Genomic DNA, 144179 nt, shown 5'->3' on the forward strand with positions numbered 1-144179 from the left:
TCTAATGAACCTTAGAGAAGTTAATGAATATTTACCTTTAGATTATGTATGTGAGTGTGTATGTGTATTTTCATTCTAAATATGCATATCATGGCTCTCGTGTACCCTTATGTATAGCGTGTTCTGTGACCACGAAATCTTAAATTCTTTTTACTTAGCACTAGTTCCTTGGGAAAGTTGTTTTCTAAGTTTTGATTGTGTAGAATATCTGTGTTGTGCATCTCATTAGCCCTTTATATGGAATATAGCTCATCAGACCGATGTATGTTATGTAATCAAAAGTTAATAAATCTATACAATAATTCTTTTTTTCTTTACATAATTGTACAAGTTCGAGTAGATCTAGAGAGGCATCAAAAATGCTTTTTATCTTGTTAGACAAAACATTTACTTCTATAACTGTATATCAAACGTCTGTACATTCTGAAGTTATCCTCTCATCTCCTTTACCTAACATGGAAAACTTTTCTTTCATTTTCCCATCCCATCCATCTACTTCCAAGGAGAAAAACGCGTCAGCATAACCTATCCTGAATTGGATATATGTATATATCGCGTTACAAAATGGCTATGATCATGATCATATAGTTTTATGATATGACTTAGAATATCTTAGACCCTGATTTTTCTCTTTTTGGATATTCCAACAACACAAATAACTATGTAGCCTTAAAAAAAAAAAAAAAAGATGCGGATTGTCTCGCACCAACACAGCCGCCGGAGGGCTTTTGTCTCCCTCCCTTGCAACACCAAGTGTATCGCCAGCGGCAGCATGACTTTCCTGAAGAAGTTGGATCTTCGAGCGCCACTCACATCCACTCCAGCTGGACTGATCTCCCCCTCCTCCTCGCAGCAGCGCGGCCGGAGCTACCTAGGTTGGCAAGGGCGTCGCCAAAGCTTCCAGGAGAAAACTTTGAATTGCAGGATTAAGGCGGCTACATACCCCAGCTAAGGGATCTTAACCAAGCGCATAATTCTCATCATCTTTACCAACTTCACACGAAGAAAGGCGTATGATCCATGTTACGGGGCCCCCCATGAGTGTAGAACTTTCTCCCCTTCATGTATAATACTCATATATTCATACGCATGCATACAAACTCATATACATATTGGTATGCATACACGAGCATACACAGGGGCCTCCGTAGTGTGGTGGTTAATGTAGCTGACGATGATTCGCTTACGGGCCCGTCCAGGTTTGAGTCCTTAAGTATGGTCGTCTGCTCACAGCCTATCCCTGGTGTTCATCCTCCTCCTCGGGCTGCTCGAGGCATAAGCTATGCTGTGTATGTATGTATCTATACACACACAGGTGTAAAGACATGTTACATATATACAAGATTAAGAAATTGGGGCAACACGAGTGTAAAACACAGAAATGATTACATGTAAACATTTCTCCCTTTATACACACTTGCTTTGGTGAAGGACATGAGCAATTATAAACGTTAACAGTACTGATCAAACAAGTTATTCTACCAAGGCAGATAGTCTGTCTGTTCCTTTCCCCCTACACTCCAACCCCTTTTAATTGCGAATTGTATCCTAGTCTAAGAAATTAGAAAGTTTTAGTCAAAAGTTTGGCTGTCGAACACAATAGATGGGTTGTTACACACAAACAAGACCAACTATGAGGAAACAAAATATTGTATTTGAATCAAGAAGAGGAATGCAAACGCTCATTTGCTGGTCTGTTGTCCATTATTACGAAATGGATTGAGTGCAAGCCTATGTGTGGCGATTATAAGATCCGTAAACTACATTTTCATTAACATATTTAAGCTAGGTTATTATGTACGACTGCTTCCTTTATAATGGTAAGTGGATGGTCAAGTGAGTGGTTAGGGTTATATGTGGCCAGAGATATAGTGTCTAACCAGAGATGTGGTGTGTGGTCAGGAGTGTGGTGAAGGTGTGTGGCCAGGAGTGTGTTATGTGGCCAGGGGTGTGGTATTATGTGGCCAAGGGTGTGGTGGTGTTGTGTGGCCAGGGGTGTGGTATTATGTGGCCAAGGGTGTGGTGGTGTTGTGTGGCCAGGGGTGTGGTATTATGTGGCCAGGAGTGTGGTGTGTTGTGTGGTTAGGGGTGTGGTGATGTGTGGCCAGGAGTGTGGTGTGTTGTGTGGTCAGGGGTGTGGTGATGTTTGTGGCCAGGGGTGTGGTGTGTTGTGTGGCCAGGGGTGTGGTGTGTTGTGTGGCCAGGGGTCTGGTGGTGTTGTGGCCAGGTATTGTGTGGTGGTGTTTATACCCAGGAATATGGTGTATGACCAGGGGTATTATGTGTGGCCAGGTGTATGGTGTTTGTGGCCAAACATATGGTTTAAGGCAAGGGACATAGTATGTGGCCAGGAATATGGTGCGTAGCCATAGATAAGTGGCCAGGGATCTGGACACACTCGGGCAACATATTCTATCCTAAACCGTGAAGAAAATTATATTTCGAGATGAATCACATGTTTACCAAATGGCGTCCTAGCTTCGTCTCTTCGTTGTATATCAACTGACTGTTATATTTCTCTCTTGTGTCTCCCCTCATGATGTGATTATTACACGAAAGTGCACTTGGGAACTTATCGTGTTTCATTCTCCCCGTGGACTTTTGGGAATATACTTGATCACGCGCAAATTGCGCAGTAGAATACAAAATATATCAGTGTGTGCGCGTGTGCTGCACTCTGCTGGTGTGAGTGCAAATTACCGCGTTATATATACATGTCGTCAGTTACTAGTCTGAGTAGTTGGGAGATGCTGATGTCAAACGAAGTTTGTTTATGGAGTGTTGCCTCAAAATAGATGAGAATATGTCTTGCAATGGATGGGTAAATATCTTCCCACATTATTTGAATTAAGAGAACAACGCGGTATTTTGCAAACAGTATTACATATAGGGAATGATCCGTAGGTCCAAAGCTAGAAGTAAATTGGTTCCTTATTTCAAAAATGGCTCAGACTTTATTATTCTTCCTGATCAAATGAGTAGAAATGGGTACCAGGCGACTATAAAGTAGGGGAGGACTGCCAGGGAGCTGAAGTAACGATAGATATAAATGGCGAGATTTGGAGGATCTGCCTGGAATGGAATAAGGGACTGTAAATGGCTTATTTGTCCTCGTTTAGCAGATGGAGTGGATGAACGACTGCTAATGGTTGGTCGGTCTTCCTAGCCTTGCTACTTTGAGCGGATGAACGGCTGTAAATGGTTAATCATCCATTCCCCCTAAATTAGCACGTTGGCAACTCAAGGGGGAGGGTAGGCCGTTTTGATAACTGTCTCCCTACACCTCGAAGCTTTGGAACTCTCTCCCTTCAAATGTCTTTCTTAACACCTATAATCTGGCACATTTTAAAAGACAGGTTTCCCATTTCCTTCAAAGCTCGTAAATACTTTCCCCATGCCTCTTCTTTTTTTCCTCCCAATCCATAATCCTTTCAGTATTTCAATTAAGGCCTGGCCTTGATGTGAACTTTTGTCCGTGATTGGAGCCTTCAACATTAAAAAGAAAAATGTGTTACTGGCAATGACTTAAAGAAAAAAAAAAGAAACATCCGAAAACGCTTTTGATAAAGTCGTTCGGGTAAGAATAGCCACACGATGCTAATTTGGATACCCAGGGTCGACTTCTTTTTTGTTTGACTAAATTCTAAGTAATTATGAAGGTTAGCTTTGATTAATCGGAGAGAGGAAAAATGCGAAATATCTACGGACATCTTTGTGAATAAGGTAAAGACATGTGAAGATTCAAAATGGGGAAAGTGAAGTAGGAATTGGTTAGGTGTATTGCATCCCTGGATATAGAGAAAAAAAATTGCTGCTTACATATTTACTTCGTATCTTTGAAGGCGTCTAAGAGGGACTGGAGGCTGGAAATCCTTCCCTCCTTTCAAAATGAATGATCATTGGGAAGGGCCAAGTGAGGATACACCTTCCATAGATGAACAGGTATCCACACTGCCTCCAGATAGATGCAAAGGACTTAACGATGTTTTATGTTCTGTATTCGAAGATCTTCGAGAAGAATAGTGTTCGAACTCCGTCAACAGAATTCAAGTACTTTAGCTACTATTGAGTCTTGATAATACACGCAAGTGTCGGCTATATTCTAGCAGATATGCTAGCGGCATGACCAGAAAGGACACGCCCAGTGCGTTTTGAATGGTACGGTAAGTGTGGCATGATGTGTTCAGTGCCATTTTCAGTCGTTTGCATGGCTCTTGAAGGGGGATCAAGGTGACCCATAGAAGGTGGGTGGGTTCACTAGAGACTTTAGATTGGGTTTTGTAGAAAACATAGCTTGAGTTCATTACACCCCATATCATTTTTTCGTATCTGGGCTTACAAAGTACCTTCCCAGCCCCAAGCTGGCATTGTGCATGACCCAGATGGCATAACCACTTCTAGGCTCGCTCACCAGGTTTGTATAAGCATGACCCAGCTGGCATACCCACTACTAGGCTCTTTTACCAGGTTTGTGCATGACCCAGATGGCATACCCTCTTCCTCTAAGCTCGTTCACCTGGTTTGTGCATGATCCAGATGGCATACCCTCCTCATCTAAGCTCGCTCACCTGGTTTGTGCATGACCCAGATGGCATACCCTCCTCCTCTAAGCTCGCTCACCTGGTTCGTGCATGATCCAGATAGCATACCCTCCTTCTCTAAGCTCACTCACCAGGTTTGTGCATGATCCAGATGGCATACCCTCCTCCTCTAAGCTCGCTCACCTGGTTCGTGCATGATCCAGATAGCATACCCTCCTCCTCTAAGCTCGCTCACCTGGTTTGTGCATGACCCAGATGGCATACCCTCCTCTAAGCTCGCTCACCTGGTTTGTGCATGACCCAGATGGCATACCCTCCTCTAAGCTCGCTCACCTGGTTTGTGCATGACCCAGATGGCATACCTTCCTTTAAGCTCGCTCACCTGGTCCTCTTTTCTCATGATTTTACATGACACTCTTGCCTGAAAACCCTACTTAATCATGAATACTGATTCCCAAATGCTGGGTGATGCTGTATAGCTGCTATAATGAATGTTTGGTGCGCTGGTATTTCATATGTATGAAGGTTATATTCACACTGGTATGGAGTACCGCTCTCATATCTTAGATGTTTCCTTGTCCACTTCCCTATTAACAGGCAATTATGTGATTCACCTGCATATTTTCAGTCGAATGGCTCCCTGAATTCAATATAGTGTTCCTTAATTGCTGCTAAATTCACCGTCGTGATGGCAGGCTGTAGCTGTGCGCTGGATATGTTTGTGTGCTGTAGGGCAAATTTGCTGGATATGTTTGTGTGACGATTGATGAATTCGCTGGATATGTTCGTGTGACGGTTGGTAAATGCGCTGGGTGTGTTTGCTCGTTGGTGCAGCGGTGCGCTAGCTTGACAGCAGGGCCCTCCTGGATTTGTTTTGATGGCGTTGACGTTCTCCCTCGCCTGTTGCATTTATCTGCGAGGCAGGTATGATGGACGACTATCGTGACCTTCTATGAAGTCCAGACCACTAACAGTGCTAGTGACAGGTGGCTGACGAGGTCATATGGGCCGGTTATCCCCATGGGGAAAAAGTATATATGGGGAAATAGGCAGCCCGAGGTGGGTGCTATCGATCGCGACCCTTATCTGATAAGGGGGCCCCCATGTACTACCGGCGCCCCAGGTGTACAGTCACCACACAGGAGACTGCGTAAAGATAGCAAACCAGGGTCATATGATGTTTTAGCCCAGCATCGAAACTATCATTGGGGAACTGTTACATGTTATTGGCTTTTATATATGGTTCGTTGTGATAACAGAACTTCCTATGGAGGTCCGAGCTATCTTATCTCTTGTATTAAACGACGTGGTAATATATCAGTTTAGTTGCACATCGAAACTAGAATTGGAAAATGGCTTCATATTTTCTTGGTGCTTTATATGGCTTATCGTAATTAATAGAGTTACTTGTGCTTGATATGAAGCATTTCATTTTATCGTACGGTATTAAATGTGATAAGTGTTATGTATGTCAGGGGAAATGCAAAGGTAATTGGTTGGAAAGTAGGTAATACACGCCCAGAATATCATCAGAACCTATATAAACCTTATCTACTAGCGATTATAATAGAACTTTACAAGTATCATAATCATCTGTTGAGAATATCTAACCTTTCTTACTAGGCAGATGCCTTTTTAAGATAACCTGGAGACTATTTAAAGATGTTTTGACCATTATGTTACGCAATCATTTTTATTCATGCGTTAATAGCATTTCTGTGTTATAAGAACACTTTGTTACCTGGAGACTATTTAAAGATGTTTTGACCATTATGTTACGCAATCATTTTTATTCATGCGTTAATAGCATTTCTGTGTTATAAGAACACTTTCGTATATGTCTTTCTTTCAGACTTTCATTGGTATTGCACCTCGGATGATAGCTCTCTGCTTGAATGTCCTAGAAGACACGCATACAAGCTTTTGGACAGGTAAGGTTGAAATGATAGATATCACCTTTGGATGTGCGTGGGGCCGACCACTTATCATCTTGAAAATGAGAAAAATGCTAACTCTTCTCACATGGCTCATACCGATCTTCTGTTAATTGTAGCCAAAGAATGTTAGCATTAATGTTATGCATACAACAATGAATTATTTCCGTTGTTAGTCTCGAAGGTAAAACTGATATTATAAGATTACTTTTAAGGTTGAAACCATTTTCTTTCAAACAATGAATGACTGTCTTATCTCAAGATCAGGTAGATTATATCAGTATGAATTGTCATATTTCAGTTATGTGAGAGATAGGGCAAAGGTGCAAATATTGACACACAGGGGCTCGTAGTTGTAATAGATTTGAAATAAGAAAACTTTCCCTTCACATTTTCAGTGCATGAAATCTTTTTTCCTTAAATGTTAAGATATATTGTATATTTAGGAATCAATGTTTTCATTATGGGTTTTATAATGTCATGGCAGAGCACTATTAGATATATATCCTACACACTGACAAAATATGTATCACTTCATGTCACTGCCACTGACAATTGGTTTGTATGCAATAACACGCATGATGCACACACCATCCTTTGAGTACTTGCTTGCCCATTGATAACAGCCTCCAAAGTAAGTGTAGCCACATAAGTATCTCCACAAATATTATCAAAACTCCTCAGGATTATTAGGCATGAGGCTAGCACTTCGGATATGAAATCAGAGGTGCTTAGAAAGTTTGATGATCAGTAGAAACTCGTGGCTGTAACAAAATTCATGGATCTCACTCACTCAGCCATGGTCAGTATTAGGGAAAATAAGATTATAGGATCTGGCTAAATGTTTTGTTAAATGCTAAGCTATTGTGTAAGAGGAGAGATGTGATAGTAAAAATGGAAACCTTACTTAAGGTATGGATTAAAGACCAGAATCAGAGATACATACATACTTGGAATTGATTATAACATGAGTCGAATGAAAATATGTACCAGCCTTTCTTTGACGAACCCCTTTATGACAAAAAAATTATTTTCCTAAATATCAGCTAATAGGATTGTGGCTTTTATTTACCATGTTTGTGATATGAATATACTACATATATATGAATGTCTGACAAATGCAGGGTTAACTTAGAAAAAATACTGTAAATAACAGCTTATGTTACAGCTGAAGAACACCTTCAAGCTTCATGGTAATGGTTAACGTGTCTTCTTACTTTGCACATCCACTGAAGGAGAATTGGCTGGGCATTTACGTGCTTTGGAGAAAAGTACTACATCCAGATTATATCCATGAAAATAACAGATGTACTGGAGGTGACACCTGGTGGTAACTGAAACTGCCCAATAGCTGCTTCAAGCTCCTCCCACAGTTCATCAGGATATGGGTGAAGTTCACATCACCACAGTTCAAATTATCAAAAAGAAAATTAATAATTTCATGATTTATTTTGACAAAAAAAGAATCTGAGCACATCACACATGCATTAGATAGATTTTTTTTTTTTTTTTTATACTTTGTCACTGTCTCCCGCGTTTGCGAGGTAGCGCAAGGAAACAGACGAAAGAAATGGCCCAACCCCCCCTCATACACATGTATATACATACGTCCACACACGCAAATATACATACCTACACAGCTTTCCATGGTTTACCCCAGACGCTTCACATGCCTTGATTCAATCCACTGACAGCACGTCAGCCCCGGTATACCACATCGCTCCAATTCACTCTGTTCCTTGCCCTCCTTTCACCCTCCTGCATGTTCAGGCCCCGATCACACAAAATCTTTTTCACTCCATCTTTCCACCTCCAATTTGGTCTCCCTCTTCTCCTTGTTCCCTCCACCTCCGACACATATATCCTCTTGGTCAATCTTTCCTCACTCATCCTCTCCATGTGCCCAAACCACTTCAAAACACCCTCTTCTGCTCTCTCAACCACGCTCTTTTTATTTCCACACATCTCTCTTACCCTTACGTTACTCACTCGATCAAACCACCTCACACCACACATTGTTCTCAAACATCTCATTTCCAGCACATCCATCCTCCTGCGCACAACTCTATCCATAGCCCACGCCTCGCAACCATACAACATTGTTGGAACCACTATTCCTTTAAACATACCCATTTTTGCTTTCCGAGATAATGTTCTCGACTTCCACACATTCTTCAAGGCCCCCAGAATTTTCGCCCCCTCCCCCACCCTATGATCCACTTCCGCTTCCATGGTTCCATCCGCTGCCAGATCCACTCCCAGATATCTAAAACACTTCACTTCCTCCAGTTTTTCTCCATTCAAACTTATATATAAAATATACCCATATATAAAATGCCAGTCCATTTAAAAATGAAACAACTGAGGGAAAAAATTAAGTTCAATTGTTAATGCCATGGTATTATAAGTAACCTTAGAAAATGGAAAATCCACATTTCTTATTTCATTTTCATGATAAACATGTCATTTGGGCTCTTAATTATCATATGAGAAGAAATCAAAGAATTTGACGAAGAGATAAATAAGAAAAAATCATTACAAAAATTCAAAATTTTTATCATGTCAAACCATTCAGACATTTAACTGGATCATGTATCCAGTGAATGTGTATGTTGTGAGGTTTGATGTTTGGTTAACTGTATGTTTGTGAAAACACATACATTGAGGTTTGGGTATCCAATACAGTGACGAGCCAAGTTGGCAAGATGAGTCAGGAGGAGGCTATTAGTACAAGTAAGGGTTAGCTTGAGTACTTTCATAGGCAGGAAGGCTTTCATAACATTCATATGAACAGGAGGCTTCAAGTGCTGGTACTTGGGCAGCAGGAGGTTCCTAGACAATTCGAAGAAAATTATTGAGGAGGTGGGTCTCACACATTAACAGGTGTTAGTGTAGATGAGATAGTTTATTTTGGAAAATGATGCCCACTAGAACATTCATTAGTAAGGAAGGAAAGAGTGCCTGGGTTCAGAGGAGCTGTAGATTGCTTGATACCTATACTGGGACAAAAAGCCATGAGAGATGTTAGCACAAGTCTTTCCTAGTGTTTCATTCAGAAAATCCCAGGTTTTGGTTACCCAAAGCATTTTTTATGAGTATTTTGGGTGTCTAAATGGGGAGGACCTTGAAGAAGAGGATTACTTTAGATACATGGCTGTGGACTTGGAAACAGATGGAACTTTGAACACTGAAGTGAGTCACAGGGTAGGAGGTGTAAAGTCCTTAGTGTACTGAGTCCTGTGTGAAAGGAGAGGTCAGTGTCTCTTTAGGCAAAGATGGATATGTTTGAAGTTATAGTAATCCCAGCAGTGTTGTGTGGATGTGAGGCTTCGGCCCTTAAATGTAAATGAATGGAAGAGACTTGACTTTTTGAAAATGAATGCCTGAGGTCGATATATGGTGTGAGGAAGCTGATTGCAAGGAAAATGACAGCATCAGAGTATTCGTTAGTAAGTGGAGGATGATTGAGGGGATTAACCAGGTTGTGCTGAAGTGATTAAGACATGTGAAGATGAGGAAAGAGAGACTGACTAAAATGATAAGTATGTTTATCTCGTAGGGGAAGACTACGAGATAAAAGGATGGGGTGAAAGGCTTTGAGTTACTGGAGCCTGAACATCAAGGAGGGTGAGTACCATGCATGAGATGGCATGATTTGAACAATGTGGCATACAGGGGGCAACATACTGTCAGTAGACTGAACAAGGGGATATGAAGGGTGAGAGGAACCATGAAATGGTCTGAAGGCTTACCTGTGGATGGAGCTTTAGTTTCTATGCATTACACATGACAGCTAGAGAGCAGGCATGAGCAATTGAGGATGTTCTTTGTCTATTCCTGATGCTACTGCAAACAAGTATGAAACAAAAATCACTGATCTAAAGGGAAATGTGCATAATCATGCTGTGAACATTTTTACTTTGGTGAAAATTAATGAATTTATAAAAACTCCAAAGTTCATGTTACTCTAGTGTCTTACACTGTCAGTTTAAGTTGAATGTGTTCCTCAGTAGTCCAGAGATTGAAATGTGACTCATAGTAATTCTTTCTAAAGACAACTCTCTTGTTTCAGACACCAAGTGAAATTTCATCTCAAGACTAAGAACAGAGCAGAAACTGACAATGTCTATTGGAGAGAAAGAGTTTCCATATGAGAAATGTAGAGAATTATATTCACAGGAGGATCATTTCCAGAAGCATATTCCTTTGCACAATGGTCAGAAAATAATTGGTTCTGCTGGAAGTTGGAAACTATTTTCAGATGGAAGAAATCTTACGGAGCAGAATGATATGCGGAATGGGCAAAATCTTCAGAGGCAGAGTGATGTGAAAAAATTAAGACTTGTGAAAAGATTTCCATGTGATGAATGTGGGAAACTGTTTCTACGTAAAGATGTTCTCAAAAAACATTTGCTTGTGCACACTGGTATCAAAGAGTTTGGATGCAATGAGTGTGGGAGACTCTTTTTGCGAAAAGCATATCTCGAGAACCACTTGCTCCTGCATGGTGGTGAGAAAAAATACAGTTGCGATGAATGTGGTAAACTGTTTTTGCGGAAAAGTTATCTTCAGAAACATTTGTTCATACACAATAGTGTGAAAAAGTTTGGGTGCGATCAATGCGGGAAACTATTTTTGCGGAAAGGATATCTTCAGAAACATTCTCTTGTGCACAGTGGTGTGAAAAAGTTTGGGTGTGATGAATGCGGAAAACTGTTTTTGTGGGAAAGTGATCTTCAACAACATTTGCTTGTGCACAATGGTGTAAAAAGTTTTGAATGTGATGAATGTGGGAAATTGTTTTTACGGAAAAATCAACTTAATGTACATATGCTTGTGCACGGTGGCATAAAAAAGTTTAGATGTGATGAATGTGGAAAACTGTTTTTGCGGAAAAATCAGCTTAAAGTACATTTGCCTGTGCACAATGTTGTGTAAAAGTTTGAATGTGATTGGTGTGGAGAAACTTTTTTCAATAAAGGGTGATCTCATGAGACATTTACCTGTGCACACTGGTGTGGATATGTTCAGGTGATGCTGTGTAATGTATTGGTTGTATTTACTTATTTTTTCGTATATTACATGAAGCTCCTTTCTTTCCATACTGGGTCCCTGTTGCAGCCTGTACTGAAGCTATCAAGGATAAATGGTGTCAGCCTACCCCTGGAATATTATTATCCCTCACTCTAGACACCATGTGATGAATAGAAAGCTGCTTGTAGATAGGTAAACCTCACAAGCAATTGTTTGGGCACAGTAGCATGAGTGAGTTATGAACTTGAGGGAGGGGGGGTCCCATCTCTTGAACTTTTAAATTTGTGTGTGCCATCTGCATTCACAATTTCATCACTCAGTTTATTCCATTCAGACACTTATAAAAAAACTCTTTACATCTTTTCCAATAAGTTTCTCTCATAATTATGATTTCTAGATGTTCCTTATGTGTATCGTTTCAATTCATTGTTGTCATCAAAATGGTTTAAAAGCAAGGAAAACTTTTGGTCAAGGTACCCTTTACCCTTATCTCCTCCTTGATTTTCAGATTTATGGCCTATAACTTCTCTTTGTAATTTGACTTTTTTGATTCTGGCACCACATGGTTATCATAAGAAGAGGAACATCTCCAGAAGCATTTGCATGCAATTAGCAATGTACAGAATGCTTGTAAAAGGCAAATTGTCCTTGTTCAAGAATTGTTTCCAAAAAGTACACTAGTGCTAAGCGGTATAAAATTGTTTTCATGGACTGTAGGGGAAAACTATAAGAAAAATCTCAAGTGGATGGTTTAGGAAAGAAAATATGGTGTTTGAAAACCAACATGAAAATAAACTTGGAAAATTTTTTTCAAATATTTCTTTGAGTGAGAAACTGTAGAGTTGGTGTCTGAGTTCGGAAGAGTGCATGAAACGAGCAAGTTTAGAACACGAGTGAAGCAAGGTTATTAGGCTTACAAGGAAAAAAACCCAGGTTAACTGGGGTGTAAGTTTGAAATGTTCAAAACTTAAAGTAGGGTGTTTTAGATACCTGATAGTGTGCATAGCAACGAACTGAACCACAGAAATGAGGAGTCATAGCATGGATGGTGAAGTAGTGAAGGTTCTTGTACCACTGAAATCTTTGTGGAAAGAGATGTGACTATCTTGGTGAAAACAGGTATGTTTGAAGGTATGTTAGTCTCAGCAATGTAATGATGAGACATGGGCTATGGATGAGAATATATAGAAAAGGGTGCAAGTGTTGGAAATGAAATGTTTGAGGACAATATGTGGTATGAGGAGGGTTGATCAACTAAGTTATCATATGGTAAGAGAGAGGTGTGTTAATAAGAAGATTATGGATGAGAGAGCCAAATAGGTTGTGCTGAAATGGTTGGAACAAATAGAGAGAATGAAAGAGAAAAGCTTGATAAAGAGGATATACATGTCGGAAGTGGGGGGGGACAAGGAGAATGGGGAGATCACAATAGAGATGGAAGGATGAAGTGAAAAGATTTTTGAGTGCTCAGGGCCTGAATGAGAAAAGCTTGATAAAGAGGATATACATGTCAGAAGTGGAGGGGACAAGGAGAATGGGGAGATCACAATAGAGATGGAAGGATGAAGTGAAAAAGATTTTTGAGTGCGCAGGGCCTGAACATGCATGGGGTGGAAGGCATGGACAGGACAAGGTGAATTGGAGCAATATGGTATACAGGGGGCAATGTGCTGTAAGTAGACTGAAATGGCATATGAAGCAGCTGGGGGAAACCACAATGTATGTGGGGCCTGTTTGTGGATAGGGGTCTGTGGTTTCAGTACATTATACATGAACAGCTATAGAATAGATGTCAGTGAATGAGGCTTTTTTTTTATCTGTTCCTGGTGCTACCTTGCTAACTTGGGAAATGATGATTGAATATTAAGGAAAAGAATACAATATAAGAATACATGCTGTAGTTGGCCTATCAGTAGAGCAATCGTAAGCAACTCTACAAACTTTCCCAAATCAATCATATCGGCAAGAAATTTTGGCTAGATTGATTTCGACAACTAATCTCCAACGTCTATGAATGTGGAGAAACTCTGCAAGATATCTTTCCCTTTTGTGGTCCCAAATAGAGGAGCTTGGACTGGTTTCATGGAATTGCTTTAAGCATAACTGTTTTTTACAATGCTTTAAAGACTTGCTTTTACTGCCAACCAAAATGTCTTTCTGGCACACGGACATGGGATGATACTTTGTGCTGAAAAATTATTGTATGCATCCCATTAATTTGGAAGAACTTGGTGGAATTACAGTAAACATTTTTGCTTTTCCGGAAGTTTGTGGATTTCTCAGAATTACCAAAGTTATTCCTACATTTTACTAGTGTCATCACTAAGTTTGATATGACTAATGTATTTCTCAACAGTTTAGTTTGAAATGTGAAACATGATGAGAACAGTTTCTAAAGACAACTCTCCTCTTTCAGATCCTGAGTGAAATTGCTTATCAAGAGTGTAAGAATAGAGCAGAAACTAACAATGCCAAGTGGAGGGGAAAAGTTTCTGTCTGACAAACATAAGAAACTATACTCAAAGGAGGAGCATCTCCAGAAGCATGTGCTTTATTGCAATGGTCAGGAAAAATTAGCCTTACTGAGAATGGGAAACTGTTTCTATGGAGATGAAATCTTCTGAAGCATCTCTTTGTTCAAAATGTGAAAAAATTTTGATGCAAAAATGTTCACCTGTCAAGAATGTGGGAATGGGAAATCACTTGTGTGTAAAGGTGTTCTTCAAAGTTATTTTGTTGTGCACTGTGGTGAATACAAATTTGGATGAGTGTCTGCATGGAAAGGTGCTTTTCAGCAATATGTCAGTGCACAGTGGTGTGAAATAGTCTGGGCATAAGTGTGGGAAACTTTTTGCATATATTCATCTTAAAAAACATCTGCTTGTGCAGAGTAGTGTGAAGAAGTTTGGATGTGATGACTAAGGTAAGCTATTTTTGCGGAAGGGTAATCTTCAGACACATTGGCTTATACACAATGGTGATATAAAGTTTAGATGTGATGAATATAGGAAACTGTTTTTGTAGAAAAGACATCTTTAGAGAAATTTGCTCGTACACAGTGGTGTGAAAAATATTAAGTATAATGAATACGGGAACTTGATTTTGCAGAAACATCAACTTAAGATACATTTTTGTGCACAGGTTTCGAAAAAGTTTGGTGTGATGAATTAAGAAAACTGTTTTTGCAGAAAGCTAATCTTCAACAACAATATCTTGTGCACAGCAGTATGTAAAAGTTTGAAATTTGATTTGTGTAGGAAACTTTCATGAAATGATCATCTGCTCATTCAAACTGGAGTGGAAAAGTTGGAGTGTGATGTGAAATTTGTGGGCAGTCTTTATTTACATTCATATATCATAGGAAGCTCTTTTCATTCTATATTGGGTTCCTATTGCAGACTGTACAGAAGCTTCTGAGAACAAACAGTGTTCAAGGTACTCCTGGAATATTATTATCCCTCACTTTGGACACAATGAATGTGGGAAACTGTATGTTGGAAACATTGAAGGATTTGGTTGCATTAACAAGATGATCTCCAGAAACATTTGTGTACACTGATACAGAAAAAGGAGCAAGTTGCTTTAACTCGAGTCATTTCCAAAAATAGTAGCATAAAAATGTTTCCATCGATGCATGTACGAAAACAATTACAGTCTCAGGTGGACTATCATGTAGAATTCTGGTATATGGAAAATCTGTTAAGAATAAAAACCTTTGATATGCATCGTGAAAATAAAGAATTTGTTTCAAGTACAGTGATATAAAGCAAATCACTTTCAGTGATATAAAGCAAATCACTTTCAACAACAACAAAAAAGAATGAATAAAGTTACAAATAAAGGCTTTATCACAAATATTTTCTTGTTTCATACACTGATGATTAACACACATCTATAAATTCAGATAAAAAATTTAACTTTGAGGAATGTGTGAAAAACTGCAAATTTTGGTTTATTGGGGCTTTGTGTAGGTATTGTAGTGATGAAGCACATTTTTAGGAATGTTATGTTATTGCATACAACCCTTTTCCCATGGAAAGGTCTGTGGGGCCTGCTTGTGGATAGGGAGCTGTGATTTGGCATTGCACATGACAGCTAGAGAATGTAAACGAGAGGATGTGGCCCTTCTTTGTTCCTGGTGCTACCTTGCTAACGTGGGAAATGACAATCAAGTATGAAAAAAAAGGAATACCTTTAGCTTTGTGGCTGATTTATAATTAGAAGCTGGGAAAATGATGGACTCCTTATGTCAACTGATGATGATATGGCCTTGCCAAAGGTGACTCTTTGCATAACCACAGTAACACATCAGGAATGTTAGGATGCAAATGACAAGGATAGAATATCTTTGAAAAACTCCAGATACTTACATCACTCCTTCCATCTTTTATGATCACTTTCTAAAGGGTACAAACAGGTGATTTTTCCTTGAAGGTTTAGTTTCTAATACTACCTCACAAAAGCAACACACGCCTATTCCTCAAATTACTGAAGACTTTCAACTGATTTCACATTATCTGATCCATGTTTTTCCCAATAACTTCCATTACATAACTAAAGATGCATTCCTAGGAAAAGTTATTTGACCTAAACTGAATATAACATCTTTTGACCTTTCTAATAACACATCAAATCAAAACAAACATATTCACATATCTGATGATACTGGAAATAAAAAAGTAATGATGGCTTGTATATCAATAAATTTGCTTCATAATGATTGTCTGCTTTGTAATAGTCATGTTATAAATTAATTCTTTTTCATACTTGATCACTGTTTCCTGTGTTGGCGCCAGAAACAAGACAGAGAAAGGCTTCATTCATTTGCATCCATTCTCTAGCTGTCATGTGCAATGCACTGAAACCACAAACCTTTATCCACAATCATACCCCACAGACCTTTCCATGGTTTCCCTAAGCTGCCTCACATGCCCTGGTTCAGTCCAATGACAGCGTGTAGACCCCTGCATACCAAATCATTCTAATTTACTTTATCCTGTGCATGCCTTTCACCCTCTTGCATGTTCAGGCTATGATCACCCAAAATCTTTTCACTTCAACATTCCATCTCCAATTTGGTCTCCCACCTTTTGACCCCATCTACCTCCAACACATGTATCCTCTTTGCCAACCTCTTCTCTCATTCTCTCCATATGATGGTACTATTTGGCATAAATAATATTTTAATGATTTATGAACAATAACATGGGTGTGAATCCTGGGTGCAGCAGCAAGCCAACATCCAACCCAAGTGATCATCCTCCCCTAAAGACAAGTAAAAAAAATGGGTATTTGGCTTAGGCTAGGGGTTGTGTATGTGTATACTCACACACAAGTAAAGACATGGTGCACACGGTAAAAAGTATCCACACTTGTGTCAAATATGACACCATGGACAAGGGAATTTGAGAAATACCCTTTGGTCTGGCCTTACACTGGTAACTCTACTTTCATGACACTATAATATATCAATTGTTAGTGACATTTCCTGTCTTTTGCCAAATTGAATGTCAAACTAATTTCATATTTTGATGGAAATACCTATAAAGTGGGGCTACCATAATTATTTGGAAATTTGTCTCCTCCAAGCTAACCAACTCTACTGAGACAACACAAATTGAATTGATCAATTCAAATTTAATTGGATTCATCTGTGAAGGAAGATATGTTTTTTTACATGTTAGAGATGGAGCAACATGAGTGTTAAACTCTCTCCTTATCACACTAACAATAATCACTGTAAGACCATAAACAGAATCACAGTGATAATCATTACATACATAAACACACTGGACATTTTGAAAAACTTGCTGTAATGGTTATGCTGTTGGATCATCGTCGATGCTACTATATTTTCAGAGACCTATTTTTGCACAAACAGACAGTGAACTCTTGTTCCACACACTCTTTAATGCAACCACATCATTAGCCAACTCTCCTATCCTATGACTCACTTCAATCATTGATTCCATCCATCAACACATTAACTCCCAAGTACATGCAGTAATCCACTTCAGGTTGTTCCACAGAAATCATCCTGCTGTACCTCATTACCTTAACTTCGCTCACTTTTACTCCCGGTACTAATAAAGTTATTGTAATCCAGATCACAATGTTGCAAATAACTTTGAATCACCATGAGTGCAGATTTTCAAACATGTATAATGCTAACAAACAGACAAGGTAGAAAATAATATTCACAATCTGCAGAATGAGTAAAATGTGTGGCATTTGTATCTTTGAATAACTTCTTTTAAGTTCATTAACAATAAAAATTCCTCAAATGATTAGTAGATATCAAGAGGAATAAATGAAACATAATCAGATGCCAAAGTGATACTATGTTTTAGAAATATGTATAGGAATCTCACAGATCAGAGTAGTACCATAAAGCAAAGAGCACAGCTCTACCATTAGAAAAATTTTGCAAGTTCTAGCAAACAGTATTAAGAAAATTTTCATCTGTCACTTGGAGGTCTCAGGTTGCCTATCCTAAATTAAAAGAATGCACTTTCAATTTAAGAGGATTAAGTGACTGAATCTTTGATGTAATTATAGATTTTTTAATGACATACATAAAAATTTATTTGTTAGAATTTCCTTCAAAAGTTGCTTATAAAAGTTTATCTACATTCCCATTCCTAAAATGTATGTAAATGTTGGACGTCCATCTCAAAAAATTCTAAAATTCAGTGCATTCTGTTGGTTCCTTCATATAATAGTGTTCGAGAGAACTGCACTAGTGAATGTGTCTTGCATAGAAGATCATTATTCTGCATAAAATTGAACCATCTGGAGATGTTCATATACTGCTCCTGTGAATAAAATGGAATAATGATAAATACAAAGACAACATTGCATATAAACTAGAAAAAGCCACTACACCCAGTGAAATGTTCTGCATTAGCAATTCCTGTAACAAATATACCAAAACATAATTTACATTCTATCTATCACCATCAACTTTCTTTTTTTTTTTTTTTGCTTTGTCGCTGTCTCCCACGTTTGCGAGGTAGCGCAAGGAAACAGACGAAAGAAATGGCCCAACCCACCCCCATACACATGTATATACATAAACGTCCACACACGCAAATATACATAAATACACAGCTTTCCATGGTTTACCCCAGACACTTCACATGCCCTGATTCAATCCACTGACAGCACGTCAACCTCGGTATACCACATCGATCCAATTCACTCTATTCCTTGCCCTCCTTTCACCCTCCTGCATGTTCAGGCCCCGATCACACAAAATCTTTTTCACTCCATCTTTCCACCTTCAATTTGGTCTCCCTCTTCTCCTCGTTCCCTCCACCTCCGACACATATATCCTCTTGGTCAATCTTTCCTCACTCATTCTCTCCATGTGCCCAAACCATTTCAAAACACCCTCTTCTGCTCTCTCAACCACGCTCTTTTTATTTCCACACATCTCTCTTACCCTTACGTTACTTACTCGATCAAACCACCTCACACCACACATTGTCTTCAAACATCTCATTTCCAGCACATCCATCCTCCTGCGCACAACTCTATCCATAGCCCACGCCTCGCAACCATACAACATTGTTGGAACCACTATTCCTTCAAACATACCCATTTTTGCTTTCCGAGATAATGTTCTCGACTTCCACACATTCTTCAAGGCTCCCGGATTTTTGCCCCCTCCCCCACCCTATGATCCACTTCCGCTTCCATGGTTCCATCCGCTGCCAGATCCACTCCCAGATATCTAAAGCAGTATTTCTCCATTCAAACTTACCTCCCAATTGACTTGACCCTCAACCCTACCGTACCTAATAACCTTGCTCTTATTCACATTTACTCTTAACTTTCTTCTTTCACACACTTTACCAAACTCAGTCACCAGCTTCTGCAGTTTCTCACATGAATCAGCCACCAGCGCTGTATCATCAGCGAACAACAACTGACTCACTTCCCAAGCTCTCTCATCCCCAACAGACTTCATACTTGCCCCTCTTTCCAAAACTCTTGCATTCACCTCCCTAACAACCCCATCCATAAACAAATTAAACAACCATGGAGACATCACACACCCCTGCCGCAAACCTACATTCACTGAGAACCAATCACTTTCCTCTCTTCCTACACGTACACATGCCTTACATCCTTGATAAAAACTTTTCACTACTTCTAACAACTTGCCTCCCACACCATATATTCTTAATACCTTCCACAGAGCATCTCCATCAACTCTATCATATGCCTTCTCCAGATCCATAAATGCTACATACAAATCCATTTGCTTTTCTAAGTATTTCTCACATTCATTCTTCAAAGCAAACACCTGATCCACACATCCTCTACCACTTCTGAAACCACAATGCTCTTCCCCAATCTGATGCTCTGTACATGCCTTCACCCTCTCAATCAATAGCCTCCCATATAATTTACCAGGAATACTCAACAAACTTATACCTCTGTAATTTGAGCACTCACCCTTATCCCCTTTGCCTTTGTACAATGGCACTATGCACGCATTCTGCCAATCCTCAAGCCCGTACATATTGACATTTAATGATTTCTGCACAAATCCTTATACATATTAATAAAAAAGGACTTGATATTATTGATGATAAATTTGAATGCTTAGCTAGCAACATTCTATCCCAGCACTTTTATTCTCTCAATCATTTAAGTAAAAAAAAATAAGATAAAAATATAACAATGCAGTGAGTCAATTTACTAGTTGTGTTAGAATACGAATTCTAAAACTGCAACCAAAATTCATCTATACAGAGAGGAATTTTATAGCAGCTAATTTTCAATACAAGGAGACAGCAGATAAAATTATAATACTGTAATGGCCTACGCTGCCATTAGAAAGGTATCCTATTGAGAAAAATTTTCAAAGGCTTGTAGTCCATAATGTTTGATTCTTTTATAAGGACATCCTCAATAAAGCTGGAAAAGGCAACTTAGATAAGCAGATAATAAATCAACAAGGATATCCTCAATAAAGCTGGAAAAAACAAAGATAAGTGGATGATAAGTCAGTAATTAATGAACTCATTCCTGCATTACAGAAAGGGGTACATTAATAGGGATTTATCGATGATTTTGATATCTGAATACTTATGAAGTCCTGCATTTCAAGCACTTCAATGAATAACAGATTCAAATATTATTGCTGCTTGCAACAAGTTTGAAGAAAACTTTCAACTCAAATAATCTGAAGAAAACTTATAAATACCCAAGAAATTCAGGTTCCATCAATGCATAAGAAGCAACTCCTTAAAAAATGCATCAACCCATACCATTATGTGTGGCAGATTTCTTAGACATCATGTGACATTCAAATGAATAATCCTTCAAGAAAAAAGTTTTATAGAGACACTTTCTCTACACAACCAGAAAGATATGAAGGTACAGTGTTCATGTTTATCCATACAATGGTTCTGAAATATAGAACCAATGGAAATTGATTGTAGAGAGTTATCTCCCCACAAGCTACCTAATCAATAATTTTCCATGTTTCCTACAGCCAAGAATTGATAGCAGCAACAATATTTCAGGTCACTCCAAACATATAAAGCAGAAATATGCTTGTCTACAGCACAAGATGATATGGGGTGAGTGTGGAACCAGCATCTACGTGTAGTTCATCCAGTCTAGATTCAGAAAAGTCTTTTTCTGCAAAGTTCAATTGAGCTTAACAGAAAAACTAATGGTACAACTTATTTTGGGTGAGTGTGGAACCAGCATCTATGTGTAGCTCATCCAGTTTAGATTAAGAAAAGTCTTTTTCAACAAAGTTGTTCAATTGAGCTTAACATGAAAACTAATGGTACAATTTATTTCATAAGTTATTTTATACAGGGGGAGAAAGCCACTGAAGGTGGCCTAAAATATTTCAATATCAACTCAAAATCAATGTTCCCCTTGAACTTAGTTTCAATCAGACTCAAAACATTCTGGGTCTTCTCCCTAAACATACTACCTATCTCTCTCTTCTTTTCATTCTATGTCATCCAGACACCCAAGCCTGCACCTTCAAGGAGGGTAAACACTCCTCAATTGGCTCCTTCAAGCAGATAATGTGCAAAATTTAATATACAGAATGTACAAGTAACTGAAAGCACTGATTCTTTATGAAAGACAAACAGAAAATTTGAGTACAGTCTTAATACTGCTTCACTTATGAATCTAGATTTAGCAATGTTGGCACCTTTTCTGAAGGGAAAAGAAAATTAATTACAAAGAGATATAATTTTTTTCTCTTTTTTCTAGATCTTTTTAATTCTTTTACGGCTATACTATCCCCTTCCCACAACCATGACAAAACTTTGACACTAACATTCCAAAACAGGTAAAGATGAAGAAATGAAAAAAAATATGTACAAAGTGCTCCTATGATACCTTTTGAAGAAAGCTCCATTTGGCAATGAAGGGGTGAAGAGCTAGGAACACAACCACATCAGCAATTGTCACAGAGTAACCACAAAGGCACGAGCACGTCATCAATGCTTCATTTATGCGCTGCAGACATCCATTGAAAGCCTAAAAAATGAAATATATATCAATGAGTATGCTAAGTTTTTGTTTAAGTGCTGTAAGCAGAATGTGTGGTACAAAAAAATATAAAACTAATTTCTGCAAAGATCTTGTACACTATAATTCTTCAAACATGAAAATTTAGTATGAGAAACATTTGGGATGAGAGTATTTGGTGAAGGGTTCACAATAATACACAGATATCTTAGTGCTATGGGAAGTAGATGGGAACAAGAGTCGACAAATTAACATAGCTGGTGGTGTAAAAGTGTGCATTAATTTCACCCATCTGTAAGTTATGAAAATTAAAGATACATGAATTTTTTTCATACATATTTGCCATTCCCCATGTTAGCAAGGTAGCATTAAGAACAAAGCACTGAGCCTCAGAGGGAATACCATCACTTGGCCCCCTTCTCTGTTTCTTCTTTTGGAAAATTAAAAAACGGGAAGGGAGGATTTCCAGTTCCCTGCTCCCTCCCCTTTTAGTCGCCTTCTTCGACATACAGGAAATACGTGGGAAGTATTTTTTCTCCCCTTTTTGCTAATGAAAGTACACTCATGACAAATGGATTCTAGTGTGCTCATAATTCGTCAATGAAGGTTTTATTTCTGACTTTGTGTTTCTCCTAATCAGAAAGTTTTCTCTAAACACTCCTTCCAGTAGGTATGCTCTCATGCTTGTGGGCAGACAATACAAAGATTCTTTTCCACCCTTGCCTTCCCCTCTATTCATAAAGCCTCCTTCCATGCCAATGGTACTCCAGCCTCATTACCTTATACTTACTTGGATTGAATCTCATCATCTAATTACCTAACCAACTTTGAAGTCTGCCCAGGTCCCTCTGTAAGCTGATATGACTGTTTTCATTGCCCATTTCTCGCATGACCTTGACAGAAACATGTTTAGGTATGAGTGTAGTCCCTCTGGCATGACACATACTTTCACAAAGAACAGCAGTAGGCCCAAGAATGAGCCTTGCACCACCCCACCTGTAACCTCAGCCCATTTGGAAAATGTGCCACTTACCTGCATCCTTTCTCCTCTACCATAAAGATTACCCTCTAGCTTATTAATCAACCTCCAATGAGGTACAATGTCAAAGAGTTCTAACAACATTCTAATCAATTCTCTCACCTCAAAGGTCTGGCAGCGGAAAAGGTCTGTAGAGCAATAAGTTAACCAATCGTGAGTCAGGCATTTCTCTAATGTTGAAGAACCTTCAAGGTTAGACTTGTGAGATCGTACAAGATTTAATATTCCACAGGCAAACCCAACAGTCTTTTTATCTCCTGCTTCAACTATGACCTGAAACAATAAGTATGTCAGATTTACATATATGAAAGTAAATTTTCTTTACAAAAATACCTAACTTCTATCAAGACATTCAACATAAATAAATACCACAGTACATGTAATGTTATATCATCAATTACATGATTAGCTGAACTTCACAAAGTATCCTGCAACAGAATATAAAAGGAAAGTGTTTTAAGTAAAAGAACTAAAATGACAAAATGATTCAAAAAAGTTAGATAATATTGCAGAGTTTATGCAATCTAATCTCACATGTGCTACAAGTACATACATTAATTGGAGGGTTAGTAATTAAAAGCCAAAATGCTCACAAATATGTTCTTCAAACTGCAAAACTAAAAAAGTCCATTTTACCAGTTGGGACTTTGCTGATGCATTTGCATCCCAAATCAATTAAACTTTTCCACCTGGAACTACAATTATATACTTTCCAATTTGAGTTAACTCAAACATTTGGGGTATTTACCAGTTAAGACTATATTACGACTTTCCTGCTCTGCAAAAAAAAAAATTCTGGGGGTAATTTAGGGTACCACATAACAAAAATCGTATCAATGTGTTATATTGAGATTCTTCAAAATACTAAAGCATAAAACAGACGGCAAAACTGTTTTGTGTATCCAGTGATGTATATTTCATCCAAATTTGTCAATAACCTGTGGTGCCTCATAACCTGTGGTGCCTCTAAACTGGATTTCCACCTCTTCTTTAAAACAATTCTAAAATTAAGTAAGGTAAGTTTGGAAAAAAAATAAAATATATATATAATATATATATATATATATATATATATATATATATATATATATATATATATATATATATATATAAAGTGTGTGAAAGAAGAAAGTTAAGAGAAAATGTGAATAAGAGCAAAGTTATTAGGTACAGTAGGGCTGAGGGTCAAGTCAATTGGGAGGTAAGTTTGAATGGAGAAAAACTGGAGGAAGTAAAGTGTTTTAGATATATGGGAGTGGATCTGGCAGCGGATGGAACCATGGAAGCGGAAGTGGATCATAGGGTGGGGGAGGGGGCGAAAATCCTGGGAGCCTTGAAGAATGTGTGGAAGTCGAGAACATTATCTCCGAAAGCAAATATGGGTATGTTTGAAGGAATAGTGGTTCCAACAGTTTTGTATGGTTGCGAGGTGTGGGCTATGGATAGAGTTGTGCGCAGAAGGGTGGATGTGCTGGAAATGAGATGTTTGAGGACAATGTGTGGTGTGAGGTGGTTTGATCGAGTAAGTAACGTAAGGGTAAGAGAGATGTGTTGAAATAAAAAGAGCGTGGTTGAGAGAGCAGAAGAGGGTGTTTTGAAATGGTTTGGGCACATGGAGAGAATGAGTGAGGAAGATTGACCAAGAGGATATATGTGTCGCAGGTGGAGGGAACGAGGAGAAGTGGGAGACCAAATTGGAGGTGGAAAGATGGAGTGAAAAAGATTTTGTGTGATCGGGGCCTGAACATGCAGGAGGGTGAAAGGAGGGCAAGGAATACAGTGAATTGGATCGATGTGGTATATCGGGGTTGATGTGCTGTCAATGGATTGAATCAGGGCATGTGAAGCGTCTGGGGTAAACCATGGAAAGCTGTGTAGGTATGTATATTTGCGTGTGTGGACGTGTATGTATATACATGTGTATGGGGGGGGGGTTGGGCCATTTCTTTCGTCTGTTTCCTTGCGCTACCTAGCAAACGCGGGAGACAGCGACAAAGCAAAAAAAAAAAAAAAAAAAAAAAAAAAAAAGTTTGGAATGGTTAGAACACAGAGGAATATCTCCAGTCACATCATTTTCCTATTTACAAAGTAATCCAATGTAAAACACACAAGACAATACCTAAATTGTTAGGTAATACCTTCAACAGAGCATCGTATGAGGTCCATACAAAATGAGATCATTGACAAATCTGAAGTGATTACGGTGGTGATCTAATACAATTTCAATTCAAATCCGTGTAATCAGCCTCTTTCAGGCATAGCCTGACGTATTTTACCATTTCCTGATTACAAATACCATCTACCAAATGGGTATTCCTTCCCACAGCCAAAGACCATATACTTTAACACCCCCAATTCTCCCCATTTCTGTCACTCACCTTGTTTTCCTCCATTGAAATCTTGACATTCTTGACTTGTAGGCACTTTGAAACCTCACAGACGATTTTCTTTTCCATTTCCGCAGGCGAATGGAGGTATTTACACAGTGGTTAAGGGTCTTTAAGAATCCTTGTTTATGTTACCATATGATCATATGGTCGTGTTGTTTTGGTATGTGCGCTAGATCTATGGACGCTGGAACAACACACGCTAGCTAAATTTACATTGCGGGATGTACGCTAACCGATTGTGCGCTAGGTTGATTAACGTTATCTTGACGTGATTACTTATCTGTAATTACCTATTTGTACTGCACGGGGAGGGAGTCTTATGCTCGTGGGGTATCATCTCTTGAACAATCTTTGATATCATACAATCTCTTGAATATATGTATGCTGTCTGCATTAACCAAGTCCTTAGCCAATCTGTTCTTTTCATCTACCAATCTTATACAATAAAGCGTTTTATTACAATCTTATTCACAGTTTTTTCTTTTTTTTTTTTTTACTTAAGTTCATGTTATGTTTTCCTGTTACTCTGTCCTTACATCTCTCACTGTTCACTCTCCAGTTGGTCAATTTCTTTCATGATTATGACTTTTTAATCTGCCCTTACCAAGAAGTGTTTGTCTATGTACCCTGAATGGGTCTGAGTTCCACTTTACAGAAAAGATATCCCAACAAAACAACCGATTCCAAATTAAGGTTCTATCAAATAGCCTTACTTCAATGTATTCCCCACTCAAGTTTACCAAATAACTCTAGCAGCCCCTTACCACGTTAAGTGTATCGTACATATATTGTATAAGATATGTATATACAATAAACTTGGGAAAAAATAGTACTCATCAATACTGATATATTTCATATAAAACGCATTTGATTGTGTTTTGAAAGGAAACAATAGAAAAGGGAAAACGTGCAATTTAGTTCAAGGAAGGTTTTTCATATTAAAGCGATCATACATAAAGGGTTAACCCGCCTATATTCTAAATTGTAAACACATGTCAAGAATAAGGCCAACTGAACGGGGTTTAAAACCTTGCCCTGATTACGGCACTTAATAAGTTTAATTTTGTTAATAACTCACTTATTTGTATATTATGTTATATGAATATGAAGACTGGATATTTTTAATGGTAATAATTCACTCCAGGGAGTCGTGGCCCTCCGCTGTCTACCCCATCCTATTCTGAGGTCTGCCATGTACGGTATTCAGACTTATTTTTCTTTTAGGTAGAGAGCATTCAGGTCATTAAGGTACTTTGCTCAGAACGCCAAATGTTTTTATTAATATCATTTTTCAGTTGAGAGGGCAAGGACAGGTGTTGCCCCAACCAAGGCCATTCATTAACTTTATGTATATATATATATATATATATATATATATATATATATATATATATATATATATATATAGCTGTGTAGGTATGTATATTTGCGTGTGTGGACGTATGTATATACATGTGTATGGGGGTGGGTTGGGCCATTTCTTTCGTCTGTTTCCTTGCGCTACCTCGCAAACGCGGGAGACAGCGACAAAGCAAAAAAAAAAATATATATATATATATATATATATATATATATATATATATATAAAAATATATATATTAGAAAAGATTACAAGTGAATGCGTGATTTACTTTAGTAAATTCCTTTTTGTCCATAGGGAAACAAAACATGATAAGTTCCCAAGTGCATTTTCATGTAATGATCATATCATCAGGGGAGATACAAGAAGGAAATATATAGAGTATATTGCTGAGTTGGTTTCATTTAGGGGATCGTAATGAATACCTTTTAATTATCTATGATACTATGTCGATGCTGTATCCTTTATTAGATTCTTATTTCCAGTTTTCAGAGGTTTCCAGAAAGTTGGTAAGATAACTGTTGCTTGATGTGAGTTCATATTGATGTGCATAAAAAAATTATTCAATTCAAAAGGCATATCTGAAGTTGTTCCATTTTCCTCCTTCGATTTCCGTTGTAACCTCGTCAGAATTCACTAATGCATTGTTAACTGTTTAGTAGTCCCCTTTCAACAACCTCAGGTGGCTGCCCAGGTCCACGTATGTGACTAATGTCCACGTCAGTCTTAATATGATCACTTTTTCATAGCAAGACCATATCAAAATTGAAAATAAGGTAATTGTTTACACTGAAAAGTTAGATGAAGTTTTCATATATTCTCTCAGTACCAAGGTATGTTTCTTTTACTATTTTCAAAACTACATTTTCCCAAATCTCCTTAACCCTCTCTACTGACTACTTATTTTGTATTCCATTATGGATAAAATTCTCCAAATTAAGCTCCACAACTCATTCTTCAAAACTCTTCTTGTGGTGTACCCAAATTGTGTTTTTAATGAACATAGTTTGACTAACTGTAAAGAACCATTGATGTAATCAGCTACCCAAATTATTACTAAGTACACATATTTATTTTGCTCATTCTCGAAGGTACTCCACAAATTCTTATTGTAAATATTGACTATAGATATTTATCATACCTGTATGTTTGTTTATAAACATGTGTAACACATACAGACTATGCTTAAGTTGTTTTATCATATTTAGGAATACATATTATATGTTTCAGACTCACATCAAGGAATGTTTATCATGCGACGATAATGTGTGAAGCAAAAATCTATCTTTGAATCTGGTTAATGGAGCCTCAACAGGGAGGCGGTGAGTATGTGTAATTGTTTTTATTTGAATAATTTTTCAAAAGTTCAGTAAAGTGTTGATGAATATGCTCCTTATGTGTTTGTATTTGATTTCCAGTCATATGTCTATAAGTGTCATATGTCCATAAGTGTTAGTTATCATAATGTTCCAAATTGTTCCAGACATATGGATGCTATGGACAAGTAGTGATCATAGAAATTTTGGTCATCCTTATAACAATGAGCTTAATTGACTCCTAAGAGCTGGATGGCCCATATTTAACCATCCAGTAACAGCTGGATAACCCTTATTCTTATTTTTTCTTCTGCCTCACCAAACCTATCACTTATTTTTGCTATTCTTTCATGACCTTATCAAATTTCACACTAATTTTTTGTCACATTTTGTAACTATGTGTAATGAAGAATACCGATTCCATATGTTTTTTGTATATTGCAATGTTGTTATGAGTGTTCAGTTCACCACATTTTTGTGATAGCATCAGAAAGTGTCAGTTACATTGATTGTATTGGCAGTTTTTGCCTCGTTTTTAGGTTGCCAACCACGCCGAAAATTCCTGGGAAGGTTTGCTATTCCCATCCAGTCAGGTGATACAGTTAAAGGATTCTACTATTCTCCATTACCATCTTTATTAGGTGGGATCAGAAGACCAGGGAATGAAATGAAGACAGTTGTTAAGGAGCCTATTGTTGCTGAGAAGGTATACAAATACATTTTATGTTTTTCATATTTTAACATACTTGTCTTTTGGGCCTGGTCATGAGAAGAAAGATCATGAGAGGCAAGTGTTTTGGGAGCAGCTGAGTGATTGTGTCAGCAGCTTTGATGCATGAGACCGGGTTTTAGTGATGGGAGATTTAGATGCGATGATGAGTAATGTGGCAGTTGAGGGTATAATTGGGGTATTCAGTGTTGTAATTGGAAATGGTGAAGAGCTTGTGGTTTTGTGTGCTGAAAAAAGGTGGGCGATTGGGAATACCTGGTTTAAAAAGAGAGATATACATAAGTATACATATGTGAGTAGGAGAGATGGTCAGTTGATGGGTGTGTAAAAGAGAGATTCTTGGATGTTAATGTGCTGAGAGGGGCAGCTGGAGGGATGTCTGATCATTATCTTGTTGAGGCGAAGGTGAAGGTTTGTAGAGGTTTTCAAAAAGGAAGGGAGAATGTTGGAGAGAAGAGAGTGGTGAGAGTAAGTGAGTTTGAAAAGGAGGCTTGTGCGAGGAAGTGCCTGGGGAGATTTAGTGTAGAATGGAAAAAGGTGAGAGCAAATGAGGTGATGGAAGTGGGTGAGGAGTAGGGTGTATTTAGGAAAGCAGTCTTGGCTTGTGTAAAAGATGTATGTGGCATGAGAAAGGTGGGAGGTGCGCAGATTAGAAAGGGTAGTGAGTGGAAAAAGGTGAGAGCAAATGAGGTGAGGGAAGTGGGTGAGGAGTGGGGTGTATTTAGGAAAGCAGTGATGGCTTGTGTAAAAGATGTATGTGGCATGAGAAAGGCAGATTAGAAAGGGTAGTGAGTGGTAGGATGAAGACGTAAAGTTGTTAGTGAAAGAGAAAAGAGAGATGTTTGGACGATACTTGCAAGAAAGGAGTGCAGATGACTGAGAGATGTATAAAAGAAAGTGGCAGGAGGTCAAGAGAAAGGTGCAAGGGTTGAAAAAGAGGACAAATGAGAGTTAGGTTGAGAGTATCATTAAATCTTAGAGAGATTAAAATGATGTTTTGGAAGGAGGTAAATGACATGCATAAGACAAGAGAACAAATGGGGAACATCGGTGAAGGGGGCAAGAGGGGAAGTAATAACAGGTAATGATGAGGTGAGATATAGTGAGTATTTTGAAGGTTTGTTGAGTGTGTTTGATGATAGAGTGGCAGATATAGGGTGTTCTGGTCAGGGTGGTGTGCGAAGTGAGAGGGGTCAGGAAGAATGGTTTGGTAAAGAGAGAAGGGGTGGTGAAAGCTTTGCAGAAAATGAAAGCCAGCAAGGTGGCTGGTTTGGATGGTATTGCAGTGGACTTTATTAAAAAAGTGGTGACTGTGTTGTTGATTGGTTAGTAAGGATATTCATTGTATATGTGGACATGGTGAAGTGCCTGAGGATTGGCAGAATGCATGCATAATGCCATTGTACAAAGGCAAAGGGGATAAAGGTGAGTGTTCAAAATATAGGGGCATATGTTTGTTGAGTATTCCTAGGAAATTACATGGGAGGGTATTGATTGAGAGGGTGTAGGGATTTACAGAGCATCAGACTGGGGAAGAGCAGTGTGGTTTCAGAAGTGGTAGAGGATGTGTGGATTAGGTTTTTGCTTTGAAGAATGTGTGTGAGAAATACTTGGAAAAACAGAAGGTCTTAAGAAATAATGCTGTGGGAGTTCAGTTGCATCTATAGATGCAATGGAAAGTTTTTACCAAGGATGTAAGGCATGTGTACGAGCGGGAAGAGAGGAGAGTGATCGGTTCCCAGTGAATGTTCAGTCTGCGGTAGGGGTGTTTGATGTTCCCATGGTTGTTTAATTTGTTTATGGAGGGGTGGTTAGGGAGGTAAATGCAAGAGTTTTGGAGAGAGGGGTGGGTATGCAGTCTCTTGTGGATGAGAGGGCCTGGGAAGTGTCGGTTGTTGTTTGCCAATGATACAGCTCTAGTGGCTGATTCGGATGAGAAACTGCAGAGATTGGAGACTGAGTTTGGAAAAGTGTGTGATAGAAGAAAGCTGAGAGTAAATGTGAATAAGAGTAAGGTTATTAGGTTCAGTAGGGTTGAGGGACAAGTCAGTTGGAATGTAAGTTTGAATGGAGAAAAATTGGAGGAAGTGAAGTGTTTTAGATATCTGGGAGTGGACTTAGCAGTGGATGGAACCATGGAAGCAGAAGTGAGTAACAGGATGGGGGACGGGATGAAGATTCTGGGAGTGATGAAGAATGTGTGGAAGGAGAGAACGTTATCTTGAACAAAAATGGATATGTTTGAAGGAATAGTAGTTCCAACAATGTTGTATCGTTGTGAGGCATGAGCTCTAGATAAGGTTGTATGGAGGATGGTTGATGTGTTGGAAATTGAATGTTTGAGGACAATATGTGGTATGAGGTGGTTTGATCAAGTAAATAATGAAAGGGTAAGAGAGATGTGTGGAAATAAAGAGTGAGGTTGAGAGAGCAGAAGAAAGTGTGTTGAAACGGTTTGGGCATATGGAGAGAATGAGTGAGGAAAAAGACTGACAAAGAGGATTATGTGTCAGAGGTGAAGGGAACAAGGAGAAGCAGGATGCCAAACTGGAGGTGGAAGGATAGAGTGAAAAAGATTTTGAACGATCGGGGCCTGAACATATAGGAGGGTAAGAGGTGTGCAAGGGTTATGGAATTGAAATGATGTGGTATATCAGGGCAGACATGCTGTTTGGATTGAATTGGGGCATGTGTAGCATCATGGGTAAACTATGGAAAGTTTTATAGGGCCTGCATGTGGAAAGGGAGCTGTGGTTTCGGTGCATTACACATGACAGCTAGAGATTGAGTGTGAATGACTGTGGCCTTTTTTGATCTGTTTTCTTGGTGCTGCCTTGCTGGAGCTGGGGGTAGTGATGCTATTTTACTGTGTGGCAGGGTAGCGACAGGAATGGATGAAGGCAGGGGTGTGTGATGTCTCCATGGTTGTTTAATTTGTTTATGGATGGGGTTGTTAGGGAGGTAAATGCAAGAGTTTTGGAAAGAGGGGCAAGTATGAAGTCTGTTGGGGATGAGAGAGCTTGGGAAGTGAGTCAGTTGTTGTTCGCTGATGATACAGCGCTGGTGGCTGATTCATGTGAGAAACTGCAGAAGCTGGTGACTGAGTTTGGTAAAGTGTGTGGAAGAAGAAAGTTAAGAGTAAATGTGAATAAGAGCAAGGTTATTAGGTACAGTAGGGTTGAGGGTCAAGTCAATTGGGAGGTGAGTTTGAATGGAGAAAAACTGGAGGAAGTGAAGTGTTTTAGATATCTGGGAGTGGATCTGTCAGCGGATGGAACCATGGAAGCGGAAGTGGATCATAGGGTGGGGGAGGGGGCGAAAATTTTGGGAGCCTTGAAAAATGTGTGGAAGTCGAGAACATTATCTCGGAAAGCAAAAATGGGTATGTTTGAAGGAATAGTGGTTCCAACAATGTTGTATGGTTGCGAGGCGTGGGCTATGGATAGAGTTGTGCGCAGGAGGATGGATGTGCTGGAAATGAGATGTTTGAGGACAATGTGTGGTGTGAGGTGGTTTGATCGAGTAAGTAACGTAAGGGTAAGAGAGATGTGTGGAAATAAAAAGAGCGTGGTTGAGAGAGCAGAAGAGGGTGTTTTGAAATGGTTTGGGCACATGGAGAGAATGAGTGAGGAAAGATTGACCAAGAGGATATATGTGTCGGAGGTGGAGGGAACGAGGAGAAGAGGGAGACCAAATTGGAGGTGGAAAGATGGAGTGAAAAAGATTTTGTGTGATCGGGGCCTGAACATGCAGGAGGGTGAAAGGAGGGCAAGGAATAGAGTGAATTGGAGCGATGTGGTATACAGGGGTTGACGTGCTGTCAGTGGATTGAATCAAGGCATGTGAAGCGTCTGGGGTAAACCATGGAAAGCTGTGTAGGTATGTATATTTGCGTGTGTGGACGTGTGTATGTACATGTGTATGGGGGGGGTTGGGCCATTTCTTTCGTCTGTTTCCTCGCGCTACCTCGCAAACGCGGGAGACAGCGACAAAGTATAAAAAAAAAAAAAAAAAAAAAAGTATATATATTTATGTTTGTATGTGTCTGTATATGTATGTATATGTTGATATGTATATGTCTGTATATGTGCATGTATGGGCATTTATATATATATATATATATATATATATATATATATATATATATATATATATATATATATATATATATATATATATATATATATGTATTTTTTTTTTTTTTTTTTTTTTTATACTTTGTCGCTGTCTCCCGCGTTTGCGAGGTAGCGCAAGGAAACAGACGAAAGAAATGGCCCCCCCCCATACACATGTACATACACACGTCCACACACGCAAATATACATACCGACACAGCTTTCCATGGTTTACCCCAGACGCTTCACATGCCTTGATTCAATCCACTGACAGCACGTCAACCCCTGTATACCACATCGCTCCAATTCACTCTATTCCTTGCCCTCCTTTCACCCTCCTGCATGTTCAGGCCCTGATCACACAAAATCTTTTTCACTCCATCTTTCCACCTCCAATTTGGTCTCCCTCTTCTCCTCGTTCCCTCCACCTCCGACACATATATCCTCTTGGTCAATCTTTCCTCACTCATTCTCTCCATGTGCCCAAACCATTTCAAAACACCCTCTTCTGCTCTCTCAACCACGCTCTTTTTATTTCCACACATCTTTCTTACCCTTACGTTACTTACTCGATCAAACCACCTCACACCACACATTGTCCTCAAACATCTCATTTCCAGCACATCCATCCTCCTGCGCACAACTCTATCCATAGCCCACGCCTCGCAACCATACAGCATTGTTGGAACCACTATTCCTTCAAACATACCCATTTTTGCTTTCCGAGATAATGTTCTCGACTTCCACACATTTTTCAAGGCTCCCAAAATTTTCGCCCCCTCCCCCACCCTATGATCCACTTCCGCTTCCATGGTTCCATCCGCTGACAGATCCACTCCCAGATATCTAAAACACTTCACTTCCTCCAGTTTTTCTCCATTCAAACTCACCTCCCAAATATATATATATATATATATTTTTTTTTTTCATACTATTTGCCATTTCCCGCGTTAGCGAGGTAGCGTCAAGAACAGAGAACTGGGCCTTAGAGGGAATATCCTCACCTGACCCCCTTCTCTGTTGCTTCTTTTGGAAAATTAAAAAAAAACAAGAAAGGGGAGGATTTCCAGCCACCCGCTCCCTCCCCTTTTAGTCGCCTTCTGTTTTCTTGGTGCTGCCTTGCTGGAGCTGGGGGTAGTGATGCTATTTTACTGTGTGGCAGGGTAGCGACAGGAATGGATGAAGGCAGGCAAATGTGAATATGAACATGTGTATATATATTTATGTGTTTGTATGTGTCTGTATATGTATGTATATGTTGATATGTATATGTCTGTATATGTGCATGTATGGGCATTTATGTACATATATATATATATATGTATATATATATATATATATATATATATATATATATATATATATATATATATATATATATATATGTATATATAGGAGAAGGCATATGATAGAGTTGATAGAGATGCTCTGTGGAAGGTATTAAGAATATATGGTGTGGGAGGCAAGTTGTTAGAAGCAGTGAAAAGTTTTTATCGAGGATGTAAGGCATCTGTACGTGTAGGAAGAGAGGAAAGTGAATGTAGGCTTGCGGCAGGGGTGTGTGATGTCTCCATGGTTGTTTAATTTGTTTATGGATGGGGTTGTTAGGGAGGTAAATGCAAGAGTCCTGGAAAGAGGGGCAAGTATGAAGTCTGTTGGGGATGAGAGAGCTTGGGAAGTGAGTCAGTTGTTGTTCGCTGATGATACAGCGCTGGTGGCTGATTCATGTGAGAAACTGCAGAAGCTGGTGACTGAGTTTGGTAAAGTGTGTGAAAGAAGAAAGTTAAGAGTAAATGTGAATAAGAGCAAGGTTATTAGGTACAGTAGGGTTGAGGGTCAAGTCAATTGGGAGGTGAGTTTGAATGGAGAAAAACTGGAGGAAGTGAAGTGTTTTAGATATCTGGGAGTGGATCTGTCAGCGGATGGAACCATGGAAGCAGAAGTGGATCATAGGGTGGGGGAGGGGGCGAAAATTTTGGGAGCCTTGAAAAATGTGTGGAAGTCGAGAACATTATCTCGGAAAGCAAAAATGGGTATGTTTGAAGGAATAGTGGTTCCAATAATGTTGTATGGTTGCGAGGCGTGGGCTATGGATAGAGTTGTGCGCAGGAGGATGGATGTGCTGGAATGAGATGTTTGAGGACAATGTGTGGTGTGAGGTGGTTTGATCGAGTAAGTAACGTAAGGGTAAGAGAGATTTTTTTTTTTTTTTTTTTTTTTTTATACTTTGTCGCTGTCTCCCGCATTTGCGAGGTAGCGCAAGGAAACAGACAAAAGAAATGGCCCAACCCCCCCCCCCCCCATACACATGTACATACACACGTCCACACACGCAAACATACATACCTACACAGCTTTCCATGGTTTACCCCAGACGCTTCACATGCCCTGATTCAATCCACTGACAGCACGTCAACCCCTGTATACCACATCGCTCCAATTCACTCTATTTCTTGCCCTCCTTTCACCCTCCTGCATGTTCAGGCCCCGATCACACAAAATCTTTTTCACTCCATCTTTCCACCTCCAATTTGGTCTCCCTCTTCTCCTCGTTCCCTCCACCTCCGACACATATATCCTCTTGGTCAATCTTTCCTCACTCATTCTCTCCATGTGCCCAAACCATTTCAAAACACCCTCTTCTGCTCTCTGAACCACGCTCTTTTTATTTCCACACATCTCTCTTACCCTTACGTTACTTACTCGATCAAACCACCTCACACCACACATTTTCCTCAAACATCTCATTTCCAGCACGTCCATCCTCCTGCGCACAACTCTATCCATAGCCCACGCCTCGCAACCATACAACATTGTTGGAACCACTATTCCTTCAAACATACCCATTTTTGCTTTCCGAGATAATGTTCTCGACTTCCACACATTTTTCAAGGCTACCAAAATTTTCGCCCCCTCCCCCACCCTATGATCCACTTCCGCTTCCATGGTTCCATCCGCTGACAGATCCACTCCCAGATATCTAAAACACTTCACTTCCTCCAGTTTTTCTCCATTCAAACTCACCTCCCAATTGACTTGACCCTCAACCCTACTGTACCTAATAACCTTGCTCTTATTCACATTTACAAAAATTATTCACAAAAATCGTCCAAATGCCTCTCTCTTCTCTTTCACTAATAATCTTACTTCTTCATCCCACCACTCACTACCCTTTCTAATCAACCCACCTCCCACTCTTCTCATGCCACAAGCATCTTTTGTGCAATCCATATATATATATCCCTGGGGATAGGGGAGAAAGAATACTTCCCACGTATTCCCTGAGTGTCGTAGAAGGCGACTAAAAGGGGAGGGAGCGGGTGGCTGGAAATCCTCCCCTTTCTTGTTTTTTTTTAATTTTCCAAAAGAAGCAACAGAGAAGGGGGTCAGGTGAGGATATTCCCTCTAAGGCCCAGTTCTCTGTTCTTAACGCTACCTCGCTAACGCGGGAAATGGCAAATAGTATGAAAAAAAAAAAAAAATATATATATATATATATATATATATATATATATATATATATATATATACATTTTTTTTTTTTTTTTTTTTATACTTTGTCGCTGTCTCCCGCGTTTGCGAGGTAGCGCAGGGAAACAGACGAAAGAAATGGCCCAACCCCCCCCCCCCATACACATGTACATACACACGTTCTCACACGCAAATATACATACCTACACAGCTTTCCATGGTTTACCCCAGACGCTTCACATGCCTTGATTCAATCCACTGACAGCACGTCAACCCCTGTATACCACATCGCTCCAATTCACTCTATTCCTTGCCCTCCTTTCACCCTCCTGCATGTTCAGGCCCCGATCACACAAAATCTTTTTCACTCCATCTTTCCACCTCCAATTTGGTCTCCCTCTTCTCCTCGTTCCCTCCACCTCCGACACATATATCCTCTTGGTCAATCTTTCCTCACTCATTCTCTCCATGTGCCCAAACCATTTCAAAACACCCTCTTCTGCTCTCTCAACCACGCTCTTGATGTGATGTGATGTCTCCATGGTTGTTTAATTTGTTTATGGATGGGGTTGTTAGGGAGGTAAATGCAAGAGTCCTGGAAAGAGGGGCAAGTATGAAGTCTGTTGGGGATGAGAGAGCTTGGGAAGTGAGTCAGTTGTTGTTCGCTGATGATACAGCGCTGGTGGCTGATTCATGTGAGAAACTGCAGAAGCTGGTGACTGAGTTTGGTAACGTGTGTGAAAGAAGAAAGTTAAGAGTAAATGTGAATAAGAGCAAGGTTATTAGGTACAGTAGGGTTGAGGGTCAAGTCAATTGGGAGGTAAGTTTGAATGGAGAAAAACTGGAGGAAGTAAAGTGTTTTAGATATCTGGGAGTGGATCTGGCAGCGGATGGAACCATGGAAGCGGAAGTGGATCATAGGGTGGGGGAGGGGGTGAAAATCCTGGGAGCCTTGAAGAATGTGTGGAAGTCGAGAACATTACCTCTGAAAGCAAAAATGGGTATGTTTGAAGGAATAGTGGTTCCAACAATGTTGTATGGTTGCGAGGCGTGGGCTATGGATAGAGTTGTGCGCAGGAGGATGGATGTGCTGGAAATGAGATGTTTGAGGACAATGTGTGGTGTGAGGTGGTTTGATCGAGTAAGTAACGTAAGGGTAAGAGAGATGTGTGGAAATAAAAAGAGCTTGGTTGAGAGAGCAGAAGAGGGTGTTTTGAAATGGTTTGGGCACATGGAGAGGATGAGTGAGGAAAGATTGACCAAGAGGATATATGTGTCGGAGGTGGAGGGAACGAGGAGAAGTGGGAGACCAAATTGGAGGTGGAAAGATGGAGTGAAAAAGATTTTGTGTGATTAGGGCCTGAACATGCAGGAGGGTGAAAGGAGGGCAAGGAATAGAGTGAATTGGATCGATGTGGTATACCGGGGTTGACGTGCTGTCAGTGGATTGAATCAGGGCATGTGAAGCGTCTGGGGTAAACCATGGAAGGCTGTGTAGGTATGTATATTTGCGTGTGTGGACGTGTGTATGTACATGTGTATGGGGGGGGGGGTTGGGCCATTTCTTTCGTCTGTTTCCTTGCGCTGCCTCGCAAACGCGGGAGACAGCGACAAAGCAAAAAAGAAAAAAAAAATTGATTGAGAGGGTGAAGGCATGTACAGAGCATCAGATTGGGGAAGAGCAGTGTGGTTTCAGAAGTGGTAGAGGATGTGTGGATCAGGTGTTTGCTTTGAAGAATGTATGTGAGAAATACTTAGAAAAGCAAATGGATTTGTGTATGTAGCATTTATGGATCTGGAGAAGGCATATGATAGAGTTGATAGAGATGCTCTGTGGAAGGTACTAAGAATATATGGTGTGGGAGGCAAGTTGTTAGAAGCAGTGAAAAGTTTTTATCGAGGATGTAAGGCATCTGTACGTGTAGGAAGAGAGGAAAGTGATTGGTTCTCAGTGAATGTAGGTTTGCGGCAGGGGTGTGTGATGTCTCCATGGTTGTTTAATTTGTTTATGGATGGGGTTGTTAGGGAGGTGAATGCAAGAGTTTTGGAAAGAGGGGCAAGTATGAAGTCTGTTGTGGATGAGAGAGCTTGGGAAGTGAGTCAGTTGTTCTTTGCTGATGATACAGCGCTGGTGGCTGATTCATGTGAGAAACTGCAGAAGCTGGTGACTGAGTTTGGTAAAGTGTGTGAAAGAAGAAAGTTAAGCGTAAATGTGAATAAGAGCAAGGTTATTAGGTACAGTGGGGTTGAGGGTCAAGTCAATTGGGAGGTTAGTTTGAATGGAGAAAAACTGGAGGAAGTGAAGTGTTTTAGATATCTGGGAGTGGATCTGGCAGCGGATGGAACCATGGAAGCGGAAGTGAATCATAGGAAGGGGGAGGGGGCGAAAATCCTGGGAGCCTTGAAGAATGTGTGGAAGTCGAGAACATTATCTTGGAAAGCAAAAATGGGTATGTTTGAAGGAATAGTGGTTCCAACAATGTTGTATGGTTGAGAGGCATGGGCTATGGATAGAGTTGTGCGGAGGAGGGTGGATGTGCTGGAAATGAGATGTTTGAGGACAATGTGTGGTGTGAGGTGGTTTGATCGAGTAAGTAACGTAAGGGTAAGAGAGATGTGTGGAAATAAAAAGAACGTGGTTGAGAGAGCAGAAGAGGGTGTTTTGAAATGGTTTGGGCACATGGAGAGAATGAGTGAGGAAAGATTGACCAAGAGGATATATGTGTCGGAGGTGGAGGGAACGAGGAGAAGTGGGAGACCAAATTGGAGGTACAAAGATGGAGTGAAAAAGATTTTGAGTGATCGGGGCCTGAACATGCAGGAGGGTGAAAGGAGGGCAAGGAATAGAGTGAATTGGATCGATTTGAAAAGTTTTTATCGAGGATGTAAGGCATGTGTACGTGTAGGAAGAGAGGAAAGTGATTGGTTCTCAGTGAATGTAGGTTTGCGGCAGTTGTATGGTTGCGAGGCTTGGGCTATGGATATATATATATATATATATTTTTTTTTTTATTTTTTTTATTATACTTTGTCGCTGTCTCCCGCGTTTGCAAGGTAGCGCAAGGAAACAGACGAAAGAAATGGCCCAACCCCCCCCCCCATACACATGTATATACATACGTCCACACACGCAAATATACATACCTACACAGCTTTCCATGGTTTACCCCAGACGTTTCACATGCCTTGCTTCAATCCACTGACAGCACGTCAACCCCGGTATACCACATCGCTCCAATTCACTCTATTCCTTGCCCTCCTTTCACCCTCCTGCATGTTCAGGCCCCGATCACACAAAATCTTTTTCACTCCATCTTTCCACCTCCAATTTGGTCTCCCTCTTCTCCTTGTTCCCTCCACCTCCGACACATATATCCTCTTGGTCAATCTTTCCTCACTCATCCTCTCCATGTGCCCAAACCACTTCAAAACACCCTCTTCTGCTCTCTCAACCACGCTCTTTTTATTTCCACACATCTCTCTTACCCTTACGTTACTCAGTCGATCAAACCACCTCACACCACACATTGTCCTCAAACATCTCATTTCCAGCACATCCATCCTCCTGCGCACAACTCTATCCATAGCCCACGCCTCGCAAGCATATAACATTGTTGGAACCACTATTCCTTCAAACATACCCATTTTTGCTTTCCGAGATAATGTTCTCGACTTCCACACATTTTTCAAGGCCCCCAGGATTTTCGCCCCCTCCCCCACCCTATGATCCACTTCCGCTTCCATGGTTCCATCCGCTGCCAGATCCACTCCCAGATATCTAAAACACTTCACTTCCTCCAGTTTTTCTCCACTCAAACTCACCTCCCAATTGACTTGACCCTCAACCCTACTGTACCTAATAACCTTGCTCTTATTCACATTTACTCTTAACTTTCTTCTTCCACACACTTTTCCAAACTCAGTCACCAGCTTCTGCAGTTTCTCACATGAATCAGCCACCAGCGCTGTATCATCAGCGAACAACAACTGACTCACTTCCCAAGCTCTCTCATCCCCAACAGACTTCATACTTGCCCCTCTTTCCAGGACTCTTGCATTTACCTCCCTAACAACCCCATCCATAAACAAATTAAACAACCATGGAGACATCACACACCCCTGCCGCAAACCTACATTCACTGAGAACCAATCACTTTCCTCTCTTCCTACACGTACACATGCCTTACATCCTCGATAAAAACTTTTCACTGCTTCTAACAACTTTCCTCCCACACCATATATTCTTAATACCTTCCACAGAGCATCTCTATCAACTCTATCATATGCCTTCTCCAGATCCATAAATGCTACATACAATCCCATTTCCTTTTCTAAGTATTTCTCACATACACTCTTCAAAGCAAACACCTGATCCACACATCCTCTACCACTTCTGAAACCACACTGCTCTTCTCCAATCTGATGCTCTGTACATGCCTTCACCCTCTCAATCAATACCCTCCCATATAATTTACCAGGAATACTCAACAAACTTATACCTCTGTAATTTGAGCACTCACTCTTATCCCCTTTGCCTTTGTACAATGGCACTATGCACGCATTCCGCCAATCCTCAGGCACCTCACCATGAGTCATACATACATTAAATAACCTTACCAACCAGTCAACAATACAGTCACCCCCTTTTTTAATAAATTCCACTGCAATACCATCCAAACCTGCTGCCTTGCCGGCTTTCATCTTCCGCAAAGCTTTCACTACCTCTTCTCTGTTTACCAAATCATTTTCCCTAACCCTCTCACTTTGCACACCACCTCGACCAAAACACCCTATATCTGCCACTCTATCATCAAACACATTCAACAAACCTTCAAAATACTCACTCCATCTCCTTCTCACATCACCACTACTTGTTATCACCTCCCCATTTGCGCCCTTCACTGAAGTTTTCATTTGCTCCCTTGTCTTACGCACTTTATTTACCTCCTTCCAGAACATCTTTTTATTCTCCCTAAAATTTAATGATACTCTCTCACCCCAACTCTCATTTGCCCTTTTTTTCACCTCTTGCACCTTTCTCTTGACCTCCTGTCTCTTTCTTTTATACATCTCCCACTCAGTTGCATTTTTTCCCTGCAAAAATCGTCCAAATGCCTCTCTCTTCTCTTTCACTAATACTCTTACTTCTTCATCCCACCACTCACTACCCTATCTAATCAACCCACCTCCCACTCTTCTCATGCCACAAGCATCTTTTGCGCAATCCATCACTGATTCCCTAAATACATCCCATTCCTCCCCCACTCCCCTTACTTCCATTGTTCTCACCTTTTTCCATTCTGTACTCAGTCTCTCCTGGTACTTCCTCACACAGGTCTCCTTCACAAGCTCACTTACTCTCACCACCCTCTTCACCCCAACATTCACTCTTCTTTTCTGAAAACCCATACAAATCTTCACCTTAGCCTCCACAAGATAATGATCAGACATCCCTCCAGTTGCACCTCTCAGCACATTAACATCCAAAAGTCTCTCTTTCGCACGCCTGTCAATTAACACGTAATCCAATAACGCTCTCTGGCCATCTCTCCTACTTACATAAGTATACTTATGTATATCTCGCTTTTTAAACCAGGTATTCCCAATCATCAGTCCTTTTTCAGCACATAAATCTACAAGCTCTTCACCATTTCCATTTACAACACTGAACACCCCATGTATACCAATTATTCCCTCAACTGCCACATTACTCACCTTTGCATTCAAATCACCCATCACTATGACCCGGTCTCGTGCATCAAAACCACTAACACACTCATTCAGCTGCTCCCAAAACACTTGCCTCTCTTGATCTTTCTTCTCATTCCCAGGTGCATATGCACCAATAATCACCCACCTCTCTCCATCAACTTTCAGTTTTACCCATATTAATCGAGAATTTACTTTCTTACACTCTATCACATACTCCCACAACTGTTTCAGGAGTATTGCTACTCCTTCCCTTGCTCTTGTCCTCTCACTAACCCCTGACTTTACTCCCCAGACATTCCCAAACCACTCTTCCCCTTTACCCTTGAGCTTCGTTTCACTCAGAGCCAAAACATCCAGGTTCCTTTCCTCAAACATACTACCTATCTCTCCTTTTTTCACATCTTGGTTACATCCACACACATTTAGGCACCCCACTCTGAGCCTTCGAGGAGGATGAGCACTCCCCGCGTGACTCCTTCTTCTGTTTCCCATTTTAGAAAGTTAATACATATATATATATATATGTATATATATATATGTGTGTGTGTGTGTGTGTGTGTGTGTGTGTGTGTGTGTGTGTGTGTGTGTATATGAGTGGATTGGCCATTCTTTGTTTGTTTCCTGGCGCTACCTCTCTGACACAGGAAACAGCGATTAAGTATAATAGATAAATAGATAAGTAATTGAAGTAAAAATTTTCTCTTTACAGAATGATTCAATGTTTGGGGATTCCTTTTGTGATCTTGAGATCTTGGATGGCATGTGTGAATTTGAGGCACAATACACTGATGCAGACAGCTTAATCTCATCAGAGGAGCAAGTATCTTCACAGAAAACATTCCAAAACCACCGTAATGCATTATCCTCCCATGGGACTAGGTTTGCAGGTCTCAGACGATCACCAAGGTTAAACAAGTCACATTCAGATGTGAGGGAAAAAAATTGTAATCCAGTATCTAAAAAGTATGCTGAAAATGATGATAAAGAAAGACAGAAGGATGATATTGTGTCTACATCATTTGGCACTGATACACTTGAAGCTATTGATGCCATGGATCTTGATAATAGTGTTTTTCCTGATGAAATTACTTCTCCCGAAGAACAAGAACGGAGAGACTCAGGGCAAAGATTTTCATTCTTACATAAGTCCATGAAGAATCATGGGAATGACCTTGGGCGAGTTAGTAGATATTCTACCAATGAGTCTGTTAGGAGATCACAAAGGAACAGAGTTAAAATGAGTGAAAGTAGATCAGAGCTTGATTGTTTGCCAAGTACAAATTTTTTTTTAAAGAAGAAGACTGTTGAAAATAAAGTTTGTAATGAGATGTCTGTTGATTTACTTTATAAAGACAATAAAGGAAATGATAGTATCACATATAAGGATAGCTTAGTAACTAATGTAAATACTGATTTTGTAAAGGACCTTAATAATGGTCAGGCTTTGAAAGAAATTAACATGAATTCATTAATAGAGGTATCTTCAGTAGTGGATAAAGTTAATCACAGACAAAAAAGTAAATCAAATGTAAAGAAAGGTAAAACTGAATCAGACAAGATGTTAGAGCATTCATCAAACTCTCACTGTGTGAAAATTTGGGACAAGAAAAATGAGAATGTTATGGAAATCTTTACTGATGCACAAGATTCACCTGTGACTTCTAGCAAATTACTGAAAAAGCAAGAGAATCAAATCAATGTGGCTGTTTTCAATAAAGAGCATAATTCTAAATCTCTGACATTAGGAGTGATGAGTAAGAGAGATACAGATATAGGTACATTTCATATGGATCATCATTCAGTAGATTTTTCCCCAGTGAGTGAAAGACAAGTAGAACAGGAATTAAAGAACAGTCAAAAGATTCATTCCCTGGGGACAAATGAGATTCTGTCTAATTCCTCCAAAAGAGTACAATCATGTTCTAAGATATCTAAAACCAAGAAAAGAGATATGCCTGGTGTTCAAACTCCAGGTACAGAGAAATATGAAAACCCAAAAATTTATAAGTCTCTTGTTATTCCCAGTACATCTGCTGAAGTAGCACCTGTTGAATTTTGTAATCCAGATACATCATGCATATCTGCTAATGCTGATGCACTTTTGAAAGCTCAGTTTCTTGTTAAGGCTAATGAAGGTGATAAAGTGCAAGAACACATTAACTTGGTTGGGTCTTTAAAGGTGAAAGCATTTGCAAATTCTCCTGTATCAGAGGAGAGAAAAGCACCTTTCAATGACCAATTTGTGTATGATAGGGCTCAAATGCCTGTTGGAATTGATTTGCATGATAACGATGTACGTAATGAGAATACAAATAAAGAATCTGAATCATCTCATGTATCTGCACCAAATGAATCTGAAACACTTGCACAAGATAAGGAAACTGATTCTTTCAAGGTCCAGAAGACTGAAGGAAGCTTAAGATCTCCCTTCGGTATGAATAATGAGACTTGCAGTTTTTTGTCAACTCAGGAGAAGATGGAGTTGTCATCATGGGGCCTGCCTGAAGTTGTGTTACAGGTATGTTAATTATTTTTCTGTTTCAGGTTCAATCTCTCTTTTATCTCATATCATTCTTTCATTGGATGAATCAAGTGTACAGCATCTTATAACACTCATGTCATCAGCACAAGTCCATGGTGCTTGAAATACCAGACTTCCACATTGATATCAGAACTTACTTCATTTTCACATTTATTTGAATGTTGTGCAAGAGTGACATTTCAGATCTCAAATCACACACAAAATACTTCCACTGTACTTGATCGAAAATCATTCCTGAGGTATCTTTATCTGAAATACCTTAAGTCCCAAAACTTTAATATTGTGCAACTATCCATCTATTTAATGGTTCACCTCTTCTTGAACCCTCAGCATTACCACCGTAGAGTTTCACCAACTCATCATTTGCCACATATCTTGCAAAGCCATAATGATAAAGGCTTTTGTTAATTTTTCTAAAAAGTCTTTGTCACACCTTGCTCATATTTCCTTTCTTTAAACATCTAATATCTTTGCTGTTTCTATCTCTTGCTCATACAGACTATGAAAAATAATGAGTTCCTACCTATACACTTGAATTAAGACAAATATTCCGTCATGCAAACACATGACACTACACATTTTGAATTCTATCCAGTCACCAGTTATCATTGTATTTTCATTTCCTTTCCCTTGCATAACTTCTCACAGTTTGAGCTCTCCCACCATCAGTTCGTACCAGTTACCACATCTGATTTTCCTTCATTTATATGTATGTGGAACCTTGCTTTAATTGCATTTACTTTCAGCATCTTTCACACACAGTTGGACTTGAAAGAATCTTACCACTTGCTCATATCCTCTTTTGATTTAGCTAATAGAACAGCATTCATCTCACAATTATTTTAGTAGAATTCATTGTGTTTCACCTTGGTTCAGCCGTACACTGCATTTACCCCCACTTTTCTAATCTTATGAAATATCCCGTGCATGTAAACTTTAAACAGCCAGGTGATATTATAGTGCCTTGACACATTTCTACACTTTTTCTTACCACTCATAACAACATATATCCTTTTATCAAGCACTACTCCCTTTATAAAAGCTCTTAACAGCATTAAGGGGTCTTTTGTTTCACCACAAAATAGGGCATTTTTTATTATCAGTGTACCAAGATTTTTGTGTTTGTTTTCAGTGTTATATAAAGAATGGAATCAAGACAATGTTCCAGTGGCAAGCAGAATGTTTAAGTTTACCAAAGGTACTTGATGGAAGAAATCTTATTTACTCTGCACCAACATCGGCTGGTAAGAAAAGGCTTTATTAAAACAATTAGCATAGATGAAGTTCTTGCCAGGGTTAGCTTTTCCCATAGTAATTTAAGACATCTTTATTATTTTATGCATTGTTTCTTTTTGTACTATATCATTGGAGGTAAGGGAGAAAGAAAACTTTCTGAGTATTTCCTGGATGCAGGACCTTTGATTTGGCGCTATGGGTGCGTCCCCTGTTGAGGATGCTCCTGGATTGGCTTTCTCTCCCCACAACTGTCTAGGCAAGCAGAGCCTATGCCAGTTTGTGTAAAACCCTACTTTATGGCAAAATCTCAGTGTAGATACTTGTTGGTACTCCTTGGAGGTGGAAGGATTATTGTAGTCTTTGGTGTAATAAATCCATAATGATAACTAAAGATGCACTTGTCCTTAACTCCTGGTTAGTGAATTAAGATGGTTTAGGATTGTGGCTTTCACTTATTCTTCATTTACATTTGCTTTGCATTGGTATTGTTGCTAGTTTGTTTACAAACATCTTTATTTATAACTTTATGTACATTAACTTTATGTACATTCCCTGTGTCAGTTAATTCATTAACATATATTTAAGTGAAAATCAGTTCATTATATTTGTAGCTCTGAAAATAGGTATTATGTAGATACTATGCACTGGTTCTTACTTTGAATGAAAATACTATGGGAGGGTGTGGATGTGATACAGCTAGAAATGATTTATTAATTTTTGCAGTAATACTCTGTAACTGCATCAAAACAAAAACTTGAATTTCCACAAATTTTCTGCATTTTTCATAATTCAGGCAAAACTCTTGTGGCTGAACTGCTTCTTCTGAAAAGGGTGATGGAAAGTCGGCGTAAAGGAGTCTTTATTCTCCCTTTTGTATCAGTTGCACGAGAAAAGATGTACTACCTTCAAGTGAGTATTTTTCAGTGGTCACTGATACTCGTTGCTTAAGTTTCGTGCAATGTAGTTTTCTTTTGTAGGCACATATTTTAGTGTATATGCTTATGTTTACATATGTCAGTTACTGTCTTGTTCTTTTATCTGAATTTTTCAACTGTTCATCACAAATTTTTCAGAGGCATATTACTTGTAAGGTGATGTAATTGTTTCAAGTTTTATAAAATTTGTATAAATTTGTTTTTAGTTATTCACTGATATATGTATCTGCATTTCAGTAAAGATATTTAAATGGTTCTCAGCCTTTATTTTGAAAGTTATCCCAAGCAGTAGTTATTGTGGACTTCTGTGACAGTGAATAAATTTTGGACTGTGGATGAGATGTTGATGGATTTGTCATTGAGGTTTGTATAGTTTTCAGATTTGAGCTAAAGAGTGACATAAATTGTCTTATTTTGATGGAGCAACTGATTTATAAGCATTTCATAATGAAAAACTTCCTTGCCAATTTTCTGTATCATTTTTTGATAGTTTCAGGTTTCAGATGATAAATCCAGTGTTATTTTTCCCTTCTTGTATCCTGTGAATATGCCATATTTTAGGGCAAGGGATATATGAGACAGAAATGTAAGAGGAATGATTGGAGATTGCTGGAATTGGAAGTATTTTGTATATGAAAGTGGTATGCCTGAAGACATTGGTCTTACTTGACAAATCATTTTGTTACCCAGAGGTAAAAGGTATGTATGGCAACTTCAGCACATTAATTATGCGTTGAGAATGTATGTTAGTGACGTTTGAAGGTTGTGTGTACCTGGTTCACTTAATGGAATTTGTGATAAATGTTTATAAAAGATTTGTTATTAAGGAGCATTTTATTGAAAAAGTAGCAGTGGAAAGGATTTATTTTGATACCCATTGAATTATTGTTTCTTGAACAGAAAATGTTTAGTGTTGCTGGTTTACGAGTTGAAGGTTTCATGGGATCCCAGGGGCCACCAGGAGGGATGAAAAATACAGATATTGCTGTTTGTACCATTGAAAAGGCCAACAACATAGTTAACAGGTATGGTTGAGAAATTTGAATAGATTAAGCAAATTACCAGAAATGGGCACATTTTTCTGTAAAAGAAAAATATCTAGTATCTGATGACTGTGGAGTTTGTCAGTGATATTAGATTATTCAGTTTTGCCGATTGAAAGTGTACACAGGATATCATGTCATTGCTAGAAGTGTCCAGGGGCTGTCATGTCGTCAGTAGAAGTGTACACAGAATATCATGTCATGACTAGAAGTGTACATGGGATATAATGTCATCACTTCTGTGTCTGTCTGTCTGTCTGTGGACACATTATTGTTAGTGGTTGCTTGATGAACAGCACTTGACAGAAACTTCATACATACTCATTATTTACCCCTTATGGAGGTGACCAACTAGTTAGATTTTAGGGTATGTAGTTGGATAAATTTGGATATTACTTGGGAAAACTGAATTTTTTGTAAGTGTTACGACTGATGGGTGCTTAATGATGGGATATTCCATAACATGTATGCATTAGGCATACACAAATATCATGGCATAAAGATTTTGGAAAAAAATTTTTTTTCATAAGATTAGGCAATACAAGTGCCTCTTGGTCTGAGTGTGACTCTAATCTAAAGGTACATTTACATACTTGAACTTTTATTCCAGATATTGTCAATGGCATGATTGTATCCTAGTGTAGATGATTAACTTTTAGTGAAATGTTGTCATTGACATGATTATATTTTAGTGTAGATGATTATAGCCTAGTTGGCGGTAGAACTTTTAGTTCAGATATTGTTGATATTGTTGTTGACAAAAGATTATAGCCTAATTAGGTGATAGCATTGTTCTCCTGGAACTTTCTGCTTGGCAAGCAATCAATTGCCTTTGTTCAGGTTCCAGTTCACATCTACATGTATCTAGAAGGCTTACTATTAAGCAGTAAAAGGGGGTAGAGGCTATGTTGATTCTGCTTTAGAGAATAAAGACTGAGGGCACCTTAAATGTTTTCTGACATATTTGGTATACTGTTTTTTCTCTCTTTAAGTGAAGTGGAGGCATTATTATTTTACTGCTGGTCTTTTTCTTCCAATAATCCATGTCTACTGCAGAACCCTGAAGCACTCTGTTAGTGACCTGTACCCTTTTGGAGTAGGCTTCTCAGACATCTATTGTTTCCTTCCAATAAGATAATCTTCTGTTCGTTGAAGGAGTCACCCCTCTTGTTCTTGTCTGATGACTCAGCTTCATATAAGCCTCCCAAGTGGTTCAGTGTCAAATGCTTTCGGGCAGCTCAGTTACAAACAATCCACTGAGCTTTCCCTTTTGTCAAAGACAGAGCTCACTCTGTTGTAGAAATTCATGAGGTTTGTTGCACTTGACATCTTTTTCATAAAACCGTGCAGTCACTCACATAGATTATTTTTTCCCTGTAGAAAGTCATCCATTTGCTTTCTGATTATCTTTTCCAGAACCTTACAGATCACACTAGTCAGGGAGATTGGTCTGTAGGTCTGTGCTTCTTCCCTGTCTCCTTTCTTTTAACTCAGTGTAACATTTGCCTTTTTCCACTCTCTTAGCACTTAACCTCCCTCCAGCAATATCGTCAACAGTATTTGAAGGTGTTTGTTTCACATAAGTGCACATAGCATATATGGTGAAATTTCACCAGGACCAAGAGTCTTGTTTGTGTCTAAACTTTTTAGTATTCTGTGAAAATCATTTCTAGATATCTCATTCCTTTTTAAAATCTTCCAACCATTGCATCTCACTGCTATTGGGGGTGTAGTGTTGTCCACTTAACTTGTTGAAAAGTATGTCTTAGAACTAAAGATTTCTTGTTCACAATTTGATAGAATTAATAAATGCAAGCAGTTTTATAATTTTAGAATCATGTTAGTCATATTCCTTATGAATTGTACTCAGAAGGAGTTGGTTCTCTTAGGATCTCCTTGAAATTCAATATGCTCCCCTAGAAGAGTTGAAATATTTTGATGTGATTATATGTTGGTTAGGGAAAAGGTTATAGATTTATATGTGTATGCAGCATTTGAGAATATAAGCAGGACCATATATGACAATATCAAAACATATTTAAGGACAGATTTTTTTGCAGGTTATTGGAGGGTAAGAATATGAACGAGCTTGGTATAATTGTGGTTGATGAGCTGCACATGGTTGGTGATCCTCATCGTGGGTACCTCTTGGAACTGCTCCTCACTAAGGTCATGTTTGTATCTAATCACTCCAAGAACAAAAAGGTAATATCTTGGTACATTGTGTTTTCTTAAAAAACTATGATGGCTCTGGAGTCTTTTCTTACATTGAAGGCTTTTGTCATAGACAGAAGTCCTCTTCAGAGCAGGGTGTAAATGAAATATTATTAGGGCTAAGATGACGGAGAAATGAAGATAGGATCAGAAGAATATTCAAAGATTTTTAGTGGGACAGAGACTTGGCAGATGGATTTCAATAAAAGTTTTTACAAGGGAAGCAAGATTTCTTTGTTAATGGAGAGTGAGTAGTTTAAATTGAAGGTGAGAGTGTGACAGTGTGACAAGGATGTGTGATATCACTATGGTTTTTTAATCTGTTTATGGATAGGTTAGTGGGTGAGGCAAAAGCAAGGCTCTTAGAGCAATAGGAAGGTTCTTTGTATGATAGAGTTTAAGGGTACAGGAGGTGAATTAGTTTCTGTTTGCAGATGCCCTTAGCTTGAATGACTGATTCCAGAAGTAAGCTCCAAAGGCTTGTGACAGAATTTGGGAGTGTGTATGAAAAAGGAATATTGAGAGTAAATGCAAACAAAACAGAGTAGGTGCAGCAGGGGATGAGACAAGACAATTCATGAGTAAATTTTAGTGGAGAGGACCTGAAGTAAGTGGAGTGCTTGAGGTACCAAGGAGTGGTTCTGATAGCATATGGAACCATTGAGGCTGAAGTGAGTCGTAGGATGGGAGAGGTTACTGAGGTCCTGGTTGCATTAAGGAATATGTGGAAGGAGAATTCAATGTCTGTCATGGCTAAGTTGGGTATGTTTGAAAGTAGTGTAGTAAGGATGTGAGTCTTGGCTTTGGAATGCAAAAGAAATAAAACAAGTGATACTGAATTGAAAGCTAAATGCCTGGGGACATTAGCAAAATGAGATGATCATGTAAGGAATGACAATATGAGCGAGAGGTAAGGTAGTAAGAGCAGGGTGACTGAGAGAGCTGACCAGGGTGTGCTGAAATAGTTCAGACATATCGAAAGGATGAGCAAAGAAAGAAAGATGAAGAGGATTTACTTATCAAAAGTGGAGAGGGGATGGGGAGGAGTAGGCCAAGAATGAGATGGAAGGATTGAGAGGAGGTTTAGGGTATCAGGGCCCGAACAATCTGGAATGGGAGGTATACATAGGATAGAATGAATTGGATCTGTGTGGTACAGGGGGTAACATACCATTAGAGGGCTCGTCAAGGGCATATTGAAACATAGAATAGTCTGTGAGTCTTGGCTTTGAATGGTAAGCAAATGAGGCTGTTAGTTTGTTGGCTTTTCAGTCTCTTTTGGAAGGGTGGGAGAAGTGGTATGAACAAAAAATTTATGCACTGGGATATACCACATATATCACACATGTAATATCAGACAGAGCATACTTAAACATCCTTAGAATTAGAATTTAGTTATGTTATGGCCACCCACTTGAGGGAGGTCTGGAAGGGACTGGACAACAGAGGTATGAGTAGATAGATAGAAACATATGATTTCATTGTTAAATATTTTACTGTGACACATAATTTGAAATACAGCTTGTTGTACCAAAATTAGTGAGCATACATAAAATGTTTTATGGAAAAGTGCAGAGAATGAGGTAAAGTTAGGAAATGATAAATATTTTTGAAGGAATGTGCTTTCATGTAATGCCAAGTTTAGTTATCTTTGATTAGATGTTTCAGTCAGTTTATAGAAAAATTATGTGTTAGTAAGCTGGGGGTAATAGATATCAAAATGATGGAAGCATATGTATTTTCAGGATGAAAATAACATACAGATTATTGGAATGTCTGCTACTTTACCAAATTTGGAACTACTAGCATGTTGGCTAGATGCTCAGTTGTATAGCACGAATTTCAGACCTGTACCACTTGCAGAAAGGATAAAGATCGGTAGATCTGTGTATGATTCCACCATGAAAAAAGTAAGGGATTTAGATCCTCAGTTGACTGTTAAGGTGAGTGCCATTTGAATGTTCTCAGAAATGTATATGTATAGTGAGTGATTGATTGAATTATTAATCTCAGGATCCCTTTTATGCGGCTCCTTCAGCTTCGATACTTCTCCATTCTGTTTCCTTAAGTCACAGGTGGCCTTCCTCTAACACTGACCCCTTTAATTGTACTATCATACACTCTCCTTGTAAACCCCTAAATCTTGCATTCTTTCCATGTAACCAAAGCACTTCAGAGTATTATGTTTCACCCATCATCGTCATGCATTAATAAATGGGAGAACTGGACAGTCTTGTTGAGGAACTTCTCTTTCTCTTAAGGATTTCATTTTCCTGATTCTGACTGTAACACTGCTTTGGAGCTGCAGAAGCCCCATAAAAGGGTTATACAGTGTACATTAATGGTGATATGATAATGAACATAAATTTTTGTGTTTTGCAGTTATGTGTTTTAGAATAATTCTATTGTGAATCATTATTCTTTTGTGAATCTCATTCTTAATTGTGACTGATGTTTTACCAGAAGTGTGTTTATGTATGCAGAGTAGACATCAGAATTGATTAGATTTTGATACTTGTAATATCTTAGAAAATGAAAATTCTGATCCTGGTAGGGTGACAGTGACCATCTAATTCAACTCTGTCTTGAGACCGTATTAGAAGGCCTATCTGTTCTGGTCTTCTGTCCTACCAAAGCCTGGTGTGAAAAGTTAGCAGAATCAGTTGCAAAGGAATTCTTCAGTATTGGTAAGTGGAAATGCTGTATACTTTGTAAGTCTGGTCTTCCCACTTTTGGAAATATTTTCATAAGAGAGATGATATACATAGAACATGAATTTTCTGTTTATGATAGAAATGATATATATAGTGGAACATGAATTGTCTCTCTGTAAGAGAAGTGATTTTGTATGGAGCATAATTTTTTGTCCATAGGTTTGTTACACAGGACCTTTCCCTAAGTTTTTGCTTCCTTTCACTTTGGTAATATTTCCTCTGTTGAAAGTTTACCAATTGTTTTCTGATTATCTTTCCCAGTACCATACAGTCATCAGGGAGACTGGTTTGTAGTTCAGTGCCTCTTCCAGGTCTCCTTTTTTATAGATAAGTTTGATGTTTACCTTTTTCCACTCCCATGGCACCCTGCCTTTATCTGGGAACATCTCGAACAGAATTTCAAAAGGTTTGTCAAGTGTATTTGTACACATCCTCAGTAAGGCTCATAAACATTGCTGAGTAACATCTCATCTGTATACATTATGTAGCATTCCAATCCTTTAAATATTTTCTTCTTGATTTGTATGAACTCCTATATGGGTTTGCATTTATTTTGATAAACATCTTACAAAATATTTCATAATCGATTTTGTTAGCTTGTCCCACTGATATGCTTTTATCTAAAAGTTACCTTTACAGGTCTTTTCTCCATACTGCTGTGTCCTTGGTCTTGTACATGAAGTCTTTGAGATTAATTTCTGTTCCAATTGGTGACCCTTTCCTCCTAAGATGAAATGTTTTCCCCTTCCATTTCAAATATCATCACTGTTTTGTGTCTTTCTACCTCCTGTACCAGTACTTGGTTGTGCCAGGTTGTTGGATCTTTCTGTGAGCACTGTGTTATCTACCTCTGATCATTTGATTCACTTTAATAGCTTGCCATGTTATTACTTGCATGCATTACCATTGCTCTCCAGTTTGTATCTACTATTCATTTTTTTACTCTCAACTTCCAAATAAACTCTTTCTTGAGTTCATTCAAAATTTATCAGTCCTCTTACTTTACCAAATAAACTCCTTGAGTTCATTCACAAATAATCAGTCCTCTTACTTTTACAGTACAGGCTTCTTGCTGATCAGTCTGACCTTTCTTCCTTACTTTGTTCCCCTTATCTTTTAGCCGTAGTCACCACTGGGTCTCCTGCACTTGTTCTGCATAGTCCTTTGCTCTGTCTATGTATATTTTCACCTGTATACATTCTTATTTTTCAGTATTCTCATTCTCGCTCTTCCTTTGAATGATTCCAAGTTTGTTTTCTTATTTGCCTCCTAAACTTCCTCACTTCCTTCCACTTATTCAGAATAGTCCTTTTGTTCCTGTCTAAACTAATGTACTTCCTTATAATTTTTCCAATTGATTTACATACTTATGTTTTTCTGTTTAGGCAGAATTTTCCATATTCTTACTCTAAAGTTGTTTACAATATCCTTTCCTCTGAAAATTCTCAAAATTATTCCCCTAGAACCACCTCCAAGATCTAACATTTGGTGTATTGTTTCCAGCTGTGATATTATGGCAATACGTAGTAGAACAGAATTTTACTACTCGATGGCCTCACTTCATAAACAGTTCATTTTGGTTATCTCACATTATTTACATTCATTTACCTACATTTATTACTTATCCTGATTTTCAGGTTGTAATCACATCTTTCATGTGTTCATTTTATGACCAGTAGTAATAGTGACTAGTAAGAATTTTTAACACAAATTAATCACTTAACGTGCTATAATTTAGGCATAATGTTTTCTTAGTATTTTGTTTATTTTATTTTATTTTTAATTTATTTTTTATTTATGATTTGATTTAGAGACAGTTGAAAATATCTTGATGTTTATAATCCTTCTAGCCTCTTAAACCACACTAAGTACAACACAATTTTTTTTTATGATTGGTGCTCTGATTCTTTGTCTGTCATTTGATTGGGCAATTTTATTTTTATGACTCTTTTCTGAATTTTTTGAAAATAAGCCTTGTTCATAAGTGCTAACTCTGATAGCCTGACTCCCAGCCTGCATTTCATGTAGCCCAAAATTTGCTTTTTTATCAACAGGAAAGGCAGATAGCAAGTATCCTTCTAAGCTTAGTAGCAGGCTACGAGATTCCCTAAATTCTGAGGGCATTGGAAGGGTTATTGAAGCTCTGCGTGGTTGCCCTGTTGGATTGGATAAGGTCTTAGCCCGGTCTGTATCTTTTGGAGCAGCTTTCCATCATGCGGGTAAGTTTGATGTATATATGAGTGTTTCATAGCATGGCAGCAAATTTTAATGTAACATATGATAAGTTCTTATTTTAGAACCTTATCGGTGGATACTTTTGCCAAAGAGAAGAAAATTCGATGAGTTTCTACCTTCCAGGACCCTTAAATTTATTGCCTTTTATTTTTGGATAATCTTTAGAATATTACTTCAGCTTTTATATGGGTAATATTTTAGAAAATCATGTTTGTTTATGGTGTTAGATTGCACTTACTAAACTGATTTTGGATTTTTCTAGGTTTAACTTTTGATGAACGTGACATAATTGAGGGAGGTTTTCGTAATGGATCAATACGAGTTCTTATTGCCACTTCAACTCTATCATCTGGTGTCAACTTACCTGCACGTCGGGTTATTATCAGGTCTCCTGTCTTTGGAGGGTCCATTCTTGATACTTTAGTCTACAAGCAAATGACTGGTCGAGCTGGCCGAAAAGGAGTAGATACTGAAGGTAGGTGTGGTGATAACTATTCTATTTGCAGTGTAAAAGTTGGATGTAATGGGTACATTTGTTGATGACAAATTAATCCTCTCTGTTTTTTAATTAAAAAGAATGAAATTGACTGTATACTGTATTTGTAATATGCAACATGTTCATAGATCTTTGTTGTCTAACTGGTGGGATTTTAAGGGTAGGAGGATAATAGTTCAACCCATGGACTGGTTGTTCCTGCCCTTTACCAGCCTGCATAAGCCTGCCTATGTATGTACACTTGATCTATCCCATATAATCTAGTGTGAAATTAACGATAATAAGAAAATAGATTAGTGGGCTCCTGGTAGCCATTTGGTTAAGGTATTTTATTACCCATTTTATGATGTGTGTGTGTGTGTGCTACCTTTTCTTGAACAGATTGAAGGTCCAAGTGTCTGTGGTTCTAATGTTATTCATACATATCAAGAATTTTGGTACTGCAAAGCTTATACAGGTATTTTTGATGTAGTTTTAGTAGATGATTTTCTCCTGAATTTCAGGTGATAAATGTATCCTAAGCTTATTTGCAAGTAATATGAAAATGATATGATTGCTTATTTTTAGTTCAATTAAAAGAGTATAACGTTGTAGGTGAAAGCATCTTGATATGCCGTGATGGAGAAAAGCACAAGGGCCAACTTCTCATAAAGTCCACACTTCCAGCCATTACGTCTTGTCTCCAGCATGACATGTCTCTTACCTCCAGCATGAAGAGGGCCATCTTAGAGGTGCGTGGTGAAATACATTCTTGTAACATTATCTTAACTGAAATATTGCCTTTGGATTTCATAACTTGAGAGAGTTACAGCTCCTTAAAGGAAGATATGAAAGCAGAATACTTTGCCATACCAAAAGACTTTGTCATATCCTATCAAATGCTTTGCAGATTCTGGTGAAACATTTGTTTGACCAGAATTGTTCAGAGAGGAGAGAGGATCACCAGTAGACAAGCATCGTGGAATCCATATTGGTGATCAGAAAGGAAAGAATGGGATTCTAAGTGTTTGAGAAAATGGGAGTTAAAAAAAATTTCAGACTTTGAAGACAGCCAAAGTAAGAGCACTGGGACAATGATTGGATGGTTATAGCCAAAGTAAGAGCACAGGGACAACAATTGGATGGGTTAGAGCAGACTCCTTTCATAGGGAAAGGCCACACCAAGGCATGCCTCCAAGAGAGAGGAAAAAGGCTAGGTTTGTAGACTGTGGTGAAGTAGGCAAGCAAGGATCAGAATTAATCCAGAAGCACACTCTCTTAGGACTTAAGGAGTTATGCCATCTGGGCTGTGTACCTTGTCTACCTTTGTACTAGGAAAATATAGGAGAGGGCACAGGTTTAGTGGGAGGAAATGGGGTTGAGAATCGGAATCACTTGGAGTTGAATTAAAGGAAAAAAGTACCAAAAAAAAAAAAGCAGCTTTATCAATTGCATATTTAGCTGTAGATTGATTAGCTTGGAAGAGAGGCTGAAAGGTTGCATTATATAAGTTACTGGAGATGCTTGTGGTCAATGATCAGAAAATATTTTCATTAGAAGATTAAGTTGTACCAGCACACTTTCTTTTTATGAAGGTGTGCTAGACTCTATGAAGAAGAGTTTGGTAGTGTATCATATCAGAAATGAAGGTAGAATGGCTTTCAGGGGAAGGGAAGAGCTTCAGGGCCTGGTATGTTCTGTTCCAGATTTATCATCAAAGTAGGTTTAAAGCACACTATGATCAAGGGGAGAAAGATTTAGTAGATGAGATGTAGGACTCCATCCTACCCAAGATAACCTCTTCTGTGCTTTCAGCACAGCATGAAGCATCATGGCCAACAATGCACTGCCTGTCCCAGGGAAATGCTGTGAAGAATCTGTTTAGGGATAACAGCTGAATTCTCCCAGATGCCAAAATTGGTCTTTTGAGGTGGGATGGAAGTTGGACAGGTCCCATTGAAAATAATTGAAATAAGATTGTGATGAAAGGACCCAAGGTGGCTGGAATAGTTTATTTATAGTGGAGGGGTTCTAAAGTAAAAAAGAGGTCAGGTGGAAGAATGGTTCTGACATACAAGAATATTTGTTGGTTGTTTTATTATCTGTTCCAGATTATAAAGGAAAAAAATGGACTTAGCTTTGGTAGGACCATCCTAGCTAGAGCCTAACCATTCCTTGTGGTGAACATTAGAATCGTCTGCATAGATTTAAATATGCAGATGTGAGGATAGCAATGCATCATGGCAGGAAGTCAAATAGCTGAAGAATTGTTCATAGATAGAGGACTTGGAGGGGAGGGGGGGATATATAAAACTTAACAGTAAAGTTTTAGAGGCTTGAGAGACTGATTCAGACAGCATCAAAGTTAGGAGACTAGAATTTTATTCTTAGAGTAAGTGCAAAAGCTAGCATTGGAGTGGGAATGATGATAGAGATTAAAGATGTGATGTGAGATGTGATAGATACACACAGATTCGATTAAGTTGATGCCCTTTGATTGATAGATAGATTTTATGAAACCCTGTTTTCTTTTAGATTTTATTAAACTACCAATGAAAGTTACAAGAGTGCTGTTACCATTGGTGTTAATTGCCCATGTGCTTGATTGTATGATTATCTGTTTTAGTCTATTTGGTAGCATTGAGGTTGACATGAATATATAGAGTGAGTATAGCAACAGTATAGATTCATGCATATTTTTTGAAGCTGCAGGTATATAGAAGACTGTTACACCTTACTAATGTTCTTTTCTAAATATGTTGTGTCCAGAAGACTTGTTTAGTTTTAAAGAACTGATGCCTGAACTGAGTCTTGTCTAGCTCCAAAGAAAAGAACTGATGCTTGATCTTCTATAAGTAGTGGTTAGCATTGCTGACCATGATGCAGTCGCTTGGCCACCTAGGGTCAAGCACATTGATTTGAATCCTCATTCCGGCATTTGGTCCACAGTTGACCCAGCTGTTTATCCTTCTCGAGGGGTTAGTCAGTATATTGGGTACTTGGCTTAGTTTTAGAGAGAGAGAGAGAGAGAGAGAGAGAGAGAGAGAGAGAGAGAGAGAGAGAGAGAGAGAGCATTAGAGAGATGGTCTTGATTAGGGTGTTTAGTTGCCCCTGCCATCTCAGCTAACATTGAAAATAAAAAGGGCATAACAAGCACTGTTACTTTTGATGAGTGGAAGAAAGTGTGTATCTAATGCAGAGCTTCCTTGTCTTAGCAGTTAAAAATGAAGTGGTAACAAACACTTATAACTTGGGTTAGAGCTTGAATTTTATCTTTTTTTCTTTCATATTACAGGTGATTGTTAGCGGGGTAGCAACCACACCAGAAGAGGTCAGTGGCTATTGCAAGTGTACACTCCTAGCAGCATCACTTCATAATCCTGGAGGCTCACAACCAGACTCACAGAACTCAATAATCAACTGCATTTCTTTTCTAGAAGAAAATGAGTTTATTAGGTTTGTTTATCAGTAAGCTGAATTTTTCCTGCAAAACTATATATGATAGTTGTCTTGGCAGTTTATTATGGTTGTTTGTCTATTTATTGATAGCTGATATTTCTGCATTTTGTAGCTTATGCAGAATGCTATCACTGTCATCGTAATGCATGAGATACTCATCCTTACTTGTTTCTGTAGCACTTTTATACTTCCTTGATCCCTGTACCATATCTTTATCAATCCCAGCTGTGTACTACATTCATCATTTTATTTGCGTATTATTCTATCTTTAGTTTCATTATGTATGTTCTCACATCCATATCTCTGAATTTCATCTTTGAACTGTCTGTCTATTTCTTAAATCCACATACACTTCTTAAAAAGTCCATCTCACCTAGTAGCATTTTTTTTGGGGTAGAGGTAATGACAAGGGCAATTGTCCCTCCCCCTTTGAGGTATACAGTTTACAATATACTTACTTGATTATTTTTTTATCTTCACAATTATTGTAACTCTTTCAATTTCTTGAAAGGAAAATGAGTTATGTATATGTCTATTTAACTGTCTCACTGATTTATATTCATAACTTGTGAAACAACTGTGTAGCCCAGAAATATAAAGTCTACCCATTTTTCTCTTTGATGTCAGATGAAGTTCACTCTTTTGAAGATATTTAGATTTTTTGGGTATGACCTTGGTCTCGTGAATCTATGTTGTCTCCTAGTTATATAGCTTCTCCTTTGGAGGTGATTAACCATTTGCTTTAGGGAGACTGGTCTTTAGTCTAGGGTACCATATGTGCCTAGTGACAAGCTAGCACAAGTTCAAATAAAGAATGAATGTTTTAGTAGAGCTCATTGAACATATTGATGGTTCACACATAAAAGATCTACAATTGCTGTATCATCTCCTTTGTCATCTTCCTTTCATTCCAGACCCTTCTTATCGTCTTCATGCTCACAAACTTCTCCATGGCGGATTAACCATAATTCTTACTGCATAGTAAATACAGATAAACTAACAGAAGGTAATCATCACATTAAGTTGATGATTCTATTATTTATTTTTTTTTTTATACTATTCGCCATTTCCCGCGATAGCGAGGTGGCGTTAAGAACAGAGGACTGGGCCTTTGAGGGAATACCCTCACCTGGCCCCCTTCTCTGTTCCTTCTTTTGGAAAATTAAAATAAAAAAATGACAGGGGAGGATTTCCAGCCCCCCGCTCCCTTCCCTTTTAGTCGCCTTCTACGACACGCAGGGAATACGTGGGAAGTATTCTTTCCCCCCTATCCCCAGGGATAGAATTATAGGGATTAGAATAGAATCCCCAGGGATTCTATTATATTGCTGGGTATTATTATGAAGTCTCAGTCTTTCATGCCTGTTTGCCATTTCATGCCTTAGCAAGGCATCCTCAGGAGCAGAAGACAAAGCCTTAGAGGAAAATCCTCAATTGGCTCTTTCCTCTGTTCCTTCTTTTGGAAACTAACAAAATAGGAGAGGAGGATATCCAGCCCCCCCACTCCCTCCCCTCTTAGATGCCTTCTACATCATGCAGGGATAGATTATAAGATAAATTATTTAACATTATATTGAGATTCTTTGTAGTTTTGAAAGTGTGACTTTTAATTTTGAATGTTTCACCAATTTCTCAAATTTAGACACAAATTATTGGAATTTTCTGTATTTCTTCTTCTCATAGAATCATTGTAATCCATCTTTATGTAACTGCTTTCTGTTTTGTATATGAAGTTGGCTTCATATCTATTTCCAGGTTACAAGAAGCAGATGGTGGTATTAGATATATTGGGACACAGCTGGGTTGTGCAGTGCTTGCATCTGGCCTCTCACCTGATGAAGGCTTGCATGTCTTCACTGAACTTCACCGTGCCAGGCAGTGCTTTGTATTAGAGAATGAACTTCATATTATTTACCAGGTCACTATGAAAGCCCTATTTTTTTTTTTGGGTACAATAGTATGGTGGGTGATAATGTTGAATCAACAAGCTGTTAGCCCTGATTGAAGCCTGGCTATCGTTGTTGTTGAGGGTTGCTTATCATAGCATGCATATCATTGATTATGCTCTGGCGCGAAGGATCTCGGCCAATTTTCATGCTACACTGGTATTATCACAACAACTGCATGCCTTTTTGTATTGTGCAATGCTTGGTTGAACTGAGAATGTTGGTAAGTTGTAAAATTAATAGGTTTTAGATACTTGAAGGTAAATAAGAACCAATTTGGATTCTTTGGACATTGGAAACTTCAGTGAGGGGAGGGGGGGTTGCCGTTTCATGTGTGGTAGGGTGATGACGGGAATGGAAGAAGGCAGCAAGTATGAATATGTACATGTGTATATATGTATATGTCTGTGTATGCATATGTCTGTATACGTTGAAATGTATAGGTATGTATATGGGCGTTTATGTATATACATGTGTATGTGGGTGGGTTGGGCCATTCTTTTGTCTGTTTCCTCGCGCTACCTCACTAACACAGGAGACAGCAATTACGTATGAAAAATATTTTATATATTTATCATACTTTGTCGCTGTCTCCCGCATTAGCGAGGTAGTGCAAGGAAACAGACGAAAGAATGGCCCAACCCACCCACATACACGTATATATATACACATCCACACACGCACATACACATACCTATACATCTCAACGTATACATATACATACACACACAGACATATACATATATACACATGTACATTATTCATACTGTCTGCCTTTATTCATTCCCCTTGCCTTCCCGCCACACATGAAATAACAACCCCCTCCCCCAGCATGTGCGCGAGGTAATGCTACGAAAAGACAAGAAAGGCCACATTCATTCACACTCAGTCTCTAGCTGTCATGTATAATGCACCGAAACCACAGCTCCCTTTCCACATCCAGGCCCCACAAAACTTTCCATGGTTTACCCCAGACACTTCACATGTCCTGGTTCAATCCATTGACAGCATTTCAACCCCGATATATCACATCATTCCAATTCACTCTATTCCTTGCCTGCCTTTCACCCTCCTGCATGTTCAGGTCCTGATTACTCAAAATCTTTTTCACTCAATCTTTCCACCTCCAGTTTGGTCTCCCACTTCTCCTCGTTCCCTCCACCTCCGACACATATATCCTCTTTGTCAATCTTTCCCCACTCATTCTCTCCATGTGACCAAACCGTTTCAAAACACCCTCTTCTGCTCTCTTATTGTATGTATTTTATTTATTATACTTAATTGCTGTTTCCTGCATCAGCCATATACATATATATACATGTACATATTCATACTCGCTTGCCTTCATCCATCCCTAACACCACCTTTGTAGGAAATAAGTGGGAATCTCAAGTGGTATGTTGGTTTCCAATAGTGCAAGGTCTCTCAGTGTAACCCCTTTCAGATTTTGAAGATTTTCAGTAGCTTCATTGGAAATTTGTTTAAATGTGTACTTCATTTACTTTTAACACCTTTTTGCCTTTTCCTGCCCCTGTAAGCATCAGGACAAGACAGTTAAGCTTTATTGGAAAACTTTTACGTGGCCGTTTTTAGTGGATAGAAATAATACAGAAGATGTCCTACTCCGTGCTCTCTCCCCTCTTATTCATCTTCTGTGATATGCTGGAGACACATTGATAGAATTCTTTCTCCTCATCCCCAGGGATAACAAAGCATAAATAGACTGTGTCAAATGATAAAGCTGCTTATATGTCGGAATGTTTGTCTAACCCATCTTCTTGTGATAGCCTTGAATCTTACATACACTAAGGACGTTAAACCTTAAGCTTTGAACTGCATTTATTGGAAAACCTGTAATCTCAAAAAAAGTGATGAAAAAACTCTTAAAATCATACTGTAGTCTTGTGAAATTATAGATATACATGGAGAATTATGAAAAAAATTAATTCCTTTATTTATCCTTAATTTTTCTTTTCATGGAGTGTTAAAGCCTAAGAAAGCTTTTATGAGTGCTACACTTAGTGTGCCAAAATACTTATTTATTTATTTATTTATTTATTTATTTATTTTACTTTGTTGCTGTCTCCCGCATTAGTGAGGTAGTGCAAGGAAACAGAAGAAAGAATGGCCTAACCCACCCACATACACATGTATCTACATAAACACCCACACATGCACATATATACATACCTCTACATTTCAACGTATACATACGTATACATTTATACACATGTACATATTCATACTTGTTGCCTTCATCCATTCCTATCGTCACCCAGCCACACATGAAATGGCACCCCCTCCCCCCGTGCGCACGCACGAGGTAGCGCTAGGAAAATACAACAAAGGCAACGTTCGTTCACACTCAGTCTCTAGCTGTCATGTGTGATGCACTGAAACCACAGCTCCCTTTCCACATCCAGGCCCCACAAAACTTTCCATGGTTTACCCCAGATGCTTCACATGCCCTGGTTCAATTTATTGACAGCACGTCGACCCTGGTATACCACATCATTCCAATTCACTCTATTCCTTGTACATATATTCAAATGGCATTATAAATATGCATGTAGCTTTGTTTTGCCATCATGGAATGTTGAAGTTTATTTTTTTTGAATGTCTCACTTGGCTTACAATTTAAAACTGGTTTGAAAATTTTGTGTCAGTTGATGTATATTGTTAATATTGATTGTGTACTAGAGACTGATGTATGTCGCAATTGATTTTGTACTGAAAAATGATGTATTTTGCATTTTAAGACTTAAAGTCTGGATGAAATATTAGTGGCACTAGACATCAACAAAACGTTCAATACTGTTCCTACGGTACATCCGTACACAGAAGATATTTGACACCATGCTTCACAGCATTGACAAAAAATGCTTGGCCAATTTCGCAGCCTTCTGCCATGGCAGTCACTTACAGTGGCTTCATCTGTAAAACAATTAAACACTATAATGGAGTTCTCCAAAGTGCAGTTCTTTCTCCAACCCTCTTCAGTCTTTCCCTATACGACCTACAGCTACCTCAAGATAAATCACAACATGAATTTCCTTTCACATGCAGATGACCTCACAGTCATATCACAATGCCCCAACACCACAGTAGCAATAACAAACATGCATCACTTCACTACACAGCTGGAACAATGCTCACTTTACAATATTCAGTTATTCTTTTGACTCCAGACAGACATGACTCAATCTCGCAACCTCCAATCATCTTATATGGACCATCATTATCTCTGAACAAAACATATGCCATTTTAGGTTAGACATATGGAGAGGATGAGTCAAAAGAGACTAAGAGGACATATCTGTCAGAAGGCAGGAAGGAAGGGGAATTGGAAGGCTAAGAAGAAAGATTGGAGGGAAAAAGGGTTTGAGTTATTTGGGCCAGAACATTCACTGTGAAGAAAAAGCAAACAGAAAAAAAAGAAATTCTTTATTAAATTTTTCTAATCTAGAATATTGTCCATGAGCCGTATTTAACCACTTATGGGTTGCCAGTTGGATGGCTGTGTTAGACAGTATCAGGGTGAGCAAAACCAAATACTGTGCCAGTTATGACATGTGTTTGTAAAGATTGATAATTGTACTACATTATAACCAGGTTCTAGATTTTGATTTACATAGTATGTCATTTATGTGATATTGAAAGATGACGATAGTGCTAATTATTTATCATTCTGTTTCTCTTTATTCAGCAAAAATATATGTAGAATCTTCTCCAGGTACTTTTTTCTTCCAAGTGCCAAGATTTATTTTGCTTGTGTGGAAGTAAGGAAAAGAATAATAGGTATCATTCATGTCCATGTTTTATTTTGAATTTTTACATAGCAGTTTTTCAAACATTATTAAGTTAACAAAATATTGCATTTCACAGGTAACACCCACATATTTAAGTTCTTCGTGGCCGGACATGGATTGGTTATCATTTTTGAATATTTGGGAAAGCCTTAGTGAAGACATGAAGCGAGTAGCTCAGCTGGTGGGTGTGGAGGAGAGCTTCATAGTGAGGGCTATGAAGGGCACTGTAAATAGAAAGGTGAGCATGGAATAAATGGGATAGATTTACACATTACTTTGTAGAGAATAGAGAGTGTAAAAGAACTGTTAAACCCTGATGTTGTAATAATGATCACCTATAGAACTGACAGGTAAGAAATTAAGATGGTGATTCTTATGTTTCATGCATACTTGCTCGCCATTTCCTGCATAAACGAGGTAGCATCAAGAACACTTGGCTCCTTCCTCTGTTCTTTCTTTTGGAGAGTTATAAAGGAAGGGAGGATTTCCAGTCACCTGCTTCCACCCCCTTTACTCACTTTCTATGAAATGCAGGGAATAAAAGGGTAGTGTCCCCTATCCCTGTATTTATCCATACATGTTTGTCATTTCCCACATTAGGAAGGTAGCACCAGGAACAGATGAAGGAATGGCCTAGTATATGAATAATATTGTATATTAATAAGGGCAAGACCAGCAATTCTTTTGTAGGGAACTAAGCATTCCTTCCCTTTTGCTAACCAATGTGTTTGGGGCTTAGGGCACCTTCTGCAAAATAAATTTTCGTAAAACGTGCATGTATGCGGATGGGTTTGGAGTTAAAGACTAAAGTTAAAGTGGGTGGTATGAGGGTGTGTTTTATAATGAGTATGGGGGTGTATCACCTTGTTTGTTTTAGTACTTTTATGGATGAGGCAGTAGATTTGATAAGAATGAGGTGGTGTGATTGTTATGTACAGTTGAATCATAATTTAGCAGATTTCAAAAGCTAAATCGTTTAATGCGTGCAGATTTTGCACTACTGTTTGTGAACTCAACAGAGGAGTTTAACAGAATGGTAGGTCAGTTTGATGATGTGCTATGATACTGAAAGTCAGTGTACCTACCAGCAAGTAACTATGAGATTTTGCCAAGAGGACAGGACTAGTATTTTGCTATCTGTATGTCTATCGTGATGAGTGATACTGTTTCTTTTCACCACTATGCATATTTCATAACTCTCAGATGAAGTTTTATCAGAGACTTACCTCAATTGTATATATACTTTTGTAGATATCTCTTAAGCTATTCTGTGTATGTTTTTATTTCTCCCAGTATTATGTTTGATATGGTAATCTTTCCAACTTCTTTGCTGGACTCATGTATATTTTACTAGATATAGTTTTGGTTTATTCTTATGTATTATGGCAGACTTAACTCTTCTAACATCCACAGAAGTATGCCTTCCTGGATCCATCAACATTCACAGACATAAATCTTTGCTTGCAGAGATATGGAAGCAGTTATACAGCAGGTGGATTAACAAGGATAATCACTTGGCAGGAATGAGGGTGGAAACTCTTTAGGTAGATGGAAGATTATTTGAGTAGAAGGGAACAAAGGATGCATGTCAGAAGTGCCTTCATGAAATAATTTGAGGCCACCTCATAGAGTGCCACAGGGGTTCTGTAGCCCTTATAGATCTATGTGAATGACTTACTAGAAGGTATGGGTTCCTACCTGAATATGATTGCAGATGATGTGAAGGTCATGGGGAAGTAAAAAGTGTGGAGGATTGCATAAACATACAAGGGACTGAGACAGGCTCCAGAGTTGGTCTGATTCATGGTTGAAGATTTTCAACTTGAGTAAATATATTGAGGAAAGAAGATCTTGATATGATTATCATCTAGCAGGAAATAAACTGCAAGAATGTGTGTGATAAGGACTTGGTAGTCGACATTGTCTGTTTACCTGTGCCAAAGTCCAAATTTAGGAGACCAGGTAAAGAGACCAATTGTTTGCTGGAAAATATTAAAATTGCATTCAAGTTCATAGATGAGAAAATTTCAACAAGCTGTTTACATCATGCTTACTTGTTATTTTTTACTGTTATTATTATTATTGTTATTATTATCATTATTATTGATATTGTTATTATTCCTTTCATACATATTCGCCATTTCCCACATTAGCAAGGTAGCGTTAAGAACCGAGGACGGAGCCTTAGAGGGAATGTCCTCACATGGCCCCCTTCTCTGTTCCTTCTTTTGGAAAATTAAAAATGGGAGGGGAGGATTTCCAGCCCCCCGCTCCTTCCCCTTTTAGTCGCCGTCTACGACACACAGGGAATACGTGGGAAGTATTCTTTCATTATTATTATTATTATTATTATTATTATTATTATTATTATTGTTAGAAGCAGTGAAAAGTTTTTATCGAGGATGTAAGGCATGTGTATGTGTAGGAAGAGAGGAAAGTGATTGGTTCTCAGTGAATGTAGGTTTGCGGCAGGGGTGTGTGATGTCTCCATGGTTGTTTAATTTGTTTATGGATGGGGTTGTTAGGGAGGTAAATGCAAGAGTTTTGGAAAGAGGGGCAAGTATGAAGTCTGTTGGGGATGAGAGAGCTTGGGAAGTGAGTCAGTTGTTGTTCGCTGATGATACAGCGCTGGTGGCTGATTCATGTGAGAAACTGCAGAAGCTGGTGACTGAGTTTGGTAAAGTGTGTGGAAGAAGAAAGTTAAGAGTGAATGTGAATAAGAGCAAGGTTATTAGGTACAGTAGGGTTGAGGGTCAAGTCAATTGGGAGGTGAGTTTGAATGGAGAAAAACTGGAGGAAGTGAAGTGTTTTAGATATCTGGGAGTGGATCTGGCAGCGGATGGAACCATGGAAGCGGAAGTGGATCATAGGGTGGGGGAGGGGGTGAAAATTCTGGGGGCCTTGAAGAATGTGTGGAAGTCGAGAACATTATCTCGGAAAGCAAAAATGGGTATGTTTGAAGGAATAGTGGTTCCAACAATGTTGTATGGTTGCGAGGCGAGGGCTATGGATAGAGTTGTGCGCAGGAGGATGGATGTGCTGGAAATGAGATGTTTGAGGACAATGTGTGGTGTGAGGTGGTTTGATCGAGTGAGTAACGTAAGGATAAGAGAGATGTGTGGAAATAAAAAGAGCGTGGTTGAGAGAGCAGAAGAGGGTGTTTTGAAGTGGTTTGGGCACATGGAGAGGATGAGTGAGGAAAGATTGACCTCCAATTTGGTCTCCCACTTCTCCTCATTCCCTCCACCTCCGACACATATATCCTCTTGGTCAATCTTTCCTCACTCATTCTCTCCATGTGCCCAAACCATTTCAAAACACCCTCTTCTGCTCTCTCAACCACGCTCTTTTTATTTCCACACATCTCTCTTACCCTTATGTTACTTACTTGATCAAACCACCTCACACCACACATTGTCCTCAAACATCTCATTTCCAGCACATCCATCCTCCTGCGCACAACTCTATCCATAGCCCATGCCTCGCAACCATACAACATTGTTGGAACCACTATTCCTTCAAACATACCCATTTTTGCTTTCCGAGATAATGTTCTCAACTTCCACACATTCTTCAAGGCTCCCAGAATTTTCGCCCCCTCCCCCTCCCTATGATCCACTTCCGCTTCCATGGTTCCATCCGCTGCCAGATCCACTCCCAGATATCTAAAACACTTCACTTCCTCCAGTTTTTCTCCATTCAAACTCACCTCCCAATTGACTTGACCCTCAACCCTACTGTACCTAATAACCTTGCTCTTATTCACATTCACTCTTAACTTTCTTCTTCCACACACTTTACCAAACTCAGTCACCAGCTTCTGCAGTTTCTCACATGAATCAGCCACCAGCGCTGTATCATCAGCGAACAACAACTGACTCACTTCCCAAGCTCTCTCATCCCCAACAGACTTCATACTTGCCCCTCTTTCCAAAACTCTTGCATTTACCTCCCTAACAACCCCATCCATAAACAAATTAAACAACCATGGAGACATCACACACCCCTGCCGCAAACCTACATTCACTGAGAACCAATCACTTTCCTCTCTTCCTACACATACACATGCCTTACATCCTCGATAAAAACTTTTCACTGCTTCTAACAACTTGCCTCCCACACCATATATTCTTAATACCTTCCACAGAGCATCTCTATCAACTCTATCATATGCCTTCTCCAGATCCATAAATGCTACATACAAATCCATTTCCTTTTCTAAGTATTTCTCACATACATTCTTCAAAGCAAACACCTGATCCACACATCCTCTACCACTTCTGAAACCACACTGCTCTTCCCCAATCTGATGCTCTGTACATGCCTTCACCCTCTCAATCAATACCCTCCCATATAATTTACCAGGAATACTCAACAAACTTATACCTCTGTAATTTGAGCACTCACTCTTATCCCCTTTGCCTTTGTACAATGGCACTATGCACGCATTCCGCCAATCCTCAGGCACCTCACCATGAGTCATACATACATTAAATAACCTTACCAACCAGTCAATAATACAGTCACCCCCTATTTTAATAAATTCCACTGCAATACCATCCAAACCTGCTGCCTTGCCAGCTTTCTTCTTCCGCAAAGCTTTTACTACCTCTTCTCTGTTTACCAAATCATTTTCCCCAACCCTCTCACTTTGCACACCACCTCGACCAAGACACCCTATATCTGCCACTCTATCATCAAACACATTCAACAAACCTTCAAAATACTCACTCCATCTCCTTCTCACATCACCACTACTTGTTATCACCTCCCCATTAGCCCCCTTCACTGAAGTTCCCATTTGCTCCCTTGTCTTACACACTTTATTTACCTCCTTCCAGAACATCTTTTTTATTCTCCCTAAAATGTAATGATACTCTCACCCCAACTCTCATTTGCCCTCTTTTTCACCTCTTGCACCTTTCTCTTGACCTCCTGCCTCTTTCTTTTATACATCTCCCACTCAATTGCATTTTTTCCCTGCAAAAATTGTCCAAATGCCTCTCTCTTCTCTTTCACTAATAATCTTACTTCTTCATCCCACCACTCACTACCCTTTCTAATCAACCCACCTCCCACGCTTCTCATGCCACAAGCATCTTTTGCGCAATCCATCACTGCTTCCCTAAATACATCCCATTCCTCCCCCACTCCCCTTACTTCCATTGTTCTCACCTTTTTCCATTCTGTACTCAGTCTCTCCTGGTACTTCCTCACACAAGTCTCCTTCCCAAGCTCACTTACTCTCACCACCCTCTTCACCCCAATATTTACTCTTCTTTTCTGAAAACACATATTATTATTATTATTATTATTATTATTATTATTATTATTATTATTATTATTATTATTATTATTATTACTACTCATTAATATTTTTCCTGTTTCCTCTCTATTCATTGCTCATTTTGTTTCCACAGTAACTTCACTACATGTCTTACCTTTTGTTTCTCGAACAGGTGCGACGTCAAGCTAAGCAGCTAGCTGTACATCAGAGATTCTACACAGCCCTGGCTCTTCATGAACTTGTTCAGGAAATTCCATTAAACACTGTAGCCAGTAAATTTAGTGCCTCTAGAGGAATACTTCAGTCTCTTCAGCAGTCTGCTTCAACATTTGCTGGTATGTTTAGTAAGCAAATTATATGTTTTGGTGATGTGATGGAAGATAATTTTCACAAAATGTTATTATGCAGAGTATTTTTTTGTGATAATATATCTTAAAATGCAACCATATTCAATATTTGAGTCCCTGGAAAATAAAATTAGCAGTTAACTGTGTTATTATATACCTGTGTCATATTCATGGTAACTTTCTTCACTTGACTTTATGGTTCTGTGTTCTTTCTTATTGACTTCCCTTACGATTGAGGAGAAAATGATTCAGAGGAAGATGGTACGTAGGACTCCATTCCACTCAATATAACCTCTGTTATGCATTCAACACAACATAGGACGTCATGACCAGAGAAGCATTACCTATCCCATGGAAAGTCATTGAAGAACGTGCACAGGGATAACCAGTGAGCTCTCTCAGAGTGCTAAAGTTGTTGTTTCTAGGATGGATGTGCCCAATTGAAAGTAACAGAAGTAAGATAGTGAGTATTGAGGATGGAAGGAAGAGGATACAAGTGCAGGTGCCTATAGCAAAAAGGGAGGTAAGAAGAGCAATGATGAGGCTGAAGGTTGGAAAGGCACCTGGAGTGGATGGAATTATGGCTGAAATGCTGAAGTATGGAGGAGATAGTGTGACAGAGTGGATGCATCTGATATGTAATTGGAGCATGGAAACAGAAGGTTGTGCCTGAGGATTGGGTGAAAGCTACTATCATTTCTTTGTTCAAAGGAAAAGGTGTTAACGATGTATGTGTAGCAGTTATAGGGGAATAAGTCTTTCAAGTATGCCAGGAAAAGTGTGTGCAAGAATATTAATTGATGAATGATGGAAGTGAGTGAATGCAGAATAAGTTAAGAGCGAGTGGGATTTAGGAAAGGTAGGGGATGTAAGGATCAGATTTTTGTAGTAAAGATGACTGTGGGAAAGTATTTAGCAAAAGGTAAAAAGCTGTATGCAGCTGTTATGGATCTGGAGAAAGCACATGACAGAGTCAAGTGGAATGCTTTGTGGGATGTGTTAAGGATATATGGTACAGCAGGACAACTGTTGGATGGTGTAAAAGCCTTCTATAGAGGAGCAGATGGGTGTGGAATAGTGGATAGAGAGTCGAGCAAAACTTTTGGGATATATGTAGCTGTGAGGCAGGGTTGTGTGATGTCACCATGGCTTTTTAACATATATATGGGTGGAATGATAAAAGAGATGAAAGCAAACCTAGGGAAAAGGGGTGCAGAGAGAGTGTGGCAGTGAGATATAGTGGCTAGTGGCAAGTCTGTTTGTGGATGATACTGTGTTGTTTGCTGAGACTGAAGAGGAGTTGCAAAAGGTTGTAAGAGTGTTTTATGACTTAAGCATAGGCAATTTAAGGTAAATGCAAGTAAAGTAATGGTGTTTGAAAGGAAACAGAGTGAAAGTATAGATTTTTCAGTGTAGTGTAAAGTATAGAGTGAAAGAAGAGAGTGTAATGATTTGTGCTGTGGATATTGGGGTAAAAGAAGAAGTGAGGGAATTTAAGTGTCCCAACCCTGACCTTTGCAGCCAAAACATGGATTGGGAATGAGGCACAGAGGTCAAGAATCCAGGCTGTGGAAATAAGCAGTTTTGAGAAGAGCATGTAGTGTGACTAGATGGAATGAAGAAAGCTATAGAGAGGTGTATGAGAGATGTAGTATGGCAGGGAATACAAGGGAATGAATTGTGGAGTGGTAGAATGGATGAAACATAAAACTTTGAGGTGGTTTGGGCATGTGGAAAGAATGCAAGACTGGGAGTTTACAAGTAGAATGTAACATGATACAATTAAAGGGGTTGATGTGAGTGGAAGACCACCTGTGACATGTTTGAATAGGGTAGAGGATTGCTGGAGGGAGAGAAATAGAGGAAGAGTGCATGGAATGGTGTATGCGAGGGAGGCATGTAAGGACAGGTATAAGTGGATACTCTTTTGCCGTGGCCAACCCTTGATTGGAACGGACTTTAAAGATATAGATAGATAGATAGATAGAGAAGATAGTGGTCAAAGTAACAGAAATACGATAGTGGTCAGAGTACTCTAAGGGGGACAAATGATGTATGTGGAGAGGGAGGGTTCAGAGATAAAAAAGACGTCAAGTCTGTTAAAATAGGGGCTGTGATGGTTGTGAACTCGAATAAGGTGTTTGATTAATTGTTCCAGATCTTTAAGGTTAGCAACGGAAAAGGCCTTGGTTCCACCAGGATCATCTTAGTTAGAGCTTAATCAATCCTTATGGTGTATACCGAAATCCTCTGTATAGAGGATCTCAGTGCATAGATGAGAAGAGAGGATAGGTTTGTGGCAAGAAGTCATTGTAAAAGAGTTGTTCATAGTTGGAGGAACTGAGGGAGAAATAAACAAAACACAAATGCAAGGTAATAGAAGGTAGAGATGGCAGATGGCTTCATAGTTAGGAGGCTCAAGATCCATGAGGCATGCAGTAGGTATTTTTGTACTACAGTAGACCTCCCCTGGATTGGAAACAATAATCAAAGTTATGTCTGGAGATGTGATAGCATAGATGAGAAGCAGCCAAAGAAAGCTGAATATCAGAGAGAAGTAATACATCAGGGATGCAAGTAATCAGATGTTCACCAAAGGAAAGGTTAGGATTAAGATTGTGAATGTTTCAGAGATGTGAAAAAAGAGCTATGGAAATAGGATGGATCCCGTTCACATGATAACAGTCAAGTGGGCTGTGGGATTTGCCCAATCCCTCTCAAATAGTGGCTGTGCTCTGAATCAGCTGGTAAGTTCTGTACTGGTTATAGCACCTTGCATTGTACAATTTGCAGAGTAAGAAAAAAGAAGAGATAAAGCTGTGTGCAAGTTATGTGTTGTCAACATGTTGATGCAGTGGGTAAAAGACAGAGATTTGCACCATTAAGGGGGTAAGTAACAATGCTTCAGTGCTGGCTTACTGTGCTACAGCCACTATCCTTCCCAGAACCTAGGCGATACTTCTCTGGTAGTGGTGAATAGGATGATGACCAACCCATCATCTCCCAGGAGTGAAAAAAGTGTGTGTGAATGTATAAAATGCCTGGGTACTACCCCTAGTCTGGCAGAGATGTGTGTATCTAACTGCTTGTTTCTCCTAGGCATGGTGACAGTGTTTTGCAATCGCCTTGGCTGGCACAATCTGGAGTTATTGATTGCCCAGTTTCAAGATCGTCTTCATTTTGGGATTCAGCGCGAATTGTGTGATTTAGTCAGGTTATCACATCTAAATGGCCAATATGCTCGATATTTATATAATGCAGGGTTGGGGACCGTTAGCATGGTGGCTCATGCTGATCCTGATTCTGTTGAGAGCATATTGCGTTCTGCTGCACCATTTCACAGGTAAGACATGTTAAGTTATTGTTTTGCATGTAAAAAGTATCTCATCATTTTCTAGATGATTTTAAGAATTTATTTAGAAATTAAAAGAACATTCTCACATTTATAAGGGGTAACACTGGTAGGAGTTTAATTTTTTGGGAAGTTTAGATATTTGATGAGAATGAATATTTTATAATTTGATTTTATCACAGAAAGTGAGGAAATAAACTGGTTAGAGAGGGAGGTGTTTTTAACTTTGGGTTTATGGAGTTGTACATGGACTGGTATGCATGGAGATATTCCTTTAACTCTCTTTCACAATATAGGGAACTGCTGTCAAGCACATTAGTGTAGATTTATTTTCAATCATAAATTTTTCCAACACTTATGTGTTCATTAATTTCTTATTTCATAATATCACTGTTAGACTTTTTCTGAGCTTATTTACTTTATCTGCTTGTGGAATTGCTTTGCATGTTCGGATGTATTTGTAGACATTTGTTCCAATTGTTTCTATATATATCTATAGTTAGTAGCTTGTAATGCCCTTGGTTTCATTACACCTATTTGAAGATTTTCAGTGCTGCACCATTTTCTAGCTACTCTCTTATTTGTTTATCTGTTTGAATTTTTGTATTTAGTTTTTAGAGTACTTGACGCTATTGTAGCATTATTCAAAACTTATGAGATTGTTATTTACTCGTGGGTGCTTGGACAGTAACAAGATTCACGAAGGAGAAACTCGTCCTGGGGGCACCATTTGGTTATCATCTGGGAATCCTCTCACTGAAGCTGAGGCTGCTACCCTCATTGTTGCTGAAGCACGACATTTGGTGGAGGTGAGACATTTTTTGGGGGCTATGTAATTTTTTCATATTGCATCAGAAAATGTATGTATTGTATGGTATACTGTAATAGGTTTCACATTGTTATCAGCCATGCATTTTTGTTGTAATTAGCCCTCTTTCTTGGTTGTTCAGGTGGTCATTTTTTCAGTTTTACCTGAAGCACTTCACAAGTAAGATTGAGGAAATGGTATTCTTGACCTACCATGGAATATTAGAAGAACTACAGCCATACAGTCTTGAAGGAACAGAAAGCTATGTGATAATTCATGCATAGCGCACATTAGAACAAAATATCAGATTTGTAATAATTAAAACTCTCACATGTAAGATGAAACAAAGTGAATAAATATGCAGGTATAAATGGAAAGCTTTGCGGAAGATGAAAGCCGGCAAGGCAGCAGGTTTGGATGGCATTGCAGTGGAATCTATTAAAAAAGGGGGGTGACTGTATTGTTGACTGGTTGGTAAGGTTATTTAATGTATGTATGAGTCATGGTGAGGTGCCTGAGGATTGGCGGAATGCGTGCATAGTGCCATTGTACAAAGGCAAAGGCGATAAGAGTGAGTGCTCAAATTACAGAGGTATAAGCTTGTTGAGTATTCCTGGTAAATTATATGGGAGGGTATTGATTGAGAGGGTGAAGGCATGTACAGAGCATCAGATTGGGGAAGAGCAGTGTGGTTTCAGAAGTGGTAGAGGATGTGTGGATCAGGTGTTTGCTTTGAAGAATGTATGTGAGAAATACTTAGAAAAGCAAATGGATTTGTATGTAGCATTTATGGATCTGGAGAAAGCATATGATAGAGTTGATAGAGATGCTCTGTGGAAGGTATTAAGAATATATGGTGTGGGAGGCAAGTTGTTAGAAGCAGTGAAAAGTTTTTATCGAGGATGTAAGGCATGTGTATGTGTAGGAAGAGAGGAAAGTGATTGGTTCTCAGTGAATGTAGGTTTGCGGCTGGGGTGTGTGATGTCTCCATGGTTGTTTAATTTGTTTATGGATGGGGTTGTTAGGGAGGTTAATGCAAGAGTTTTGGAAAGAGGGGCAAGTATGAAGTCTGCTGTGGATGAGAGAGCTTGGGAAGTGAGTCAGTTGTTGTTCGCTGATGATACAGAGCAGGTGGCTGATTCATGTAAGAAACTGCAGAAGCTGGTGACTGAGTTGGTAAAGTGTGTGAAAGAAGAAAGTTAAGAGTAAATGTGAATAAGAGCAAGGTTATTAGGTACAGTAGGGTTGAGGGTCAAGTCAATTGGGAGGTAAGTTTGAATGGAGAAAAACTGGAGGAAGTAAAGTGTTTTAGATATCTGGGAGTGGATCTGGCAGCGGATGGAACCATGGAAGCGGAAGTGGATCATAGGGTGGGGGAGGGGGCGAAAATCCTGGGAGCCTTGAAGGATGTGTGGAAGTCGAGAAAATTATCTTGGAAAGCAAAAATGGGTATGTTTGAAGGAATAGTGGTTCCAACAATGTTGTATGGTTGCGAGGCGTGGGCTATGGATAGAGTTGTGCGCAGGAGGGTGGATGTGCTGGAAATGAGATGTTTGAGGACAATGTGTGGTGTGAGGTGGTTTGATCGAGTAAGTAATGTAAGGGTAAGAGAGATGTGTGTAAATAAAAAGAGCGTGGTTGAGAGAGCAGAAGAGGGTGTTTTGAAATGGTTTGGGCACATGGAGAGAATGAGTGAGGAAAGATTGACCAAGATGATATATGTGTCGGAGGTGGAGGGAACGAGGAGAAGTGGGAGACCAAATTGGAGGTGGAAAGATGGAGTGAAAAAGATTTTGAGTGATCGGGGCCTGAACATGCAGGAGGGTGAAAGGCAGGCAAGGAATAGAGTGAATTGGATCGATATGGTATACCGGGGTTGACGTGCTGTCAGTGGATTGAATCAAGGCATGTGAAGCGTCTGGGGTAAACCATGGAAAGTTGTGTGAGGCCTGGATGTGGAAAGGGAGCTGTGGTTTTGGGCATTATTGCATGACAGCTAGAGACTGAGTGTGAACGAATGGGGCCTTTGTTGTCTTTTCCTAGCGCTACCTCGCACACATGAGGGGGGAGGGGGATGGTATTCCATGTGTGGCGAGGTGGCGATGGGAATGAATAAAGGCAGACAGTGTGAATTGTGTGCATGGGTATATATGTATGTGTCTGTGTGTGTATATATATATGTGTACATTGAGATGTATAGGTATGTATATTTGCGTGTGTGGACGTGTATGTATATACATGTGTATGGGTGTGGGTTGGGCCATTTCTTTCGTCTGTTTCCTTGCGCTACCTCGCAAACGCGGGAGACAGCGACAAAGCAAAATAAAAAAAGATAAAAATAAAAATAAATGGAAACATTTTGTGAAGACAATGAAGAAAAATCTTCCTTTTTTCTTTCATACTTGATTGTCAATTGTCATGTTAACAAGGTAGTGCTAGGAACAGACGAAGAAAGGCAACATTTGCTCACACCCAATATCTAGCTGTCATGTAATTTCTAAAAGATGGAACTGGACAAAGATACATGAGCTCAAAGTAAGGAAGATACAGAGACTCCAGTATACCCAGTGAGATAAGGAATAAGAAAGATATCTGGAGTAAGTATTGAATTCTTTGAAAGAAAACTTGATGGTCGAGAAAATTACTGGACCAACCAATAAATGGTACCTATTTATAGATAATACCAGTAGAGGACAGTAGCTTTATGAATCAGGCAAGATATTTGGTAAATGCTGTGAACTAGCCTTGGCATCAGTCAAGATCATGTCATAGATAATTGTAGGGAGGTAGATAGTTATCACATAATGAAATGAAAGTTCTACTACTTTGATGATGAGTTGTGACAAATATCACATAGAGATTTTATTGAACCATTCCTCATTATTTACCCTTTGCTCTGTATTTGAGTCTGAAGGTACTCATGTTCCTACTCCTTCCTTGTAAATTTCATAGAACCTTTTGCCACAATGCCTTGGTTCCTGGCAACTGAACTCCATCTCATTTATTTTACCATATAAATTATTGAGTTCTATATGATTACCACAATTATATCTTCTCTTTAAGTGAGGTTTTATTTCTGCTCTTTTTATCTCTATATTTACTATATAATCAAACTCCAACATTATGTGATCAGTTTGATATCCATGTTAAGATAAGGTTGTGCTAATAATGTATCAGTCCCTCTGATCCTTGTGTGCTCACTGACATGCTGGTATTGGAAATTTTCCTGTATACACTCTTAGAACTTGTCTGTCCATAACTCTCTGCCTCCATGAGAATAAAAATCCCCCAGTCCGTCTTTGTAATTAAAATCCCGTATCATTTATATTTTACCACTGTTGTGGAGTGTGTTTTACTGCCTTATGCATCATCCTGACTGTTCCATCATAGTTATTATTATGTGTTTGCTTCAGTCCAAATAAATTCTCTGGAGGGTTATGTATTATGAACACCAATAATCACTTCTTTCCTACAGTTATTCTTCCCATTATGTATTGTTTGAATGGACCATCCACCAATAGTTTCTGTAACATAATGCAGTTGCTAATGTATTGCAGAATGATGTAGCAAGCAAGGTTTTTGAAGACCCCACAGGGGTTTCATTGATTAAATGTTGTGAAGCCATTATATCTCATTGTAAAGTTATGTATTCTTTAGGATATTGATCCAAGCTAGGATCTCAGTAAGAAAAGAGTTAACATGAAGATGTTGGTTCTTCCATAAATTTATATGTAAAAAATCTTCCCCCATTGCCAGTTTCTTTGCTAAGACTGCTTGAAGGGAGAGAGCAAGTGTGGGAGTTTGCTGGAGAAGTCAGTTTTATGCTTGAGAAAAGCATGTTCTAAAAGCAGACCCTTTAATTACCCTTGCATTATTGCTCAGCCCACCTTGCCTTGTAGAGGCTTGGCTACCTTCCCACAACAGTTTCAGTTCAAAGACTTGCATATTAGGGAGGGAAGAGGTTAGCAGATGCTGTGGCAAGTTTCATGGCATTTTAGCTAATGATTACAGAATTGTTTTTGATTAGGTTATTCAGACCACCCTCAGGACACATTATAATTACATTTTATTTTTGTATCGTGTAACCATGGCAGAATTACAAGGGTGTCCCTCCTCACCTAGTTTACGTAATAGCTCATAAGAGAACCATATGAAAGGTTAGGGCTACTGGGGAAGCCATTCTTAAAACATGCTTTTCTTTAGCTGAAAGCTGACCTTTGCATATATATGTCATTCTTCTTTTTACAGAGGTTTTGACCTTTGGTATTTTCTCTATGTTATCAAAAGAACTTATTTCACATCCTTCCATTCTTTTCCCCTATCACCCACATATTTTCTCATTCTTTTGTCTGTCTCATTTTTCTCACCTACTCCCACTCATCTTAAACTTAAAGGAAAAGAAGGCGTGAGCTGTCTAATGATGGGCTGATGCCAGGCCAAGGCTTGATAGATTTGTAACATCAGAAACAAGTTTTTTGCATAGTATTTTTAGTCATGCATTATAATTTTTTTTTTCTTACTTTTCCTGATGCAGTTTGTTCTTTTTTACTTTACCTGATTTTTGAAAGCTGAGCTAAGCTGGATTTGTAATGTGGTTTCATGAAATATGTAGATTTTTTCTTTCAGTATTAGACTCTAAGAACAAAAATATCCCTATTATGTGGTGCTTTTTAGTCTTTTAGTATAATTACTTTTTTAAATTACCTGATGATGTTTCCAAGCTGGATTTGTAAGGTGATATCATCACCGAATGCAGACTTTTTGTTTCAAAACTAAGCGAATCCATAGAATGCTTCCATGGGAGAGTGGGGGTTGGCAAAAAAGGTGCAATGGAAATAGGTACTGATCAGGAAAAATGCTCTACACCTACTGTGTGTGATACTTGGTATGATAGCAAATTATTCCCTGTCTTATATGTGGTATTAGTTGTCCTTTGAGGCTTCCAGTTAATCTTTGTTTGGAAGATGTTAGCCTATGAAAAAGTAAGCTGTATAAGGTAGTCTTTATTCTTAAAAGTGGTTTTTACCCATGCTGATGTTTAGACAATGTATACTTGTACAGCATTGCAAACCTAGAATTTATACTAAGTTTCCCTATATATAGATTGATGTGAAATGTAAGTGGATTTTGACTGTAGCAAACGTTTTACAAAGTTTGTATTCATTCCAGAAAGAGCTTGGTGTAGCTTCAATAGACTGGACACAGAAGACTAAAGGAATTACCACCCCAAGACAAAAGCTGCCAAGATTGTCTCCTGGTTCAAACCCAGCAGGTCGTAGTTTTCTTGGTGCAAGACGAAGGAATTCAATATCTCCAAATTTGATATTACAGTCTGAGGCAGTCAGAGGAAAAGGCAATGTATCTTCAAGGATTGTGGAGGGTGGAATTGATTCAGCTGTAACTCCACTTGGTAGGGTTAAAGCAAGAAAGAGGATATCTCCTCTTGCATTAGCTCTGAGGAGGAAATCAAAATCACCAAAAATCAATGTTAATGTACATGATGTATCACGAAAAAACTTATCCAGGGATTGTGAACATATCCAAAGAGATTTAGAAAGTTCTGTATCAGGACATTCTAGTAATAGATTGAGTACTAATCTTGAAAATAATGCTAGTGGTGCAAGATTATCTGTTCGTTCACATGGTAAAATAATTTCAAAAAATGCTAGGGAAAAACAATCTACAGTTACCCAAGTAAAAAGAGATACAGAAACTGTTGAAAATAAAAAGGCCATTTCTAGAGATGATACCAGTGACTTGGATGATACAGGGCACAAAAGAAATGGGAGTGGCACTGAAAGGAACTCAGAAGAAAATAACACAGGAAAGAGAGAGAGGAAAGATACTAAAGGCAAAGCCAAGAATAAGAGAGAATTCATAGAGACTGAGAAAACCTGCAACACTGACCATCAGCAGAAACAAGGGATCTTTAAAAGTGATGAAGTATTTGCTGGAGATAGTAACTGCAATGCTGGCACCATAATTCAACAAAAAACGAAAAGTAATAGTCATCAAAACTCAGAAAAGGAAAATGATGCTGAAGAAATGGAGAGAAAAGACAGTAAAAGCAGTGTTAAAAATAGAAGAAAAGTAGTAGAAGCTGAAATTGTGAGTTGTGCTAGTAGACAACAGGAATCATCACCTGGTGTATGTGTAAGGAAAGTTAGATATATTGATACAAGGGAATTGTCCATGAAAAGTGCTGCGACTGATGCCAAGTGCAGCCCTGTTAAAAAATCATCAGTTGCTGGTCTGTTATTTGGAAGATGTAAAGTTGGGAAAATGTATTTGGAAAATGGGAGTACAGATGAGGATGGAAGCTCTTTTGCTGTTCCAGAATCACAGGAAGATAAATCTGATAACGTATTTTCCCCTAAACGGAAGCAAGAGATAAAAAACAGATATGGCATTCGCAAAACAACTAAAAGTCTTATTCACAAGGCAAAGAATACAGAATTGAAAAAAACATCATTAGGGGCTGTTGAAGAAGGTTTTATATCACAGTTTAAGATGGCACAAGCACAGGGCAACATTATGGACAGAGAGGGAGAGATTTTGACTGGTCATATAAATGGTTTAAGTAAAAGTGCCTCAGTTGGTGATAGATCCAACACTAGACTTGTTATTGACTCGGATGCAAACTTTGCATCAGCATTAATTCAAAAGACCTGTGGAGATGTTCTGGGCAATGTTGGCAATTTTTCCTTCAGCAGCTGTCAAAATTCTAGTGCATTCTTTCATGATGGAGAAGTTGATGGACAAAAAGAGCTTATTAGGGGTAAAGAAGACAGTGACTCCTGTGACAAGAACAATGACAGTAGCAGTGCTAAGGATTTTTCATCAAAAAAGTCAACAAAAGTGGGAACATGTAAAGGATCTTATGATGCTGATGTGGGTCGTCCAAATGTTATAGGGGAAAATAGTCATAGTGATGAAGGTATAAGCTCTCTGTCAGAGTCACAAAAACAATCTTTTTTAAGGACATTGAATTCACAAGGTTTTTGTTTAGAACCTTTTGAACATGTACCTCTTTGTCATAAAGGTTTTAGAGACAGGGAACCAGATAACCTGAAGGAAAAAGAAAATGCAGACCAAAGTAATATACATTCGAACAATGGAGATATGAGAAAGGAGCAAGATGTATGTTTTTCAGAATCCATTTTTAAGGATGATAAAAGTGGCCCTTTTGGAAGGACTTCTGAACAACCAGCAGTGAGATCAACTCTGATCCAAAATTGCTCACCTGATTCAAAAAGAAATTTATCAGAGGAACCATACATATTCATGAAAAACAAAAGGAGATCTACAGAAAGTGAGGCTCCCTCTGAACAAGCTGTTAGTTCAAATGAAAGCAACAAAAGTATTCTGAGAGTGCCCAGTGAGGTTTTAAAAGGAAAAATGGAAGAAGAAACATCTATGTATCAAGCTTGCTCAGAAGATGTTGACTTTGGATTTGATTTCACTTTAAGTCAGGACAAAATGCAAGCAGACACAGAGATTAATGATGGAGGAAGAGTGCCAGGAAATCATGATTTAGATGGTTCATATCTTTGTTCTTCATCAGTGTGTAGGGGCTTACTAGAAAATGTTTGTGAAGATGCCTCCAGAAACATATTGGAACTCAGAAATTCTCAGTCATTATTCAAGAAAGAGAAATCCACAAGTGAACATCAGTCTGATAGAGATTTAGATCAAACTTTATGTGAGTTTAAGGATTTAGATCATAACCTGGACACGAAAAAGAATGAAACTATATCTGACTCATTTTTTGACTATGCCTTTGAAACCTACCTTCACATGACCTCTACCAGTGAAGAATCATTTCTTCAGCACAATGAAACTTTACAGCAAGAGAATGAAGATAGCAGAAAGTCTCCGAAAAGTAGAAGTAATGACAGTGATTCTCCAGAGCAAAATTTGAATGAAAATATTGATGAAAAACAAGAAAAATCAGGAAATGATATTTGTGATGTGTTAGAGAGAAATAGCTTCAGTAACACTTTCAGTCAGTTGGATATTACTCCTGGTACAGAGGCTTTACTAGAAGGAAATCAAAATGTTTGTAGTGATATGCTTATTGAAAATGATGTGCAGCATGTGGATGACCAACTGAATCCTATTCAGACGATAAAAAGCAGACTTTCTGACGACTTATTTGCTACACCTGTGTCATCAGTTACAAGGCAGTCTCAGAGGAAACAGATAGGAGTGAAGAATAGCATATCTTCAAGGAATGAGATGACCTCAGTGCTAAACAATAATAGAGATGTTGGTTGTGAAGATGTGAGTGGAAATTCAAATGGAGGTTTAAATATAGCAGAAAAATGTGAAAAAAACATTCCAAAAGTGGTCAATAGTAATATTTCAAATAGAAATACCCCAGAGAGTATTTCAGTGATAACAAACTCTTTTTGTATCATTGATGTAGTTAATGACTCAAGATTGTTTAAAATTTTTTTGGAAGAATGGGGTGAACAAAAAACATATTCTGTTGGCTTAGCATGTGAGAAGGCTCCAGCTCAACCAAGCAAGGGTGGCATTGGTAAGATTCTCATACAAGACAATAGATGATGTCAGTTTGAATAGAGAAGAATTGTGTATTGCTAATGTGTTCTGATATTTAGGAGAGACCATCAGTAAGGATGGTAGAAGGAAAGCAAAACGTGAGTGTCTAATCATGCAGAGGAAGAATAATTGAAGATGCACTGAAATGCAGATGAATGAGAAGAATTTAACTTTAGAGTATGCAATGGGCTTACATGGAGTGCTTGTCCCAACTCTGGTGTGTGAATGAGAAATCCCAGTTTTTTGAGATTCATACAAGTAAAAAATAAGTGCAGTGGAGATGGGTGACTTATGTATTATAGTTAGTGATAAGAGAATATATAGAATAAGGAACATAGAAAGGAATTTAGTTTAAAGAAACTTAGGAGGATGTGTGGATGATAACCCTTGCATGGCCATGTAGGATGCATGGCAAATGATAGGTTAGTGAAGAGGGTACATGGTAGAGTAGTTGAAGGTATGAGAATAAGATCAAGACAGTGGAAGAGATGGGCAGGTGCCATGGATTTATTGTTTGGAGATAGGGGTACTTGAGTTGAGACTGCTAGAGGAATGAATTTTGATTGTGTGCAGCAGAGTCATTTTGCATAGGAAGGTGGAGAATCAATGGGAGAATTTTTTCTTAATAAAACAGTCTATACAGATTGAAATATTGATTGCTGCTGAAGTGTAGGATGAAACCTGTCTTCACTGAGACACAATGGACATGGCTCAAGGATATGTGTGAGTGAATTAAAGCTTTAGGCTGCATGCACTTTATTCTGTATATATGAATAGAAATGAAATTGATAGTTGGATCTGTAGCACATAAATCTGTAAATAGGTGTGTAAACATTATTTCTCTCCTATGGTAGTTTGTCCCATGAGCCAGGATATCTGAATATTTTAGTTTTTTAACATTTTTACACCCCATCTTATTGATAGGGTAACACAAGCATTCTTTCACCCATCCCTAGCTACTAACACATGGTATAGCAGCTCGCTCATTTTGAACCCCTGTTATCAACCAGTTAAAGTTTGCCACATTACTGATGACACATCCACTCCTATATCCCTCTATATGTTCCTTATGACCTTCAGACAGACTGAAGGTAAGGAGGGTAACCTCTGCTTTAGTTTTTTTAAGAAAACATGAAATTGGAGGAGAATAACAGGTGTTACATGTTTTTGGAATTTTTGCATAGGAGAGTAGGTAGCTGGTGTGTTCCTGAGAATTACACCTAGATGGTATAGTATATATTTTCATTTTTGGGTGTTGTTTTCTTTCCTGAATTTTATTTTCTAAGCCCTCCTACTTCATGTGGATGTGCTTTCATTACTTTTGGGGCAAACCAATATAGGAGAGAAATGTGGTCTTTTAAGGTTAAAAACTCTTTTCTCTCCAAAGTACTGTTCTGTGAGCAATTTTCCATTTTTTTTTTTTTTTTACTGTTCCCAGCCTTCCTCTTTCTCTTTTCAAAAAGCCTTCTTCCTTTTCATTATGTTCACTTTTGGGTTTGTGCATCAAATCTGTGAAGGTAAAGCTGCCAGATAGCTTAGTTCCCTAGAGTGGCATCATCACTGGTATATTCTGATTAGCTGAAGGCAGGCCTGAGAAAAGTGATACACCACCATATAGACAAGGTGTTAGAAGTTCCTAACCCTCACAATATCCTTGAGATATCTTGTTGCTTTTAGGATACTGCTCTGGAGGAAAAAAAATGTTTTTCAACCTTTGTAACCTATGTTCATTTACTTTGGACTCACAGGCTGGCGTATAGCTGGCCATAATCGCACTCCAAGACGAAGCCAGCGTTCCCAGGAAGTGGCAGGTCTGGTGATAGAAAACTCTGATCTTCTTATTGTAGGAATAGCAGTCTGTTGGGGAGCATATGATGCATATTATGTCAATCTGCGCACAGTTCAGGACGGTAAGTTTTTCTGTACTTCACAAATACGGAGGTACCCTGATTAATGCCCAGGATACATTTCTGAAAACTGAACACCAATCAGAACAATGCTGAATTAGTTAATGTTAACATGGCTTCAGTGTAGATTCATGCCAGACAGCACTTAAAAGTGATATATGTTGGCTTCATTGGGATATTGGTAGTAGCACAAATAATGATTTAGTATGGATGAAACATGTCTTAAATAATATGATGAATAAATACAATGATTTTTTATTGATAATATCATCAAAACACAGTAAGCTACCCAAGCTCCAGCTGATATTAGCCTGATGCTCACAAGCCTAAACATGCCTTATACTGTGCATCTTCATATCCAAATTGATGATTTTAGACTGCTTGACCACATTACCAACACTATCACTTGCAGGCCCTTTTCCAATGATTATGGGTCAATTAGGCTCTTAAAAGACAGCATATATTGAAGGAATTTTTGATAAGAAAGCACTACAGCAAAGCAGCTCTGAATAAAGCAGCATTAATTTAGGTGCTTAAAAAATTGCTAATTCTTATTGTGTAGTCTTTGATGTTAGGTTTGGTGAAATAGTGTTTGGAGACTTCAATGTGTAAAGTGAATTGGCTTCATCAGCCCTAGAGGACTGGCATCTAGATTTTGCTGATGAAAATTTTAGTAAGCTTATGAGCTCTGCCTCTGTAAACTCTCACTTTCTCAAACATTTAGAATCCCATTCCATTCTTACAAATTACCAAGTTTTTTTAAGACAGTCATGGTAGAGGCAAGACACATCTTAGTCAAAGACCAAAGTAGGTTTTTTTATATGCTTGATAGCTTTTTTCTTCATTAGTGAGTTAGTGGCAGGAATAAATGGAGAAAGGCCATAGTTAAAGAAATAAAGTGAGAGAAAAAGAAAGTAGAAATTAATCAGGGCTTTGTAGGTGTTTGTAGACTTGATGTGTAAAGGTAGAAAGATATTGGAAGAGGGAAAGATGAAGAAGAGAATTCCACAGCATAGCTCTTCAGGATAAGAAGGTATCACAATGGTTAGTCCTTTTGTGGATGGTCACTGCATAGAGACTGTAGGAAGCAGCATGCCTCAGATCCAAGCCTTAAGGATGGGAACAGATACAGACAGCTCCCAAGAACAGTATACAAAATAACATCTGTACAACAGAGAGAAAAAGCAAGAACATTGTGACATACAAAAAGGGATGGGGTGAAAAGAGGTTATGCCAGGTGAGTTAATGATTGATAGAGAGGTGGAGGAGGAGTCACCTTGGATGTGTGGGCAGTGCATTATACTAGGGCAAATAAAACACCTATGAATATCAAGTCACTGCTCACAAGAAAAATAGTTATGGCACCTATACAACACCCCATAGTTTTAGTGAAGCAAACTTAGTGATGTTATGTAAGATTTTCAAGATAAAAGTGGAAATTATTTGTGCCCAGTATGTTGGTCAGGATGGACTTCGATGCCTTTGCCTTTACACGTAACAGCTTCGCCACACACCAGCTCAACAAGATCATGCGTCAACTGCGTTATGGAGGTGTGATCACCCATATTCAGCGCCAGTACTACAACCTCCCCTGCGAAAGGCTCCTCCTCCGCACTGGACCCGAAGCGATGTCACTTGCCCAGTTAAACGAGGCCCAATATCTCTGAAAGAGACCCAATGTTATCACGACCTTTCTAAAGGTTCCATCAGCCCAAGACTGCACTTCTGGTAGTAGAGGAAGGTAGACTCCTTTGGAGTGCAGTTCTTTGGCAGGACTGTACTCCCAGTGATACGGCCTCGCCAAGGTGACTTTGCACTCGAGGTGTAACCTTGTCCAGTCGGAGTCTGGCCAGGACATATATATATTATCCCTGGGGATAGGGGAGAAAGAATACTTCCCACGTATTCCCTGCGTGTCGTAGAAGGCGACTAAAAGGGGAGGGAGCGGGGGGCTGGAAATCCTCCCCTCTCGTTTTTTTTAATTTTCCAAAAGAAGGAACAGAGAACGAGGCCAGGTGAGGATATTCTCTCAGAGGCCCAGTCCTCTGTTCTTAACGCTACCTTGCTACCGCGGGAAATGGCGAATAGTATGAAAGAAAGAAAGATGTTTATATTATATACTGGGTTAAAGTGTGGTGTTATAAAGTGAACAAAGGGAAATGAATGATACTTAGAAGTATAGGGAGAAATCATGTTACTGTTTCCCCATTCTGAGATGCTGCACTGTTCTGAAATGAAAAAGGAAATGTGTTTAATATTAGAAAAAGAATGTGCATTAGAAGGAGGAGAGGGAAATTGAAATGTGTAAATTAGAATCATCAACATCAGAGTGGATAAGCTTAGAAGTGTTATCATTTATTGAGAGAAAAGAGTAGGTGATAGGACAGAACACTGAGGAACATGACCATTGATAGGATAAGAGGGAGAATTGACTCCATCAGTGACTACTGAAATGGAATAGCCAGACAGTAAAGTAACTTGCAGTGCAAGCAGGGGTTATCAAAATAGATATATTTACTCATTTATCAGCTTATCCTTTACATTATCTTTTCATGAATTACAAAGAAACATTTTCATGTATTATACTGATATATGAATAGTGCCTAACTCAAGGATTTTTTTTCACAGAAGCCCTCAGTAACAGTCTTCCAACACCGCCCCTCAGAGAGGCTGTACCGTATGAAGATAGAGTGATGAGCATAAAGAAAGCCATCTTGAAAGGTATTTTATTTTTTTTATTATACTTTGTCGCTGTCTCCCGCGTTTGCGAGGTAGCGCAAGGAAACAGACGAAAGAAATGGCCCAACCCCCCCCCATACACATGTATATACATACGTCCACACACGCAAATATACATACCTACACAGCTTTCCATGGTTTACCCCAGACGCTTCACATGCCCTGCTTCAATCCACTGACAGCACGTCAACCCCGGTATACCACATCGCTCCAATTCACTCTATTCCTTGCCCTCCTTTCACCCTCCTGCATATTCAGGCCCCGATCACACAAAATCTTTTTCACTCCATCTTTCCACCTCCAATTTGGTCTCCCTCTTCTCCTTGTTCCCTCCACCTCCGACACATATATCCTCTTGGTCAATCTTTCCTCACTCATCCTCTCCATGTGCCCAAACCACTTCAAAACACCCTCTTCTGCTCTCTCAACCACGCTCTTTTTATTTCCACACATCTCTCTTACCCTTACGTTACTCACTCGATCAAACCACCTCACACCACACATTGTCCTCAAACATCTCATTTCCAGCACATCCATCCTCCTGCGCACAACTCTATCCATAGCCCACGCCTCACAACCATACAACATTGTTGGAACCACTATTCCTTCAAACATACCCATTTTTGCTTTCCGAGATAATGTTCTCGACTTCCACACATTCTTCAAGGCCCCCAGGATTTTCGCTACCTCCCCCACCCTATGATCCACTTCCGCTTCCATGGTTCCATCCGCTGCCAGATCCACTCCCAGATATCTAAAACACTTCACTTCCTCCAGTTTTTCTCCATTCAAACTCACCTCCCAATTGACTTGACCCTCAACCCTACTGTACCTAATAACCTTGCTCTTATTCACATTTACTCTTAACTTTCTTCTTCCACACACTGCAGATATATATATATATATATATATATATATTTTTTTTTTTTTTTTTTTTTTTTTTATACTTTGTCGCTGTCTCCCGCGTTTGCGAGGTAGCGCAAGGAAACAGACGAAAGAAATGGCCCCCCCCCCCATACACATGTACATACACACGTCCACACACGCAAATATACATACCTACACAGCTTTCCATGGTTTACCCCAGACGCTTCACATGCCTTGCTTCAATCCACTGACAGCACGTCAACCCCTGTATACCACATGACTCCAATTCACTCTATTTCTTGCCCTCCTTTCACCCTCCTGCATGTTCAGGCCCCGATCACACAAAATCTTTTTCACTCCATCTTTCCACCTCCAATTTGGTCTCCCTCTTCTCCTCGTTCCCTCCACCTCCGACACATATATCCTCTTGGTCAATCTCTCCTCACTCATTCTCTCCATGTGCCCAAACCATTTCAAAACACCCTCTTCTGCTCTCTCAACCACGCTCTTTTTATTTCCACACATCTCTCTTACCCTTACGTTACTTACTCGCTCAAACCACCTCACACCACACATTGTCCTCAAACATCTCATTTCCAGCACATCCATCCTCCTGCGCACATCTCTATCCATAGCCCACGCCTCGCAACCATACAGCATTGTTGGTACCACTATTCCCTCAAACATACCCATTTTTGCTTTCCGAGATAATGTTCTCGACTTCCACACATTTTTCAAGGCTCCCAAAATTTTCGCCCCCTCCCCCACCCTATGATCCACTTCCGCTTCCATGGTTCCATCCGCTGACAGATCCACTCCCAGATATCTAAAACACTTCACTTCCTCCAGTTTTTCTCCATTCAAACTCACCTCCCAATTGACTTGACCCTCACCCCTACTGTACCTAATAACCTTGCTCTTATTCACATTTACTCTCAACTTTCTTCTTCCACACACTTTACCAAACTCAGTCACCAGCTTCTGCAGTTTCTCACATGAATCAGCCACCAGCGCTGTATCATCAGCGAACAACAATTGACTCACTTCCCAAGCTCTCTCATCCCCAACAGACTTCATACTTGCCCCTCTTTCCAGGACTCTTGCATTTATCTCCTTTACAACCCCATCCATAAACAAATTAAACAACCATGGAGACATCACACACCCCTGCCGCAAACCTACATTCACTGAGAACCAATCACTTTCCTCTCTTCCTACACGTACACATGCCTTACATCCTCGATAAAAACTTTTCACTGCTTCTAACAACTTGCCTCCCACACCATATATTCTTAATACCTTCCACAGAGCATCTCTATCAACTCTATCATATGCCTTCTCCAGATCCATAAATGCTACATACAAATCCCTTTGCTTTTCTAAGTATTTCTCACATACATTCTTCAAAGCAAACACCTGATCCATACATCCTCTACCACTTCTGAAACCGCACTGCTCTTCCCCAATCTGATGCTCTGTACATGCCTTCACCCTCTCAATCAATACCCTCCCATATAATTTACCAGGAATACTCAACAAACTTATACCTCTGTAATTTGAGCACTCACTCTTATCCCCTTTGCCTTTGTACAATGGCACTATGCACGCATTCCGCCAATCCTCAGGCACCTCACCATGAGTCATACATACATTAAATAACCTTACCAACCAGTCAACAATATTATACTTTGTAATTTGAGAGGTGTACCGTATCAGAATGGAATGGTATTTGAACCTTAAGCATAGAAAATGCTCCCAAGATTTTAACCAGGCATGATGATCTGATTGAGGTGATCATTAAAAGGGTGGAAAAGGACTGTGGAGTGTATGTCACGTAAGGGAGGATATTAGAAATAGGTATTAAGGAAACAGAACATCTCTAAGAAATATCAGATAACTAAATGACTAGCTTACGATTGAAATAGGTAGAAAGTAGGGATGTATTATATTTTACTGTGATGTAATCTTTCTCACTAGTGTTTAGGGTAGACAGGCCGCAGTTATGGTGATTTTTATGAGATGGAGTGTAATCAGGAAATTGTATGGCATGATTATGTTATTTTGCATGCTACAGATCTCTCTCTCTCTCTCTCTCTCACACACACACACACACACACACACACACACACACACATACATTAGAATTATAATTCACTGTGAGAATATGGATGTTTTGGTGATGCTGTTGTATTTTTGTAGCAAAGGATCTCTAACTGCTGAGGGCTAACTGTATGTTGGACAAACAGGAAAAAGCCTATAAATTCTTTTTTTGACAACCGAGAGAGGACATGCACTGATTGATTCTGAGGATTACAGACTTTTCAGTCTCAACCTGCATTTGATTTTCATCATGGAGATCTGGTGTGGAAATTTCGTAATTTTACTTAACGAATTATCTGTTTAAGACTGCTGGATCTGCCCAGTGATAATTCTTACAGACATTCATTGATCTTTTGTTGTTGGTATTTTATGAATATAGTAAGAACCTACCCACTCTGTCATAAAAGGATTGAGATTAGGATAACTTAATTGGTAAGTGCTAATACAGTAGATGCTTTTTTAATGAGAGGTACTTGTTATGCTTGTAGAGCATTTTGAAATGCTTCACGAATTGTTTACAGTAATTAAAGTTGAATTGGAATGATTACACTCAGATGTGCATTTGATAGGTGTCAGTTAATGTAGGCCAGCAACATTAGAAGTGTTTTGTGTACAAAGAGTTTGTGATATTAAAAGACTGAATAGATTTGGGAATAAGAAAGTCTGGTGAAAGTTTTACATTGAAGAAGAAGTATGGATGGAGTGGGAAATAATGAAATATGTGAGAGGTATTGTGTTATAAGGGTGTGTATATAATAAAACAAAAGTAGAAATAAAGAAATGGTATGGATGAACATAGAGTATGGATTCATGGAGAGTATCTTGAGGATCATATTTGTATGAAGTGGATAGATATAAGTGTTAGAACCAAGTCAGGCAGTATGAATATAAAAGGAATGCTAGTAGTCGATTAGACTGCAGAGATTGTGGAGTTGTTGAGGAGGTTGATGCATGAGATGCAATGTAGTCTGGTGGGAAGAGGAATTTTGTAAGGGATAAGTAACTAATATGTTTTCTTTAGAGAGTTTCGTAGAGTCTCTAAGTTACAAAGTTTGAAGTACAGGATGAATATGTTCATTTCTTTGTTAGACAGTCAGGAATTTAGATAAAAAAGTATTATTTATTTCACTAATAGATTGCAGGTATGGTGAATTTTCTACAAGTTTAACAATCTTTTACTTTTTCTGTATGATTGAAAGCAACTATCTCTTTGTAGGAAGATAAAGTGCTTCTTTTCTAGTTATATATTGATGAGCTTGAATATGACACTTAAGGTTACATGTTTCTTGTGGGGATGCCATTGAAAAGTTATGCCATAAAAGTTAAAGATGTGTTTTAATGTGGAAAATGGAGGCTTTGGAAGTTTTGTAAGATTTCATAGTGTGGTCATAGCAGCTTGAAGGACCTTTATTCCTTCCCAAGTGTTTGCAGTGCATTTTTGTACGTGTGAGGCAAGTACTTGCAAACTTCAGCGACATACAGTTGCATGCAGAGTTACAGAGTAAACATTAAGCTGTATGTGATTACCATTTTAGGTGTAATGAGGGTTAAGGAACTTTTTACATCATTCTGAGAATCAAATTTATGATTTAAGTTTATGGCAACTTTCATGAATATATGATCTACTTTTAAAGGTAGATTTTCTTTTCTTTTTCTTGTTGCCAACAGAACAAAAGAAGAATTCTACTCTTCGTGCATGGGATGTAAAGAATTGTGTGAGATTGTTGGCTGCTGCAGGTTTAGGATTCATAGAATGCCCAGCTGAAGATCCTAGGGTTGCATCTTGGATGTTAGATCCAGGAGCAAAGGAACTGAATATCTGTAATTTGGTAAGTGTTATACTTTAAAACAGCAGGTAGCACAGATATAATTTACTCTACTGTATGTGTATATCTGTTTAACATATGTGCCTTTATGCATTTGTAAAGTAGGTTGATCATCTAAAATATTCATTTTATCTGTCCTGTCTTTGTGTGTTCATTACATAAGTTTCTACTGAAAGTATACTTTCGTTTGTATGCCGATGTCACCATATGCAACTCATGCTGAATATATTCTAAAAGACAGTTCCAGTACAAGCCTTAACACTATCCACAGGTAATGAGTCACAACTTGGAAAGTCTTCCACTGTTAAAGGGAATTGGAAGCTCTTGGGGCTTAGAAAGTCTAGGAGTAAACACCAAAAATCCTGGATCTTGTCGTGTTAGAGCAGCCACAGAAAGTGTTGTTGTTTTTCACCTCATGGCAGCACTCAGAATGAAATTACAAGAACTAGGGATGCTGCAGTCTTTTGTAAGTTATTTAAAAAAAAAGATTGAATGTTGCATTTGCAGGTATGATTAGGCTTCTCTGCCCTTTACCAGCTAGCAGAACTGGGATTGCATACCCAATTTCTGGAAAATAATTGCCTGTAAATGTTCATGTCTATGTTTATATTGTATGATCCTCCCCTTGGAGATGGGAAAGCAGCTGATGGTTATGGATAGAAAGATGGATAGAATTCATTGATGTCTACTGTAAGTGATACAAAAGAATACCTGTTATAAAGAGATCACTTGTTTAGAACTGTTTGTAACAAAACAGTACTAGCATGTCTGGAAAATATTTCGTTAGTGATTAGGTAATACATGTAACACCACAAGACAACTTAGGGAAATGTTTATTGTTGATATATATGTACTTGTTTATCTGTCAATCCACAATGCTGTTTCTTGATGTACCACAAGTTAGAAAACCACTTTTGTATGGTATTCCTCATGAGTCCAGTTGTAAAATACAACTTTGACTTTACCTTTTTGTTTACTCTTTCACTGATTATACATTTTGTGCTCTTTTTTGCTAGATATGCCTCTTAGTGTACTGTTTTACAGATGCTTTTTTCTCTGATCCTTAAACAATTATGCCTTTTTGTGTATTCTTACAGATTATACCCTTTTGTCTACTCTTTCACCAATCATGCCTTTTTATTTGTGAAAATCCCGTTACAGTATTTTCTGCAGTTCGATACTTTAAGATGATTAGCAAATTGAATGGCTGCATGGGGAGAAGAAGGCCATTTTAATAAAAAAATGGTTGTATGAATTTCTTTCATATTATTTTTGTCAGTTTTGAATTATGATTTTGTCTTCCTCGTAATGTACTCTTTTACTGATAAATGAGTACCTTTTACTTCTTGTAGTTTTAAAATAAGTGGATTTAATGACTGTTGGGGAGGAGAAAACCATCTTAAAAACTGTTCTTTTATAATGTTTTTCACTATCACCATTATTTGTTACATATATTACCAACTTCCTGGCCTTTTTTGTTTTAAACCATTAAAGAATTTTGTCATAAAGAATCAGGAAATGGTTTTGTAGAGGAAAAAGAAGGTTTCAACTGAATGGTAACCTTGTGTATGCATTCAGGTTGATTAGCGTATGCTTCATCATATATGCTATGAAAAGAAATTTTCTTATTTTAGGATGAGGAATGCTGTTTGATAACTCTGCATAATTTGACTTCATTTACAGACAGACATTGAGATGACAAGTGTGGTGGCATTAGCATACATGGAGCTCACTGGTATGGGGTTCAGTAATCGTGAGTGTGAAGCCCAGAAATCGATAATGCAGGTACTTTTTGCTGTTATTATTTTAGCATCAAGCTGTTAGAAAGGTTTATGTGCACATGGAATATACATTGTCTCTTAAGGTGATGTATTGAATTTGATCAATATTATGCTTATGAGCAGGAATGGTACACTGCAGGAATGAGGGCAACTTAATATGTCTGTCTGCTCATACAAAGGAACCGCCTCTTTCTTTCTTCGTACTTAATCGTCGTTTCCCAAGTTTGCTAAGTAGCGCTTGAAAACAGACAAAGGACACATCCACTCACATGTACATACATTTACATATGCACACATACATATACATATTTATTTATTTTTTTTTTTTGCTTTGTCGCTGTCTCCCGCGTTTGCGAGGTAGCGCAAGGAAACAGATGAAAGAAATGGCCCAACCCACCCCTATACACATGTATATACATACGTCCACACACGCAAATATACATACCTACACAACTTTCCATGGTTTACCCCAGACGCTTCACATGCCTTGATTCAATCCACTGACAGCACGTCAACCCCGGTATACCACATCGCTCCAATTCACTCTATTCCTTGCCCTCCTTTCACCCTCCTGCATGTTCAGCCCCCGATCACACAAAATCTTTTTCACTCCATCTTTCCACCTCCAATTTGGTCTCCCACTTCTCCTCGTTCCCTCCACCTCCGACACATATATCCTCTTGGTCAATCTTTCCTCACTCATTCTCTCCATGTGCCCAAACCATTTCAAAACACCCTCTTCTGCTCTCTCAACCACGCTCTTTTTATTTCCACACATCTCTCTTACCCTTACATTACTTACTCGATCAAACCACCTCACACCACACATTGTCCTCAAACATCTCATTTCCAGCACATCCATCCTCTTGCGCACAACTCTATCCATAGCCCATGCCTCGCAACCATACAACATTGTTGGAACCACTATTCCTTCAAACATACCCATTTTTGCTTTCCGAGATAATGTTCTCGACTTCCACACATTCTTCAAGGCTCCCAGGATTTTCGCCCCTTCCCCCACCCTATGATTCACTTCCGCTTCCATGGTTCCATCCACTGCCAAATCCATTCCCAGATATCTAAAACACTTTACTTCCTCCAGTTTTTCTCCATTCAAACTTACCTCCCAATTGACTTGACCCTCAACCCTACTGTACCTAATAACCTTGCTCTTATTCACATTTACTCTTAACTTTCTTCTTTCACACACTTTTCCAAACTCAGTCACCAGCTTCTGCAGTTTCTCACATGAATCAGCCACCAGTGCTGTATCATCAGCGAACAACAATTGACTCACTTCCCAAGCTCTCTCATCCACAACAGACTTCATACTTGCCCCTCTTTCCAGAACTCTTGCATTCACCTCCCTAACAACCCCATCCATAAACAAATTAAACAACCATGGAGACATCACACACCCCTGCTGCAAACCTATATTCATTGAGAACCAATCACTTTCCTCTCTTCCTACACGTACACATGCCTTACATACTCGATAAAAACTTTTCACTGCTTCTAACAACTTGCCTCCCACACCATATATTCTTAATACCTTCCACAGAGCATCTCTATCAACTCTGTCATATGCCTTCTCCAGATCCATAAATGCTACATACAAATCCATTTGCTTTTCTAAGTATTTCTCACATACATTCTTCAAAGCAAACACCTGATCCACACATCCTCTACCACTTCTGAAACCACACTGCTCTTCTCCAATCTGATGCTCTGTACATGCCTTCACCCTCTCAATCAATACCCTCCCATATAATTTACCAGGAATACGCAACAAACTTATACCTCTGTAATTTGAGCACTCACTCTTATCCCCTTTGCCTTTGTACAATGGCACTATGCACGCATTCCGCCAATCCTCAGGCACCTCACCATGAGTCATACATACATTAAATAACCTTACCAACCAGTCAACAATACAGTCACCCCCTTTTTTAATAAATTCCACTGCAATACCATCCAAACCTGCTGCCTTGCCGGCTTTCACCTTCTGCAAAGCTTTTACTACCTCTTCTCTGTTTACCAAATCATTTTCCCTAACCCTCTCACTTTGCACACCACCTCGACCAAAACACCCTATATCTGCCACTCTATCATCAAACACATTCAACAAACCTTCAAAATACTCACTCCATCTCCTTCTCACATCACCACTACTTGTTATCACCTCCCCATTTGCACCCTTCACTGAAGTTCCCATTTGCTCCCTTGTCTTATGCACTTTATTTACCTCCTTCCAGAACATCTTTTTATTCTCCCTAAAATTTAATGATACTCTCTTACCCCAACTCTCATTTGCCCTCTTTTTCACCTCTTGCACCTTTCTCTTGACCTCCTGCCTCTTTCTTTAATACATCTCCCACTCAATTGCATTTTTTCCCTGCAAAAATCGTCCAAATGCCTCTCTCTTCTCTTTCACTAATAATCTTACTTCTTCATCCCACCACTCACTACCCTTTCTAATCAACCCACCTCCCACTCTTCTCATGCCACAAGCATCTTTTGCACAATCCATCACTGATTCCCTAAATACATCCCATTCCTCCCCCACTCCCCTAACTTCCATTGTTCTCACCTTTTTCCATTCTGTACTCAGTCTCTCCTGGTTCTTCCTCACACAAGTCTCCTTCCCAAGCTCACTTACTTTCACCACCCTCTTCACCCCAACATTCGCTCCTCTCTTCTGAAAACCCATACAAATCTTCACCTTAGCCTCCACAAGATAATGATCAGACATCCCTCCATATACATATATATATATATATATCCCTGGGGATAGGGGAGAAAGAATACTTCCCACGTATTCCCTGCGTGTCGTAGAAGGCGACTAAAAGGGAAGGGAGCGGGGGGCTGGAAATCCTCCCCTCTCGTTTTTTTTTAATTTTCCAAAAGAAGGGACAGAGAAGGGGGCCAGGTGAGGATATTCCCTCAAAGGTCCAGTCCTCTGTTCTTATCGCTACCTCGCTAATGCGGGAAATGGCGAATAGTATGAAAGAAAAAGAAGATATATATATATATATATATATATATATATATATATATATATATATATGATAAAATTATCAACAATAAAGTTATATCCCTGGGGCTAAGGGAGAAAATATACTGCCCACGTACTCCCTGCATCTTGTGTAAGGCGACTAAAAGGGTAGGGGGCGGGGGGCTGCAAATCCTCCCCTCCAGTTCTACTTTTCCAAAAGAGGGAACAGAGAGGGTGGTCAAGTGAAGATTTTTCTCTCAAAGGCTCAGTCATCTGTTCCTTACGTTACCTTGCTATCGTGGGAAATGGCGATTAAGTATCAAAACATCCACAAACACACACTCATATATATATATATATATATATATATATATATATATATATATATATATTTTTTTTTTTTTTTTTTTTTTTTTTTTTTTTATACTTTGTCGCTGTCTCCCGCGTTTGCGAGGTAGCGCAAGGAAACAGACGAAAGAAATGGCCCAACCCCCCCCATACACATGTACATACACACGTCCACACACGCAAATATACATACCTACACAGCTTTCCATGGTTTACCCCAGACGCTTCACATGCCTTGATTCAATCCACTGACAGCACGTCAACCCCTGTATACCACATCGCTCCAATTCACTCTATTCCTTGCCCTCCTTTCACCCTCCTGCATGTTCAGGCCCCGATCACACAAAATCCTTTTCACTCCATCTTTCCACCTCCAATTTGGTCTCCCTCTTCTCCTCGTTCCCTCCACCTCCGACACATATATCCTCTTGGTCAATCTTTCCTCACTCATTCTCTCCATGTGCCCAAACCATTTCAAAACACCCTCTTCTGCTCTCTCAACCACGCTTTTTTTATTTCCACACATCTCTCTTACCCTTACGTTACTTACTCGATCAAACCACCTCACACCACACATTGTCCTCAAACATCTCATTTCCAGCACATCCATCCTCCTACGCACAACTCTATCCATAGCCCACGCCTCGCAACCATACAACATTGTTGGAACTACTATTCCTTCAAACATACCCATTTTTGCTTTCCGGGATAATGTTCTCGACTTCCACACATTTTTCAAGGCTCCCAAAATTTTCGCCCCCTCCCCCACCCTATGATCCACTTCCGCTTCCATGGTTCCATCCGCTGACAGATCCACTCCCAGATATCTAAAACACTTCACTTCCTCCAGCCTCTCACCATTCAAACTCACCTCCCAATTGACTTGACCCTCAACCCTACTGTACCTAATAACCTTGCTCTTATTGACATTTACTCTTAACTTTCTTCTTCCACACACTTTACCAAACTCCGTCACCAGCTTCTGCAGTTTCTCACATGAATCCGCCACCAGCGCTGTATCATCAGCGAACAACAACTGACTCACTTCCCAAGCTCTCTCATCCCCAACAGACTTCATACTTGCCCCTCTTTCCAAAACTCTTGCATTTACCTCCCTAACAACCCCATCCATAAACAAATTAAACAACCATGGAGACATCACACACCCCTGCCGCAAACCTACATTCACTGAGAACCAATCACTTTCCTCTCTTCCTACACGTACACATGCCTTACATCCTCGATAAAAACTTTTCACTGCTTCTAACAACTTTCCTCCCACACCATATATTCTTAATACCTTCCACAGAGCATCTCTATCAACTCTATCATATGCCTTCTCCAGATCCATAAATGCTACATACAAATCCATTTGCTTTTCTAAGTATTTCTCACATACATTCTTCAAAGCAAACACCTGATCCACACATCCTCTACCACTTCTGAAACCACACTGCTCTTCCCCAATCTGATGCTCTGTACATGCCTTCACCCTCTCAATCAATACCCTCCCATATAATTTACCAGGAATACTCAACAAACTTATACCTCTGTAATTTGAGCACTCACTCTTATCCCCTTTGCCTTTGTACAATGGCACTATGCAAGCATTCCGCCAATCCTCAGGCACCTCACCATGAGTCATACATACATTAAATAACCTTACCAACCAGTCAACAATACAGTCACCCCCTTTTTTAATAAATTCCACTGCAATACCATCCAAACCTGCTGCCTTGCCGGCTTTCATCTTCCGCAAAGCTTTTACTACCTCTTCTCTGTTTACCAAATCATTTTCCCTAACCCTCTCACTTTGCACACCACCTCGACCCAAACACCCTATATCTGCCACTCTGTCATCAGACACATTCAACAAACCTTCAAAATACTCATTCCATCTCCTTCTCACATCACCACTACTTGTTATCACCTCCCCATTTACGCCCTTCACTGAAGTTCCCATTTGCTCCCTTGTCTTACGCACCCTATTTACCTCCTTCCAGAACATCTTTTTATTCTCCCTAAAATTTACTGATAGTCTCTCACCCCAACTCTCATTAGCCCTTTTTTTCACCTCTTGCACCTTTCTCTTGACCTCCTGTCTCTTTCTTTTATACTTCTCCCACTCAATTGCATTTTTTCCCTGCAAAAATCGTCCAAATGCCTCTCTCTTCTCTTTCACTAATACTCTTACTTCTTCATCCCACCACTCACTACCCTTTCTAAACAGCCCACCTCCCACTCTTCTCATGCCACAAGCATCTTTTGCACAATCCATCATATATATATATATATATATATATATATATATTATATATTTTTATTTTTATTATACTTTGTCGCTGTCTCCCGCGTTTGCGAGGTAGCGCAAGGAAACAGACGAAAGAAATGGCCCAACCCCCCCCCATACACATGTATATACATACGTCCACACACGCAAATATACATACCTACACAGCTTTCCATGGTTTACCCCAGACGCTTCACATGCCCTGATTCAATCCACTGACAGCACGTCAACCCCGGTATACCACATCGCTCCAATTCACTCTATTCCTTGCCCTCCTTTCACCCTCCTGCATGTTCAGGCCCCGATCACACAAAATCTTTTTCACTCCATCTTTCCACCTCCAATTTGGTCTCCCTCTTCTCCTCGTTCCCTCCACCTCCGACACATATATCCTCTTGGTCAATCTTTCCTCACTCATTCTCTCCATGTGCCCAAACCACTTCAAAACACCCTCTTCTGCTCTCTCAACCACGCTCTTTTTTTTTCCACACATCTCTCTTACCCTTACGTTACTCACTCGATCAAACCACCTCACACCACACATTGTCCTCAAACATCTCATTTCCAGCACATCCATCCTCCTGCGCACAACTCTATCCATAGCCCATGCCTCGCAACCATACAACATTGTTGGAACCACTATTCCTTCAAACATACCCATTTTTGCTTTTCGAGATAATGTTCTCGACTTCCACACATTCTTCAAGGCCCCCAGAATTTTCGCCCCCTCCCCCACTCTATGATCCACTTCCGCTTCCATGGTTCCATCCGCTGCCAGATCCACTCCCTGGGGATAGGGGAGAAAGAATACTTCCCACGTATTCCCTGCGTGTCGTAGAAGGCGACTAAAAGGGCAGGGAGTGGGGGGCTGGAAATCCTCCCCTCTTGTTTTTTTTTCATTTCTCCAAAAGAAGGAACAGAGAAGGGGGCCAGGTGAGGATATTCCTCAAAGGCCCAGTCCTCTGTTCTTAGCGCTACCTCGCTAATGCGGGAAATGGCGAATAGTATGAAAGAAAGAAAAAATATATATATATATATACATTACTTGCATGAGAGGCAAGTGTTTCGGGAGCAGCTGAATGAGTATGTTAGTGGTTTTGATGCACGAGACCGGGTTATAGTGATGGGTGATTTGAATGCAAAGGTGAGTAATGTGGCAGTTGAGGGAATAATTGGTTTACATGGGGTGTTCATTGTTGTAAATGGAAATGGTGAAGAGCTTGTAGATTTATGTGCTGAAAAAGGACTGGTGATTGGGAATACCTGGTTTAAAAAGCGAGATATACATAAGTATGTGGTATACCGGGGTTGACGTGCTGTTAGTGGATTGAATCAAGGCATGCGAAGCGTCTGGGGTAAACCATGGAAAGCTGTGTAGGTATGTATATTTGCGTGTGTGGACGTATGTATATACATGTGTATGGGGGTGGGTTGGGCCATTTCTTTCGTCTGTTTCCTTGCACTACCTCGCAAACGTGGGAGACAGCGACAAAGCAAAAAAAAAAGAAAAAAAAAATACATAAGTATACGTATGTAAGTAGGAGAGATGGCCAGAGAGCGTTATTGGATTACGTGTTAATTGACAGGCGCGTGAAAGAGAGGCTTTTGGATGTTAATGTGCTGAGAGGTGCAACTGGAGGGATGTCTGATCATTATCTTGTGGAGGCTAAGGTGAAGATTTGTATTGGTTTTCAGAAAAGAAGAGTGAATGTTGGGGTGAAGAGGGTGGTGAGAGTAAGTGAGCTTGGGAAGGAGACTTGTGTGAGGAAGTACCAGGAGAGACTGAGTACAGAATGGAAAAAGGTGAAAACAATGGAAGTAAGGGTAGTGGGGGAGGAATGGGATGTATTTAGGGAATCAGTGATGGATTGCGCAAAAGATGCTTGTGGCATGAGAAGCGTGGGAGGTGGGTTGATTAGAAAGGGTAGTGAGTGGTGGGATGAAGAAGTAAGATTATTAGTGAAAGAGAAGAGAGAGGCATTTGGACGATTTTTGCAGGGAAAAAATGCAATTGAGTGGGAGATGTATAAAAGAAAGAGACAGGAGGTCAAGAGAAAGGTGCAAGAGGTGAAAAAGAGGGCAAATGAGAGTTGGGGTGAGAGAGTATCATTAAATTTTAGGGAGAATAAAAAGATGTTCTGGAAGGAGGTAAATAAAGTGCGTAAGACAAGGGAGCAAATGGGAACTTCAGTGAAGGGCTCAAATGGGGAGGTGATAACAAGTAGTGGTGATGTGAGAAGGAGATGGAGTGAGTATTTTGAAGGTTTGTTGAATGTGTTTGATGATAGAGTGGCAGATATAGGGTGTTTTGGTCGAGGTGGTGTGCAAAGTGAGAAGGTTAGGGAAAATGATTTGGTAAGCAGAGAAGAGGTAGTAAAAGCTTTGCGGAAGATGAAAGCCGGCAAGGCAGCAGGTTTGGATGGTATTGCAGTGGAATCTATTAAAAAAGGGGGTGACTGTATTGTTGACTGGTTGGTAAGGTTATTTAATGTATGTATGACTCATGGTGAGGTGCCTGAGGATTGGCGGAATGCGTGCATAGTGCCATTGTACAAAGGCAAAGGGGATAAGAGTGAGTGCTCAAATTACAAAGGTATAAGTTTGTTGAGTATTCCTGGTAAATTATATGGGAGGGTATTGATTGAGAGGGTGAAGGCATGTACAGAGCATCAGATTGGGGAAGAGCAGTGTGGTTTCAGAAGTGGTAGAGGATGTGTGGATCAGGTGTTTGCTTTGAAGAATGTATGTGAGAAATACTTAGAAAAGCAAATGGATTTGTACGTAGCATTTATGGATCTGGAGAAGGCATATGATAGAGTTGATAGAGATGCTCTGTGGAAGGTATTAAGAATATATGGCATGGGAGGCAAGTTGTTAGAAGCAGTGAAAAGTTTTTATCGAGGATGTAAGGCATTTGTACGTGTAGGAAGAGAGGAAAGTGATTGGTTCTCAGTGAATATAGGTTTGCGGCAGGGGTGTGTGATGTCTCCATGGTTGTTTAATTTGTTCATGGATGGGGTTGTTAGGGAGGTGAATGCAAGAGTTCTGGAAAGAGGGGCAAGTATGAAGTCTGTTGTGGATGAGAGAGCTTGGGAAGTGAGTCAGTTGTTGTTTGCTGATGATACAGCACTGGTGGCTGATTCATGTGAGAAACTGCAGAAGCTGGTGACTGAGTTTGGTAAAGCGTGTGAAAGGAGAAAGTTAAGAGTAAATGTGAATAAGAGCAAGGTTATTAGGTACAGTAGGGTTGAGGGTCAAATCAATTGGGAGGTAAGTTTGAATGGAGAAAAACTGGAGGAAGTAAAGTGTTTTAGATATCTGGGAGTGGATCTGGCAGCGGATGGAACCATGGAAGCGGAAGTGAATCATAGGGTGGGGAGGGGGCAAAAATCCTGGGAGCCTTGAAGAATGTGTGGAAGTTGAGAACATTATCTCGGAAAGCAAAAATGGGTATGTTTGAAGGAATAGTGGTTCCAACAATGTTGTATGGTTGCGAGGCGTGGGCTATGGGTAGAGTTGTGCGCAGGAGGGTGGATGTGCTGGAAATGATATGTTTGAGGACAATGTGTGGTGTGAGGTGGTTTGATCGAGTAAGTAATGTAAGGGTAAGAGAGATGTGTGGAAATAAAATGAGCGTGGTTGAGAGAGCAGAAAAGGGTGTTTTGAAATGGTTTGGGCACATGGAGAGAATGAGTGAGGAAAGATTGACCAAGAGGATATAAGTGTCGGAGGTGGAGGGAACGAGGAGAAGTGGGAGACCAAATTGGAGGTGGAAAGATGGAGTGAAAAAGATTTTGAGTGATCGGGGCCTGAACATGCAGGAGGGTGAAAGGCGGGCAAGGAATAGAGTGAATTGGATTGATGTGGTATACCGGGGTTGACGTGCTGTCAGTGGATTGAATCAGGGCATGTGAAGCGTGTGGGGTAAACCATGGAAAGTTGTGTGGGGCCTGGATGTGGAAAGGGCGCTGTGGTTTCGGGCATTATTGCATGACAGCTAGAGACTGAGTGTGAACGAATGGGGCCTTTGTTGTCTTTTCCTAGCGCTACCTCGCACACATGAGGGGGGAGGGGGATGGTATTCCATGTGTGGCGAGGTGGCGATGGGAATGAATAAAGGCAGACAGTGTGAATTGTGTGCATGGGTATATATGTGTGTGTCTGTGTGTGTATATATATGTGTACATTGAGATGTATAGGTATGTATATTTGCGTGTGTGGACGTGTATGTATATACATGTGTATGGGGGTGGGTTGGGCCATTTCTTTCGTCTGTTTCCTTGCGCTACCTCGCAAGCGCGGGAGACAGCGACAAAGCAAAATAAAAAAGATAAAATTAAAGAATACTTGCATTTACATACACATGCATATACATATATACGCATGTACATATTTATACTTACTTGCCTTCATCCATTCCCTATGCTACCCTGCCCCACAGGAAACAACAAAAATGTGTGAAGGAAAAGAAAAAACATAACATATACATTCTCTTCTTTTTTCCCCCCACACCCAATTACAGCTCTCTGCATCAACAAGGTAGTGCCAGGAAACAGATGAAGAAAGGTCACATCTGCTCACACTCATTCTTTATCTGTCATGTGTAATTCATAGAAACTACAGCAACCTCTCCACACCCAGGCTCCACAGACCTTTTCATGGTTTACCCCAGATGCTTCACATACCCTGATTTAGTCCATTGACAGTATTTCGACCCCAGTGTACCACACTGTTCCAGCAGAAATTGGTATATATGGTAACATTGACACAAACTTTTCCTCTCCCTCCTGCATCAAGTTTGCTGCAGGATAACTGAGAATGACTGTCTTTTGGAAGCCACTTGCATCCATACTTTTCCCCTTCCCTACTTCACCTTGGATTATAGCCAGTTGTTCATTTGGTAAAGAATTTCGTATGTGAATGTTAAATGTCAACTAACTTGGACATGATAGTATCTGGTCAGCTTATTTAAGGTGAAAACAAATCGGTTTATCATGAGAGGTGAATGCATATATAGCCTTGTATTTGGCAAAGTTCCTTTTATAGATGCTGGATTTTGGAAGAGAAGAGTGTGAGATCAGATTTTTGCACCAGAGGAGATTGTGGACAATGTTTTAGAGTGAAAGAAGAGAGCTTATGCTGTGCTCATGTGTTCAGGAAAGGCATATGATAAAGTTAGTAGGAAAGCACTTTGAAAAGTTTTAACTTTGTATTGTCTTCATTAGAGGCATGTGAATGATATTGAGAACTTTTTTAATGGAAGCATTGCTATGTAGGAACAGGTAATGAGATGAGTTTTCCATTCAGAACATGTATGGGATTGTATCAAGGCTTTAGAATCACTTTTTTTTTTTATTATATTTGAAAGTAAGGTATAGTGATTGTGGCATACAGTTGAACCACTGTGAAACAAAATAGATCACAACATTTACTCCATGCAGATGATATTCTTTTAGCTTTTGTTATCATGAACATTATTTCCAGTCCATGGCATGGATCAGATACATACAGCCTCTAGAATTACTCATATTCATCACAATGTGTTTATGTGAAGCAAGGACTTCCATACTTGTTAAAATGCATCTTATCTTTACACTTTTCACAGCAAGTTGATTCATCATGTGAGGCCAGTTTACACTCAAACTACCTTTAGACTAAATGCTCATAAAATCTTCCGTTGCATCCAACTTTCATTCATCTAGCATCTTCATCTGAAATATCTCTATCAGTTTTTGCACTGCAATACACTTGAAATCTGCTCACAGATATATAACTCATCTGCAACCTCTCAGTTCTTCAACATGCAAAATGATATTAGATTGGTCTCCCATCCCTTTCAAAAAGAAGACCGACATTGAATTATGTTTACTTTCAGCATCCTTCTCTCAGATGAAATATCATATTGTCGCACTATTTTGTCCACTTCCTCTTGACATGGCCAGTAACCCAGCATCATCTCCACAAAGCAACTTCATGCAACTTTCGTTCTGTTTCTCCATGGTGAACTGTTACATTACAATCACCCTACCTCGCTTTCATCTCACCTACTGATCCATCCTTGAAAACAAAAAACAACCATGGTGACATGACACAGCTCGGATGCACTCCCACATTTATTCTAAACCTCTTATTCCTACCACCACATACTCTCACACATCACATGATTTCTAGGATTGCCATCTACTGAACAGACAAAATAGTTCATTGAATATATTTAGATATACAGCATGTTTCAGTTTACTGACCATTATGATTCTCAAAACAGGCACAAATGACTTCACTGGAGAGACAGGCATATTCTTCTGTAGGTCATCCATTCTCCCTCACATCCCTGGATGAAATTAGTCAAGTGCTGTATGGTGAACTTCACCTCCCATCTCCTGCAGGATCTTGTCACTCTGTCAGGTAATGGACATAACTTTTGATGTTACTCTTCTATGAAAGAGTCATAGAACTAAAAGAACTAAATGCTGTGATTCTAGAATTTCTTTGTTTTCACCATGATTGACTTGGAATAGATTTTTGTACTAGATATACATTTTTTTGTTTAAGTTTTCTTCTGGTTGGAACAGAGGAAAGCGAGGTCGAGGTGGAAGAGGTCGAGGGAATAAGATGATTGGACCAACCAATAAAGAGGCTTTGGATAAGCTTTCACAGATGCACCCTCTTCCTGCACTCATTCTCCAGTGGCGCAAAATAAACTCCTCACTCACTAAGGTAAAAAAATAGTAGCAGCTCTCATTTGGCTTGAACAGTATTGTACACTGAGTTCTTCAGAACATACAAAGTGATACCCCAGCTATTTATTATACATGTATCGAGGACTGGGGGCAGGCATATAACGACACATCGTAGAGTGTCATATCACAACATTCACACTTGAGAATTCGGATATACACTCGTAGAATTACACTAATGCTTTGTAGTAGCAGTAAAATTAATAAATATTTGAATTTCTTATATAGTACCAAGAATATTCTTTTCCTTTGATAATGAAATATTTCATGGAATTGCAAGGTTTTCAGTCACAGTGCATTGTATAATATAGCTAAAGCAAAACAATTTTAGATTCATATCCCTCATGCAAACAAGGTTCGGAAACAGTACTTCTTAACATCTTTTCTAACATGTTTCTTGTTATGACAACTTATTGCTTTCTTTATGCATTTTACAAAGAATTGGTCAGTGTCATTATTATTCATATGATTTAGCAACTTGAAAGCTGTGCTTGTCTCCTATTGCTGTTGTCTTTTCCTTTTCTTTCTTTCAAACTATTCGCCATTTCCCGCATTAGCGAGGTAGCGTTAAGAACAGAGGCCTGGGCCTTTGAGGGAATACCCTCACCTGGCCCAGTTCTCTGTTCCTTCTTTTGGAAAATTTTTCCATGATGGGCAAATTTATAACCTGTAACCTTTGACTATAACTCAGCTTTCATATTGTATTTATCATCTTTGTTACTCTCCTCTAGACCTTCACAGTTAGTTCTTTGTGCTTCTCAGGTGCAGTGACCAAATCTGAGGGCTGTGTTATATGCATTATGAATGGTTTGAAAAACATTTGGTTCTCCTTATACTTTAAAACAATTCAAGTGTTTACTATCAGACACTTTATGTATCTAACATTTCACCTGAGGTGGAGTTCTGGCAACAGTTTAGCTTCAGTATTGACTCCCACTTCCTTTACACACAGTTTCTGTTTCCTGCAAGGTTATATTCATATTGAAGCCTACTTTCATTATGTTCCATCCTCATTACTCTGCATGTACTTGCATTGAATTGGATTTACTTTATTATGCCAACGTTGGCAGTTTTGTAGGTCTCCTTTAAAGTTTATGCAGTCCTCATTGTTCTTTATTTCCTTTGTGAATCTGGTATCATCCATAAACATATTCAATTATGAGTTTTGTTTTAATGGCAAGTCATTTACATAGATGAAGAAGAGCAGTGGTTCTAGACTGAGCCCTGTAGTATGCCACTACCCATTTCAAGACATTTTTTCTGATATATCATTTGTCTGTTTCTATAAATGTAATTTTCCATACAGTAAAGGTTCTTCCCCCTTATGCATGTATGGAGCCATTATTTTTTATCACCCTCCTGTGTGATACAGTTTCAGACACTTTTTGCATTCCATTAACAGGCAGTTCACCCATTTAAAACAGAACTCACTTACTCCTGGAAGTCTGAGAGATTTGTTACACATGACTTCCTTCTCTTGAACACAAGTTGTCTCTAATTTTGGCAATTTCTCATGTGCAACTAATGCAACATTTGTTTCTGATTACCTTTTTGTTTCAATGCTTTACAGATCACATTTGTTAGCATTGATGGTGTACTAAACTGTCTGATATAAGTGTGCTCAGTCACATGCTGATGCAGGAAATATTCTGGTATTGGCTGTGGGAAATTGCATCTCTATGATTCTCTGTTTCTCTATAATTTAAATTTTCCGGATGTATTTCTTTATAAGAGAAGTACCTTATTATTAGAAACTTAACATCTGTGAGGAGAGTGTCTTTCTTTTCCCTGCACTATCCTAATAATTCATTTTATTGTTTTGAGGAATGATTGATTTGGTCGTTGCGGTTCTATGCAGGATAGTAGATCATCAACACCACTATACAAATCTTACTGTTTTTCTTCTACTAATATGCTACTTTATCATCAACAGGTTGTGTATCCCCTTCAGCAGGCACGTGTATGTTGTTCCCGTCTGTCTATGGACCGTATTCATACGCTTACTCACAATTTCACTGCTACAGGCAGAGTTACAATGCATGAACCAAACCTCCAAAATATTCCTAAGGACTTCAATATTCAGGTCAGCAAGCACAACAGTATTATCGTTTAATGAGTAAATATCATTTATACCTATGTATTCACTACAGTAAGGTATGATTATAAATCTGCCTTTTTTTTATACTTAAACACTGTTTCCCATATTGACGAGATAGCTCAAGGAAACAGACGAAGAATGGCCCAACCACCCACATACACATATACGTACATAAACGCCCATATACGCACTTATACATACATATACATTTTAACATACATACACAGACATACATATATACACATGTACACATTCATACTTGCTGCTTTTTATTATATATATATTTTTTTTTAAGAAATGAGTATGGTAAAACCATGGTTATATCACATCTGTTTAGCTCTTCATATGTCTGCAATCACTCTGAATAGCAAAGTGGCTAATGCAAAACATATATGCATATTGGTCTTGACAATACATTCCATTACATCAAATCCTTTAGTATTTATTTTCATATTACCCTCAGGCTTCATTTTATCTATTCGCACCACTCTAGTTTTGAGCTTTTTATCAGTCACAGCAGTTTGATTAATCTTTGCTTCCTTGACCAGATCCTGGATAGGTGCCTGAATGGACGGAAAAATTATGAAAGGAGAATATTGTCATTGCTTACGCATGTGGTAGTGAAAGGAGTGAGGAAGACACTGCAAGTCATTTAGGAGGAACTAAGTTTATAGTTCAGTAACTTTGATGCAAGGGGTTGATTATTAGCAATGAGAGATTTGAATGTAAGAGTGGGTGATGTGGCAGTTAAGGGTATAATTACCCAATGTAAGTGAAATTGATGAACACCTTTGTTAAGTTGTGTGTTAAAAAAGGATTAGTGATGGGGAGGGGGGGGGATGCATGTGCTGTCAGTTGACCGAACCATGTATATGAAGTGGTTAGGGGAAATCATGGAATGGTCTGTAGGGTTTGGCTGTGGATAAGGGGCTCTGGTTTTGGTGTGTTATACAAGACAGCTAAGGAGCAAATGTAAGCTGATGATGCTGTTTTTATCTGTCCCTGGACTCTACCTCATGAATTTGGAAAATGGTAAACAAGTATGAATAATTATAACAGGTTTGAAGTCAGAAAAGAGGATATTTTGTAATGTGATTAATGAATTGATTTGTTGGGTTGAAATTTAGTGAGTATATCATATTTATGACTGAAATAAATTGATGTAAAACTCAGTGAAATTTAAAGGACAACAGAGGCCATGATTATGTAAACAGGAAGTGTACTGTTATGAGTGAATTTTCACTTACTATTAATTTTAGAGAAATATGAATTGTTATGTGCTCTTATGTTATCATTATGTTTGCAAATGTAAGATTAATGATTAACAAGAAAGTATTTGACAGGTGGCAGTAGATAATACCAAAGATTGCAAGAGTATGTCAAGAAGACAGCAACATGCTATGGTAAACTCTCGCATCATGTCTCAATTGGCACCTTTTTTGGTTAGTACTACCTAAGGATTAAGTTAAGGATTTCCTGCAACACTTAGACTTTAATGCTGTGAATAGTGTTAATATAAATCATTCATTAACTGTTTGATTTTGATTTGTTGGAGAAGACACTGAGATAAACAGGCATTAAATTCATTCAAAATGTACCCTCAGACAGAAGAATGTGAAGAACATACAGTCAGCCTGCGTCATGCTCTGGTAGCTAGGTCTGGCAGTGTTCTCCTAGCTGCTGACTACTCCCAACTTGAGCTGAGGTTATTAGCTCACCTGGCATCTGATGAGAAACTTATGCACTTACTAAACAGTGGAGAGGATGTGTTCACAATGATTGCAGCACAGATTCATTTTGTGAATCCTGAGGAGGTGATGCCAAACCAGAGGCAACAAGCCAAGCAGGTATAAAGCTGAATTTTCCATTGAGTGATGGTTGTTCATCACAAAATGTTTACTTATGTGTTAAGCGTAGATTAGTTTCTTAAGTTTTATTCTTCTTGTGCACATCATTTCAGAAGTACCCTGGAATGTACAGTCATTGGTGAACTTGACATGTTTTTCTTATATTGACCTGTTTTCTTTATAAATTTGAACTCAGTTAGCAAATCCAGCTTAACTCACCAATGATTAAGATACTCATGAGTTTCTTCTCATCAAAGCTTGTAGCCCTTTGGTAGTAGCACCCAAGCAGCACTACATGAAAATTATATATTTAGTTCCTGAAAACATGCAATACTGTATATAGCCAGTGTTGAGTAATTTGTAATATTAGGTTGATATGCTGTCAAGAATGTTTCATCTTGTAATTATTAATAAATCTGATCCACAACTTCATTTGGGTAACAATTGCCAAATAACACCATTACATCTCTTTTTCTGTCCATAAACAGTATGGAAAGGACATCGTAGGCATTTGTTTTCAGTTCCCATCAAAAGATTGACGGACAAAAAAAAGCATGTGGTTGATACATTGTACGATCTCTTGCTTACCTTGTTTATTATTTAGGTTATGGCTCACTATTGGTGCCTTACTTAGAACCTCTGAAAACACTGCATTACTGTTAACTTTTGTCAGTGGCTTGTTAAGGATAAGGCACCAAAGGCTAAGAAGTGGCACTGGAGTTCACCAGTTATGGAGACTGTTTTGCTGTTGCCACACCCTTGAGAGAGTTACCAAAGGGAGTGGGCATTAGTGATATAGATAGATAACTGGTGTTGATAGAAGTCTTAAGTATTTCCTAATGAAAAGGGAAATTATTCATTAAGTTGGTTTGTAACTAAGAGAATTTCAGTGTGATTTTAAGTAATGGTATTTGCATGTTTTTATCTCTGTCTAGTATCTGTCACTTATTTTTAAGTCCATTCCTATATACACAGGATGTATCAGTTACATACTGTCTTTCAGGTTGGTCACGCACATCATCAACTCATCCTTTGCAGTAACGTGAAACATGGACTTCCATGTTAATAGAAGCACTTTATGCTTTTTTACCTTACATTCTGAGATGATTTATTATTTCACTCTTAAGATTTTATTGACTCACACAAAGTGATTTCACTCCAACTAGTTACAAATTATTGGAAGAATCTAGCCTCAGTTTGCTCTCTCACTAGATTTATCCATCTCGTCTCTTTTGCAGTCTACTTTTTCTCACTTCACCTATACTGTCATATATCTTGTCATCTGCCACATATTCTATAGTAAATGAATACTGTTGTGGCCACAGCAGTGAATTATTATTTTGATAATGTTTACAGATTTGTTATGGCTTGATTTATGGCATGGGTGCACGGGCACTCAGTGAGCAGCTCAATGTTGATGAAGATGAGGCTGTTACTTTCATGGACAAATTCAGGAGCTGTTTTCTTAGAGTTCAGCAGTTCATGCAGTCTACAGTAGAAAAGTGCCGTAAGGAGGGATATGTTCTTACCCTGATGGGCCGACGCAGATATCTTCCTAACATTACTAGCCAGAATGTGCATGCTCGTGGTGAGTGATAATAATGTATTTAACAGATAGTGACTTACTTGAATTGTGTGTGGTTGAGATGTCTTGCAGTACACTATGATACTGTTATTCTGATGCATAGAGATATCGAAGCCTGAACATGCAGAGGAAGCACAAAAAGGCCAGTAGAATTTAGCTGTGGATAAGGGCTCTGGTTTTGGCTGTACGCAAACGAGGACACTCTTCATTTGTTTCTGGCACTACCTCGTTTCACAGAAATAGGCCCTGAAGTATGAAAAAGAAAAATGATGATAATAACAAATGATAATAATGATAATGATAACACATTTTGTAATTCTTTGCCATTTTATGACTGCAATTATTGGAAATGGTTTGGAGGATAGTTTATTATTTCTTTATGTGTGCTACCACTGTTTCCAGGCCAGAGCGAGCGACAAGCAGTGAATACAGCAATACAGGGTTCAGCAGCAGATTTAGTAAAATTAGCAATGGTGAGAATAAGAGAGGCTCTACGACAGGCTTTCCCAGAGGCCCCCTCTTTCCTTACACAGCCAGTTGCCGACAAGAAAAATATTACTGGGGCCTTTCTTGTTCTACAGCTCCATGATGAACTTATTTATGAGGTATGATATTTTTCGTAATTTGCTCATTTTTTATTCTCCAAATGTGTCCCAATCCAGGCAGCCCGGTAAATGGAGTTGGCAGTAGGTCTTATCTGTTAGAGAGTGACACTTCCAGACAAGCCATTTATTTCTTCACAGCTCACCTGTTATTCATCCTGTCATTCCTCATTGACAGCTACGTTTGATGATAAGTGTTGAACCTCATCAATTAGTCATCCAGCAGCATATGCATTTTCGGTGGGGTTAGTACACACAACTTGAGAGCCTGACGAACATATTGCTACATCAGTGATTGTAGGGGTACTTCAGAGTGTAGAATCTTTTTTACAGGCTACTTTAAAGAATAATAAGTCAGCTGGTTATCTAAAGAGAGGCAACTTATAAAGTTGGTCTCCTATCCTATATACAACATTGTAGAGGGTCAGCCAGCTTAAAGAGAGTTGCAGAAAGAGTTGCTTCTAAGGTTACTCCTTTGTGAATTTGATAGTTTTGGAAGTGTGTTGTTTGTGGATTACTATTCCTCGGCATTCAGATATAAAGTTGGTCAACCTTTTCTTTTTTTGCCATTTTTGTAGAGGGTGGTCTATTGTTTTTGTGAGAATATGTTGGAACAGAGTTGAATACTTTGTTGATATATGTTGCTATCAAAACGTTGGACATTTTATAGAAAGTTCTTCATTGGATTTGTTTAACAGGTAGTGAGTGAAGATGTAATTCAAGTAGCCCAGCTGGTCCAGAGTCATATGGAAGGTGTGCAACAGCTGTCTGTGTCTTTGCCTGTTAAGATCAAGGTTGGTCCATCATGGGGAGCAATGCAGACACTTAATCTATGAGATATATGCTAAAGCACTCTGTGAATTGTAAGTATGTTCGAATTGAAAATTTAGGGATGTGGGGAGTATAACTACAAGAATAATTAGTAAATCTGAGAATAAGTTTATTAGAAGTACAGTACAGTGGTTACATGTATTTACTCCCTTGTATATACACTAGAAGTTACTTACCAAAATATGATAGAACATACAGATAAGAAAGTGTTATTGCTTATCACTTATATTTCTAGGTCATAATCAGGTATTCTCTTCTCAACTTAACATGAGCTTGCTAAAACTAATTTGAGTGTTTATTAATTGCTCAGACTTAACATTGGAGATCATTGTCAAACAGCAGACTTAAATAACAAAGAGAAGTGACTACTTAATCACATCAGAGGACCAGTTATCTCTATAGGTTATTAGAAGCAGTGTAAACTGAAATTCTTTATGTTTCCAACACTCAGCCACTTTGATATAAGAGCAGTATAACACATGTATAATGATAGTAGCAGTAATCATGATATACAATATTGTGATAATAGTTGTAATGTATTAATATGAAAGTACCAGTATAATACCTGTAGTGATGTGCATGATATTATTGTAACAAAGTAAGTGATGATGATAATGTGTTACTAATAGTTGCAGTAAAGATTATATTTTTCAGCCTTAGTAATGATGGTAATAAAAACTATTAGATTTATTGATATTGGTTAGGCTTTCTGTGTTGTGATGTGATAGAGTGGAAGAGTGCTAAAGGGAAAGAAATGATGGAAGAATGCATGAAATAGTGTATGTGAGTGAGGCATGTACGGACAGGGTTAGGTGGAGACTTTTGCTGGGGCCACCCTCTTGATGGGTGCTCCTGGAGGGAACAGACATCAGAGATAGATAGATAGATAGATCGATGACAAGGACAGAGAGGACAGGCCATTTCAGAGCACATTATCAAGTACTTGAAATGATGATAGAGGGAAACACACCGATACATTACAGAGCTCTTCATCCTTAAATCCAGATAACGGGCAGATGGCATCATCCAGCACAGTAAAGAACACTTCGACCTTTTTAATCCAAGCAATGACAGCAGAAGTCCTCATGTCAGTAGAGTACAGGACACTCAGCCTCTGTTCAGGGTTTTGAGGGCAAGTGGCACGGTCCATTGCATTAAAGAGCACATTATCTGTCACTCCTTTTTGCTTCAGATTATCTGGGCAGAAGATGTAAAGGCTATTACACCACACGACAGCTAATTATGCAGTCCAGATGATGAGGGCAGAGGAACACAGTTCAGCACAGAGTGTAGAGCTTGATGAGTGTAGTGGAGCAACATCTACATGAATACTGAGCATTTCATACTTTAATCCATGTTATGAGGGTGCAGAGGTACAGTTCAGCACAGCACAGGGCAATTAATTTTTTCAAACCATTAGGGCAGTGTGTTACATTCGGTATACCGCAGTATTTTCAATACTTTATATTTTGGGGTCAAAGGTTGGCTCATATCATATATAATCAAGATGGTAAGGGTAAAGGAACACGTTCCAGTGTAGTGTAGGGCACATTGTCTTTTACTCCATACCATGAGAGATATATATTATGGTACATGGGGACTTCATCCTTTTATTCCAGATTATGAGGGCAGAAATGCACAATTCAGTGTAGTTAAGAGCACCTTATCTTTTACCACAGCTTCAGCTATTCCAGGTTATAAGGGCAGTTTTTCCTTTCCCTTAGATCATGAGGAAAGAGGGGGAGGTTATATAGTTACAACCCACTCGAGATTATGAGGAAAGATACTTCATCCTTTAATTCAGATGAATGCCACACAATAAAATAAAGTACTACTGTTGTGATGCTGATGAAAGAAGGATAGCCATTTCATTGTATCTTAAACTCATTCACTGCATCATTCAGTACTGGTGTCACCGCTGTTACTTTAGGTACCTTACTTTCCGATCACGGCACTTATCGTTAATGTAGTCATAGTAATTTGTACCATTGTGCTCTGACAACCACTGCTCCTTCAAGGTTAGTTTTCGTTATTTCTGACCTGGCACAGGTCACTGTTACTTACCCTGTAGGTAATAATTATCTTGCTGTGATTCAACAGGAATGATACAAAATTCTAACTATTATTATTGGCTGAGATGTTTAGATGTAAATTGAGGAAGTATTATGCAGAAAGAAAAGATAAGATTGCTCCTTACACATGTATTGAGGTTCATAGGTGAAAATTGTTAGTGCAGGGATATTTACGTTGCAAGATACTTTTCCTCTCGGGCCTGAACTGTTGATCAACTCAGTATTCCTTATTGTTGCTGTGTTGAAATGATTACTTAAGCTAAAGTGTCTGTGGTAAGCAGTGAAGTGTTCATGCTGTCATCAGAGAAAATTCAGCTGGATACATAGTAGCAAAACGAAAAATTAGAGTCTCAAGAATTAGTTGATTCTAGAAGTGCATCTAAATTGCATGTATGTAGACTGGAAGCAGATTTTGGAAACATGGGATGCCTTGTGCTTGCATTGTATGAAATGAGCTAGTAACCAATAAATGGTCATTTGAGGTGATTGTGTAGTTACTGTATTATTCCTAGTTTGGCTTGCTATTGGACCCTGTGGTTCGGTGTGATTTTTCAGTGGGAGCTTTAGTAATTTTTACTTAACCCAGTCTTGGCATGAAAAAAGTCTCATGTTCAACAGTGATTTTCAGGTCCAGTTCTGAGTACTCTCCACCTAGAGTGCTGGTTTCATCATGGAAAGTTGGATGATATACCAGTGATATATAAAATCAATTTGCACAGTATTCTCAAGGATATTTCTTTTGAAACTACAGTAATCTTTTTGTGATTATTTTGATATATTTGCAAACCCCTGTGTTTTTATGTTTTGCATACTACAGTTTTGTCCACATTGATGTTACTTTGAATCTTTTCCATATATCATAATCAGTAGTGATGAAATTTTTAGCTTTTTTGAAAATCCAAAGATGTTTGAGATATATCCTAACTTTTTAGTATACTGTCATTTACGTCATGATATCAATATGAAGTCCTTTTATCACTGTAATTTTATATAGTATGATTTTACATTGATATATATGTATCTTTAATCATCAGACAGTGTTTGATAAAGCATACACAACAGATTTTATCTTTTTATTAGTATCAGAAAAAGTACAGAGAACAGTAAGTGGGATGTTATTTTAGCCTTTTAGATTAATATCTTTACAGAACAAGATGAATATGTAGAACATAAACCTAAGTTATTTTTGACAATTGTATGTTAAGAATACATGAAGTAAGGCTTTTATAGCAAAGAGTGAAAGTTTTTTATTTGTTACTTACACTGTACAGAAATGTTTGAGATCATGTTGTTTTGAATATGTTAAGTAAATTAAACCCATGTTTCATCTGTGATAATTTGATGTATACTATTAAAAATATTACTTGGCATGTTTTGTCATTTCTCTAAAATATTCCAGCAAGTCTCCTGATACCATAAGTCAGACATACTTGAAGTTAACTAATGATATATTAAGTTAGGCTTTGAATTATGAGATAGTTGTCAATTGATTTTGAAATTCAAGGCAATAATAATGTAGTATGGCTTATTTATTTTATTTGTTTACTTATAGTTACCTCAAGACCAATTTATGTGAAAAAGTGCTAGTATTACCCAGGACCCTTCTGAAGGCTCATGCAGCCTAAGGCTGCACTACTTCCAATAGCAAGGAAATATATATATGTATATCAGATTGGGGAAGAGCAGTGTGGTTTCAGAAGTGGTAGAGGATGTGTGGATCAGGTGTTTGCTCTGAAGAATGTATGTGAGAAATACTTAGAAAAGCAAATGGATATGTATGTAGCATTTATGGATCTGGAGAAGGCATATGATAGAGTTGATAGAGATGCTCTGTGGAAGGTATTAAGAATATATGGTGTGGGAGGCAAGTTGTTAGAAGCAGTGAAAAGTTTTTATCGAGGATGTAAGGCATGTGTACGTGTAGGAAGAGAGGAAAGTGATTGGTTCTCAGTGAATGTAGGTTTGCGGCAGGGGTGTGTGATGTCTCCATGGTTGTTTAATTTGTTTATGGATGGGGTTGTTAGGGAGGTGAATGCAAGAGTTTTGGAAAGAGGGGCAAGTATCAAGTCTGTTGTGGATGAGGGAGCTTGGGAAGTGCGTCAGTTGTTCGCTGATGATACAGCGCTGGTGGCTGATTCATGTGAGAAACTGCAGAAGCTGGTGACTGAGTTTGGTAAAGTGTGTGAAAGAAGAAAGTTAAGAGTAAATGTGAATAAGAGCAAGGTTATTAGGTACAGTAGGGTTGAGGGTTAAGTCAATTGGGAGGTAAGTTTGAATGGAGAAAAACTGGAGGAAGTAAAGTGTTTTAGATATCTGGGAGTGGATCTGGCAGCGGATGGAACCATGGAAGCGGAAGTGAATCATAGGGTGGGGGAGGGGGCGAAAATCCTGGGAGCCTTGAAGAATGTTTGGAAGTCGAGAACATTATCTCGGAAAGCAAAAATGGGTATGTTTGAAGGAATAGTGGTTCCAACAATGTTGTATGGTTGGGAGGCAGGGCTATGGATAGAGTTGTGCGCAGGAGGGTGGATGTGCTGGAAATGAGATGTTTGAGGACAATGTGTGGTGTGAGGTGGTTTGATCGAGTAAGTAATGTAAGGGTAAGAGAGATGTGTGTAAATAAAAAGAGCGTGGTTGAGAGAGCAGAAGAGGGTGTTTTGAAATGGTTTGGGCACATGGAGAGAATGAGTGAGGAAAGATTGACCAAGAGGATATATGTGTCGGAGGTGGAGGGAACGAGGAGAAGTGGGAGACCAAATTGGAGGTGGAAAGATGGAGTAAAAAAGATTTTGAGTGATCGGGGCCTGAACATACAGGAGTGTGAAAGGCGGGCAAGGAATAGAGTGAGTTGGATCGATGTGGTATACCAGGGTTGACGTGCTGTCAGTGGATTGAATCGGGGCATGTGAAGCGTCTGGGTTAAACCATGGAAAGTTGTGTGGGGCCTGGATGTGGAAAGGGAGCTGTGGTTTCAGGCATTATTGCATGACAGCTAGAGACTGAGTGTGAACGAATGGGACCTTTGTTGTCTTTTCCTAGCGCTACCCTGCATACATGAGGGGGGAGGGGGATGGTATTCCATGTGTGGCAAGGTGGCGATGGGAATGAATAAAGGCAGACAGTGTGAATTGTGTGCATGGGTATATATGTATGTGTCTGTGTGTGTATATATATGTGTACATTGAGATGTATAGGTATGTATATTTGCGTGTGTGGACGTGTATGTATATACATGTGTATGGGGGTGGGTTGGGCCATTTCTTTCGTCTGTTTCCTTGCGCTACCTCGCAAACGCGGGAGACAGCGACAAAGCAAAATAAAAAAAAAATAAAAAAATATGTATATATATATATATATATATATATTTTTTTTTTTTTTTTTTTTTTTCATACTATTCGCTATTTCCCGCGATAGCGAGGTAGCGTTAAGAACAGAGGACTGGGCCTTTGAGGGAATATCCCCACCTGGCCCTCTTCTCTGTTCCTTCTTTTGGAAAATTAAAAAAAAAAAAAAAAAAAAAAAAAAAAAAAAAACGAGAGGGGAGGATTTCCAGCCCCCCGCTCCCTTCCCTTTTAGTCGCCTTCTACGACACGCAGGGAATACGTGGGAAGTATTCTTTCTCCCCTATCCCCAGGGAATATATATATATATATATATATATATATATATATATATATATATATATATATATATTCCACTTATTTCACTTTATATATATATATATATATATATATATATATATATATATATATATATATATTTTTTTTTTTTTTTTTTTTTTTTTTTTTTTTTATACTTTGTCGCTGTCTCCCGCGTTTGCGAGGTAGCGCAAGGAAACAGACGAAAGAAATGGCCCAACCCCCCCCCCCATACACATGTACATACACACGTCCACACACACAAATATACATACCTACACAGCTTTCCATGGTTTACCCCAGACGCTTCACATGCCTTGCTTCACTCCACTGACAGCACGTCAACCCCTGTATACCACATGACTCCAATTCACTCTATTCCTTGCCCTCCTTTCACCCTCCTGCATGTTCAGGCCCCGATCACACAAAATCTTTTTCACTCCATCTTTCCACCTCCAATTTGGTCTCCCTCTTCTCCTCGTTCCCTCCACCTCCGACACATATATCCTCTTGGTCAATCTCTCCTCACTCATTCTCTCCATGTGCCCAAACCATTTCAAAACACCCTCTTCTGCTCTCTCAACCACGCTCTTTTTATTTCCACACATCTCTCTTACCCTTACGTTACTTACTCGATCAAACCACCTCACACCACACATTGTCCTCAAACATCTCATTTCCAGCACATCCATCCTCCTGCGCACATCTCTATCCATAGCCCACGCCTCGCAACCATACAGCATTGTTGGAACCACTATTCCCTCAAACATACCCATTTTTGCTTTCCGAGATAATGTTCTCGACTTCCACACATTTTTCAAGGCTCCCAAAATTTTCGCCCCCTCCCCCACCCTATGATCCACTTCCGCTTCCATGGTTCCATCCGCTGACAGATCCACTCCCAGATATCTAAAACACTTCACTTCCTCCAGTTTTTCTCCATTCAAACTCACCTCCCAATTGACTTGACCCTCACCCCTACTGTACCTAATAACCTTGCTCTTATTCACATTTACTCTCAACTTTCTTCTTCCACACACTTTACCAAACTCAGTCACCAGCTTCTGCAGTTTCTCACATGAATCAGCCACCAGCGCTGTATCATCAGCGAACAACAATTGACTCACTTCCCAAGCTCTCTCATCCCCAACAGACTTCATACTTGCCCCTCTTTCCAGGACTCTTGCATTTACCTCCTTTACAACCCCATCCATAAACAAATTAAACAACCATGGAGACATCACACACCCCTGCCGCAAACCTACATTCACTGAGAACCAATCACTTTCCTCTCTTCCTACACGTACACATGCCTTACATCCTCGATAAAAACTTTTCACTGCTTCTAACAACTTGCCTCCCACACCATATATTCTTAATACCTTCCACAGAGCATCTCTATCAACTCTATCATATGCCTTCTCCAGATCCATAAATGCTACATACAAATCCATTTGCTTTTCTAAGTATTTCTCACATACATTCTTCAAAGCAAACACCTGATCCACACATCCTCTACCACTTCTGAAACCGCACTGCTCTTCCCCAATCTGATGCTCTGTACATGCCTTCACCCTCTCAATCAATACCCTCCCATATAATTTACCAGGAATACTCAACAAACTTATACCTCTGTAATTTGAGCACTCACTCTTATCCCCTTTGCCTTTGTACAATGGCACTATGCACGCATTCCGCCAATCCTCAGGCACCTCACCATGAGTCATACATACATTAAATAACCTTACCAACCAGTCAACAATACAGTCACCCCCTTTCTTAATAAATATATATATATATATATATATATATATATATATATATATATATATCTAAACCACTCCATAACTAACTGCTAACCCCCAGGTAGAAACATAAGTGTAACCAATCTTCATGCTTCACCTATCCTCTACTCTGAGATCCCTCCACCTCCAACAAACACAAATCTGACAGAACACATGCACATTTGGAAATGTAAGGACAAGCACTGAAGAACCACCTTCGCAAATAAGCCTCAAAAACCACCCTGCTAGACATACATCCATCTGAAATCATGCGCCCAAGACATACACAAGTCACTCTTTCATGGAACAGAAACTATTACACTACAAACACCAATTCAACATATCCCAATATCGCTTATGCCAATGTTGCAAGTATCATAATGAAAACTCCGAACATTTATATATCTCTAGATGCGTACACATCATCATCGCACTTTTGTGACCCAATGAATGTGGCTGGTTTCCTGAGCAGCTTAATTTATTGTCTGGGTTGACATCAAAAAGCTTGGTGAACAACTGAACAACCTGTAGGGACCTGGCGCCTGGTGAGCGAGTAGGGGGTGTTACATTGTGACATGGTTGATGGTTGTCCATTTCTGGAAGTTATTAAGGGTATTCTGAAGGGCCATGTTGATGGGAAAACTGCTTGTCAATGCTGACCCCATTGGTGATGTCAGCATGCCTCCATCGAGCATCGTTCACAAGGAAGCAAAGGGTCATAGACGGTGGAGGTGGGCCTTGGCAAGCATACAGCTTGGAGGCGCTTGCTAAGGATCTCTGCAACCCATGAAATGAGACATATGCAAACAAAATCTTAACCAAATAGGTCTTGCGTTTCAATTGCAATAAAGACAAAGAAACTGTCAAAACAGAAGGCGTTCGAGGTGGTCTAATTGATACTGCCAGGTCGCCGAGAGTCTGTGGAACTTGCAATACGTACGGGAATCCAGTGAGACACAAATAGAATAGTTAGGGGGGAAAACCAGAAAGAAGAAAATGGGAAGGAATCGCCTAGAGAATGTGGACTTGTTGACGTGGTGTCCTGGGAAACTGATGTGCGTGTCTGTGCTATTTTTATCCACCGGGCCCTTAGCCCATCTCTCATAGTCTGCTTTTCTGTCTCTGCACACAGGCAGTGACCCATCCTATGCTGTGCTTACATATATTCAGTGATTCTTTAGGGCCCTCATAACAATTCGATAACTACGATTGTTTTCACCTGTATATGTAAATCCCTTATACACGTAAGTCTGTACTGTTAGCCTACTCCATAACTTAATGTAGGAGGATAGATATTGGAACTGAACGAAGTTAACTTCTTTCTAGCTTCCTGTCTCATAAAGTGCTTGTGTTTTCACTTCGTTTTCACCCACCATTTTGAGTACATGACATATTATCGTACAATTTCATTCTTTTCGAATCTGTTCGGCTCCCTAAAGAGGAACTGTATATAATTTCTCCATCCAAGTGACACCATCTCGAGGTCATACTTGTAGAGTGCATATATATATATATATATATATATATATATATATATATATATATATATATATATATATATATATATATATATATTTTTTTTTTTTTTTTCAAACTATTCGCCATTTCCCGCGTTAGCGAGGTAGCGTTAAGAACAGAGAACTGGGCCACTGAGGGAATATCCTCACCTGGCCCCCTTCTCTGTTCCTTCTTTTGGAAAATTAAAAAAGAATTGAGAGGGGAGGATTTCCAGCCCCCCGCTCCCTCCCCTTTTAATCGCCTTCTACGACACGCAGGGAATACGTGGGAAGTATTCTTTCTCCCCTATCCCCAGGGATAATATATATATATATATATATATATATATATATATATATATATATATATATATATATATTTCATACTATTCGCCATTTCCCGCGTTAGCGAGGTAGCGTTACGAACAGATGACTGAGCCTCTGAGGGAACATCCTCACCTGGCCCCCTTCTCTGTTCCTTCTTTTGGAAAATTAAAAAGAAAAAGAAAAAAAGCGAGAGGGGAGGATTTCCAGCCCCCCGCTCCCTCTCGTTTTAGTCGCCTTCTACGACACGCAGGGAATACGTGGGAAGTATTTTCTCCCCTATCCCCAGGGATAATATATATATATATATATATATATATATATATATATATATATATATATATATATATATATATAAATTACAGCTTGATGTACATGCCTCAACAGTTTTTCCCACAAAATCATCCTTAAGTCATCTTCTGACGACTTGCCTGAGAGCCAGAGAAATTCTGAAGTGTATTTAGAAATAGAATAGTTAAAGACGGAGCCACGCCAGTCCAAACTCTCTCCATAGCTACAAGTATAAAATTAAACACGTATGCGAAAACGCTTAAAAACATGCACGACACGGATTCTTTATGCAAATCACACTCACACACAAGTTACGATGATTAGATGATCATTTATGTAATATACACGGTGATTATCATGTGTAATCATTTCTGCCATGTGACCATGAAGTGTGAATCACATAGTACACTGACTGAGTTCAATGAAACTGGAAGAATCAGGGACTGTGAATCATTATGGGGGTGTGGGTGTACTCCCGTCCTAGCACGGTATCCAATATGATGTGTTCCTATTCATCACAGTTCAGCTCATATTCAAAATGACTCCTCTTGATTCTTGTGTACGAGAGACTCGCAAGCAAGTCTGACGCAGTGTTTCATTCTTGATCAGCGAAAACGTAAAAGGTAGGGAGTGGAATAAATGTTCTATATCATGGAGAAGTATGTAAGGGTGTTGTAAAAGTATGTGGTTATGAGTGTGAAGTTTTCGTTCAGTCCTCCCGACAGCTGTGTGTTTGGCGAGAGGGTGGTGGGTTTATAGTCACGCGTCCGCTGAGTAGGTGACTAGCAGAAGGCGCTGCTGGTGGCGCTACCTGTGGCTGGCTGCTTTGTGGCAAAGGGCGTCCTCAGTGTCGCCATAGACTCGGTTGAGGAAGGATCTTACGTCGCTCACCCGTGTCGAGAAAGTGAGATAAATGGTTAAATGCTGGAGCTATTTCGCGATAGACCATGCCTTTGGCAGCACATATTTAAAGTTTGTGTTTTTATGTCTCCAGTGTTTGAAAAGTTGATAGAAGTGGAAAGTAGTATGGGGGGTAGAGAACTGTGAATACCTTTCAGTGGGCGACCATGTGTTCTAATGAGACATTTTTCTTTTTTTTTTAGAAAATTTTGGACAATCATTAAATTGTTATAGACGCCCCAATCGACTGTTCTATGTATAACTGAGTGATTGGCTGAATAGAAACTTTATTTATACGGTGGTAATGGAAATAAATGAATACTTTACATATAACTTAGTGGTGGGTTGTGGATAACAAGTGGATGAATTTAAACGAACGTTTATCGCATAGAAATAGAGAAGTGAACGCTCGTTGATCACCAACGAGTGGCATTGAGGAACTGGAATCCCGTTAGACCGAACACCCACTTGAGCACCACTGGAGTGAGCGAGGGTATGTCATGTCTTTACCATATGGTCCTTATTACAGTTTGATATTGTATATTAGTGTTACATGTATTTTACAAGTGTGTATTAAAGCGTGTTACGGGAATATATATATATATATATATATATATATATATATATATATATATATATATATATATATATATATATATATATATATATATATATATATGCAACAATCACCACTGAAAAGTGATTATTGCATATATCTCGGTGAAGTGAAGGTTCTGCATATATATATATATATATATATATATATATATATATATATATATATATATATATATATATATATACCCCTTTTCCTAGTGTCTATAGAGCCAAATTTCAACCTATGAGGGTCTAAGGGGCAAGGTGAAGATGGGGGATCGCTATAAAATATTTATCAAGGGTTATAAATGCATTAATACCATAATTTTTTTTTAAAAGGACCACACCAAACAGGTTGTGGGTCGACACATGGCCTTGGGAACCGCTATGTAACTACTATGAGGAAAGAGCTAGAAAATAAAGACTGTTGGGGGGGTCGTTGGAAAATGATAAATAGGGGAAAAGGCCACGAAAATGATAACTGGGGTGAAAGACCACGAAAAGAAAAGAATGATTCTTCCCCCCCCCATGGCTGTTACTTGAAAGGGGAAAGCTTCGGGGAGTCGAACACGGGACGTGGTTAGCTGGAGGGCTCTGGTGAGGAAGAGAAAGTGAGGAAAAAAAAAAAAAAGGAGTAAGAATGGAAGAATGTAACAGGGCTTGGGCTGAACCCAGGTGCTGCATTGTACTGTTAAAATCCAACCTAATTTTCACCCTAAGATATTCACTATGAATATTGATGATATAGTGAATATTGAATTGTTAGGGGTAGCATTTGCCACACCTTAAGGATGTTATATTTTCTTAATATTAAGATTGTTTGATTACAGTGAATAGTAAAAATTATAAGGGAGAGCATTTACTATATCGAAAAGACGTTCCTTGTGTCTGAGGAATAATTGATAATTCGCTTTTAATCTCAATTATATAATCGCAAGGTCAGGTATGGGATATTCGCTTGGTTGAGGTAATTAAATATAATTCAAAACTGGTTATTTGAAGTGTTAGATGGTGTTAGACATCTCGTTCAAAGTGGGGTGAAAGTTGCTAGAAATAGGTTAGTATTCACGTAGGTTTTAAGGGTTTAACGATTAATAGTGTAATGACCATTGAATGATTCCAAATTGGAATTTCTAGAAAGACATAGGTTTATGATTTTATTTTTTGTGATTATGGTATGTCACTCGAAGTTTGTTATTGATTTTAAGATCAAGTCTATCAACCCACCCTTCCTATGTGTATGTTATTGGGATATGTTTTTCATCCATCATTTCCCGCATCTTACGATAGATAGATAAGTAGATAGATAGAATAGATAGACAGACAGATAGATAGATAGATGGAGAGAGAGAGAGAGAGAGAGAGAGAGAGAGAGAGAGAGAGAGAGAGAGAGAGAGAGAGAGAGAGAGAGAGAGAAATTGGTAATATCATACGAATTGGTTATATGGGCTTTAAGGCCTAACGACTTGTAGGGCAATTAAGGCCGACAGTGGCATTTTAAAACCAGCCAATGGAAACAAAAAAAGTTGCGTACTTTCTCTTCAATTGTTCGTTGTATTACTAACACCGCACAAGTTCCCAATACATCAATATGGTCCTTGACATTTACGAAGATACAGTTTTATATATATATATATATATATATATATATATATATATATGTATATATACTCTTTTTTTCTTTTTCTTTTAAACTATTCGCCATTTCCCGCGTTAGCGAGGTAGCATTAAGAACAGAGGACTGGGCCTTTGAGGGAATACCCTCACCTGGCCCAATTCTCTGTTCCTTCTTTTGGAAAATTAAAAAAAAAAAACGAGAGGGGAGGATTTCCAGCCCCCCGCTCCCTCACCTTTTAGTCGCCTTCTACGACACGCAGGGAATACGTGGGAAGTATTCCTAATCCACTATCCCCATATCACCTCCCTATATATATATATATATATATATATATATATATATATATATATATAGGGAGGTGAATGCAAGAGTTTTGGAAAGAGGGGCAAGTATGAAGTCTGTTGGGGATGAGAGCTTGGGAAGTGAGTCAGTTGTTCGCTGATGATACAGCGCTGGTGGCTGATTCATGTGAGAAACTGCAGAAGCTGGTGACTGAGTTTGGTAAAGTGTGTGAAAGAAGAAAGTTAAGAGTAAATGTGAATAAGAGCAAGGTTATTAGGTACAGTAGGGTTGAGGGTCAAGTCAATTGGGAGGTAAGTTTGAACGGAGAAAAACTGGAGGAAGTAAAGTGTTTTAGATATCTGGGAGTGGATCTGGCAGCGGATGGAACCATGGAAGCGGAAGTGGATCATAGGGTGGGGGAGGGGGCGAAAATCCTGGGAGCCTTGAAGAATGTGTGGATGTCGAGAACATTATCTCGGAAAGCAAAAATGGGTATGTTTGAAGCAATAGTGGTTCCAACAATGTTGTATGGTTGCGAGGCGTGGGCTATGGATAGAGTTGTGCGCAGGAGGGTGGATGTGCTGGAAATGAGATGTTTGAGGACAATGTGTGGTGTGAGGTGGTTTGATCGATTAAGTAACGTAAGGGTAAGAGAGATGTGTGGAAATAAAAAGAGCGTGGTTGAGAGAGCAGAAGAGGGTGTTTTGAAATGGTTTGGTCACATGGAGAGAATGAGTGAGGAAAGATTGACCAAGAGGATATATGTGTCGGAGGTGGAGGGAACGAGGAGAAGAGGGAGACCAAATTGGAGGTGGAAAGATGGAGTGAAAAAGATTTTGTGTGATCGGGGCCTGAACATGCAGGAGGGTGAAAGGAGGGCAAGGAATAGAGTGAATTGGAGCGATGTGGTATACAGGGGTTGACGTGCTGTCAGTGGATTGAATCAGGGCATGTGAAGCGTCTGGGGTAAACCATGGAAAGCTGTGTAGGTATGTATATTTGCGTGTGTGGACGTGTGTATGTACATGTGTATGGGGGGGGGGTTGGGCCATTTCTTTCGTCTGTTTCCTTGCGCTACCTCGCAAACGCGGGAGACAGCGACAAAGTATAAAAAAAAAAAAAAAAAATATATATATATATATATATATATATATATATATATATATATATATATATATATATATATAAATTTTTTTTTTTCTTCGCTAGCTAAGTTAACGGGACCAGTTTTATAACCTGTCCTTATAAATGCCCTGATATTTTTTTTTTCATCCTTCAAATTTTTCGGCATTTTTAAAATTAGAAAAAAAATAGAAATACTTTCATATTCTTTATTAACCTTGTACACCATCGGCTTCCTCTCGTATAGATAATATTTTTACACAGTTTCGAAATTTACCCATATTTTTTTTTCGTAAACTACGATTCAGAACACTAAAAATCTAAATTAATCAGTAAATTTAATATGAACATCATTTTCTCCTGAAAAATTCAAAAGTAGTCGGTCGATGGAACTAATTAATGTAGACGCCATTTGCATATAGACTATATTACAGCATTGCCATAAGTACAACTGCAAGATTATAAAAGAATAGAAATTCTATATATGTATAATTTTTGAATAGGTGAACTACATTTGTTTTAATAAGTTCAAGTGTGCGAATGGGTGACAAGTATAATTTTTTTTTGGGGGGGGAGACCTCCTCGCCCTTTTCGAAGTGAGAGAGAGAGAGAGAGAGAGAGAGAGAGAGAGAGAGAGAGAGAGAGAGAGAGAGAGAGAGAGAGAGAGTTGCGTCTTTTTCAAGACCATGCTTACCTTCTTCCACTGCATATAATGTACACAATCAGTGATGATGATAGTAATTGGTAGTTGAGGGATGCGTGTATATTCCCGGAACTTTGCAAAACACCGTAAGTCATTCTCCATGAACTTTAAAACCCGGTAAAGACAAGTTTTCTAACCCCCTTTTTTGTTATATATATATATATATATATATATATATATATATATATATATATATATATATATATATATATTGGAAAGGATCACAATTTTGCGCGTGATCAAGATATTCCTATGAGTCCACGGGGAAAATGAAACACGAAAAGTTCCCAAGTGCACTTTCGTGTAATAATCACATCATCAGGGGAGACATAAGAGAGAAATATAACAGTCAGTTGTTATACATCGAAGAGACGGAGCTAGGACGCCATTTGGTAAACATGTGATTGTCCATATATTTTTTTTTTTTTTTTGCTTTGTCGCTGTCTCCCGCTTTTGCGAGGTAGCGCAAGGAAACAGACGAAAGAAATGGCCCAACTCACCCCCATACACATGTATATACATACGTCCACACACGCAAATATACATACCTACACAGCTTTCCATGGTTTACCCCAGACGCTTCACATGCCCTGATTCAATCCACTTCAGTCCATATATATATATATATATATATATATATATATATATATATATGGACATATATATATATATATATATATATATATATATATATATATATATATATATATATATATATATATATATGGACATATATATATATATATGGACATGTACAGAGCATCAGATTGGGGAAGAGCAGTGTGGTTTCAGAAGTGGTAGAGGATGTGTGGATCAGGTGTTTGCTTTGAAGAATGTATGTGAGAAATACTTAGAAAAGCAAATGGATTTGTATGTAGCATTTATGGATCTGGAGAAGGCATATGATAGAGTTGATAGAGATGCTCTGTGGAAGGTATTAAGAATATATGGTGTGGGAGGCAAGTTGTTAGAAGCAGTGAAAAGTTTTTATCGAGGATGTAAGGCATGTGTACGTGTAGGAAGAGAGGAAAGTGATTGGTTCTCAGTGAATGTAGGTTTGCGGCAGGGGTGTGTGATGTCTCTATGGTTGTTTAATTTGTTTATGGATGGGGTTGTTAGGGAGGTGAATGCAAGAGTTTTGGAAAGAGGGGCAAGTATTAAGTCTGTTGGGGATGAGAGAGCTTGGGAAGTGAGTCAGTTGTTCGCTGATGATACAGCGCTGGTGGCTGATTCTTGTGAGAAACTGCAGAAGCTGGTGACTGAGTTTGGTAAAGTGTGTGAAAGAAGAAAGTTAAGAGTAAATGTGAATAAGAGCAAGGTCATTAGGTACCGTAGGGTTGAGGGTCAAGTCAATTGGGAGGTAAGTTTGAATGGAGAAAAACTGGAGGAAGTAAAGTGTTTTAGATATCTGGGAGTGGATCTGGCAGCGGATGGAACCATGGAAGCGGAAGTGGATCATAGGGTGGGGGAGGGGGCGAAAATTCTGGGAGCCTTGAAGAATGTGTGGAAGTCGAGAACATTATCTCGGAAAGCAAAAATGGGTATGTTTGAAGGAATGGTGGTTCCAACAATGTTGTATGGTTGCGAGGCGTGGGCTATGGATAGAGTTGTGCGCAGGAGGATGGATGTGCTGGAAATGAGATGTTTGAGGACAATGTGTGGTGTGAGGTGGTTTGATCGAGTAAGTAACGTAAGGGTAAGAGAGATGTGTGGAAATAAAAAGAGCGTGGTTGAGAGAGCAGAAGAGGGTGTTTTGAAATGGTTTGGGCACATGGAGGGAATGAGTGAGGAAAGATTGACCAAGAGGATATATGTGTCGGAGGTGGAGGGAACGAGGAGAAGAGGGAGACCAAATTGGAGGTGGAAAGATGGAGTGAAAAAGATTTTGTGTGATCGGGGCCTGAACATTCAGGAGGGTGAAAGGATGGCAAGGAATAGAGTGAATTGGATCGATGTGGTATACCGGGGTTGACGTGCTGTCAGTGGATTGAATCAGGGTATGTGAAGCGTCTGGGGTAAACCATGGAAAGCTGTGTAGGTATGTATATTTGCGTGTGTGGACGTATGTATATACATGTGTATGGGAGTGGGTTGGGCCATTTCTTTCGTCTGTTTCCTTGCGCTACCTCGCAAACGCGGGAGACAGCGGCAAAAAAAAAAAAATATTCTTTTTTTTTCTTTCTTTTAAATTATTCGCCATTTCCCGCGTTAGCGAGGTAGCGTTAAGAACAGAGGACTGGGCCTTTTTTGGAATATCCTCACCTGGCCCCCCTCTGTTCCTTCTTTTGGAAAATTAAAAAAAAAAAACGAGAGGGGAGGATTTCCAGCCCCCCGCTCCCTCCCCTTTTAGTCGCCTTCTACGACACGCAGGGAATACGTGGGAAGTATTCTTAATCCCCTATCCCCAGGGATATATATATATATATATATATATATATATATATATATATATATATATATATATATATATATATATATATATATTGCAGGTGGACGCGGTTTCCACATTTCTTGTCCTGTTTTCCTTGACATTTCTGGTTCTGTTCCTGTAAACTTGAAATAACTGGATAAATTACCTCACGAGCATTTTCCTCTTACCTCAGTAAAGATGCTGTGTATCTGTGATTTCCGGACACATGAACATTCCTCTTTTTGCCCTACGTCTTATTTAAATTCAGTTTATTTCGGATGATTTATTCATTTATTTATTTATTGTGACCCTTGTGAGATCATTTTTTTTTTTTACGAAGTGATAATGGGGATTGAGGAGCGAGTGATGTACAGTTATAGTTTTTGGGTTTCTCGCACTGATGGCTCAAGGTTACCAACACGCCTTGAGTCCTCTCGCTTCCCCGTTGCGCTGCCTGGATACGAAAGCCAACGGCGCCAAAGTTGCCAAATATATAGAGTAATTAACGGGCCATATTGCCTCCACATTACCCTAGACCATTGGCAGTTCAGCTTCACTGGGCGTATGTTTCCTTAAACCTTATCTTTAGAGTTGGTTGTGAGGGCTAAAATCTTTGTGGGATAAGATGTTTTCTTTGTTACCGTGAGTATATATATATATATATATATATTATATATATATATTATATATTTATATATTATCCCTGGGGATAGGGGAGAAAGAATACTTCCCACGTATTTCCCCGTGTGTGTAGGAGGCGACTAAAAGGGGAGGGAGCGGGGGGGCTGGAAATCCTCCTCATTTTTTTTTTTTTTTTTTGATTTTTCCAAAAGGAGGAACAGAGAAGGGGGCCAGGTGAGGATATTTTCCCCCAAAGGCCAGCCCTCTGTTCTTAACGTACCTCACTAATGCGGGAAAAGGCGAATAGTTTGAAAAGAAAAGAAAATATATATATATATTTTATATATATATATATATATATATATATTATATATATATATTTTATATATATTATATATATATATATATTGTTTTATATATATATATATATATATATATATATATATTATATATATTATATATATATATATATAAGTATACTTATGTAAGTAGGAGAGATGGCCAGAGAGCGTTATTGGATTAGTGTTAATTGACAGGCGCGCGAAAGTGAGACTTTTTGGATGTTAATGTGCTGAGAGGTGCAACTGGAGGGATGTCTGATCATCATCTTGTGGAGGCTAAGGTGAAGATTTGTATGGGTTTTCAGAAAAGAAGAGTGAATGTTGGGGTGAAGAGGGTGGTGAGAGTAAGTGAGCTTGGGAAGGAGACTTGTGTGAGGAATGTACCAGGAGAGACTGAGTACAGAATGGAAAAAGGTGAGAACAATGGAAGTAAGGGGGGTGGGGGGAGGAATGGGATGTATTTAGGGAATCAGTGATGGATTGCGCAAAAGATGCTTGTGGCATGAGAAGAGTGGGAGGTGGGTTGAAATTTGAAAGGGTAGTGAGTGGTGGGATGAAGAAGTAAGAGTATTAGTGAAAGAGGGAAAAAAGAGGAATTTGGACGATTTTTGCAGGGAAAAATGCAATTGAGTGGGAGATGTATAAAAGAAAGAGACAGGAGGTCAAGAGAAAGGTGCAAGAGGTGAAAAAAAGGGCAAATGAGAGTTGGGGTGAGAGAGTATCATTGAATTTTAGGAGAATAAAAGATGTTCTGGAAGGAGGTAAATAAAGTGCGTAAGACAAGGAGCAAATGGGAACTTCAGTGAAGGGCGCAAATGGGGAGGTGATAACAATAGTGGTGATGTGAGAGGAGATGGATGTGGGGTATTTTGAAGGTTTGTTGAATGTGTTTGATGATAGAGTGGCAGATATAGGGTGTTTGGTCGAGGGTTTGGGGTGCAAAATGAGAGGGTTAGGGAAAATGATTTGGTAAACAGAGAAGAGGTAGTAAAAGCTTTGCGGAAGATGAAAGCCGGCAAGGCGGAGGTTTGGATGGTATTGCAGTGGAATTTATTAAACAAGGGGGTGACTGTATTGTTGACTGGTTGGTAAGGTTATTTAATGTATGTATGATCATGGTGAGGTTGCCTGAGGATTGGCGGAATGCGTGCATTAGTGCCATTGTACAAAGGCAAAGGGGATAAGAGTGATTGGTTCTCAGTGAATGTAGGTTTGCGGCAGGGTGTGTGATGTCTCCATGGTTGTTTAATTTGTTTATGGATGGGGTTGTTAGGGAGGTAAATGCAAGAGTCTTGGAAAGAGGGGCAAGTATGAAGTCTGTTGGGGATGAGAGAGCTTGGGAAGTGAGTCAGTTGTTGTTCGCTGATGATACAGCGCTGGTGGCTGATTCATGTGAGAAACTGCAGAAGCTGGTGACTGAGTTTGGTAAAGTGTGTGAAGAAGAAAGTTAAGAGTAAATGTGAATAAGAGCAAGGTTATTAGGTACAGTAGGGTGAGGGTCAAGTCAATTGGAGGTGAGTTTGAATGGAGAAAAACTGGAGGAAGTGAAGTGTTTTAGATATCTGGGAGTGGATCTGCAGCGGATGGAACCATGGAAGCGGAAGTGGATCATAGGGTGGGGGAGGGGGCGAAAATTTTGGGAGCCTTGAAAAATGTGTGGAAGTCGAGAACATTATCTCGGAAAGCAAAAATGGGTATGTTTGAAGGAATAGTGGTTCCAACAATGTTGTATGGTTGCGAGGCGTGGGCTATGGATAGAGATGTGCGCAGGAGGATGGATGTGCTGGAAATGAGATGTTTGAGGAAAATGTGTGGTGTGAGGTGGTTTGATCGAGTAAGTAACGTAAGGGTAAGAGAGATGTGTGGAAATAAAAAGAGCGTGGTTGAGAGAGCAGAAGAGGGTGTTTTGAAATGGTTTGGGCACATGGAGAGAATGAGTGAGGAAAGATTGACCAAGAGGATATATGTGTCGGAGGTGGAGGGAACGAGGAGAAGAGGGAGACCAAATTGGAGGTGGAAAGATGGAGTGAAAAAGATTTTGTGTGATCGGGGCCTGAACATGCAGGAGGGTGAAAGGAGGGCAAGGAATAGAGTGAATTGGAGCGATGTGGTATACAGGGGTTGACGTGCTGTCAGTGGATTGAATCAAGGCATGTGAAGCGTCTGGGGTAAACCATGGAAAGCTGTGTAGGTATGTATATTTGCGTGTGTGGACGTGTGTATGTACATGTGTATGGGGGGGGGGTTGGGCCATTTCTTTCGTCTGTTTCCTTGCGCTACCTCGCAAACGCGGGAGACAGCGACAAAGTATAAAAAAAAAAAAAAAAAATATATATATATATATATATATATATATATATATATATATATATATATATATATATATATAAATTTTTTTTTTCTTCGCTAGCTAAGTTAACGGGACCAGTTTTATAACCTGTCCTTATAAATGCCCTGATATTTTTTTTTTCATCCTTCAAATTTTTCGGCATTTTTAAAATTAGAAAAAAAATAGAAATACTTTCATATTCTTTATTAACCTTGTACACCATCGGCTTCCTCTCGTATAGATAATATTTTTACACAGTTTCGAAATTTACCCATATTTTTTTTTCGTAAACTACGATTCAGAACACTAAAAATCTAAATTAATCAGTAAATTTAATATGAACATCATTTTCTCCTGAAAAATTCAAAAGTAGTCGGTCGATGGAACTAATTAATGTAGACGCCATTTGCATATAGACTATATTACAGCATTGCCATAAGTACAACTGCAAGATTATAAAAGAATAGAAATTCTATATATGTATAATTTTTGAATAGGTGAACTACATTTGTTTTAATAAGTTCAAGTGTGCGAATGGGTGACAAGTATAATTTTTTTTTGGGGGGGGAGACCTCCTCGCCCTTTTCGAAGTGAGAGAGAGAGAGAGAGAGAGAGAGAGAGAGAGAGAGAGAGAGAGAGAGAGAGAGAGAGAGAGAGAGTTGCGTCTTTTTCAAGACCATGCTTACCTTCTTCCACTGCATATAATGTACACAATCAGTGATGATGATAGTAATTGGTAGTTGAGGGATGCGTGTATATTCCCGGAACTTTGCAAAACACCGTAAGTCATTCTCCATGAACTTTAAAACCCGGTAAAGACAAGTTTTCTAACCCCCTTTTTTGTTATATATATATATATATATATATATATATATATATATATATATATATATATATATATATATATTGGAAAGGATCACAATTTTGCGCGTGATCAAGATATTCCTATGAGTCCACGGGGAAAATGAAACACGAAAAGTTCCCAAGTGCACTTTCGTGTAATAATCACATCATCAGGGGAGACATAAGAGAGAAATATAACAGTCAGTTGTTATACATCGAAGAGACGGAGCTAGGACGCCATTTGGTAAACATGTGATTGTCCATATATTTTTTTTTTTTTTTTTGCTTTGTCGCTGTCTCCCGCTTTTGCGAGGTAGCGCAAGGAAACAGACGAAAGAAATGGCCCAACTCACCCCCATACACATGTATATACATACGTCCACACACGCAAATATACATACCTACACAGCTTTCCATGGTTTACCCCAGACGCTTCACATGCCCTGATTCAATCCACTTCAGTCCATATATATATATATATATATATATATATATATATATATATATGGACATATATATATATATATATATATATATATATATATATATATATATATATATATATATATATATATATATGGACATATATATATATATATGGACATGTACAGAGCATCAGATTGGGGAAGAGCAGTGAGGTTTCAGAAGTGGTAGAGGATGTGTGGATCAGGTGTTTGCTTTGAAGAATGTATGTGAGAAATACTTAGAAAAGCAAATGGATTTGTATGTAGCATTTATGGATCTGGAGAAGGCATATGATAGAGTTGATAGAGATGCTCTGTGGAAGGTATTAAGAATATATGGTGTGGGAGGCAAGTTGTTAGAAGCAGTGAAAAGTTTTTATCGAGGATGTAAGGCATGTGTACGTGTAGGAAGAGAGGAAAGTGATTGGTTCTCAGTGAATGTAGATTTGCGGCAGGGGTGTGTGATGTCTCTATGGTTGTTTAATTTGTTTATGGATGGGGTTGTTAGGGAGGTGAATGCAAGAGTTTTGGAAAGAGGGGCAAGTATGAAGTCTGTTGGGGATGAGAGAGCTTGGGAAGTGAGTCATTGTTGTTCGCTGATGATACAGCGCTGGTGGCTGATTCATGTGAGAAACTGCAGAAGTTGGTGACTGAGTTTGGTAATGTGTGTGGAAGAAGAAAGTTAAGAGGAAATGTGAATAAGAGCAAGGTTATTAGGTACAGTAGGGTTGAGGGTCAAGTCAATTGGGAGGTAAGTTTGAATGGAGAAAAACTGGAGGAAGTAAAGTGTTTTAGATATCTGGGAGTGGATCTGGCAGCGGATGGAACCATGGAAGCGGAAGTGGATCATAGGTTGGGGGAGGGGGCGAAAATTCTGGGAGCCTTGAAGAATGTGTGGAAGTCGAGAACATTATCTCGGAAAACAAAAATGGGTATGTTTGAAGGAATAGTGGTTCCAACAATGTTGTGTGGTTGCGAGGCGTGGGCTATGGATAGAGTTGTGCGCAGGAGGATGGATGTGCTGGAAATGAGATGTTTGAGGACAATGTGTGGTGTGAGGTGGATTGATCGAGTAAGTAACGTAAGGTAAGAGAGATGTGTGGAAATAAAAAGAGCGTGGTTGAGAGAGCAGAAGAGGGTGTTTTGAAATGGTTTGGGCACATGGAGAGAATGAGTGAGGAAAGATTGACCAAGAGGATATATGTGTCGGATGTGGAGGGAACGAGAAGTGGGAGACCAAATTGGAGGTGGAAAGATGGAGTGAAAAAGATTTTGTGTGATCGGGGCCTGAACATGCAGGAGGGTGAAAGGATGGCAAGGAATAGAGTGAATTGGATCGATGTGGTATACCGGGGTTGACGTGCTGTCAGTGGATTGAATCAGGGCATGTGAAGCGTCTGGGGTAAACCATGGAAAGCTGTGTAGGTATGTATATTTGCGTGTGTGGACGTATGTATATACATGTGTATGGGGGTGGGTTGGGCCATTTCTTTCGTCTGTTTCCTTGCGCTACCTCGCAAACGCGGGAGACAGCAGCAAAGAAAAAAAAATATATATATTCTTTTTTTCTTTCTTTTAAACTATTCGCCATTTCCCGCGTTAGCGAGGTAGCGTTAAGAACAGAGGACTGGGCCTTTTTTGGAATATCCTCACCTGGCCCCCCTCTGTTCCTTCTTTTGGAAAATTAAAAAAAAAAACGAGAGGGGAGGATTTCCAGCCCCCCGCTCCCTCCCCTTTTAGTCGCCTTCTACGACACGCAGGGAATACGTGGGAAGTATTCTTAATCCCCTATCCCCAGGGATATATATATATATATATATATATATATATATATATATATATATATATATATATATATATATATATATATATATATATTGCAGATGGACGCGGTTTCCACATTTCTTGTCCTGTTTTCCTTGACATTTCTGGTTCTGTTCCTGTAAACTTGAAATAACTGGATAAATTACCTCACGAGCATTTTCCTCTTACCTCAGTAAAGATGCTGTGTATCTGTGATTTCCGGACACATGAACATTCCTCTTTTTGCCCTACGTCTTATTTAAATTCAGTTTATTTCGGATGATTTATTCATTTATTTATTTATTGTGACCCTTGTGAGATCATCTCTTTTTTTTTACGAAGTGATAATGGGGATTGAGGAGTGAGTGATGTACAGTTATAGTTTCTGGGTCTCTCGCACTGATGGCTCAAGTTTACCAACACGCCTTGAGTCCTCTTGCTTCCCCGTTGCGCTGCCTGGATACGAAAGCCAACGGCGCCAAAGTTGCCAAATATGTAGAGTAATTAACGGGCCATATTGCCTCCACATCACCCTAAACCATTGGCAGTTCAGCTTCACTGGGCGTATGTTTCCTTAAACCTTATCTTTAGAGTTGGTTGTGAGGGCTAAAACCTTTGTGGGATAAGATGTTTTCTTTGTTACCGTGAGTATATATATATATATATATATATATATATATATATATATATATATATATATATATATATTATCCCTGGGGATAGGGGAGAAAGAATACTTCCCACGTATTCCCTGTGTGTCGTAGGAGGCGACTAAAAGGGGAGGGAGCGGGGGGCTGGAAATCCTCCCCTCATTTTTTTTTTTTTTGATTTTCCAAAAGGAGGAACAGAGAAGGGGGCCAGGTGAGGATATTCCCTCAAAGGCCCAGCCCTCTGTTCTTAACGCTACCTCACTAATGCGGGAAATGGCGAATAGTTTGAAAGAAAAGAAATATATATATATATATATATGTATATATATATATATATATATATATATATATATATATATATATATATATATATATATGTATATATATATTGTGTATATATATATATATATATATATATATATATATATATATATATATATATATATATATATATATATATAAGTATACTTATGTAAGTAGGAGAGATGGCCAGAGAGCGTTATTGGATTACGTGTTAATTGACAGGCGCGCGAAAGTGAGACTTTTGGATGTTAATGTGCTGAGAGGTGCAACTGGAGGGATGTCTGATAATCATCTTGTGGAGGCTAAGGTGAAGATTTGTATGGGTTTTCAGAAAAGAAGAGTGAATGTTGGGGTGAAGAGGGTGGTGAGAGTAAGTGAGCTTGGGAAGGAGACTTGTGTGAGGAAGTACCAGGAGAGACTGAGTACAGAATGGAAAAAGGTGAGAACAATGGAAGTAAGGGGAGTGGGGGAGGAATGGCATGTATTTAGGGAATCAGTGATGGATTGCGCAAAAGATGCTTGTGGCATGAGAAGAGTGGGAGGTGGGTTGATTAGAATGGGTAGTGAGTGGTGGGATGAAGAAGTAAGAGTATTAGTGAAAGAGAAGAGAGAGGCATTTGGACGATTTTTGCAGGGAAAAAATGCAATTGAGTGGGAGATATATAAAAGAAAGAGACAGGAGGTCAAGAGAAAGGTGCAAGAGGTGAAAAAAAGGGCAAATGAGAGTTGGGGTGAGAGAGTATCATTGAATTTTAGGGAGAATAAAAAGATGTTCTGGAAGGAGGTAAATAAAGTGCGTAAGACAAGGGAGCAAATGGGAACTTCAGTGAAGGGCGCAAATGGGGAGGTGATAACAAGTAGTGGTGATGTGAGAAGGAGATGGAGTGAGTATTTTGAAGGTTTGTTGAATGTGTTTGATGATAGAGTGGTAGATATAGGGTATTTTGGTCGAGGTGGTGTGCAAAGTGAGAGGGTTAGGGAAAATGATTTGGTAAACAGAGAAGAGGTAGTAAAAGCTTTGCGGAAGATGAAAGCCGGCAAGGCGGCAGGTTTGGATGGTATTGCAGTGGAATTTATTAAACAAGGGGGTGACTGTATTGTTGTCTGGTTGGTAAGGTTATTTAATGTATGTATGACTCATGGTGAGGTGCCTGAGGATTGGCGGAATGCGTGCATAGTGCCATTGTACAAAGGCAAAGGGGATAAGAGTGAGTGCTCAAATTACAGAGGTATAAGTTTGTTGAGTATTCCTGGTAAATTATATGGGAGGGTATTGATTGAGAGGGTGAAGGCATGTACAGAGCATCAGATTGGGGAAGAGCAGTGTGGTTTCAGAAGTGGTAGAGGATGTGTGGATCAGGTGTTTGCTTTGAAGAATGTATGTGAGAAATACTTAGAAAAGCAAATGGATTTATATTTTAGCATTTATGGATCTGGAGAAGGCATATGATAAAGTTGATAGAGATGCTCTGTGGAAGGTATTAAGAATATATGGTGTGGGAGGCAGGTTGTTAGAAGCAGTGAAAAGTTTTTATCGAGGATGTAAGGCATGTGTACGTGTAGGAAGAGAGGAAAGTGGTTGGTTCTCAGTGAATGTAGGTTTGCGGCAGGTGTGTGTGATGTCTCCATGGTTGTTTAATTTGTTCATGGATGGGGTTGTTAGGGAGGTGAATGCAAGAGTTTTGGAAAGAGGGGCAAGTATGAAGTCTGTTGGGGATGAGAGAGCTTGGGAAGTGAGTCAGTAGTTGTTCGCTGATGATACAGCGCTGGTGGCTGATTCATGTGAGAAACTGCAGAAGCTGGTGACTGAGTTTGGTAAAGTGTGTGAAAGAAGAAAGTTAAGAGTAAATGTGAATAAGAGCAAGGTTATTAGGTACAGTAGGGTTGAGGGTCAAGTCAATTGGGAGGTGAGTTTGAATGGAGAAAAACTGGAGGAAGTGAAGTGTTTTAGATATCTGGGAGTGGATCTGGCAGCGGATGGAACCATGGAAGCGGAAGTGGATCATAGGGTGGGGGAGGGGGCGAAAATTCTGGGAGCCTTGAAGAATGTGTGGAAGTCGAGAACATTATCTCGGAAAGCAAAAATGGGTATGTTTGAAGGAATAGTGGTTCCAACAATGTTGTATGGTTGCGAGGCGTGGGCTATGGATAGAGTTGTGCGCAGGAGGATGGATGTGCTGGAAATGAGATGTTTGAGGACAATGTGTGGTGTGAGGTGGTTTGATCGAGTAAGTAACGTAAGGGTAAGAGAGATGTGTGGAAATAAAAAGAGCGTGGTTGAGAGAGCAGAAGAGGGTGTTTTGAAATGGTTTGGGCACATGGAGAGAATGAGTGAGGAAAGATTGACCAAGAGGATATATGTGTCGGAGGTGGAGGGAACGAGGAGAAGAGGGAGACCAAATTGGAGGTGGAAAGATGGAGTGAAAAAGATTTTGTGTGATCGGGGCCTGAACATGCAGGAGGGTGAGATGGAGGGCAAGGAATAGAGTGAATTGGAGCGATGTGGTATACCGGGGTTGACGTGCTGTCAGTGGATTGAATCAAGGCATGTGAAGCGTCTGGGGTAAACCATGGAAAGCTGTGTAGGTATGTATATTTGCGTGTGTGGACGTATGTATATACATGTGTATGGGGGTGGGTTGGGCCATTTCTTTCGTCTGTTTCCTTGCGCTACCTCGCAAACGCGGGAGACAGCGACAAAGCAAAAAAAAAAAAATATATATATATATATATATATATATATATATATATATATATATATATATATATATATCCATGTTTTACCCCTTGTCTTATCTATAAACATTATGGCTTGTATTTTGTGTGATTACGTATTTCTAACATAGGGGGAAGGAGGTGGGGTCCCACATCCTTTACATTTTTTCAGTCATACAACATTTTGAATATATTTGTGCTGTAGTCATACACGATTTCATAATCTATACCATTCATCCATTATGCTCAGGTTATAAAAGGACTTAAATACCATTCATTCATTTCTCTCAGGCTATTAAAGGACTTAAATCCTTTTTTTCTAACTAGTTTCTAGCTTTATGTCATGGCTTTTGATTCTTCTGTGGTTCTTTGTCTGTGGGGAGACTCCCTTATTTCATTACCTCCGCTTGAGTTGCCGAGGGAAGTTGGCGGGCCATCTGTTGGAGGAAGGGGTGTGGTAAAGCACCATGTTTTGATTTCGCGCAACTGCTGCCTAAAGTTCACGAACTTCTGTGGGACAAACCCAACCTTGATTGCCTTCACCATTGCGAACTTGTTTTGAGAGTCGCATCGCATCAAGGTGACTGAAATGTGATTCCTCCTTCGTCATATAAGAAGCTAAGGTCTCAGGGATGGTGTGTGTATATGTGTTTTCAGATGGCGGTAAAGACCTGCGATTGTTATAGACCTTGAGTGTGTGTGTGTGTGTGTGTGTGTGTGTGTGTGTGTGTGTGTGTGTCTATTTCTACCAGTCCATTGGGCTATTCCTGCCTCCTTTCTTTCACCTCTTCTTTCCCGTATTCCTGTAATGTTGCTGCAGTATTACAGTGTCCTGGTAATTAGCAGTTCCACCGATAATGATGGTAGTTTTGAGGTAGTGAACAGAGGTTGCTGAAGGAGTAGGTTGCGTAATTTTGACCTATTTATGTTGTAAGATCAACTTCTATGTATTGATCGTATGTGCGTCAAAGTCAGTTATGTGTTGAGAATGCCAACTAGAATTTAGTAGCCTGTATGTTGCTGGTATGTGTAATGTATCCATTTGTATCTGGCCACAGTTTGAGGTGACCCTCGCTCTTTGTTGAGAGTTGCCTGTCACGTATTGTTTAGTCTACGATCCCTCGTTTTCTTTGTCACATTTTTTCCTCACGACGATTTTACACTTGATCATTAAGGCATAATTTTTTTTGAATGATTTACATTAGATTCTTCAGCTGAGTGAAGACACTTGTCTCAGTTTCCCCTTCAGGTGTTTGGCCTGGACGAACTGTATCTTTACAATTATTCCCGTTTTTTTCAGCCATAATTTTCTTTCATTTGAAGTTCTCTGCCATAGAGGGAGGCAATAGGGTGCTAGGGGTGTGTGTGACACAGAGGGCGTTGTGCTCTGTGGCACAAGGAACAAGCGACGTTGGAGAGGGTGACGTGAGATTGAACAATACCAGAGCTTAAAATAATTCTTAGTGTTGTGCATAAGTTCCACTCGTTGGCAGCTATATGCACATGATACCTTCACCGCAACAGTTTACTATACTGGCAAAGGTGTCGTGTCTCAAGAGCGAAGAGGGCCACAGGTTCCCGTCTGTTTCTTTACTTTGAGATTTGGTCGAACCTCCGAACCATCTGTGGCCTGTGTGACATCATTTCACACGACTTCGTTACACATACTTGTTTTATACGAATCTTATTACGACATAAAGAACCTACGAGTCTATTTACGTTGATTTCTCCCAAAGTGTGGGGACCATTTTGTGTTCTTACGAACTCGTAGATTCATTTATCCAAATGTTCTATTAAGATAATGCTTTTGTAGTGTATTGGTCATCTAATATTTTGTATTATGACCTAAATTTTAAGGTGATCTATGTATATTAGAAATACAGGATATTCGCATGGATTACATTCAAGCCCCTTGTTCATCCTTTCAAGAATATTTCGATGGTTTATAGTGGAAAAATATAAATGAACGTCGTATCTGGAGATTAAAAAGCTAAAAGAATGATAGCTCAAAACACGAACCCAATCAGGATTCAGGTCGAATTTTTTTACCGAATATTTGTGAATGATCCGTTGTTCCATGATCAGTTATTATGCTCAAATTATTGCTAATGAATTCAGTGTAACAAACCATTGGGTCCTAACAAGGCTGTTTGGAACAGCTGAAAATAGAAGAGAGATTCCTGGGGTCCCGGGTTCGATCCGGCTGTTGAAGGTTTGTATATGTTATATATGTTATATTACATATATTACATATATATATGTTATATGTATATTACATATTCTCCCGCGTTAGCGAGGTAGCGTAAGGAAACACGAGGAATGGCCCAACCCACCCACATACACATGTATATACATACACGCCACACACGTACATATACATACATATACATTTCAACGTATACATACATATACATACACAGACATATACACAGATAAAGCTGTGGACCACGAAGGAAAATCAAAGCACGATAATTTGCTGAAGCGCTTTCGTATATTTCAACATCTGTATAGATCTGTTACTTTTTGCTTCTGAAGATGTGTTGAAATACACGAAAGCGCTTTAGCAAGAATTTTCCTGCTTTGATTTTCTTTCGTGGTCTATAAGTTCATATATATATATAATTAACTACATATTTTTGGACATACTCGCTCAGAGCGTATGGTATAAATGTAATGTACATGTAAGAACAATGGTCGTACAAATAACCTTTTGCTGAGGAGGATGGGCGAAAACGGGTTGTGAGTAGAGGGCGAAAGGATAGTAAACAGGATGTTATGATTTGGCAGACGGCCAGCGATTGTTTGACCCCTAGATTGTCACCCTAGTGGCAGATGTGGTAACTAGTAGTAGCATTGTATGCTGAAATCGTCCATTAAAAAAAACCGTGAGGTTATGACCACACATACTTCCCCGTTACTCATATGAGTCGGGGGATCCTCATTTCCGAGATGGAGTTTAGTGCCTCATAACCCTTCCTCACAACACAGGAAGCTGAGGTTGTGCCCGCGTAAGTGTTGTCTGTTGTTCCATTGTTGCCACTTAGGTTATGGTTCTTTTCTGAATGGCTGGCATATTAAATTCTTTTTTTTGTTTGCCGTTTATAGTGTTCGAGTATACATATAGATATTATTTATGTTTATTTTGCTTTGTCGCTGTCTTCCGCGTTAGCGAGGTAGCGCAAGGAAACAGACAAAA

General features: G+C 39.1%; 2 protein-coding genes and 1 long non-coding RNA gene across 4 annotated transcripts; 2 read left to right on the top strand and 1 right to left on the bottom strand.

The window, feature by feature from the left end:
- The first annotated feature begins 5336 nt into the window (after positions 1–5336).
- On the top strand, positions 5337–15367 carry LOC139762684 (uncharacterized). Of its 2 annotated transcripts, XR_011715756.1 has the most exons (4): positions 5337–5465; positions 6394–6472; positions 10548–11701; positions 13926–15367. It is a non-coding gene; the product is annotated as an uncharacterized lncRNA (long non-coding RNA). The 2 variants fall into 2 exon arrangements; XR_011715757.1 differs by lacking the exon at positions 10548–11701.
- Positions 15368–17832: 2465 nt separating this feature from the next.
- AIMP3 (aaRS-interacting multifunctional protein 3) lies at positions 17833–25618 on the bottom strand. Its single transcript, XM_071687644.1, has 4 exons — positions 25442–25618; positions 23166–23336; positions 21893–22033; positions 17833–18324 (listed from the first exon to the last, which is right to left on the bottom strand). Exons 1-4 carry the CDS (start codon positions 25517–25519, stop codon positions 18199–18201), a joined length of 516 nt encoding a protein of 171 aa, XP_071543745.1. The 5' UTR covers positions 25520–25618; the 3' UTR covers positions 17833–18198.
- Positions 25619–26430: 812 nt separating this feature from the next.
- LOC139762685 (DNA polymerase theta-like) lies at positions 26431–117117 on the top strand. The gene is made up of 33 exons (XM_071687645.1): positions 26431–26647; positions 28044–28135; positions 28669–28835; positions 42867–44675; positions 45832–45943; positions 46729–46844; positions 47771–47895; positions 49974–50118; positions 51873–52070; positions 52682–52814; positions 54896–55060; positions 55339–55551; positions 56167–56303; positions 58847–59007; positions 60766–60928; positions 64842–65003; positions 70225–70387; positions 73499–73742; positions 74440–74560; positions 79729–83101; positions 84873–85034; positions 87660–87752; positions 92406–92566; positions 92835–93029; positions 94247–94348; positions 106243–106382; positions 106550–106694; positions 108648–108797; positions 110156–110254; positions 110417–110659; positions 112016–112247; positions 112647–112849; positions 113545–117117. The coding sequence occupies exons 2-33, from the start codon at positions 28114–28116 to the stop codon at positions 113680–113682; spliced, it is 9792 nt and encodes a 3263-aa protein (XP_071543746.1). The 5' UTR covers positions 26431–26647; positions 28044–28113; the 3' UTR covers positions 113683–117117.
- The last annotated feature ends 27062 nt before the right edge of the window (positions 117118–144179 follow it).

The sequence above is a fragment of the Panulirus ornatus genome, chromosome 44 (assembly GCF_036320965.1).
Source record: "Panulirus ornatus isolate Po-2019 chromosome 44, ASM3632096v1, whole genome shotgun sequence".
In the NCBI taxonomy this organism is placed as follows: Eukaryota; Metazoa; Arthropoda; class Malacostraca; order Decapoda; family Palinuridae; genus Panulirus; species Panulirus ornatus.

Coding starts and splice junctions, on each gene's coding strand:
- AIMP3 (XM_071687644.1), bottom strand. CDS start 25,519: ATGGAAAAGAAAATCGTCTGTGAGGTTTCAAAGTGCCTACAAGTCAAG. Junction 22,034..23,165: donor TCCGCTGCCAGACCTTTGAG/GTGAGAGAATTG, acceptor TTCATTTTTTAG/GCTTTCAATGGATGTCTGCA. Junction 18,325..21,892: donor AATGGAGCTTTCTTCAAAAG/GTATCATAGGAG, acceptor TTTTATTCACAG/GAGCAGTATATGAACATCTC.
- LOC139762685 (XM_071687645.1), top strand. CDS start 28,114: ATGGAGCCTCAACAGGGAGGCG. Junction 94,349..106,242: donor CCCAGAAATCGATAATGCAG/GTACTTTTTGCT, acceptor TTCTCAAAACAG/GCACAAATGACTTCACTGGA. Junction 110,660..112,015: donor AGAGGCAACAAGCCAAGCAG/GTATAAAGCTGA, acceptor TAATGTTTACAG/ATTTGTTATGGCTTGATTTA.